The sequence below is a fragment of the Aquarana catesbeiana genome, linkage group LG08 (assembly GCF_042186555.1).
Source record: "Aquarana catesbeiana isolate 2022-GZ linkage group LG08, ASM4218655v1, whole genome shotgun sequence".
In the NCBI taxonomy this organism is placed as follows: domain Eukaryota; kingdom Metazoa; phylum Chordata; class Amphibia; order Anura; family Ranidae; genus Aquarana; species Aquarana catesbeiana.
Genome location: NC_133331.1, coordinates 278,984,860 through 279,129,003, shown reverse-complemented (window position 1 = coordinate 279,129,003; position 144,144 = coordinate 278,984,860). Strand labels below are relative to the sequence as shown.

Sequence of the window (144,144 nt, the reverse complement as noted above, 5' to 3'; positions counted from 1 at the left end):
TTACACTCTGCAGATATATTTTAGCATCTGCCCCTGAGGAGTGTCTCTACACGAAACGCGTCGGGCACAAGTGATGCTTCTTGTGTCTGTAATGGACACATTGAAATTCAGTCTGCAGCAGATTAATAATTCTGACATTTATTTATTTATTCATTTTGGTTATACTTGCTACACCCATACTCCTGCCGCTGGTGCTGTTTTTATGTCATATGTAATAATATAAATTTACCCTATGTTATGTACCTTTGAACTGCTTTGACTATACCATACTCATGCAAAACTTTTTTCCATGCCACACTTGTATGTTATGTGTGGGTGGAGTCTATACTAATTACTGTATTGAATGTATATGTGGTTACTTTATTGCCATATTCTTTACAACGTTTGTCATTAATAAAACAATTTTGCATTTATTTCAATTTAGCCTCCACAAAGTCATCTATCTCAATCAAAGTCCCACTTTCCCTTCTCTTTTTGCACTTAGCATAGGGATGGAGGCACACCGCATATGTGCCTCAATTAAAGTCCCAATTTTTCCCCCCCTTTCTATTCATTTTGAACAGGGATGGAGATTTGATGACTGGGTTGGTAGTGTTCCCCTACTACCCCAGTGTGAGGTTTGTAAATTCCGGGTGGTTATGCCACCATACCCGGTTTTTACACACTCAGGGTACATTAATTTTGTATCCATGTAGTTCTACAGTGCCGTTGCGCCAGTTCATTTGGGGTATGTTGCGGTTGTGGTGATCTCCGGTTCCTTGTTGGTCCTCTACCCGGGAGCTGCGATGCTCTCTATGTGCCTCCCCCTCCCCCCTCTCCGCCCACCGGGGGGCGGGGAGTGTTACGGGGTAGCGGGCGGATGCCTACAGAGCATCGGCGCCACGCACCCTGCCCTGTGTATGTGGCGTCATGATTGGGGCCAACGCACAGGGCACGTGATTTCCATCCCAGCTGTTCTGGCAGTGAATATGGGCTTCTGTGGAGGGCGGTGCTCACCGCCCTCTCCGGAGCCCCTTCCTGCCTATCACACGCCAGCGTGACGCTGGTAAGAGCCGGCGTGCACGTGTGCGGGGTACATATAAGCTGCCTCCCCTGTCACACTCTTGCTGATACACCTCCGAGTCATCACATTGCATTCAACACTTCCCTTTGTTTTCAGCCCTGCTCCAACACGTAAGTCACTTCCTAGGTCATCCACAATTGTCTGTCACCATGTTTTATTTTATTTATTTTTGTTATCACTGTTGTCACCTTTCACCTTTTCACACAACATCAATAATGCTCACATAGTTCATACACTTAGTCAACCTACACCCCCCTCTTTTATATCACATTCCATTTATTTCACTATTTGTATTCATTTTTTCACCTTTATATTTATTTATTCATAATTTTTAATATTTTTTTATTATATATATATATATATATATATATATTTTTTTTTTTTTTTTTTTTTTTTTTTTCATTCTTTCACATTTTTACTCATTCTCACTTTCACATTCTTTTTTTTTTTTGACCTTCTCATATCACTTCAGGTTGCCCTCTCAGGCCACCGCAATATTTCACCCGCACCAGCAATTTGTGCCTTGGGTCATCGGGAGGTTTTGTTGCGTGTGCCCTACCGTGCGCGGCTGCAATTACCTCAGTTCCCGGGGGAGGCTTTATTGGGACGTTGATTACATTGCCGCAACATTTTACCGTTTTGGACCCTATGTGAGTATTTAGGACGAGATAATCTGCCCTATTGCTACATTATTAATTAGAATTAGACTAATGTCACCACTTTTTTCTTTACACTCTGCAGATATATTTTAGCATCTGCCCCTGAGGAGTGTCTCTACACGAAACGCGTCGGGCACAAGTGATGCTTCTTGTGTCTGTAATGGACACATTGAAATTCAGTCTGCAGCAGATTAATAATTCTGACATTTATTTATTTATTCATTTTGGTTATACTTGTTACACCCATACTCCTGCCGCTGGTGCTGTTTTTATGTCATATGTAATAATATAAATTTACCCTATGTTATGTACCTTTGAACTGCTTTGACTATACCATACTCATGCAAAACTTTTTTCCATGCCACACTTGTATGTTATGTGTGGGTGGAGTCTATACTAATTACTGTATTGAATGTATATGTGGTTACTTTATTGCCATATTCTTTACAACGTTTGTCATTAATAAAACAATTTTGCATTTATTTCAATTTAGCCTCCACAAAGTCATCTATCTCAATCAAAGTCCCACTTTCCCTTCTCTTTTTGCACTAATGCACAGAAATATACTGCATTATACAGCACCTAACGCACTGAAATATACAGAGTTAAACTTGCAGTAATGCACTGAAATATACTGCATCAAATGTGCACTAATGCACTGAAATATACTGCGTTAAACGGAAGGTAACACGCTGAAATATACGGCGTTAAACTTGTAGCAACGCACTGAAAAATACTGCGTTAAACTTTCAGTAACACACTGAAATATACTGTGTTAAACGGCATGTAACACACTGAAATATACAGCGTTAAACTTGCAGTAACGCAATTAAATATACTGTGTTAAACTGTCACTACACTCACACTGACTGAACTGTCCCAAGATTCACACTAATATAAAAATTAATGGTGGTCACACTACACTCACACTGATCGAACTATCCCTAGATTCACACTAATGTAAAGATGAATGGTGGTCACTACACTCACACTGACTAAACTATCCCTAGATTCACACTAATATAAAGATGAATGGTGGTCACTACACTCACACTGACTGAACTATCACTAGATTCACAGTAAACGGATACTCTACACTGACAATAGAATCACAATAGCACACTAATGCCCCGTACACACGATCGGAATTCTCATCCAAAGCCTTGGATGGTTTTTCCGAAGGAAATCTACTCAAGCTTGGCTTGCATACACACTGTCACACAAAAGTTCTCTGAACTTTCGACCGTCAAGAATGCGGTGACATACAACACTACGACGAGAAAATGAAATTCAATGCTTCCGAGCATGCATCGAATTGTTTCCGAGCATGCATAGGAATTTTGTGCATTGGAATTGCTACAGATGATCGGATTTTCCAATAGGAATTTTCTCCATCGGAAAAATTGAGAACCAGCTCACAATATTTTGCTGGCAGAAATTCTGACAGCAAAAGTCCGATGGACCATACACACGGTCGGAATTTCCGACGAAAAGCTCACATCGGACTTTTGCTGGAAGAAATTCCGACCATGTGTATGTAGCATAACTGTCTAGTAGCACTAGACTGAACAGAGCCCTTTTCAATCTCTGTCCATGCTTATATCATACTACAAACGTCCGCTATTGAAAGAATACTTTTATAGTGTGGGGCGGGACTTAGTGCAATGAGCCATTATTGGATAGAGTCATCATGACAGTGTCCAATCATGGCTCTGCCAGTGCTCTGCCCTGATTGGGCAAAGCTTTCATTGTTTCAGCCAATCAGGGCTTTCAATGTACTGTGCGGCGGCGTAGTGTATTGTGGTCAATCGGCCGAACAGTCGAACGCCCCGATAATTCTGGTGTTCGGCAAACGTGTGAACAGCCAATGTCCGGCCCAAACTCGCGCTCAGGTCGAACCGTTCGCCCATCCCTACAGGTGAGTATATGGATGTGCAGATCCCCCGGTATATCTATCAATGACAAAACTATCAATCTTTGTTTTTAGTCCAGGACAACCCCTCATACTACCAGCATACCTCATAGGTGTGCTAGTGTCCTAGGAGGATGGATGTTTTTCTTCAGCCTTGCTACAGTATGTAAAAGACTAACCTATTTTTACTAGCACCATTTTTCTTACTCATCAACTTTTTTCCTTAATCAAGGCACTTCTCTACACTGCGACTAGAGAGCTAAACTCTCTAAATTAGCGTTAACTATTTTAATCCTTATGTTGGTAGCCTTAGTAAATAGAGAGAAATGTATAATATACATACACTATATCACCAAAAGTATTGGGACACCTACCTTTAACCGCACATGAACTTTAATGGCATCCCAGTCTTAGTCCGTAGGGTTCAATATTTAGTTGGCCCACCCTTTTCAGCTATAACAGCTTCAACTCTTCTGGGAAGGCTGTTAGGTATAGGAGTGTATCTATGGGAATGTTTGACCATTCTTCCAGAAGCTCATTTGTGAGGTCAGGCACTGATGTGGATGAGAAGGCCTGGCTTGCAGTCACCGCTCTAATTCATCTCAAAGGTGTTTTATCGGGTTGAGGTTAGTACTCTGTACAGGCCAGTCAAGTTCCTCCACCCCAAACTCACTTATCCATGTCTTTATGGACCTTGCTTTGTGCACTGGTGTGCAGTCATGTTGGAACAGGAAGGGGCCTTCCCCAAACTGTTCCTGCAACGCTGGGAGAATGAAACTGTCCAAAATGTCTTTGTATGCTGACACCTTAAGAGTTCCCTTTACTGGAACTAAGGGGTCAAGGCCAACCCCTGAAAAACAAACCCACACCATAATCCCCCCTCCACCAAATGATATGGACCAGTGCACAAAGCAAGGTCCATAAAGACATGGATGGAGTTTGGGGTAGGGGAACTGGCTTTTACTAAGCTAAGCAGGGCAATAACTTCTCCGCAGGATGTGGAAACCTTGCAAAAAGATCTGAACAAATTAATGGGGTGGGCAACTACACGGCAAATGAGGTTCAATGTAGAAAAATGTAAAATTGTGCATTTGGGTGGCAAAAATATGAATGCAATCTATACACTGGAGGGAGAACCTCTGGGGGAATCTAGGATGGAAAAGGACCTGGGGGTCCTAGTAGATGATAGGCTCAGCAATGGCATGCAATGCCAAGCTGCTGCTAACAAAGCAAACAGAATATTGGCATGCATTAAAAAGGGGATCAACTCCAGAGATAAAACGATAATTTTCCCACTCTACAAGACTCTGAGTATGCTGTCCAGTTCTGGGCACCAGTCCTCAGGAGGGACGTACTGGAAATGGAGCGAGTACAAAGAAGGGCAACAAAGTTAATAAAGGGTCTGGAGGATCTTAGTTATGATGAAAGGTTGCGAGCACTGAACGTATTCTCTCTGGAGAAGAGACGCTTGAGAGGGGATATGATTTCAATATACAAATACTGTACTGGTGACCCTACAATAGAAATAAAACTTTTTCGCAGAAGAGAGTTTAACAAGACTCGTGGCCACTCATTAAAATGAGAAGAAAAGAGGTTTAACCTTAAACTACGTAGAGGGTTCTTTACTGTAAGAGCGGCAAGGATGTGGAATTCCCTTCCACAGGCGGTGGTCTCAGCGGGGAGCATTGATAGCTTCAAGGAACTATTAGATAAGCACCTGAATGACCACAACATACAGGGATATACAATGTAATACTGACACATAATCACACATAGGTTGGACTTGTGTCTTTTTTCAACCTCACCTATTATGTAACTATGGCCTGCACACAGTCCTGACCTCAACCCAATAGAATACCTTTGGGATGAATTAAATTAGAGACTGCGAGCCAGGCCTTATCATCCACATGAGTGCCTGACCTCACAAATGTGCTTCTGCAAGAATGGTCAAACATTCCCATAGACACACTCCTAAACCTTGTGGACAGCCTTCCCAGAAGAGTTAAAGCTGTTATAGCTGCAAAGAGTGGGCCAACTCAATATTGAACCCTACGGACTAAGACTGGGATGCCATTAAAGTTCATGTGTGTTTAAAGGCAGGCGTCCCAATACTTTTGATAATATAGTGTATTTACTTATGCTTGTTTTTACATTTCTTCTGTTGTAACCTGGTTTCTGGCTTAGACCAAAATGATGTTATACATCCCATGAGTTTTCATAGGCTTTTTTTTTTTCATCTTGAGGAGGGGGCTTTCTGCACTAAGAATAGCCTCCTGCCTACATGCCTGAGCTAAGGGTAGCTGGATTCCAGGAAGTAGGTGCTACATTAATCACCTGCCCTTACTCAAGATGGCCGCAGCTAGAATGCTAGGGGGTGATTTTCAAAGTGTTTTTTTTCAACAAAAAAAACACAGAGACATGGATGAATGGGTGAGTTTGCTTTGAATACTAAAAATTAAATAGGATTTGTTTGTTGTGCTTACAGTTAAGTTCCGCTTTAGGAGATCTTGCCAATACTGCAGTTAATCCCTAGTTCATAGAACGTCTGGAGCATATGGTTGTTTAGGTAACAGTTGTGATAGGCTACTGAAGGTTTCCTGTCTCTTTTCTCACATTTACTGTCTGTATAACTGTGGAAGACACTTTGGGTAAAATGCATAAACCTCCTTTTAGTTTGCGCCTGATTCGCATGGCCTTCTATAGACGTCTCCTTGGATCTACTCTGGATATCATTATTAAGGATATTATTGAATACCCATCTTCCTCAGTGCAAGAAGCCTAAGGAACAAAAGTATTTTTGCTCTCTATCGGTCTTTTGCTCTATATCGGTTAGGAAATAACCCATTTGTTTCTCCAATTCCACAGCATGCATGTCCGGTCCCCCCAAACCTGGCTCCCAGTCCAACCATAAGGTCTGGGGCTCAAAGTCCGCCAAACAAAAAAGACAAACCTTCCTCATCATAAAGTAGGCATGTCCAAAGTCCGGCCCGCGATTGGCCCGCGTTCTGGTTTTGAATGGCCCGCCTGGTAATTTGGACATGTATATCTTTTGTGGCCCCCAACGAATCCCCGAGCGCTGGGGGCCACAAAAGATATACATACTGGCTGTCTTGGAGGGGACATTCAGGGGGCAGGACGAGTGCCGTACATACAGGAGAATTTCCTGTTTGCACGGTGGCCTCTGTAATAGGAAGTCCTGTCTCCTGCGCTGCCATTGGACGACTGTTCTGTCCATCATAGGAGGCTGGACTTTGTATTAAAGAGGCCACAGAGAAAACAGATTCTCCTGTATATAATCTGTTGGCGCTCATCCCGCCCCCTGCCTGTCCCATCTTAAGGCTGCAGAAGGGCATGGATCAGGCTGCACTGATGGCAATGGTGAGTCTGCATTCATGGCAATGGGGGTGCTGCATTCATGGCAATGGTAAGGCTGCATTCATGGCAATGGTGGGGCTGAATTTATGGCAATGGTGGGTCTGCATTCATGGCAACGGTGGGTCTGCAGTCATGGCAACGGTGGGTCTGCATTCATGGCAACGGTGGGTCTGCATTCATGGCAAAGGTGGGTCTGCATTCATGGCAACGATGGGGCTGCAGATGGGCACTGATTAGGCTGCACTGACCCTTATTTTGCTTCACAGTTCTTTATTTAAAATTAACTTTTTTTTCCTGAAACTTCCCTCTTAAAGTGAAGGTGCGTGTTATATGCTGATAAATACGGTATAGCCAAATAACACGCCTGAGCTCATCTCTTCACCACACACATCGACAAAGGCAAGAGAATTTTTGTTGGGCAGTGTATTAGTGCTCGGACAAACACACTTAGACCAAATTTTAATGGTTCAAAGAATGTCAGGCAAAATGGTCAGCCCTCACGCACGTTCACTTCATCAAATCTGGCCCTCTTTCAAAAAAGTTTGGAAACCCTGTCATAAAGGCATGCCTCCACTTTCTAGAGTTAACCTTTGCGGACACTTAGGCTGCTTGTATCTCAGATCCCTAGGTGTGGGAGGTGGTCTCCAAAGGCTACAAGCTGGCGTTTCACTTGGTCTCTCACCTCCAACTTTCTTGTGACAGAGCACAGAAATATCTCCATCAAGCCTTTTTTGGTCTTCTAAATCGGTGTCATTGCCCCAATTCCAATGTCAGAACAATTTTGAGGTTTTTACTCCAACCTGTTCATGGTTCTTACATTCAAAGGGGGCATCTGCCCCATCTTATAGATATGAGCAGGGAATATTTTCATCTGCATTCAGAAATTCCATATGTAACCCACCAGGTCTGCCATTGCTCTCCTTCATCAAGGAGATTTCCTTGATTTGTTGAACAAAGCGTAAGGAGGCATACCTACATGTCCCCATCTTTCCGGTGCATAAGCACTTCCCGTGCTTCAGTATACTACCAGTTAGTGCACTGCCCTGCTCTCTAGGCTCCTGTCTACACCTCCGGTGTAGTGTTACCATGATGCGGATCCCAGTACTAGCCATGCTTTGATCTCATGGCATTCTCATTGTGGAATACTTAGAAGACCTCTGCTTGCGCAGGCTCTGTCGGACAGCATGGCTTTTACTGTCTAGACAGCAGTTCAGATGGATCCTGAACCTTCAATAATTGGTGCTGGAATGGATTCATTGTTTGGAGTATTTGGGTCTAGCCCTGGACACAGGGCAGACCAGAGTGTTTCTTCCAGAGGAGAAACTTCATACTCTCTGATCTCAGATTTAAATTCTCCAGTCCAGGAATCGTCCACCTTTCTCTTTTTGCATGAGACTCTGGTCTGATGGTAGCCTCCTTTGAGGAAGTTGTGTTTTCCCAGTTTCTGATTCAGTTAGATGATGCCATGGCTGTGAGATACATCATGGTCACCATCATAAGTCCATAAGTCCATAAGTCTTGTTGTGGCAAAAAAGAAAGATTGTACATATCCAGGGCAGGACATCACATTTTAGTATTGTCTGCTGTGTACATCTCAGGTATGTACATTTGGCAGGCTGATATCCTTAGCCCAAAACCCCTGGACCCAGGGGAGCGGCTTTTCACCCAGAAGTGTTCCAGGACCTATGTGAGCCTCCTGGTCTCCAGATCCTACAACAAATTGGACAGGTTTGTATCCAGGTACAGGGATTCTCTATTGGAAGAAATGAATGCTCTGGTGACTCCCTATGATCAGTACACCCTGATCCATGCCTCTCATCCTTCCTTGTCTGCTTTGCAGGATTGAGATAGAGGGCATTCTGGTAATCTGTATTGTTCTGGACTGGCCTAGGTAGATGGGGTATGCTGACTTGGAAAGACTCCAGGAGGCTGTATTGGATTTAACAAATCACCCTAATCTTCGGTCTCAGGGACTAATTTACCACCCTGCTTTAGAATAGCTGTTAAAGTCCAGGTTCTGAAAGGGTGATTCCTGTGATGTTAAAAGTTAGGAGACTTTTTCCTGCAAGGTCTATTATCAGGAGGGCCATTGATGAGGGGTACAGAGTTCTTCCATGCTGGAAGCCTGGCAGGGGCTACCTGGAGAGCTGCTGAATGTACAGCAACATCAGTCACACAAAGATCAAATGCTGCCAGCTGCCTTTCAACATTTTCCTTGCCACTGACTACTTTTGCTCATATGATCTGCCCTAGACCCTGAAAGTACTCACACCACAGCAGTTGCTCACCTTTGAAGAGTCAATAAAGGTTAAACAAGGTCATCTTGTCAGTGTTACAGATCCTATCTCAGCCAGAGGTGCAAGGAATATGGGACCTTTCTGTCTTCTTAAAGAGACTGTTGGCTTCTTACTCCTTGATTAATTACCTTTGTACAGAGACTCCCATGTACAGTACTATGCAAAAGTTTTAGGCAGGTGTGAAGAAATGCTGTAAAGTAAGAATGTATTCATACAGTATATGTATTTTTATTGTTTATTTTTATCAATTTACAAAATGCAAAGTGAGCGAAAAAGAAGAAATCCAATTAAGATTTGGTGTAACTACCCTTTGGCTTCAAACCAGCATCAATTCTTGCACTTGAACAGTTTGTACACTTGAACAAAGTCAGGGATGCTGTAGGATTAGAGTCAGGTGTATGATTAACAAATTATACTAAGCAGGTGCTAACACAGTCATTAACTGAAACAGCTGTGTAGGGGGCTTAAACCTGGGCGAGGAACAGGCAAACTCTGCTACTTAGGTGGCGTTGTGGAAGACAGTTTCATGTTCAGGCCATACACCATGGCAAGATTGGGCACAGCAACAAAACACAAGATAGTTACACTGAATCAGCAAGTTCTCTCCCAGACAAAGATTTCAAAGCAGACTGGGGTTTCAAGTGGTGTTGTTCAAGCTGTTTTGAAGAAGCACAAAGAAATGGGCAATGTTAAAGACCATAGACGCCATGGTCGATGAAGGTAACTTAATGCAGCAGATGAAAGACACATCATGCTTACTTCCCTTTTACAGTGGGAGATATCCATCAGCGCCATCAGCATAGAACTGTCGGAAATCACGACATATAGAAGAAATAGAAACAAAAACAACATTAGTAAATATAGCCCTACTTCCTTCAACCATGATCCGATGGAAAATAAAAAATCCCCAAAGTTTCCCAAACCCTTAAAAGGATTCCAACCTTCACTATCTATAGCTCTGGCTTTGCCTTGCACGGATCTAACCTTATCAATATGGGCCTGAACTTTGTCACTAGTATCCTCGATCCAGTTACAACAACCTTTTCCTATGAATTCACATAAACCCCCCCTGGATCCCAACAGATAATCAAGGGCCATCTTCTCCTGTAATAGAAGGGTCTTGATCTGTCGTTGTTCCTGTGAGATTTCCCTGTGAGATTTCCAACGGTTTCATTGAACATCCCATCCACAATGGATGAGAAGTTGTTTAATCGTTTCATAAGTTCAATCCCCCACCCCGTCCAAGCAGGAAACCATGCCCAGGCCTGGTCAGAGTTGGTGAACAATTCCCTTCTAGCTCTCCCTGCTGTTCTTACCTTCTCTCGCGCCATAGGATCCTCATCTGCGGTGTAAGATGCTGGGATGAATTTCCTCATACCAATATGGACATCCTATATAGCATGTTCTGCTGTCATTGCCGGAGCGTCAAGGCTCGGTGGGGGTTTAGAGCATACCCAGCAGCTGGTCATGTTTGCCGTTTTAGCCAGTTGGAGGTGCATTTTAAACAATAAGTTGGGATGCTTTTCATTGTCACCCTTGCTCAAATACACTAAACTAAAGATTTAAATAAAAAAGATACTCCTCCTTCTTTGATGTAGTTGAGCAGCTTCTTGCAGTGGCTGGCACTGATCCAGTTGTCCCGTTCTTCAAGCTTTAGAGTAGGGATGAGCTTCGTGTTCGAGTCGAACCCATGTTCGACTCGAACATCGGCTGTTCGATCGTTCGCCGAATTGCGAACGTTATGGGCCGTTCGCGCTAAATTCGTGTGGCGCGTCACGGCCCATAATTCACTGCGGCATCGCAGTGCATTGCTGGCTGATGATTGGCCAAGCATGCACTATGACCCGCATGCTTGGCCAATCACAGCGCTGTCAGTAGAGAGAGCTGTAATTGGCCAAAGCCAGGGTGGCTTTGGCCAATTATGGCTCAGGGGATTTAGTACACACCCCACACTATATAAGGCCGCCTGCACGGCGGCCCTGTGTAGTGTGTGTTCCGGTGTGCTGAGAGATAGAGAGAGAGAGAGACAGTGTCATTTGATTTGAGTTAGATAGATTAGGCAGAACAGTCAGTCAGTTAGCTGCACTTACAGTGTATTGTGTATATATATGCATCCCAGGTGTTGCATATATATATATACACTGTATTCAGTTTAGCTAGATCTGTTCCTGTTATCTTCTATCTAGACTATTTACATTTAATGCAGTGCGTCCTGCTCACAGTGTTCAGCTAGATCCGTTCCTGTTAAATTCCTACTGACCGGCAGGCTTGTCTGGTTACAGTATATAAAGCTACCTGAAGAAAATTACAGGTGTTCTATTTGATCCTATTAGTACCACGGTCAGGCAGCTAGACTATTTACATTTAGTACAGTGCGTCCTGCTCACAGTGTTCAGCTAGATCCGTTCCTGTTATCTTCCTACTGACAGGCAGGCTTGTCTGGTTACAGTATATAAAGCTACCTGAAGAAAATTACAGGTGTTCTATTTGATCCTATTAGTACCACGGTCAGGCAGCTAGACTATTTACATTTAGTACAGTGCGTCCTGCTCACAGTGTACAGCTAGATCCGTTCCTGTTATCTTCCTACTGACAGGCAGGCTTGTCTGGTTACAGTATATAAAGCTACCTGAAGAAAATTACAGGTGTTCTATTTGATCCTATTAGTACCACGGTCAGGCAGCTAGACTATTTACATTTAGTACAGTGCGTCCTGCTCACAGTGTACAGCTAGATCCGTTCCTGTTATCTTCCTACTGACAGGCAGGCTTGTCTGGTTACAGTATATAAAGCTACCTGAAGAAAATTACAGGTGTTCTATTTGATCCTATTAGTACCACGGTCAGGCAGCTAGACTATTTACATTTAGTACAGTGCGTCCTGCTCACAGTGTACAGCTAGATCCGTTCCTGTTATCTTCCTACTGACAGGCAGGCTTGTCTGGTTACAGTATATAAAGCTACCTGAAGAAAATTACAGGTGTTCTATTTGATCCTATTAGTACCACGGTCAGGCAGCTAGACTATTTACATTTAGTACAGTGCGTCCTGCTCACAGTGTACAGCTAGATCCGTTCCTGTTATCTTCCTACTGACAGGCAGGCTTGTCTGGTTACAGTATATAAAGCTACCTGAAGAAAATTACAGGTGTTCTATTTGATCCTATTAGTACCACGGTCAGGCAGCTAGACTATTTACATTTAGTACAGTGCGTCCTGCTCACAGTGTACAGCTAGATCCGTTCCTGTTATCTTCCTAATGACAGGCAGGCTTGTCTGGTTACAGTATATAAAGCTACCTGAAGAAAATTACAGGTGTTCTATTTGATCCTATTAGTACCACGGTCAGGCAGCTAGACTATTTACATTTAGTACAGTGCGTCCTGCTCACAGTGTTCAGCTAGATCCGTTCCTCTTATCTTCCTACTGACAGGCAGGCTTGTCTGGTTACAGTATATAAAGCTACTTGAAGAAAATTACAGGTGTTCTATCCCAGCTTAGTGCAGCTACAGGCCATTAGTATGTCTGGAAGGCCAAGAAGGAGAGGCAGACAGTCACAAGCCAATAAGAGAGGGCAAGCAGGCTCTGTGTCTAGTGCTGGTCGTGGAGACGGTGCATCCTCATCAGCACGTGGCCATGGGACACGCTTGGCCTTTTTTTCGGCAGCTGGCCATGTTGAGCCGCAACATGCGGAAGACTTGGTCGAGTGGATGACCAAGCCGTCCTCATCCTCCTCATCCTCTCTCACCCATGCCCAGGGTGCTTTGTCTGGCAAAGCAGCGGCCTCTTCCCTCAGCTCAATGTCATCAGTGACTCCTTCCCTAGCTCCACCATGTCCTCATGAGGATTCCCTCGAACTGTTTGACCACAGTGTTGGGTACATGCTCCAGGAGGATGCCCAGCGTTTGGAAGGCTCTGATGACGATACTGAGCTCGATGAAGGCAGTAACATGAGCGCGGACAGAGGGGGTGCCCAAGAAGGACAGCAATCTGGCAGTCATGCTCCCCCTGCTGCAGCATACTGCCAGGTTTGCTCCAGTGATGAGGAGGGAGGGGATGATGAGGTCACTGACTCAACGTGGGTGCCTGATAGGAGAGAGGAGGAGGAGGAGGAGGAGGAGGAGGAGGAGGAGGAGGAGGCGGCAGCACATCACCAACGAGGCAGGATGCCCTCCAGGGGCCAGCCTAAGGGCAGCACATTGACTGCATCACACCCCAAAGCTCCACATGTGCAGGGCGCTGCAGTCTCTGCGCGTTATTCAAAAAGTTCTTTGGTGTGGGCCTTTTTTGAGACGAGTGCATCAGATCGCACCGCTGCTATTTGCAACATATGTCTCAAGCGTATCTCGCGTGGCCAAAATATCTCCCGCTTGGGTACCACATGCTTGACCAGACATATGTTGACCTGCCATGCAGTTCGTTGGCAAGCGTATCTAAAAGACCCACACCAAAGAACAAAGAGGATCTCTCCTTGCTCCTCATCAGCTGAGATTTCCAACCCCACTAGACCTTCAGTCCTCTCTGAGACCTGCAGTGAGAGGAATGAAGGTGTAGAATTAGGTGTGTCACAGCCAAGTACTTGTGGGCAATCTGCTTTTGGTACACCGACGTCAGATTGTACCAGGCAAATTTCCCTGCCCCAGCTGCTGCACCGCCGAAAGAAGTTTGCTCCCAGCCATCCACATGCCCAGCGGTTGAATGCTAGCTTGGCAAAATTGCTAGCACTTCAACTGCTGCCTTTTCAGTTGGTAGACTCTGCCCCCTTCCGTGAGTTTGTGGAATGTGCGGTTCCTCAGTGGCAGGTACCCAAACGCCACTTTTTCTCACGGAAGGCGATTCCGGCTCTCTACCGGCATGTGGAAGGCAATGTCCATGCCTCGCTGGACAGGGCGGTCAGCGGTAAGGTGCATATTACCGCTGACTCATGGTCCAGCAGGCATGGACAGGGACGTTACCTAAGTTTCACGGCGCATTGGGTGACTCTGCTGGCAGCTGGGAAGGATGCAGGACAAGGTGCAGTAGTGTTGGAGGTTGTTCCGCCACCACGCCTCCAAAATGCTGATTGTGACACACCTCTCTCCTCCACCCCCTCCTCTTCTTCTTCCTCCATGGCCTCTTCCTCGGAACCAGCGGTGCTCCGTAGGCGTTCAAGGGGCTACGCAAGTACGCAGGCCAAAAGATGCCATGCGGTGCTTGAGCTGGTGTGCTTGGGGGACAGGAGCCACACTGGGGCAGAGGTTCTGTCAGCTCTGCAGGGGCAGGTTCAGAGGTGGTTGACGCCACGCCAACTTAAGGCAGGAATGGTGGTTTGCGACAATGGCACCAACCTCCTCTCTGCCCTCCGACAGGGACAAATGACCCATGTGCCCTGTTTGGCTCACGTCCTTAACTTGGTGGTGCAGCGGTTCTTGGGCAGGTACCCGGGCTTACAGGATGTCCTGAGGCAGGCCAGGAAAGTCTGTGTGCATTTCCGCCGGTCATATAATGCCAGTGCTCGGCTGACGGACCTCCAAAAGGAGTTTAACCTGCCCAAGAACCGCCTAATCTGTGACATGCCCACCAGGTGGAACTCAACGTTGGCCATGCTGCAGCGGCTGCACACGCAGCAGAGGGCCATAAATGAGTACCTGTGCGACTATGGCACCAGGACAGGGTCAGGGGAGCTTGGTTTTTTTTCCCCACGCCAGTGGGCCATGATCAGGGATGCATGCACTGTCCTGTCACCATTCGAGGAGGCCACGAGGATGGTGAGCAGTGACAGTGCATGCATCAGTGACACTGTCCCCCTTGCCCACCTGTTGGAGCACACGCTGCGTGGAATAATGGACAGGGCACTTGAGGCAGAACAGAGGCAGGAAGAGGAGGACTTCCTTAGCTCTCAAGGCCCCCTTTATCCAGACAGTGTTCCTGCGTGCCCGCCGATCACACAGGAAGAGGACGAGGAGGAAGAGGAGGAGGAGGAAGATTGTGTCAGTATGGAGGTGGAGCCTGGCACTCAGCATCAGCAGCAGTCTTTAAGGGATCAGTCCCAAGAAACACATGGACTTGTACGTGGCTGGGAGGAGGTGGCTGCGGACCATGTCGTTCTTAGTGACCCAGAGGACTCCGGACCGAATGCCTCAGCAAACCTACGCTGCATGGCCTCCCTGATCCTGCAAAGCCTGCGTAAGGATCCTCGTATTCGTGGTATCAAGGAGAAGGACCAATACTGGCTGGCAACCCTCCTTGATCCACGTTACAAGGGTAAGGTTGCGGACCTTATCTTGCCATCGCAGAGGGAGCAGAGGATGAAACATCTTCGGGAGGCCTTGCAGAAAGGTCTGTGCAACGCGTTCCCAGAGACTGGGAGGTTACAAACTCCTGTTTCTGGACAACGTGTTGCTGAGGCTTCGGTCAGTCAAAGAAGGAGCGGTGGAGAAGGTGGCCGTCTGACCGATGCGTTCAGACAATTTTTTGGTCCGCAGCCCCAAGGTATGATCGGTTCCAGCAACCATCGCCAGCGTCTGTTTTACATGGTGCAGGAATACCTAGGGGCAAGATCAGACTTGGACACCTTTCCCACCGAAAATCCTCTGGGTTACTGGGTCTTGAGGATGGATCACTGGCCAGAGCTTGCACAGTATGCAATTGAGCTACTGGCCTGTCCTGCATCCAGCGTTCTTTCGGAACGCACATTCAGTGCTGCTGGAGGCGTGGTAACCGATCACAGGGTGCGTCTGTCCACCGACTCGGTCGATCGGCTGACCTTCATAAAAATGAATGAGTCTTGGATCACCACCAGCTACCAAGCACCTGATGCTGATGTAACCGAATAATTTTTTTTGAAATCTCAGATCCCTTCAAAGACTGCCTATGCTGATGCTGAGTGACTATCCCTGAGTAATTATCCTCTTCCTCCTCAATCATCACGCTGATAGCTTGTTGCAGTGTTGTGGCACCAGCACCAGTGCCTAAGGCCCAATTTTTCTGCCCCTGTCTAACAGGGGCGTGTAATTACAATTTTTGATGCAATACTTTGCAGCAGGGCTCGTTCCTGCGTTCCAACTAGAGTGTCTGTGAGGGGTTGCAGTGTTGTGGCACCAGCACCAGTGCCTAAGGCCCAATTTTTCTGCCCCTGTCTAACAGGGGCGTGTAATTACAATTTTTGAAGCAATAATTTGCAGCAGGGCTCGTTCCTGCGTTCCAACTAGAGTGTCTGTGAGGGGTTGCAGTGTTGTGGCACCAGCACCAGTGCCTAAGGCCCAATTTTTCTGCCCCTGTCTAACAGGGGCGTGTAATTACAATTTTTGAAGCAATAATTTGCAGCAGGGCTCGTTCCTGCGTTCCAACTAGAGTGTCTGTGAGGGGTTGCAGTGTTGTGGCACCAGCACCAGTGCCTAAGGCCTAATTTTTCAGCTCCTGTTCAACAGGGGCATGTAATTACAATTCTTGATCTAATATTTCACAGCAGGGCCCTGTGAGGGCTTACAGTGTTGTGGCCACAGCAACACCTAAGGCCCAAATTTCTGCTGAGTATATAGGGCAGGACCCTACTTTCAAACATCTAACTTACAAACGACTCCTACTTGCAAACGGAAGGAGACAACAGGAAGTGAGATGAAATCTACCCCTAGGAAGGGAAATTCTCTCCTGTAAGAGTTAATATGGGAAAACAAGTTCTCCTTTCCACTGATGCTTTCCAATCCTTGTTCCACAAAAAAACCCAAATTTTCAAAAAACATTTTTCATTGGGACAAAAAAGTGAGGTGAAATCTTCTGAAGAGGAGGAAAGACAGCAAAACAAATGTCACAGGGGTGATAACCCTTCCCTATGTTTTCCAAAAAGCTTAGAAAAGATTTTTTGGCTGGAGCTAAACACGTTAAAAATGTTCAAAATTACAAACAGATTCTACTTAACAACAAACCTACAGTCCCTGTCTTGTTTGCACCGCCTGTATACTGCTGTTCAGAGTATATAGGGCCTGGTGGCCCCACACCTTTCCTTATTTTAATTTGGGTGCGGGGTTCCCCTTAATATCCATACAAGACCCAAAGGGACTGGTAATGGACTGGGGGGTACCCATGCCGTTTGTCTCACTGATTTTCATCCATATTGCCATGACCCGACATGACATTAAACCCGCAAGCAGTTTTAAATGAGATTTTTTCCTTTAAAAATGACATTTGGTGCAGGGACTGTTCTAAACATGGGAAACACGCGTCACTTTACAGGCATACTATAGACACCCCCCAGGTACGATATTTAAAGGAATATTTCACTTTTTTTTTTTTACTTTAAGCATCATTAAAATCACTGCTCCCGAAAAAACGGCCGTTTTTAAAAGTTTTTTTTGCATTGATACATGTCCCCTGGGGTAGGACCCGGGTCCCCAAACCCTTTTTAGGACAATACCATGCAAATTAGCCTTTAAAATGAGCACTTTTGATTTCGAACGTTCGAGTCCCATAGACGTCAATGGGGTTCTAACGTTCGTGCGAACTTTCGGTCCGTTCGCGGGTTCTGGTGCGAACCGAACCGGGGGGTGTTCGGCTCATCCCTACTTTAGAGAGGTCGGCGTGGTCAGCTGAACCTGGACTGGCCCGAGGTATCTTGACTCTAGTCCCGTCCTCTGGTGTTTCTTTACCACAACCCAGTCACCTGATTGGATAGAGTGTAAACCGATTATCGAGTCAGGGTCTGGAAGGGACTTGTGAACTCTGTTGTGGATTTTTTGGAGCTCACGTTGCAGTGACTGCACATACCCTGTCAGCTGAGAATGTAAAGCTCCTGAGGAAAGTACAACCCTGTTTTTGGTTGACTTCCAAACAAAACCTCATATGGAGATAACCCGTGAGGTCATCTAGGTGCATTTCTGATAGAGTGAAGAGCTATGGGGAGACTTTCGGGCCAAGCTTTCCCAGTATTGGCTATTATTTTTGAGATTTTGTTTTTAAGGATTCCATTTAACCTTTCAACCTTACCATTACTTTGGGGATGATCAGGGGTGTGTAATCCCTGATTGATATGGAGGGCTTTACACACTTTTGCAAATATCTGACCAGTGAAGTGGGAGCCTTGATCCGACTCAATAGTTTCAGGTAGGCCCCAGCGACTCACCATTTCAGACAGGATCTTCTTGGCTGTGGTGGTGGCATTGGCTTTCTGAAACGGCCATGCCTCCGACCGACCTGAAAACATATCTACACAGACCAAGATGTGTTCATACGGCCCACTTCTAGGCAAGGTAATGTAGTCTATCTGGATGCGCTGAAATGGATATTCTGATCGGGAGGAATGTCGTTTGGGTACTGGTATCATCCTACCTGGTTGTGCAATGCGCAAACCAGGTAGGCTGCTGCAAAATTAGCAGCTGCGGTAGTAAATCTAGGGGTGATCCAATGCTCATCCACCTGTGCACACATAACCATCTTTGACTGAAGCCCTGGATATATGAGCCGAAAGAGTCATCATTGAAAAAAGCGATCTTGGCAGACACCATTTATTACCAAGACCCCAGATGTCATCTGGAGTGGACCTCTTGTGGCCCTTAGTGCTGTCCATCTCCTCTTTTCCTGTAATTCCGCTTGTGACTGTAGTCTCCTAAATACTTCTAGAGACACATCAGAGGGGATGGCTAGCATCAGGATTTCCCCAGGAGGGTTCAGAGCACCTTCCTTAGCAGCTCTATCTGCCAAGGCTTTCCCATCAGCCTCCAAAGTCCTATCAGTTGTGTGGGCCTTAACTTTTAGATGGGCTATCTCATGCAGCCGGTTGAAAGCAACGAATGACCTGTTGATTAACTGCGCATGTATTACGGGCTTTCCGAAACTAGTCAGAAACCCTCTTGCTTTCCAGATAGGACTAAAATCATGAGCTATCCCAAAAGCGTACCTGGAATCTGTGTAGATATTGATCCTTTGACCCTCTTGGGTCTCACAAGCTCTTGCCAGTGCCCACAGCACGGCTTTCTGTGCAGACATGTTTTAACTCAGTGAACTCTTTTCCACAATTTTGCTGACTGTATATGGCTTACCATCTGGGGTGTAATACCTAGAACCATCGTCAAAAAAGTTCTTAGCGTCTGGGATGGGGCCTCTTTCACCGGACTGATGGTTGCTGACTCAAGTTCCATCAAAGAAACACAGTCGTGGTGATCATCAACATGTTCTCCTTCCAAATTGAAAAGTTGGTTAGAGGTAGAGAGGTTAGTATTAGTCTGGGAAGTTTGAGTGTTGTCGCTTTTCACACCATTATCTCCCCCCTTCTCTTCCTCCTTAACAGGAAGATGAGATGCTGGGTTCAAAATTGTGCATCATCTTAAAGTCAGGTTAGTAGGGGTTAGGAGAGCCACTTCGTACTTGGTCAATCTGGCAGCAGAGAGGTGTTTTGTCTGAACTTGATTTAGGATCTCCTGCACTGACTGGGGAGTATAGAGGGTCAGTGGGGAATCCAAGACTATGTCACCTACCTTCTGTAACAATACAGTGCAGGCAGCTATGGCTCATACACAACCTGGTGAGCCTCAAATGACTGGATCTAGGGCAGTCGATAAATACATGATGGGTCGGTACCTGGACCCATGTAGTTGGGACAATACTCCAGTGGCGTGGCCTTTGCTTTCATAGCAGAAAAAGTAGAAGGGGAGGTCGTAGTTGTGCAGACCTAAAGCCGGTGCTTTGGAGAGTTCTTGGATCAAGTCCAGTTATCATCTGTCAGCTGAAAGGGTGTTTGGGATGGGATTTCATAAAGGGGTCCTAATGTGGATGAGATGTTAGGGACCCAGTCTCTACAGTAGTTAAGACCAAGAATGGCTCTCGTTTGTCGTGTGTTTTGGGGTTTCGGGAAGTCTTTCAGTGTCTGAATTCTCTGGGTTGTCAGGTGTCGAGTACCCTGAGCTATACAATGTCCTAAAAAGGTGACCTTCTCCTTGCAAAACTGTAATTTCTCCTTGCTAGCACTATTCCCCATGGATGCCAGGTGGTTAAGCAATGAGACAGTATGCTGATAACAAACATCCCTTGCGGGGCAACAAAGAAACAAGTCATCAACATACTGTAAGAGCACCACCTCTGGATTCATTGGGGTCCACTGATCCAACACTATTTTAAGTTTGAAACTGTACTCCGAGGGACTAGTCACAGACCCCTGAACGAGACGTGTCGAAGTCAGTTGTCGACCCTGGAATGAAAAAGCAAAAAGGTAATGGCACTGGGGGTCCAGTGGTACCGAAAAAAAAATGCATTAGTCAGATCAATGACACTGAAGAAAATTGCGTTAGGTGGTATAGAGGCCAACAAAGTGTGTGGGTTGGGTACCAAAGAGGCATCGCTGATAATTCATTTATTGCTAGCCCTTAAATCATGTACTAAACAGAACGTTGCTTCATGACCTCTGACAGACTTCTTAGCTACTGGGAACAAAGGAGTGTTACAGGGGGATTTGGTTGGCGTGACAACTTTTATCAGCAGGTACCGGATTTGGATTTTAAGGCTATCCATCTGAGCCACACGCAAAGCATATTGTGGTAATTGGGGCAAAACGCTCCCTGGTCTGATGTTTACTGTGGTTGGTGGAACCAGCAGAAGACCCACATCATACTTGTCAATCGCCCAAAGTTTGGGATCCACTTCTGCTAGCACATCCAACCCCAGAAAACAACCAGGTTCAATCATGTATGGTAGAGCCACCATTGCACATAGGCGCTCTTCCGACAATGCCATGTTAACCACAACACCTGTTGGAGTGTACTCAATGACCGCTTGTATTTCCGACAAAATATCAGCTCCCAATAGATTGATGGGAACATCATCCGATACCAGTACAGACTTAATGGTCTCTGTGTGTTGCCCCAACCTACAATGGAGTGGTTTGGTGGTCTGTAGAGACTGTCTGACCTGTGAGACCCACAGTGGGTATAGTCTCCCCAGAGAGGGGAACCTTGCCTCTGAGATCTTTGGATCTCAGAACAGTTTGGGCTGCACCGGTGTCAATGAGGCAAGGGAGGGGATATTTTAATTCTTCGATAAACAGGTTGATATGTCCTGACACCGCTTTGCCAACGTCCTATGAAGAACTATAGCCATGGCTGCCCATCCCTACAACTAAAGTTGTTGGATCATCTGGAATGAACTGCCACTTAAGCAGGTTTCGAATTTTCATATGGATGCCTTCTAAGAATTTGGCTCTTAGTAAAAGGTGAATGACGGTTAACTTACCTCCATCGGTTGGCACATCAGGACCAACCTCCATATCTGCATCCAATGCAGCTTGTTTCAGGCGACGCCAGAAACAAGCGCATTCCTCTCCTGGGTTTTGACTGACTTTCATCACATCCATGGTAGAGGATGCACCATACAACTCTGGAAGTTTGGCTAGCAGGACCACACAGAATTCCTTACCTCCAGAAGTGGCCTGTTCGTGGGTGACAATGTCGCAACTGGAGATTATAACTCCTGCCAGTTCTTCTCCTACTTTTGCCCTCAGAACCTGGGCAAATCCGTTCCCCTCATGCCATAACTAAATTGATTTTGACAAAACATTCTCGCGAACCCTCAGGGATTCGTTCTATAGTCAGACAGTTCGGCCATTTCTGAGGAAGCAAAATGGACATGCCATACCACCCTCTCCCCTAAAGTCCTTTCACCGTTGGTATTGGGAACACCCTCGTCTTGTTGCACCCGGACCAGGTAAGTACCAGGTTCAGAGACATAAGTGGGGCCAACTATATACCTTGGAGGCTGTGGCTTCATTGGTGGGCTAATGTGTGCTACCTCGACCACAATGTTCCCTGTCTGGAAGCCAACTAATGAAGGGTAGATGGCAGGCATGGCTGAATCAAAAGCTCTCAGCGCAGCCATGCAATCCCCATGGTTCCTTAATCAGGTCCCAATTCCCTTAGACTCACATAGCATCTGCAGACTACCAGTTGAAAATTATTCGTAATTAACCGCAATCGGCGGAGAAAACTCCCCAGATGTGGCAGAGGTCGACTGATAGAGAGGGTTAGCTTGAGGTTTAGCGTCAAAGGTGAGACAGTTAGGTGGAGATGTGGGAGAGAGAGGAATGGTAGCTGGGGAGAGCAGAGTAGGGTTGTTTACATTGGTGATGGCAGAAGCATCAGAGGAAATTACAACAGATCCAGTGTTGGTGGACCCAGCCTGCCTCAGCAGAGTTAGCCCAGAAAGAGCCTCTTCCGCTTCCAGCATTGGATCACCAATCACCACTATCCCCTCTGGCCAGGTGTACATAATGCAGTTCTTCCGGACTGAAACCGCCTTCTGTATACCCTGCCGGTTTATCATAATAGACTTCTGAAGCCACAGCTGACCTACATCTAAGGTCTTTGCTGCCCAGAGCCTGAGTTCAAACTCAGTTATTAATTTCTCTCACCTCCAGGCATCAAATGTCCCCTCTAGAGGGATACCCCAACTAGTATCCTTGGACCACCTATGCCATTCCTTAAGGGGTTTCATGGCCTTTGCCCCAAAACTAGACTTCATGTAATATGCAACCGTCTGACTGTGGGAAGCCTCGCATTCCTCCCCTTGCATGGACTACCAATTGCCCATGGCGGTTTGAATCAGATTATAGTCTTACCCCTGCTTCCAGGGAAACCCTTGCACCAATTTAGGAGAGCACCGCCCAGTGCCTTCTTCTACGGTGGATTGACGGACTACAACCACTATACCTGGTCCAGTCCCCCAACTAGAAACCCTAATCGAGGCGTTTTTTAACTCTATGGCTTGTTGTCCCAACACTTTTGGCACAGAACTACAGAGTACCACTCTTTTAAACTGCAATACCCATAATAGCAATCAACTATTAACAATGCCAAACGATTAGTCAACAACCACAGATCACCCCCCAAAATATGTCTCTACCCCTCACAGTGTATGCATACACAAGCATATCTTCTGTACGACTGTGCACTGCATCGCCAGACTAAACTACACAGCACACTTACGCCCCATATCTCTACAGAACAATAATCACAAAAAAATGGGGATAGCCTTCTGGGTCAAGGAATAATGTGACAGTAATCAGTGTGATGAGATTTAAAAACAAATAACAATATACACTGATAAGTGAAAAAAAATAAACATCCCAAAAAGTTTTTGGTGCAAAGTATAGTCCAAAAAGTCTGTATAAAACACATGAAGGAGATAGATCAGATGCGACCACTCAAGTGAATATAAAGGTGTTACTGTGTCCAAATAGCTGACCACCACCATCATCTGAATTGAAAACTCACCAAAACCAATAGCTGCCTTGTGATATGCACGCCTTTCAGCATAAATGGAAAGAATCCCTGGGTAGATGACAGCGGAAAGCTTCCTCTAGCGACTCAGAGCGAGGTCTCACTGAGAATAAATAAAGCTTGCCAGGAGCCAAGATGGATATTCCATAGTGCAGTAGGTTTATTGTTCCAAAGGTATAACAGACAATAAAAACACAAAATAAGTGACTTACATAAAAAAGCGGCTGGCGACCCAGAATCGCTTAGCGGTGAGACGTCAGCACCAAATACTCCTGCCAATGCGTTTCATTCTAAGGGATGTTATCAAGGGGTCAGGTACATACAGTGCTATCATTCTCATTCTATGCTATGTCCTAATCCTGGTTTGCCTGAGTTAATGTGAAATGAATATGAAGACAGGTATACAACAACCCTTTTTATTGATTGTAGTTTTAAACAGATTACAGCAAAGGTTCAAGTTATAGAACACATAAACTGAAAGACTTTGCATGCAAGCCATATTAGCATTACACATACACAGTTCAGTACACATGGAACCAAAATTATCAATTTTTCTTTCGTCATTATAACAATTTAACTAGTATGTTGGACAGTCTTTTTTTTAAGTCTTTTATAATGATGTGTCATTTTTTTTATATTATAAAAGAAGAAAAATGTACAGACAAAATATGAAACATGAATAGGGGAAAAGTAGAAAAGTAGGGGAGTACAGTTTTCACTGTCAACCATAATCCAAATAATTTTTATGATTATGAAGGGTCATAAAAAAATTCTAGGGTTCCAAAATCCTCCTATAAACTTCAGTTGTATTAATATATAGAAGCTGCGGGCAATGCTCCGGGGGAGATGTGTTATCCGGAAAGCCTGGGGAGCCAACAAAACAAGGGATCCATCTAGGGTGAGCCGATGCCGGAGAGACCAGGGACCACCGATGTGATGTGTCCAAAGCTAGGATGCACGCCCAGGAAAAGTTCCTCCAGCCAATGTGAATGAGCTGTCAGTCCGACAATCGTAATAGCCAATAGGGATGTGTTTCGGAGGCAAGCCAAGCCTCTTTCATCAGCCTGAAGAGCTCAGCGGCTCATTCACATCGGCTGGAGGAACTTTCCCTGGACGTCCATTCCAGCTTTGGACACATCACATCGGCGGTCCCTGGTCTCTCCGGCATCGGCTCACCCTAGACAGATCCCTTGTTCTGTTGGCTCCTCAGGCTTTACGGATAACACATCTACCCCGGAGCATTGGCCGCAGCTTCCATTGGACCATCCCGGAACACATCCACCACTGGCCTCTGTCTGTCACCCCCACTACTCTGTGAGTGCAATTGTTGTTTATACATATACATTTTTTTTAATAAACTGTGCTACACCATGCCTGCTTGACGCCTCTCTTTCCTTCCCCTTTTCTCTTGCTTGTAATCTGAAACCTGAGTGGAGGGAATAGACACACCCCTCTAAACAGTCTCATAGGGAAACATGCACTGCTGAGACAGTCATTCACAGGCTGTGCTGGAGCTCCCCTCCCCTATCAATGGGACCCTGTGATGTTGGCATAACCTGTTAGAAGTGACTCATGCAGATAGCAGAGGGAAGAGATACAAATCACTCTAGGTGCTTTGGATTGAGACAAGTACACATTAAAGAAAGATATAATTTGTTAATTTTTTCATTTCAGAGGTTTACAACTACTTTAAGTAATGTAGTTGGATATTTCATTCCTGGAAAAAGTATAAAAGTTATAATTTAGATGGAGTCGTTTTCTTCAAAAACAACCCACATTTTAAATGCATCTAGCGTTAAACTTTTTTTTTTTTCACTTTTGGATAGAGTAGGGAACAGTGAGCAACCCTGCAAGGATTTAAAAACCAAGTTCACATTTTAAAAAAAGAATAATAAATGCACATATTTTTGCAGGTAAAAAAAAAAAAAGTGTTTTTATTTTTTTTTTGCTTTCTGGAGCCTGCAGAGCATTGCACCCACTAACAGCAGATCATAGGTGTGATGTCAGGCTCCTGCAAAATCGAAGTAAAGCTGTCTGCACATACCTCGCGTACAGGCAGTTACTGGGGAGCAAGAAGATCAATGAACTACTATGGTGCTCACCAGCACTCTCGCAGTTCATTGAGAAGTACAAGCCATCTGCCATGGTGGCAGTTAGTAGCTGTAGTTCATTAATTCACAAATCACTGTGAATGAATCACCCGGCTGTGCGGGCTCTTTTTAAATTGTGACAGCAGGTGTGGGGGGAAAATTCCCCTGCCCGCTGTCACAGCAGGGGATCCTAGTGACGCAGTCAGGCTCTTTTTAAATTGTGGAAAAGTAGAGGAAAAAGCTGCGCTCAAAGGACAAAATAAATAAACCAAAATAAATGAGAAAGGTATAAAAATATAAAAGCAGCCAGCACCTAAAGATCTAGTATCAAACCTCACAACAATGTATATAATGCAAAGAGATGCAGCGCTAAAAGGGTAAGTGAAAAGAAAGTGAAAAAAAGACTAAAGCATAGTCTCATAAGCATCAATATGTACTAATTGAACAAAAACAAGCTCATGTGCAAATTAATAAATTAATGACTGCGTAAATAAATGGATAAATGCAAGATCTAGTCAAAAAACAATATGTGAAAAATTGCTATATACATAGATCTTAAATAATGGTGAATACATAATAAAGTATTGTGTATAAAAAGAAACCCACAAAAAAAAACAGTCCAGAAAAAGTGACCAAAAGAAAGCAGTCATAAAAAGTGCCAGGGAAAAGAAATGAAGAAAATCTTCTGTGTCTTGCCACACTCAAGATGAGAAATCAAATGCGCTTACCAGACGACGATGACTGCTATTACGGCAGTCTCGCCCAGCACAGGGAAATCGGTCTCCCAACAACCATAACGCCAATCCCCAGACGATGTCCTATCGTGACGAAACGCGTAGGGAGGAGCCTACAACGTCATCACGTTGTTCTAGGACGGGCTATACACGAACCTAGGAAGTGGAGGTTACAGACGGAGACGCCAGAATTTTTTATGCAATTTATTCCGCTGCCCTTTTAACACTGCGATCTTGTAAGTGTACTTTTATTCTCAATAAATTATTCTTTTTGGACATATTACACTATGGAATGTTTTTGTTTCATATCCCTGGGAATCATCTGCCTATAGCTGCTGCTGTACGTCATGGCTGTTGGGAGACCGATTTCCCTGTGCTGGGCGAGACTGCTGTAATAGCAGTCATCGCCGTCTGGTAAGCGCATTTGATTTCTCATCTTGAGTGTGGCAAGACACAGAAGATTTTCTTCGTTTCTTTTCCCTGGCACTTTTTATGACTGCTTTCTTTTGGTCACCTTGTCTGGACTGTTTTTTTGTGGGTTTCTTTTTATACACAATACTTTATTATGTATTCACCATTATTCAAGCTCTATGTATATAGCAATTTTTCACATATTGTTTTTTGACTAGATCTTGCGTTTATCCATTTATTTACGCAGTCATTCATTTATTAATTTGCACGTGAGCTTGTTTTTGTTCAATTAGTACATATTGATGCTTATGAGACTATGCTTTAGTCTTTTTTTTTTTCACTTTCTTTTCACTTACCCTTTTAGCGCTGCATCTCTTTTTAAATTGTGACAGCGGGTGTGGGGGGAAAACCCCCGCCCGCTGTCACAGCAGGGGATCCTAGTGACACATTCAGGCTCTTTGGTAACATGTTAAAAGTTACATGCTACACCAGTATTTAGGGTTTAACATGTTACCAAAGGTGAACTTATCGTTTAAAGTGATTCTAAAGGCAGAAGTTTTTTTTTACCTTAATGCATTGTATGCAGCCTACCCCTCCCCCCCAGTCCCCTCTTATACTTACAGTACTTGAACCTTATCTCGATCCAGCGATCTTGCATGAGAGTAGCGGCTCTCCCAGGTCTTGCTTTCCTTATTGGCTCACACATAAGCGGGAGTCTTTGACTAATGCTGCTGTCAATCACAGCCAGTGAGCCAATGAGGAGAGAGTGGGGGGCGGAGTCAAGCCACGCTCTGTGTGTGAACGGACAATGTTCTTTCACAGGAGCGCAGCTTATGAGCGAGCCTGCTCAAGTGCCCCCATAGCAGAAGCTTGCTATTGGGGGAAATTGGCAGGAGGGAGGAGCCAGGACCGCTGGCAGGGGACCTAAAAAGAAGAGGATCGGGCAGCTCTGCGGAAAACCATTGCACAGAGCAGGTATGACATTTACATTTTTTTTTAAACCACAACCTTTACAATCACTTTAATCTCTGTGTGAATTCCTGTCTGTCCTATTGACCACTGTCGACAGGACTGAAAGCATAAAAAATATTGAGTGTAACTGGAACTGGAAAAGAGGAGGAAACTTCCAATGGGGACACATACTGTATATAAGAAAGCATTGCTTCTCATTTCCTATCCTTTAGATATAATTTAGGATGTAATAATGTAAAAAAAAAACAAAAGTCTGGTTTGAGGAGTTCATGGGATTATCATATCGGAATAAACAAAAAATAGTGTATATATAGACAGAAACAACAAGTCTCCTGAATCTTTAAATTAGTTTGTTCCTTCAGATTTCAGATATTTGTCCTAAAAGTATTTACAGATTCACACGATTTCTTGATGCTAAAATAAAAGATGACTTTTTAGATTTGCAAGGGGTTTAGCTTGATGACTCTTCCTCTGTGTTATTCTTTTGATGTAAGACAAGATGTAGCCTTTTGTGCATTTGGTTATGAGCAGTCAGGTTTGCTTTACTCCGAAAAACTCTCCCGCACTCAGCGCATGAATAGCGGACATCACATGTGTGCGTCCTTAGATGTGAAACAAGGGTTCCTTTTTGGGCAAAACACTTCCCGCATTCGCTACAGGAATACGGCTTCTCACCTGTATGAACCCTTTCGTGTCTCGTAAGAGAGGACTTGTAAGAAAAACTTTCACCACACCTGGAGCAAGAAAATGGCTTCATTCCCGTATGAGTTGCCAGGTGACTCGAAAGATCCGATCTATTAACAAAACATTTCCCGCAATCTGAACAGGAGTAAGGTTTCTCTCCTGTATGAGTTGTCTGGTGAATAGCAAGATTTGACTTTTTCGTAAAACATTTCCCGCATTCGGGACATGAAAATGGCTTTTCCCCTGTGTGATCTCTGTGGTGTTCAATGAGTAAGTGTTCGAAAGGAAAACATTTGCTGCATTCGGAACATGAGTACGGCTTCTCCCCCGTGTGAGTCCTCTGGTGGTAGGTAAGACTTCTGCTCTGGGAAAATGATTTTCCACATTCAAGACATGAATATGGCTTCACTCCAGCATGGGTCCTCTGATGTATGATGAGAGCAGTTTGGCAAGGAAAACATTTGCCACATTCTGAACATAAAAACGGCTTTTCTCCGGTGTGAGTAATCTGATGCAAGATGAGATGATTTCTCTGGGAAAAGCACTTTCCGCATTCTGAACATGTATAGGAGTCCTCCCCTGCGTGGATTTTTTCGTGTCTGGCAAGGTAAGACTTGATGGGGAAATTTTTACCACACTCGGAACAGGAATATGGCTTCTCCTCTGAATGTGTTTTTTGATGTGTTATAAGATTGGATTTCTTAGCAAAACACTTCCCACATTCAGAGCATGAGTAAGGCTTCACCCCCGTGTGAGTTCTCTCGTGCTGAGTAAGACTTGATCTCTCTGGAAAACATTTCCCACATTCTGAACAGGAATACGGCTTCTCCCCGGTGTGACCCCTCTGGTGCACGATAAGACTGGACCTCCTCGTAAAACATTTTCTACATTCTGAACATGAAAACATCTTCTCTCCATTGCCGCCTCTCTGGTGCGAGATGAGCTCTTCACTCCAAGAAAAAGGTTCACTATGAGTACTGAGAGGTGAGCGACTAGCAAAACTCCCTTCTGGCACAGAGGGCTCAGATGAAAACTCAGCACTGTGAGGCACTAGGTGGACATTTGCAGTCATGGAGTTTTCTTCTGAAGAATCAGATGTGACATCATCTTCTCTTTTACCACCTGGAGACATATTGGGATATTCTTCCACATTAAACCTTCTGTATTGTCCATCTGGGGGAAATAAGAAATCAAGACAAAAAAGATTGCTAAAAAATACTTTTTTTTTTTACTTCAGTAATGTAATTGTTAGAAAAAATAATGGAATACTTTTTACCATACTATGGTTGTACTACTACTATTAGGTACTGTAAGTCAACATGGTTCTATTGCACTTGGTTGTCATTCTAAAAGGTTTTAACACACTAGATGCTGAAGGGGTAAGGTTTAGACAGCAGACTGGTCAAACCGACAGCAATCACAGTTTAAGAAACTAATTCGCTCATCGCCAGTTTTCAACAGTGATATTTACTGTAGGGTAAATCCATGATTTTTATGAATAGGGACCCTTCCCAGCCATGTAAAAGAGACTCTGAACTATGATCTAAGATCATAAAGTGTACTTTTCAAGGTGATTTTAAATAAAGTGATATTAAAGACAGATTTTTTTTTTTTTTTTTTTAAATAGCAAACATGTCATACTTACCTGCTCTGTGCAGGGGCCCCTGATAGTGCTCCTGGCCCCACCTCTTGCCACCTGAGCAGGCTCGCTCCCGAAACCACTACTCTGTGTGTCCATTCACACACACACAATGCATGGCTCAGCTCCGCCCCCTCCTCATTGGCTCACTGGCTGTGATTGACAATAGCGGGAGCCATTGTGTCAGGAAACTATTACAGCTAATGCTTTTTGTTGTGCAGCTAATGCTAATTTTCGCACAGCTAATGCTTATTCCCGTGCAGCTAATGCTCGTGCACATGTACCAGCACACAGATGAGCTCGGCCTAGTATCCAACGTGCACTGACATGTAGGCGCATTCGTGTGCGTCAGCAAGCATTAGCTTGCATGTCCATGCTAAGCTGCAGCTCCCTGTGCTCATTCAGACACGAAGCTGCGGTTCGGCCCTGTCCCCTCGTTCTCCTGATTAGCTAACTGACTTTGATTGACAACAGCGGGAGCCAATGGCACCGCTGCTGTGTCTCGTACTGCCAAGACACTTGTGGACATCACTGGACAGAGATGGGGCTCAGCTTGCCTCTGACTATTCTCTGCTTGCTACTGGACCATGCTCTGCCTGCTTCCCTGGTACTGACCTAGGCATGCTACTGGACCTTACTCTGCCTGCTCCCTGTTCATACTGCCGCCTCATGGTGTATAACTCAGGCTCACCATGATTATGTCTCTTTCTGTGGCAATCACCTGTTGCCAAGCTACCAGCACCCATGCTTTTTTGAGCCTTGTACCTCTATCACCACATTCAGGGTTGCTCGGACCGCAAGGGAAGCCCTCTTGTCAACTTGGCCTCCAACCAAAGTACGTGACACAATGGCTCTCGGTGCTGCCTCAGCCAATGAGGAGAAGGAGACCCGGGATAGCCGAAGCTCTCGTGCACATCGCTTGATCGAGATGGGGCGCAGGTAAGTATTGGGGGGGAGGGGGGGGTGCTGCTGCCTTTACAACCACTTTAAGGGTTCATTTGCACCTATGCATTTACTTTAAAGTGGATTGTGTGCCTTTACCCATTGCAGACAGGGGACATCTGTAAATAAAAACAAACTGCAGCTGTCACCGATGTTGAATAATGCCTTTTCTATAGGTGTAGGCCATTTACATACCTCATGAAGCCTGACTGGAAAACGCCTAGGATGTTGCTAAGAGATGCCTAGCTGTTTATCGTGCACCTTCACCATCACAGGAGTGAGCTCTCAAACATTGAGCCCAGAGCTACTGTATCAGGGGAGAGAAAGTGCATGTGAGGGGGTTTGAATCAGAGAAAGAGCTTCTTAGCCCAGGGTCTTCAAAAGACTCTTTTTCATAAACGACCAAGTCATAAACAGTCTGAAGCATAGTTTGATGAATACACACAGAGCCAAACTCTCTACATATTCCATAAATCCTACTGTAATGGAGTTACCTTTATAAAAACACCTATATTACAGTGTCCAGAATGCTTACGAAGACAGGATTTTTTTTCTGAGGGCCGATGACTCTGCTATATCACAATGGACTGAATCAAAGACCAGACGGACACTATTTATTACTTTTAAATGCTTTTATTTTACTGTTGCTTATGTCAGTTCTGTAATATCTGTTCTTCAAAAATTTCCTGCACTGATTTTCTTTTCATCAAAATTATATTTACAAATTGTTAAGCTGAATCTCTGTATACTCTAACTAGAAATGATGAACTTTGCCTCTGTGAAGAGCTACTGTAGTGTAAAACATTTTTTTAACCAATTCCCGCCCACCCACAGTGCATTTACAGCAGGCGGCACAAGCAGGCTGGATCACATACATGTACATCATCCAGCCTGTTCCTGGTTAGGGGCATTTGTGCATGTGCCCCCTGCTAACCCACGCTGTCACTGACTACAGCGGGATTTTATCAGCAGGTTCCCGGCCAATGATTTATGGCTGAGACCTGCTGATCAGCCGTAGCCAATCACAGAACAGAGTCCTGTGTTTACATACACAGGGCTCTGTAAACAGATCGGAAATTACGATCTGGCTGTTTCTTCTGCCTGCAAAGCAGGGACAGAAAGACAGGCCGTCTTCTGGGGTTGGGGAGTGCATGTGCGCTCCCCCTGCCAACCCGTGCTGTGATTGGACACAGCATGAGTTCTGTGTGTTTAAAAGCACACAGAACTCTGTATACTGAACATAGGAACAGCAACATGGCTGCTTATTCTCCCTGAAAAGCAGGGAGAAAAAAACAACCAGATCAGAAAGTAAACACATTACACATTGTTAGGCATACAGTTAACCCCTTGATTGCCCCTAGATGTTAACCCCTTCCCAGCCAGTGTCATTAGCACAGTGTCAGTGTACAGTATTACAACTGGTCACTGTATTAGTGTCACTAGCGATGTCAGTGTCGGTTAGTGATCCTCCCAGCCAGTGTCTGTTAGCGCCAGATTGCCCGCCACCCTATCACAGTCCCACTTTATGTCTTTGATCACCGACATTACATTATAGTGTTTATTGCTGTGTAAATTCCAGTATATATACCATAGTTTGTAGATGTTATAATGTTCACACAAACCATTTAATATATACTATTTTTTGTTAGCAAAGACATGTAGCAATACATTTTGGTCTACATTTGTAATGAGATTTTATTTTTTTATTGGATATGTTCTATAATAGAAAGAAGAAAATATCAGGGGGGGGGGGGGCTTTCAATATTTTTGGTCTTTTTTTGTTTATATAATAAAAAATTAACAAAAAAACCCAGTGATCAAATACCACTAAAAAAAAAAAACACTCTATTTCTTTGAAAAAAAATTATATAAATTTCATTTGGGTACAGCATTGCAGTGCTGAATAGCAAAAAATGCCTCGGTCATGAAGGGGGTAAAACTCACCTGAGGTCAAGTGGTTTCATTTGAAAGAAGTAATATGAGGAGAAGAACCAAAGTCTAATGGAAGCTGATGGCTCCTGTCTCCCCCACTGGATTTAGTGTTTATTCCTCACCTGTGTTGATCTCTGGAGGGATTTCCTCCTCTTTGCATGGCTCATCACCCCTTAAGTCCATCTCTTTGCCATCTGTATCTTCGGTTTTATATTCATACCAACTTTTTTCCTACATGTGCAGCAAAATAACAATATTGTCCAGTTTCTGGTAGCTGAACACCAGAGCTACAGCTTTTTCAAATACATTACATCTACCTGATCTTCCTGAGGGATCTTCTGATGATCCTGCGTGGAGTCCCGGGAATACAGAGGACGGGGACATCTCTCTGGGGGATTTCTGTTACTGGATCCATCTTTAGGAAATACAGAAAAGCTACAATAACTTGAATAAGAATATTGTAAATGATTACCGTATATTTCGCTCCATAAGCACCCCCCCCCCCAAAAAAAAAATGGGGGGAAACGCCTGTGCGTCTTATGGAGCGAATATTGACCAGGCCACCCCTGTCACCGTTGCCGTGTTAGAATAGTTGGGCCGGGGGCACGGCTGCGGTGGCCAGCCACCAACTAGCTGATGGGCTCTGCTGATGCCACCGCGTCACTTTTTACCAATATTGTAAAGCGCTTTTTATCTTCACAAAATGTGAGTGTTCCCTTTTTTTTTTTATATACAAATAAATGTTTCATCCATAACGGAATTACACTATGTAACGGGAGGAAAATTCTTTCATGTATCCTTGGGCTAATATCCCTTTGGTGGGCATCCATTTGAAAAGTACTGAGAAGGACCATAGAAGTCTCTCCCTTCTATTGGATATCGTTTGTGCTGAATGATCCCCCTGGGTGTATTACATCACAAGCCTTACTGACTCATTAGGCGTACGCCTATTTGGGTTCAACTTTTCCGGTAAGCCTTATACATATCGGTGGTGGATTATCTACTGACAAATTGTCTGCACCAAGTTTTTCAAGTCACCATGTCATCACATATGGACTTTGATGATGTTTTTTTATATATACAATTTTTGCTTCACTTATTGTTGCTTATCACATAGCTATCAATTTCTAACCATTTGATAGTTTACTTTGTTTTACAAGGTTTTTTCGATCTCATTATATATATTTAACTTCTCTTGTTATCACTATTTGCAGTTACTGCATTGGCGATTTAATCACCTTATCTTGCAATGCAGTAATATGATATCACTGTGTTTCTTTACATGTGAGGTTTTGCATTACATCTATGGTCACACCATTTGTTTTTTATTTATTTGATATCATATTAGCGCTACACTTTTCTTTACATCGTTTTTACCACTTTTTGCAAACCAATCTTTTGCTGTGTCAGCTGCTAAACACAACTTTTAAAGAGACAGCACGCTTTTGGAAACATATAAATACAGAAAAGCTACAATGACTTGAATAATATTAATAACTTGAAGAATATTGTAAATGATTACCGTATGTTTCGCTCCATAAGACACACCCCCCCCAAAAAATGGGAGGGAAATGTCTGTGCGTCTTATGGAGTGAATATTGACCAGGCCTCCCCGTCGCCGCTGCTGTGTTAGAATAGTTGGGCCAGGGGCACGGCTGCGGTGGCCGGCCACCAAGTAGTTGACGCATGCTGACGCTGTTGCATTCTGGGAGTTGTAGTCCACATGCTCAAGCTCCCGGTGGGCGGAGAAGCAGTGCAGCACAGCCAGGGAACTACAACTCTCAGCATCTTGGAGGCAGGGTGCACCAGGGAGTCAGGAATTGGGACCAACGTGACTGGCTTGGGCTGCAACTTTGCTTGACTCCAGGACAGGAGCATCACCCCCCCCCCCCCCAGTACTGGAGGAGGCTGTGTAAGGGGACCTGCTGAGCTGGCACTAGCAGCTGCTATCACTGAGGTGAGAGACCCTGACACCCCCAGGGCCAGCTGACCCCCACATCTCATCTATCTCCCCCCCATACACCCCATTTAATTTGCTCCAGTGTCCACCCAGTAAGCTCAAAATAGCCCTCAATACTGTAGATCCTGCTGGGAGCTGGACACGGGCCATGGCCGGCTCCCAGCAGGACCTACAGGCCAGCAGCCAGCAGGACCCACAGGTCAATGGCCGGCAGGACCCACAGGTCTGTGGCCAGCTCCCAGCAGGACCCGCAGCCATTTCATTCAGAATATTTTTTTTCTTGTTTTCCTCCTTTAAAATCTAGGTGTGTCTTATGGTCAGGTGCATCTTATGGAGCAAAAAATACGGTATTTATTATTGTTCATTACTCACCCAAGTCAATCTCTATAGGAATGTCCTCCTCTTTAATCCGCACACGTCCTTCTTCCTTCTCCTCAGCTTTGACATCTCTCTTAGTGTCTCTGGTGTCTCCGGGGTCTGTGAATAAAGATGAGAATGAAGCCCCCTGTACTGAGATGTATGAGAGACCCCAGAGAGTGTGTGTGGTAACCCCAGCTTCCCCCACTCAGTAGTAACCCCACCGATCTGCTGATTCCCTGCTCAGTAGTAACACCTAGCTCTGCTAATCCTCTGGTTTTCTTATCCTCCTGGTTACGTCTCTTGGCTGGTAACACACAATGAGATGATGTGAGGAGGAGAGCCGGAGTCTAATAGAGGCTGATGTCTCCTGACTCCCCCACTGGGCACATACTGTCTCCCCATTACTGTCTACTGACTGAGGAGGGGGGAGAAGAAGAGATTGTTGTAGTGACTGAACAAGGAGAATCTGGGACTCTTCTCTGGATTTAGTGTTTATTACTCACCTATGCTGATCTCTGGAGGATTATCATTCTGCTTGCAGGTCTCATCATCCATCAAAAGCATCTCATCATCTTCCACTTTAACAACAATCAGGTCTTCACACTAGATAAGACAATGTCATAGTTTAAGCTGAATACCAGGTATGGCAATTTTGACATATTTAGTGTAAGGATCTGAGATACCTGCTGGTGGCACTGTGCTTCACAGAGCGGAAGGTTGCAGCTCCAGTGTCCACCAGCGGGTGTCTCCCAGCAGTCTCAAGTAATCAGTTTCCACCTGATGTTGGCTGCTGGGAGGGTATTTAGGTCTTCCCCTACTAGTGCCTCATGCTTCAGTGTTTTGCTGCTGCCACAGCCTGTTGCCATTGATCCTATTCCTGCCCAGTTCACTGTACCATGTGTCCTGCTTCCCTGTACCTGTTCTCCCTTGTTTCTGTCTTGATTTTCCCTTCCCATCTGCTCCCTGCATCTATCCCTGTTTTCTGAGTTACACATTTTACATATATACTGTATATTGTATATAGTTAGTTGTAGTTAGGCTTTCAATTTATTAGGTTTATTAGTCAGGTATTTTGTCACTGGGGTTTTGTTCATGTTATTTGTAAATTTGCTGATGGATTTTGTTTCACTGTAAATAAATCTCACTTAAAGTGGCTGTAAAGCCTTACAAATGCCCAGTGCAGTGAATATCCTTAGGTGATACATAGAGATGAAACAAATCCTCCTACATATGTTGTACCTATTTATCTGCAGTCTTCTCTACATCCATTCAAAGTCCAGATTATATAAAGCTTTTCTGAGCGTTCAGAATAAAGGGTGTGGAGAGCCGAAGTTACAGTCTGTGGAGCTCAGTAAGGAAAGCTCTGGGAGCTGATTCGAGGGAAGGGACACACACACCTCTTCACACAGGAACAGAGCTGATGCTGTCAATCACAGGCTGTGTGCTGGAGCTTACTCCCCTGTCACCTTTATTCTCTTGGTCAGAAGTGACTCATACTGATACCAGAGGAAGGAACCAGCAGACAGAAATTACACTTAGTGCTCTGGATAGAGACAAGTACACTATAGAGGGATATGCTTTGTTCATATTTCATGTCTGAGTTTTACAACCACCACTTGCCGACTGCCTAACTGGGAAAATACATAAATACTTTAATGTTAAATGCCAGGGTTATAGCTGCAGCTAGGTGCCATAAACCCTGTATATTTTGTTCCCCAGACGCCGGTCTTTCTGATAAAAGTTGTCCGTGTTTGTCACTGGGTCCCTTTTAGAAGCGGCGGGACGGGTCGTTCACCACCATCCCCGCTTTCCAGTGGTACCTGGGCTTACATGGCTGATCAGTAGCTCCAGAAATGGATCTGGAGCAGGGCATAGAGATGAGCAAAGGAAAGATGGCCTCTGCTCATCACTATGGACTAGGAGGACTGTTGCAACGTCATGTCGTTTCCAGTCCATGTAAACAAGGCCATTTTTTTTCTAAAGCAAAAGATCAAATTTTTTAATTTTTATTGTTTTTAAGGGTACAGGAGAGATTTAGGGTCTTTAAGGCTTCATGTAAACGGGACGTTGTTTAACCTCTCCTGAACGATTTAACTTGACAGCCAGAATCCGACGTTTAAAAATGTCCGTTTAGCCACCTTTAGCAGCGTTTTGCTGCGTTTAGGAGCGTTTAAAAAAAATAAAAGTCTGTAAATGAAACGCTGCTAAATGTTTACAGGCTGTTGCAGGCATTTGGTGTTTTAAATGCTTCTGAACATCGGTCCTGAACACATTTCTTTGCGTTCCAAAAAATGCTTCTACACTCAACTGCCTACAAACTACTATAAACGACCCTGTGTACATGTACTGATAAGATAACATAGAGGAGCGTTCAGGGGCAGCTGAAAAAAACGCCCAACTGCTACTAAACGTCCATTTAGCAGCAGCAGTGTACATGAGGTCTTAGACACCAGATCTCTTCATAAAGAGGACCTGTCATGCTGTATTGTTATCGTAAGGGGTGTTTACATTCATGCAATAGCAATAAAAGTGTAAAAATTTTTTTTTTTTAAAGGGACAGTGTAAAAATTTTAAAAATGTAATATAAGGAAAAAAATATATTTTTAAAGTGCCCCTGCCCCTGCATGCTGGCGCTCGGTGGTGAACGCATACGTAGGTCACGCCCACATATGTAAATGGTGTTCGCACCACACATGTGAGGTATCGCCGCGAACATCAGAATAATTCAGCAATAATTCTAGCAATAGACCTCCTCTGTAACTCTAAATTGGTAAACTGCAGAAATTTTTAAAGCCTCGCCTATGGAGATTTTTAAGTACTGTAGTTTGGCGCCATTCCACGAGCACACGCAATTTTAAAGCAAGACATGTTAGGTATCTATTTTTGCTCTCCCAAGAAAGCATAAAAGACTGGGGCTGCTGCAAAAGAGCAGCTACAACTTACCCGCCCCGGCAGCCTGCCGAATAAGAAGGAACTTCCGTCGTGGAGCTGACAGTGGCTGTGGCCCCTGTAGATTCTCTGCCCCCTCCTTCCTTTTCTCTCGAAAAGAAATGTGCAGGGGGGGGTTCTGTGTGGCCGCTGGGAGAGTAGCGCTGTGACTTGTAAATACAGAAGCAGCGCTACTGTATTTACAAGTGACAGTAGAACTTTCAGGCTGAAAAAAAAAAGTTCTGCTGGTGCTTGCACTAGCGCGCCCCTGCGGTGCAAGTCGCCGGAGCCAAATGCCGGAACTTGTTCAAGGATTCAGCCTTGATTCGTCGGGACTTCCATCAAATCATGGGATGGTCCCAGTGAATCCGGGATGGTTGGGAGGTATGTAAACATACTTACATGTAAGTGTAATTATGTAAAAACTGCCATACCTAGAAATCAGCTTTAACAGTATCTATTGTATTTTGAGTTTTATTAAGACCCCTAGTTACTACCTGATAATCCAGAGGAAACGCATCATCCTCTTGTATAGAATCCCAGGAATACAGAGGACGGGGACATCTCTCTGGAGGATTTCTGTTACTGGATCCACCTGTAGGAAACACACACACTGACTGAATACATTGTTTCTATGTCTTTATATCAGAGGATGTGTGTATCTAGGGGGATCCTCAATACTCTTCTCTTCTTTACAAGAAATGAAAGTCTCCTCTTACCCGGTGATGTGAGAGGCAGTCGGTTCTCCATCATGACGTCCTTGTAGAAATCCTTGTAAATACTCCCACATCAATACATCTCTGACTGTACTCGGAACCTAAGATGGTTTAAAAAGATCACTCTGTATAAAAATGTTTGAAAAAAAAAATAATTCTGCAATAAATTACCATAAAAAGTGTATTTGAATAAACAGTGAAAAAGCAGGGAGTTCTTAACTTTTCATTTACAAACAGCATATAAAACTTATATTTTACATTTGGCATTTCAGGTTTTTTTTTTGTTTTTTTGCTTTTTCCAGTTGGGGAGATTTTCTTCACTTCCTGTCCCAGAGATGCCATAGGAAGTGTGAGGAAATCACCACAAAGTATTGTGTTTTGGTGACAACGCTAGACTTTGGATTATTCCTTTCCTCATCCATCCAAAACCAAAAAAAAAAAGTTAGACTTGAGATACACTTTAAGGCTGGTTTGTGGACCAGTGCCGGTGTTCTGCCAAACCAGCCAACTCGCCAAAATCTCCAACCACGTCACTTCCGGTGACTCTCCAGCAGCAATGATTGCAGATTTCGAAAACTTGGCTGTTTTCACAGAACACCGGCAGCGTATACACTATGGTACACAACGACTTGGATGTTTTGACAGAACAGCGGCTAAGGAGTAAAAAAGTTGTCGCTGCCTTGGAGGCCGGCCATGTTGTTGGTTACTAGTGGGTGGACTAACAATGTCCACTCATTATATTGTGTACCGTAGTGTATACGTTGCCGGTGTTCTGTGAAAGCAGCCAACTCGTTGAAACCTGCAATAACTGCTGCTGGAGAGTCATAGGAAGTGACGTGGTTGGTGACATTGGCGAGTTGGCTGTTTTGGCAGAACAACGGTCTGTGCAATAGGAGGTGGATGCCATCAGAGCGAACCTGTACTACCACCCTCCCGCCACCAGAGGGTGCCTGCTCCCCTTCTCCCAGCACCATTGCTCCTTTACCTCTCTGTGGTCACGTTACTCAGGCAATGAGTTATGGAGAGGAAGGAGGAGAAGAAAGAGAAGGGGAGGGAGGAGAGCTGGGCTGGGGTCATAGAGTACTGGTGATCCCCGTATACCACTACTGCACACCCCCTGGTGGGGACAGGCTGCACACACAAACAGAGTTGACAGACTGCAAATGCACCCCCCCACCCCCATCAGCAAAACCAGTCCATGGTGCCGGTGAGGTTGGGGACCCCTGATTTAAGGTGTCTAAGGAAAAAGTGGTTTGGACAGTCAATGTTGTCCAGAGTAAGGGATTGGGAGGCTCTGACTGGCTGCTTTGGACAGCAGATAGAGTTCTTCCATCATGTACTTTGGTAAATGAGGCTCCTAGTGTTCACCAAGACAGTATGCTAAAGCTGCCCCAAATGTACAGGGCGGAATCTCAGTAGGGCCGGAGGGCGGCAAGGACACTAATTGGCCTTCCCACTTATATAGTACACACTAAACAATCATAACATTATGAGCACTGACAGGTACAGTAAGGAGAATATCATTAATTATCTCCCTAAAATAGCACATGAAGGTGGGTGGGATATTTTAGACAGCAAGTGAACATGCTGTCCCTGAAGTTGATGGGTTAAAAGCAGAAAAAAATGGGCAAGTGTAAGAATTTTATCAACTTTGACAAGGGCCAAATTAAAGCGGAACTAAACCCTCCTATCCTTTTCAGCCAAGGAAGCTGCCATCTTGGCCTCTGTTTTATCTTCAACTTCCATGTGATCTGTTATGACACCAGCCATTTGATGGTTTGACAGTTTGGTTGAGGGCACAACCAATGTGACAGTTAGCAATCTGGGTATGGCGGGAATGTAACTGCTTTTTTAAACCGTTAAATCGATGGGTTTAGTTCCGCTTTAATGGCTAGGTGACTGGGTCAGAGCATCTTTTAAACTGCAGCTCTTGTGGGATGCTCCTGGTTTGCAGTAGTCAGGATCTACCAGACGTGGTCCAAGGAAGGAAAACCTAGCAAACCGGGGGGGGGGGCAGGGCCATGGGCGGCCAAGGTTTATTAATGTACATAGGGAGATAAGGCTGGCTTGTGTAATCCAATCCAATAGAAGATCTACTGTAACTCAAATTGCTATAAAAAAAAGTTAATGATGGTTCCGATGGAAAGGTGTCAAGTGTTGACCCGGGTCCACAGCCAAAAGCACCTACAATGGGCATGTGAGCATCAAAACTGGACCATGGAGCAATGGAGGAAGGTGGCCTGGTCTGATGAATTCAAGAATGGTCTGAGGAACTCAACAACGAGTTCAAGGTGTTGATTTGACCTCCAAATTCTCCAGAACTCAACCCAATTGAGCATCTGTGGGATGTGCTGGAAAAAGAAGTCCGATCCATGGAGGCCCCACCTCACAAGTTACAAGACTTAAAGAAGAACTCCAGGTTTTCACACAATTTACATTGTTTGTTTGGACCAAGCTGCTTTATAAAGGATATAATTTTATTGTACAAAATACAAAAAACACCAAGACTGGGTACCCATCACCAACACCGGGATTATATTAAAATTAAGACAACGTTGTCCGTTTATGAGCAGCTGTGTCACTCTGACAGCACACACACACCGATTATCCAATTATTTGTGAATTAAAGTGCAGTTCCTAATACTGGACTGAAATATGTCCATTCTGTCACTATATTCATTAGGAGGACCCCTTGATGGGGTATGGTTGGATAAAAAGTAATTGGTTGACACTTGGTGGTATTCCCTAAGATGATATGATTATTTTTAAATCCTTGAAAAAAACAGTGTTGTCTGGTGAAACATGTCGGAGTTTACACCATGACAGAGAGGTTTCCTGCGTCATGGATGACGTATTACGCCACGCCCGCGCATGCGCAGTTGAAGCTAGCAGGAACTAACTCGGCTGAGGAAGCTGGATGGTGGCCTGGCCCTGTAGACTAGTCCAGTATTAGGAACTGCACTTTAATTCACAAATAATTGGATAATCGTTGTGTGTGTGTGCTGTCAGAGTGACGTAGCTACTCTCAAATGGACAACGTTGTCTTAATTTTAATATAATCCTGGTGTTGGTGATGGGTACCCAGTCTTGGTGTTTTTTGTATTTTTACAATAAAATTATATCCTTTATAAAGCAGCTTGGTCCACCCCTGACTCCTTTTCAGGGGGTTCCTGTCCCCCCTGTATTATTTTTGTTATAGCTCCTCTTCACTAACCTGTGAGGCCGCTGGCTGTAAAACTGCATGTAGCTGAGGCTACGTACAGCATATTGCACTGTGTACCGGGTGCGAGACGAGACTTCCTGTCTTATAACCGGACACAGGGGAGTCTACAGCAGCAGCCTTCAGCCATTCAGAGGGAGCGATGTATTCTATCAATGAATACAAAGCTTTGTCTGATTGGCAGATTGGCAGTCAGAGAGGCAGGCTGATGATGTCACACCTCTTACTCAGCCAATCAGACAAAACTTTGTATTCATTATATCGTAAATTGTGTGAAAACCTGGAGTTATTCTTTAAAGGATCTGCTACTGGCGGTTTGGTGCCAGATACCACAGCATACCTCCAGAGGTGTAGTGGAGTCCATGCCTCAACGGTTATGGTTGGTGGTCATAAATAATGTTATGGCTGATCGGTATATAACCCTAAAACCTCCACATTGTGCCCCAGCAGAGGTCCCTATCTAATGATCTCCACATCAAAGGACTTCATACCTTCCAACATTTTGAGATGGGAATGAGGGACACCTACTAACAAATGTATGTAAGCATAGGACACGCCCCCTGCCACACCCCCTTAAAGGAGAATTAACCAAAAAAAAGCTTAATTAAATCCACAAGGACTTTTTTTTTACTACTATTCCTTTATATTGGCTTTTAAAATGTACAAATGCAGGAATATAGAATTTGGATGAAAGGTTTAGCACTGGGAAACACTTTTTGAATGATAAAAGGTGCATTTTATATATACAACTATATGGATCAGACCAAAATGAGGGACAAATGGGGGGGGAAAGGGACATTGTTTCAAATCAGGGACAGTCCCTCGAAATCTGGGACAGTTGGGAGCTATGCCATATAATGATGTCCACATCAAAGGACTTGAAGGAAAATGATGTGTGGAGGTGACATGATTCCCCCCATCCAATCCACACAGAGTGCTGGGACCCCCTTCTCTCATAATAATAATAATAATAATAAGACATTATTACCTCCTCACTGGGTACACACTCTCCAGCCTCATAACCCCATCAGGAAATTAAATGACATGTAAAATTAAAAACCCTTCCTCTGAACTACACAAAAATGGCCGTTATTTCTGTACAGCTAGCTGTTTCTATTTAATTCAATAAAAATTGCTTCAAGTCAGTCAACCCGTATTTAAATCACTAACGTTAATAACATGTGTAAACGCTTTTATTAAAAAAATAGAAAACAAACTGCTTTAATCACGTTCAAGCTGCACTACAACAAAATGGCCGCAGGTCCTCTAAAGGGAGGAAGTTAGTTAACTTCCCCCTCTAGCGGTTGCTCAGTGCAGAAGCCCAGTGGGCGGGGTTTTCCTTATAAGGCGGTGTAGGCTCTCTCTCTCCGCTCTGTGCGCATTCCCAGGACTTCCAGCTGTGCCTGGTTGCCATGGGGACGCGCGCGCGAGCGCAGAAGAAAGGAGATCTCAGGGAGGGAGGCGGCCATTTTGTTGTAGCTCAGCATTGATTTAGTTGCAGATTCCTGCTGGTGGGGAGGGGGGGTGTGAGGCTGGAGAGTGTTTGCCCGGTCAGGAGGAGGTAATATTGTCTTCCTATTATGGCATTATTATATGTTTTATCTACTTTTGTTTTAGTAAGATCTGGAGTTTCAGTTGCAATGTTTACTTCAGATGCTTGGTGGTGTGTAGACTGATGACAGAGTTGTCTGCCTTTTTTGTTTTTTTTTCCAGATGTGGTTTTGTTTATTGTTCTGGTATTGATTTATTGCACTGCAGGCCAAAGCGTAGGTTTTCCATACAAGTGGGAAGGCCAGTTCACGTTAAAGCTGCCTTTGGACCGTGATTCCGCCCCAGAAATTTGGGTCGTTGTTTTGGCAAATCAATATAACATGATGAGCCTTATATACTGAAGCACCTGAAGGAAGAACTGCATCTGCTGCCCATAGCAGCCAATCAGAGTCTCCCGACACCTAAGGGCCCTTTTATGAGGGCTTTTCAATTAGATTTGCCTATCCGGTTTTCAGGCAGACCTGATCGGTAGTGCTATGTGGGTCTATGGGGTAGGCTGATGTAAAGGGGCTGGTGCCTGTGTACACCTGCCTACCGCCAAGTCCATTCGGGGTTTAGAGTTACCACCTCATCCCTTTAAACCCGAACACACGTGAATTACACAGGTTCTGAGGCTAATTTAATGCAGATAAGGCACCAAGTGAGTTTAATTACCACCTTAATCAGCCACAGAACCTGTGTAATTAATATGTGTTCGGGTTTAAAGGGATGAGGTGGCAACCCTACCGGGTTTGGGAAAATAAAGTGTGTCCTTTTTCGGATGTAAACCTAAAGGATCGAGGTTAGCCTGATATAAACGGACATCCAGCCGCCCATGGAGCCATCATGGTCTTTCCCTGTCCACTGTGTAAGGACTCATTTACACAGGGTGATTACATCGGGGTCTTGTGCTGGGCCTTATTTTACTGGCATGGAGGTGCACAGGTGTGGTGTCCATCCCCCTGCCAGCAGTTCCATTCATGTCTATTGGGACACAGTCACTGTGTCCCAATATGACATCCATGCGGGTGCAGTGTTCATTTAGTTGCCAAAAATATTTGCGTCATAGTTTTCACCAGATGCATGTTTTCAGTGACAAAAACGAAACAAAAATAAAATTCCGTTTTCAATTCAGATGACTAAAATACCGCTAAAACTAAAAAGGAAATAATTCAGATGACTAAAATATAGCTAAAACTAAAATATGACTAAAACTAAAATAATTCAGATGACTAAATGTCGACTAAAACAATTGAGATGACTAAAACACAACTAAAATTAAAACTGCATTTTTAGGCCCCTTTCACACTGGGACGGTAGGGGGCGTCGGCGGTAAAACAGCGCTATTTTTAGCGCTGTTTTACTGCGGTATTCGGACGCTAGCGGTGCGGTTTTAATCCCCCGCTGGCAGCCGAAAAAGGGTTGGAACCACTCGTATAGCGCGGCATAGCCGCGCTGTCCCATTGATTTCAATGGGCAGGAGCGGTTTAGGAGCGGTGAATACATCGCTCCTTCACCGCTCCAAAGATGCGGCTGACAGGAGATTTTTTCTTCTCCTGCCAGCGCACCGCTTCAGTGTGAAAGCCCTCAGGCTTTCACACTGAACAAACAGCGGAGGCTGTTTTGGGGCGGTTTGCAGGCGGTATTTTTAGCGCAATAACGCCTGCAAACCGCCCCAGTGTGAAAGGGGCCTTCGTCAAAAGACTAAGACTAAAACAATCGCAATTTGACTTAAAATTAACACTGGTCAAAAAGCAATATTGTTTGTTTACAAAACTTGGTTTTATTTATAAGGATGTTACTTGATTTCATTAATAACCACTTCCCGCCCGGCCTATAGCAGAATGACGTCCGGGCGGTGGTTCTGCTATCCTGACTGGACGTCATATGACGTCTTTCAGGATAACGTGAAAGGGCGTGCCCGCGGGGGGCGCGTGCTTCTTACCACATGATCAATCACAGTGTGAACCAGGAAGTAAACGGCTTTCCTCGGTTCGCGCTGACAGGGAGAGACGATCGGCGGCTCTCCCTGTCAAAGGGGGGTTCTGCGCTGATAATCAGCACAATGATTATCAGCGCAACCCCCTAGAGAAGTGCCCATCAGCTGCCTGTCAGTGCCCCAGCAGTAATGCCTGTCAGTGCCCCAGCAGTAATGCCTGTCAGTGCCCCAGCAGTAATGCCTGTCAGTGCCCCAGCAGTAATGCCTGTCAGTGCCCCATCAGTAATGCCTGTCAGTGCCCATCAGTGTCCAAAAATGTGCCAATCAAGTGACCATAAATATGCCAATCGGTGCCCCATCAGTAATGCCTGTCAGTGACCTTCAGATGCCAATCAGTAATGCCTGTGAGTAGCTCCTCATCAGTGCTGCCTATACGTTGCCCCCCCATCGGTGCCCATCAGTGCCACCTATCAATGCCCATCAATTCTACATATCAGTTGAATTGAGGATCCTTAATCTATGTTGATGACTCCATTACCAGATACTCCTTTTGGGAAAAACCTACGAGTAATTGTATACTGTAAGGTTTAATTTCCCGTTTTATTGTAATATTGATTTTGTTCATTTGTATGTTTTTTTATATGTAATAAATGAGAATTTTTACTGAAGTTGATTGTTTGCCTATCAGTAGCGGGATAGCCGGGGAAGCCTTTCCTCTTGGTTTGAGTGTGTGAGAGGACAGACTCAGCAACTGTCCACACCCTCTTTCCTCCCTTTATCTCTATACAATATTTGAATGATGGTACTTTTTATACTTTAATTTTCGAAATTGTTTATCTAAGGCTATACCCAAAATTTTATTATACATATAAGTGCCCATCAGTGAAGGAGAAAACTAAATTTTATAACAGAAACAAAGACATATTTTTTTTTAATTTTGGTCTTTTTTAGTATGTTTAGCAAAAAATAAAAACCCCAGAGGTGAATCAAATACCAAAAGAAAGCTCTATTTGTGGGAAGAAAATGATAAAAATTTAGTTTGGGTACAGTGTCGCATGACCGCGCAATTGTCATTCAAATTGCTACAGCGATGAAAGCTGAAAATTGTCCTGGGCAAGAAGGGGGGAAAGTGAAGTAGTTAAGGCTCCTTTCTCAAGTCGTCTTCCAGGAGGGCACCCTGAGAGATGACTGGTCCCACCTGACAGGAAACACAATCAAGATAGAGGTTAAAAACCCTGCCTCTCCATGTGCTCCTCAGTTTTTGATTGTTTCCCCACAGTGAAACATTTTCTTTTTTTCTAAAGACTAAGGCCGAGGGCTGGAGACCTCAGTCCAAGGTCCTGCCTATCCACCAGTCCCTCAAGGATATTATTTTGAGGGAGTGGAAAGAGCCGGAGAGGAAACTTTTACAATTTAAAATTTGTAAACGCAGGTGCCCCTTCAAAGAGGAGGAGGAGAAGTTCTTTAAGACCCCCAGACTTGATGCGTCTCTAGTACAGGTGTCCAAGCAGTTGGACCTCTCGTTTGAGGATGCAGCCAATATACGGGACCAGATGGACCGCCGGTTCGAGACCCTTTTGCGTAGGCCCTGGGAGGCCAGTGCTGCGGCCATGAACCCAGCACTGGCATCGGTCTGTGTAGCCAGAAATGCGGATTTATGGGTAAACAAGTTAGTGGACCATGTAGCGCATACTTCCAAGTCCAAGCAACTCTTGGATTCCCTAGAAGTGATTGGAAAGGCAGTAGCCTACCTTGCGGATGCGGCATTTGAAACTGTACGTATGTCCGCAAAATCAAATTCGGCTAGAATGGCCGTATGGGTTAAGACCTAGGATGGGGACCACACATCAAGGGCAAGGTTGTGTGGTTTACCATTTGAAGGGTCCCTTCTATTTGGTGCAGGTTTGGATCAGACCCTATCCAGGTCCACTGAAAAGGGAAAGAAGTTTCCTGTAAAGCCTAAAAAGGATAAAGGAAACTTTTTTTCAAGGCCCCCAGGTCAACAACCGTTTTAAGAATCGTAAAAAAGGCAAAAAAATGGGTAATTGGCAGGGGCAAGTAGAAGGGAGGTCTCCTTTTCTCACGCGCAAAGCCTGCAGACAAGGATCCCAAGTGACGCCAGCACCAGGGTAGGGGGGAGGCTCTGACATTTCGTCACACAGTGCGAACAGGTCTCTCAGAGTCTTCTTATCCTTCAGTGGATAAGAGAGGGCTACAGACTGGAATTTGTTTCCAGACCTCCCCAATCTTTTCTTCTAACCCATCTACCCAGGGACAGGCCAAAAGCTTTAGGGCTTTTAGAGAGTGTCAGACAGTTGGCAGACCAGGGGGTCATCCTGCCAGTACCAGCAAGTCAATACGGGGATTTTATTCCCACGTCTTCGTCGGAGTCGGTGCATACGGTCAGAAAGCATCTGTTAAAGGAGATCTTTATGGTCACCTTAGACCTAAAGAATTCATATCTGCTTGTCCCCATTTTCCCGGAGCATCAGGTATTTCTTCGCTTTGCAATATGCACAGATCAGGGTACCCAACACTGGCAGTTCCGGGCCTTACCCTTCGGACTGCCAGCCAGCCCTAGAGTCTTTACAAAGATTCTCGCAGAGGTTATCTCTTTCCTACACCTACATGGGATCACACTGATCCCCTATCTAGACAACCTATTGGTCTACAACCTTTCCAGAGATTCTCTACTCTCAGATCTGGACAAGGTGATAAGCACCTTGGAATCCCTAGGCTGGTTGATCAGTCAGGAGAAATCCTCACTGACTCCATCCCAGACCAAGGTCTGCCTTAGTCTCCTGATAGACTCGGTAGCTTAGAGGCTGGTACTTCCCCAGAAGAAGGTAGAAGCCCTGATACGCACAGTACCATCTATGATAGAATTGAAGGAGGCCTCCCGAAGGTTCATTATGAGGACACTGGGGCTCATGACGTCCTGTATTCCTGCGGTGCCTTGGGCCCAGCTCCACTCCAGGACCCTTCAACATTTCCTACTCTCCTCTTGGGATGGCATAAGAGAGTCATTAGATGAGTGGATTTCCATCTCCGGGGAGGTAAAGAAATCCCTTCGCTGGTGGCTCAACCCTCAGAGGTTGGGGGCAGGTCACCTTTAGATCCAGCTTCAGCTTGTCAGGGTGACAACCGATGCAAGCTCCTGGGGTTGGGGGGCCCATCTAGAGGGACTGCAGTCCCAGGGTGTATGGAACCGGCTCCAGAGAGCCTCCTCCTCCAATTTCAGGGAGCTCTTAGCAGTCAAAGGGGCTCTAAGAGTGTTCGAGGACAGGATCAAGGGGAGAGAAGTCCAGGTCCACTCTGACAACTCGACGACGGTGGCCTTCCTGAATCGTCAGGGAGATACCCAGTCTTGCACACTGATGGCTTTAACGCAGAAACTCTTGGAGTGGGCAGAACAGAGAGTTCCCTCGATTTCAGCGGTACATATAAGGGACATTTTAAACATAGAAACGGATTTCCTCAGTCGACAGACCGTTCACCAAGGGAGAATGGGAGTTAAATCCCGAGGTATTCTCTCTTGTGTGTCAACAGTTTGGCACCCTAGAGATAGATCTCTTCGCCCGCAGGGGAAACCGGAGAGTCAAAAAGTTCTTCTCTCTGTCCAGAGAGGAGGGGTCTGAGGGGGTGGACACGTTAGCACAAGAGTGGTATTTCAGCCTGGCTTATGCTTTTCCCCCCCCTTAGCACTGATCCCAAGAATTATACAGAAGCTGAGTCGGTCCAGGGGCAGTCGGATCCTGATCGCTCCCTGGTGGCCCAAAAGGACCTGGTTTACCACCCTGGGAAATTGGTCGGTGACCTCCCCGCAGCACCTTCCAGAGCGTCAGGACCTTCTGCTTCAGGGTCCACTTTGCCACCCAAACACGGGATTTTTGAAATTGACGGCTTGACTCTTGAGAGGGAGAGCCTGTGCAGGAAGGGGTGCTCTGAGAAAGTAATAGAGACCCTTTTACTGAGCAGAAAGCCAATTACCAGACACATTTATGCCAGGGTCTTGGGGGGTCTTCTCTCGGTGGGAAACGAGGGGGACCTTTCAACAGGACATCCCTACGATCCTAGACTTCCTACAGCCGAGAGTGGTTTGAGGCCTGGCAACCAGGACCCTTAGGGTCCAGGTGGAAGCACTGTCTAGCTTTTTAGACAGGAGACTGGCCCTGGACCCATTGATCAAAAGATTTGTGACGGCTAGGGAGAGGTTGTCCCCCAAATGAGTAAATTTCCACTGTGGGACTTACTGTATCTCCAGTCTTAAGCCCCATACACACTATCAGATTTTCTGCTGATTTTTTTCCTTCAGATTTACCAAAACCATATAATATGAGGTCAAACCTTAGGGGTTTTAATTTGTATGCAATCAGGCAGGCCCTTGCACTACATGGTTTTGGTAAATCTGAAGACAAAAATCAGCAGAAAATCTGATAGTGTGTACGGGACTTTAGAGGCCCTCACCAGGGCACCTTTTGAGCCCTTGGCTCAGAGTTCAGTTAAGTTGCTTTCTCTTAAGACGGCCTTCCTTCTGGCCATTACAACGGCCAGGAGGGTAGGTGATTTACAGGCTATATCTATGAAAGAGTCGTTTTTTCGTTTATTGGAGGACAGAGTCATCCTCAGGCAGGATCCCCTGTACCTTCCCAGAGTGGCCTCATGGTTTCATAGGTCACAGGAAATTATCCTCCCGTCCTTTTGTGTTAACCTACAGAACGAGAAAGAAAGAGCCTTTCATTTACTAGACATTAGAAGGTGTCTGCTGCTTTACTTAGACAGAGTAAAGGAATTCAGAAAATCTCATCATCTGTTAGTCAGTTTTTGTGGCACAAAGAGGGGTGAGCAGGCATCAAAAATAACGATTGCAAGATGGATCAGACAAGCCAGTTCCATAGCTTATGAACAAGCAGGTAGAATAGTCCCAGCTAATCTCAAGGCACATTCTACACGGTCTCTGGCGATGTCTTGGGCAGAAAGGGCTGGAGCATTGGTAGAGCAGATCTGCAGAGCAGCAACGTGGTCAAGTCAGAACACGTTCTTGAGACATTACAGAGTAGAACTTCTGTCACCTCAAGATCTGGCTTTTGGCAGAAAGGTCCTGCAGGCTGTTGTCCCGCCCTAAGGTAAGCCTGAGCTACTTGCTCTTCTCTCAGGGTGCCTTCCTGGAAGACAACTTGAGAAAATGACCATTTACATTTACTGGTAACTATGTTTCTGGGAAGTCTTCCAGGACGGCAGGCCCACTTTCCACCCATTTCGTGTTTGTTAAATAGATGAACATTGGAGGTGTTTTTACTCTCGTGCACTGGTGTGGGTCAATACTTTTTCACAACTGAGGAGCACAGGGAGGAGCGGGGTTTTTAACCTCTATCTTGATTGTGTTTCCTGTCAGGTGGGACCAGTCATCTCTCAGGGTGCCGTCCTGGAAGACTTCCCAGAAACCCAGTTACCGGTAAGTGTAACTGGTCATTTTCACACTTGCGTGACTTGTCCTGCAACTTTGAACTGCAAAGTTGCATGACAAGTTGTACCACACAATTTCCAATGAGTACCGGTCATATCTGTGCAACGACAAGTTGCAGCGACTTCAAAGTAGTCCCTACACTGCTTTGGTCTGACTTTGATGCGATTTGAGATCCATAGACCTCAAGATTACACAGGCATTGCTTCAAGTCACGTCAAAGTCGAGTGACTTTCAGGTCCTATAAGTGTGAAAGGGGCCTAACAGAGAACTGTTAAAGTTTTAAAGGTTTTACAGTGCATCTGGAAAGTATTCACAGCGCTTCACTTTTTCCACATCTTATGTGTTACAGCCTTATTCCAAAATTGAATAAATTCATTATTTTCCTCAAAATTCTACAAACAATACCTCATATTGACAAAGTGAAAGAAGTTTGTTCGAAATCTTTGCAAATTTATTAAAAATAAAAAACGAAAAACATCCCATGTACATAAGTATTCACAGCCTTTGCCATGATGCTCAAAATTGAGCTCAGGTGCATCCGGTTTCCACTGATCATTTTTTAGATGTTTCTACAACTTGATTGGAGTCCACCTGTGGTATATTCAGTTGATTGTACAGGATTTGAAAAGGCACACACATGTCTATATAAGGTCCCACAGTTAAGGCACTTTCACACTGAGGTGGTGGGGGCGGTAGCAGTAAAGCACCGCTAGATTTATCGGCGCGTTTTTAACTCCCCTCAAAGGTGTTAAAAAGGGGTTAAAAGTGCCACTGCCAAAGCACTTTGCAGACGCTTCGGCAGTGCTGCCCATTGATTTCAATGGGCAGGGGTGGTTTTGGAGCGGTGTATACACCGCCCCAAAGATGCTGCTTGCAGGACTTTTTTTCTTGTCCTGCAAGCGCACCGCTCCAGTGTGAAAGCACTCGGGCTTTCACACTGGGGCTGCAGGTGAGGCAGTTTTCAGGTGCTTTTTATAGTGCTAAAGCGCCTGAAAAACGCCTCAGTGTGAAAGTGCCCTTAACAGTGCATGTCAGAGCACAAACCAAGCCACAAAGTCCAAGGAATTGTCTGTAGACCTCAGACAGAATTGTATTGACGCACAGATCTGGGGAAGGGTACAGAAACATTTCTGCATCATTCAAGGTCCTGAAGAACACAGTGGCCTCCTTCATACATAAATGGAAGAAGTTTGGAACCACCAAGGCTTCCTAGAGCAGGCCGCCCAGCCAAACTGAGTGATCAGGGGAGAAGGGCCTTAGTCAGGGAGGTGACCAATAACCTGATGGTCACTCTGACAGAGCTCCAGCATTTTTCTGTGAAGAGAGGAGAACCTTCCAGAAGAACAATCCTCTCTGCAGCACTCCACCAATCAGGCCTGTATGGTAGAGTGGCCAGACGGAAGCCACTCCTCAGTAAAAGACACATGACAGCCCACCTCAAGGACTCTCAGACCATGAGAAACAAAATTCTCTGGTCTGATGAAATAAAGATTGAACTCTTTGGCCTGAATGGCAAGTGTCATGTCTGGAGGAAACCAGGCATCACCTGGCCAATATCATCCCTACAGTGAAGCATGGTGGTGGCAGCATCGTGCTTTAAGGATGTTTTTCAGGGTCAGGAACTCGGAGACTAGTCAGGATCAGGAGAAAGATGAACACAGCAATGTACAGAGGCATCCTTGAGGAAAACCTATTCCAGATCGCTCTTGACCTCAGACTGGGGTGAAGGTTTCTTTCAACAGAACAACAACCCTAAGCACACAGCCAACATAGCAAAGGAGTGGCTACGGGTTAACTCTGTGAATAATGTCCTTGAGTGGCTCAGCAGAGCCCAGACTTGAACATCTCTGGAGAGATCTGAAAATGGCTGTGTGCCGACGCTCCCCATCCAACCTGATGGAGCTTGAGAGGTCCTGCAAAGAAGAATGGGAGAAACTGCCCAAAAATAGGTGTGCCCAGCTTGTAGCATCATACTCAAAAAGACTTGAAGCTGTTTTGGTGCCACAGGTGCTTCAACAAAGCATTGAGCAAAGGCTGTGAATACTTATGTACATGTGATTATTTTTTTACATTTTTTTTTTTTTTACCACTTACGGACTTTACCTTTACCACTTGCCCTCTGTCATTATACGGTGGCTCTTTGAAGTGGAATACAGTTGTTATGGCAGAAGCTAGCTGCCATAATCCCGGTATCCACTTCTTCAGCAGGCGGTCTGCTTTTTAAAAAAAAGTGCGCTTGTAAGACCGCTGCGCAAATACGGTGTGACAGAAAGTATTGCAACGACCGCCATTTTATTCTCTAGGGTGTTAGAACCCCCCAAATATTATATATATTTTTTTTTCTAAGTAATTTTCTAGCAAAAAAACAGATTTTAACTTGTAAACAACAAGTTTGAAAAATAGGCCCGATCCTTAAGTGGTTACATAAATTAGCAAAAATTCCAAACAAACATCTTTCACGTCATTATGGGGTATTGTTTGTAGAATTTTGAGGAAAATAATTAATTGAATCCATTTTGGAATACGGCTGTAACATACCAAAATGTGGAAAAAGTGAAGCGCTGTGAATACTTTACAGATGCACTGTATTGTCTGGTAATATGTGCAATACCATTACAGCCAATACAGTTTACAGTGTGTTTTTTTTATATTATAGTTTAAATTCTGTTTGTCAAAAAGCAATATTATTGTTTGTTTATGATACTGGAGATTTTAGCCAACTAAAATATGACTAAAACAATTCAGATGACTAAAATACGACCAAAACTAACTAAAATTGCATTTTTGTTTGCATTTTTGTTAAAAGACTATGACTAAAACTAAATCAGAATTTGTTGTCAAAATGAACACTGTGTGGGGGCAATGCCCCAACACAAGAACACAACCCCCCTGTCTCAATATGACATCCATATGGGTGCAAAGCCCCCCAACACAAGAACACAGACTCTCTGTCCCAATATGACATCCATGTGGGTGCATGGTCCCGAACACAAGGACACAACCCCCCTGTCCCAATATGACATCCACGTGGGTGTAATGCCCTGAACACAAGGACACACCCCCCTGTCCCAATATGACATCCACGTGGGTGTAATGCCCTGAACACAAGGACACACCCCCCTGTCCCAATATGACATCCATGTGGGTGCATAGTCCCCATCACCAGAACAAACCCCCCCTGTCCCAATATGACATCCATGTGGGTGCATAGTCCCCATCACCAGAACAAATCCCCCTGTCCCAGTATGACATCCATGTGGGTGCATAGTCCCCATCACCAGAACAAACCCCCCTCTCCCAATATGACATCCATGTGGGTGTAATGCCCTGAACACAAGGACACAACCCCCCTGTCCCAATATGACATCCATGTGGGTGCATAGTCCCCATCACCAGAACACAGTCCCTCTGTCCCAATATGACATCCATGTGGGTACATGGTCCCGAACACAAGGACACAACCCCCCCAGTCCCCAATATGACATGCATGTGGGTGCATGGTTCCCAACACAAGAACACAGCCTCTCTGTCCCAATATGACATTCATGTAGGTGCATGGTCCCGAACACAAGGACACAACCCCCCTGTCCCAATATGACATCCATGTGGGTACATGGTCCCGAACACAAGGACACAACCCCCCTGTCCCAATATGACATCCATGTGGGTGCATGGTCCCGAACACAAGAACACAACCCCCCTGTCCCAATATGACATTCATTTAGGTGCATGGTCCCGAACACAAGGACACAACCCCGCTGTCCCAATATGACATCCATTTAGGTGCATGGTCCCGAACACAAGGACACAACCCCTCTGTCCCAATATGACATCCTTGTGGGTGCATGGTCCCCCAACACAAGGACACAGCCCCTCTGTCCCAATATGACATCTATGTGGATGCGATGCCCGAACACAAGGACCCAGCTCCTCCGTCTCAATATGACATCTATGTGGGTACATGGTCCTGAACACAAGAACATAGAAGAACACAAGAAAATTGCATTTTTGTCAAAAGACTATGACTAAAACTAAATCTGAATTTGTTGTCAAAATGAACACTGTGTGGGGGCAATGCCCCCAACACAAGAACACAACCCCCCTGTCCCAATATGACATCCATATGGGTGCAAAGCCCCCCAACACAAGAACACAGCCTCTCTGTCCCAATATGACATCCATATGGGTGCAAAGCCCCCCAACACAAGAACACAGACTCTCTGTCCCAATATGACATCCATGTGGGTGCATGGTCCCGAACACAAGGACACAACCCCCCTGTCCCAATATGACATCCACGTGGGTGTAATGCCCTGAACACAAGGACACAACCCCCCTGTCCCAATATGACATCCATGTGGGTGCATAGTCCCCATCACCAGAACAAACCCCCCTGTCCCAATATGACATCCATGTGGGTGTAATGCCCTGAACACAAGGACACAACCCCCCTGTCCCAATATGACAACCATGTGGGTGCATGGTCCCGAACACAAGAACACAGCCTCTCTGTCCCAATATGACATCCATGTAGGTACATGGTCCCGAACACAAGAACACAGCCCCCCTGTCCCAATATGACATCCATGTGCGTGCATGGTCCTGAACTTAAAGACACAACCCCCCTGTCCCAATATGACATCCATGTGGGTGCATAGTCCCCATCACCAGAACACAGCCCCTCTGTCCCAATATGACATCCATGTGGGTGCATGGTCCCGAACACAAAGACACAACCCCCCCGTCCCCAATATGACATGCATGTGGGTGCATGGTCCCCAACACAAGAACACAGCCCCTCTGTCCCAATATGACATCCTTGTGGGTGCATGGTCCCCCAACACAAGGACACAGCCCCTCTGTCCCAATATGGCATCTATGTGGGTGTGATGCCCGAACACAAGGACCCAGCTCCTCTCTCTCAATATGACATCTATGTGAGTACATGGTCCTGAACACAAGAACATAGAAGAACACAAGAAAATTTCATTTTTGTCAAAAGACTATGACTAAAACTAAATCTGAATTTGTTGTCAAAATGAACACTGTGTGGGGGCAGTGCCCCCAACACAAGAACACAGCCCCTCTGTCCCAATATGACATCCAAATGGGTGCAATGCCCCCAAACACAAGAACACAGACTCTCTGTCCCAATATTACAGCCATGTGGGTGCAATGCCCCAAATACAGGGACACAACCCCCCTGTCCCAATATGACATCCATATGGGTGCAATGCCCCCCAACACAAGAACACAAACTCTCTGTCCCAATATTACATCCATGTGGGTGCATGGTCCCAACACAAGAACACAGCCCCTCTGTCCCAATATGACATCCATGTGGGTGTAATGCCCTGAACACAAGGACACAACCCCCCTGTCCCAATATTACATCCATGTGGGTGCATAGTCCCCATCACCAGAACACAACCCCTCTGTCCCAATATGACATCCTTGTGGGTGCAATGCCCCAACACAAGGACACAGCCTCTCTGTCCCAGTATGACATCCATGTACGTGCATGGTCCTCAACACAAGGACACAACCTCTCTGTCCCAATATTATATCCATGTGGGTGCATGGTCCCCAACACAATAACACAGCCCCTCTGTCCAAATATGACATCCACGTGGGTGCATAGTTCCCAACACAAGGACACAGCCCCCCTGTCCCAATATGACATCCATGTGGGTGCATGGTCCCCAACACAATAACACAGCCCCTCTGTCCCAATATGACATCTATGTGGGTGTAATGCCCTGAACACAAGAACACAACCCCCCTGTCCCAATATGACATCCATGTGGGTGCATGGTCCCCAACACAAGGACACAGCCCCCCTGTCCCCAATATGACATCCATGTGGGTGCATATTCCCCATCACAAGAACACAGCCTCTCTGTCCCAATATGACATCCATGTAGGTGCATGGTCCCCAACACAAGTACACAACCCCCCTGTCCCAATATGGCATCCATGTGGGTGCAGGGCCTGAACACAAGGACACAGCTCCCCTGTCCCATTATGACATCCTTGTGGGTGCATGGTCCCTAACACAAGGACACAGCCCTTCTGTCCCAATATGACATCTATGTGGGTGCGATGCCCGAACACAAGGACCCAGCTCCTCTGTCTCAATATGACATCTATGAGGGTGCATGGTCCTGAACACAAGAACATAGACAAACACAAAAAAAATTGCATTTTTGTCAAAAGACTATGATTAAAACTAAATCGGAATTTGTTGTCAAAATGAACACTGTGTGGGGGCAATGCCCCCAACACAGGGACACAGCCTCTCAGTCCCAATATGACATCCATGTGGGTGCATGGTCCCGAACACAAGGACACAACCCCTCTGTCCCAATATGACATCCATGTGGGTGCAATGCCCCAACACAAGGACACAGCCTCTTTGTTCCATTATGACATCCATTTGCGTGCATGGTCCCCAACACAAGGACACAACCTCTCTGTCCCAATATTACATCCATGTGGGTGCATGGTCCCCAACACAATAACACAGCCCCTCTGTCCCAATATGACATCTATGTGGGTGTAATCCCCCGAACACAAGAACACAACCCCCTGTCCCAATATGACATCCATGTGGGTGCATGGTCCCTAACACAAGGACACAGCCCTTCTGTCCCAATATGACATCTATGTGGGTGCGATGCCCGAACACAAGGACCCAGCTCCTCTGTCTCAATATGACATCTATGAGGGTGCATGGTCCTGAACACAAGAACATAGACAAACACAAAAAAAATTGCATTTTTGTCAAAAGACTATGATTAAAACTAAATCGGAATTTGTTGTCAAAATGAACACTGTGTGGGGGCAATGCCCCAACACAGGGACACAGCCCCTCTGTCCAAATATGACAACCATGTGGGTTCATGGCCCCAACACAAGGACATAGCCTCTCAGTCCCAATATGACATCCATTTGCGTGCATGGTCCTCAACACAAGGACACAACCTCTCTGTCCCAATATTACATCCATGTGGGTGCATGGTCCCCAACACAATAACACAGCCCCTCTGTCCCAATATGACATCCATGTGGGTGCATGGTCCCCAACACAAGGACACAGCCCCCCTGTCCCAATATGACATCCATGTGGGTGCATATTCCCCATCACAAGAACACAGCCTCTCTGTCCCAATATGACATCCATGTAGGTGCATGTCCCCAACACAAGTACACAACCCCCCTGTCCCAATATGACATCCATGTGGGTGCAGGGCCTGAACACAAGGACACAGCTCCCCTGTCCCATTATGACATCCTTGTGGGTGCATGGTCCCCAACACAAGGACACAGCCCCTCTGTCCCAATATGACATCTATGTGGGTGCGATGCCCAAACACAAGGACCCAGCTCCTCTGTCTCAATATGACATCTATATGGGGGCATGGTCCTGAACACAAGAACATAGACAAACACAAAAAAAATTGCATTTTTGTCAAAAGACTATGACTAAAACTAAATCAGAATTTGTTGTCAAAATGAACACTGTGGCAATGCCCCCAACACTGGGACACAGCCCCTCTGTCCCAATATAACATCCATGTGGGTGCATGGCCCCAACACAAAGACACAGCCTCTCTGTCCCAATATGACATCCATGTGGGTGCAATGTCCCAACACAAGAACACAGACTCTGTGTCCCAATATGACATCCATGTGGGTGCATGGTCCTGAACACAAGGACACAGCTCCCCTGTCCCAATATGACAACCATGTGGGTGCATGGTCCCGAACACAAGGACACAACCCTCCTGTCCCAATATGACATGCATGTGGGTGCATGGTCCCCAACACAAGAACACAGCCTCTCTGTCCCAATATGACATCCATGTAGCTGCATGGTCCCGAACACAAGGACACAGCTCCCCTGTCCCATTATGACATCCTTGTGGGTGCATGGTCTCCAACACAAGCACACAACCCCCCTGTCCCAATATGACATCCATGTGGGTGCATGGTCCCGAACACAAGGACACAACCCCTCTGTCCTAATATGACATCCTTGTGGGTGCATGGTCCCGAACAGAAGGACACAACCCCTCTGTCCTAATATGACATCCTTGTAGGTGCATGGTCCCCAACACAAGAAAACAGCTCCTCTGTCTCAATATGACATTCATGTGGGTGCATGGTCCTGAACACAAGAACATAGCCCCTCTGTCCCAATATGACCTCCATGTGGGTGTAATGCCCCGAACACAAGGACACAACCCCTCTGTCCAAAATTACATCCATGTGGGTGCATGGCCCAAAAAAAGGGACACAGCCCCTCTGTCCCAATATGACATTCTTGTGGGTGCGAATGCAGGGACACAGCTGCTGTGTACCACTATGACATCCATGGGGGTACATGGCCCCCAATGCAGGGACACAGCTTCTGTGTCCCAATACGACATCTGTGCAGGTGCATGGCCCCAAACACGCGGACACAGCCGATGTGTCCCAATATGAGATCCATGTGGGTGTTGGTGCCTTCTGGGCTGTGAACCCACATGGAGAGTGTATTGGGACACAGCGGCTGTGTCCATGTGTTTGGGGCCATGCAGTGGAATGGGTGTCATATTGGGACACACCGGCTGTGTCTGTGCGATCGGGGCCTCACACCTGCATGGATGTCATAATGGGACACAGTGGCTGTGTCCCAGTACACATGAATAGGACTGCCAGCTGGTAAAACACGCTTGTACAGGGCACTGATGTAATCACCCCGTGTGAATGAGGCTTAAATGCGAACACAAAATGAATGGGCACAGATCTAAAAAACTGACTTTCTTCCCGTTTTGCTCCGATTCAGTAGGGGATCTGCTCACGGATCCTCTGCTGAATGGAGTGGAGTGGCGCCATGTGAAGGGGCCCTTCCACAGGGATGTTCAGTCCTGGATCTGCCTTTCAGTTTTTGAGACAAATCCAGACTGAGCCGCAAGGCAGTTCAGGTCTGTTTTTTAAACAGAAAAATGCTGCATCCCTTTCCATTTAGACATATCTGCATCCAATCAACTTCGAAATTACTGAGGTGAAGTTAAGGTGGTATAAGGAGGAAGGGAGTTTACCTATTTTGATCCCTAAGTAGGTAATATATGACTTGGCTATAGGGAAAACCAACGTGGTTGTCCATGGAGGTAGCTGAGCATGATAAAGTGATAGGATTTCACTTTTGGAAAAGTTTATCCTTAACCCTGAACAGGGTCGGAAGTGAGAAAAAATTTATTGGATGTGGAGCATATCTGACTTGGGGTCAGAGGTAAAAATGAGGATATCATCAGCGAATAATGCTGTGCGGAGTTCGTGATTACCCACCGTGACCCCATGTAGACTGGAATGAAACAAGAGATATTGGGACAAGGGTTCTAAGGCTAGGTTAAAGAGGAGGGGGGGCAGGGGGCACCCTTGCCTAGTGCCTTTGTGTAACTGGATCTTGTTATAGATGAGACCTGCAGTAATCACAAACGCTGATGGGGCCGAATACATAGTAGAAATTAGATGAAGGAAGGGGCCAGAGAATCCGAAACTTTGAAGGACCAACTGCAACCATTGAAAGCTAACATTGTCAAACGCTTGCTCTACATCAAGCGTGATAATAGCTATATCGCTGGAGGTGTTGGCTCTTGCGTGTTCCAAAACTACAAGAACCTTGCGAATATTACCCGTGACTGAGTGCCCTTTTATGAAGCCCGCCTGTGCTGGGTGAATCAAGTTTGGCAATATTAAGGCTAGCCAATTGGCGATAATTTTGGGTGGTATGATTCCAGTTCTGTGGGGTCTTTCCCTTTTTTCTGGATTAATTTGATGTGAGCCTGATAGCCCGAGGGGAGGGATTGTCCTCAATCTAGGATTGATTGATACACAGAGACTAGCGCCGGAGAGACAGCGCCAGAGGCCAGTTTGAAGGGTTCCGACGTATACTCATCAGGGAACAGATTCTTACCATTGGCCAACGTTGCAATGGCTGAAGAAACCTCAACAAGAGTGACTGGGGCATTCAGTTGGTTTAGGAGTGCCTGATCTACCTTTGGGAGAGTGACTTGAGCCAAAAAGTCTTTTGCAACGGTGTCATCTATGGGGTCATGGCCATATAGATTAGCGTAGAAGCGCTCAAGGATGAGGTTAATGTCCTTGGGGACTGAAGTAATTTTCCCTTGGATGTCTTTCAGAGCTTGAATGTGGGTAGGAGTATGGGGTCCCTTGCACAGACGTGCCAACAGTTTTCCTGCCTTATTGGCAAATTTGTGATATTGGAGATCTGACAAAGATTTATGGATTCTTTCCTGAGCATCAGCCCATAGGTCAAAGTGGGCTTCAGCCTCCCTCCAAACTTTTCTGTGGTCTGGGAGTTCTGTTGGGCTATCTGTATTTGCACCGAAAAAAGAGCTGCTCTTTTTGTAGCCTATGGAGAAGGTGAGGATCCTACCACGTAACACTGCTTTACCCGCCTCCCAGAAGACATTAGGATTATCTGTGTGGTCAGAATTGGTGGCTATGTAGTCTGATCAAGTGTTTTTAACAATTTCCAGAAGATCTTGATTGTTGTCTAAGTACGATGGGAGGCGAAGTTCTGCGGGATGAAGTCTGTTAGATCAACCGAGACGGGGCATGGTCATATATCGCTATGTTGTGGATGCGGGGATCAGTGATGTGTTGTACAAGTATGGAGTTACAGAGTAAATCGTCAATTCTAGACAGAGTGTGATGGGGGGGGGGGGGGAGGAATAGGCTTTACCGTCAGGGTGGGCAGACCTCCAAATATCAACCAGTTGTAGGCCATCCACAAAGTATGACAGCAGTGTTTCTACTGTGGAGGAAAGAGCACCCTGAGGGCTTCCGCCTCGAGACTTATCCTCCAAGGAATGCATTACTGAATTAAAATCTCCTCCGACTAGGAGGGGCTGATGGAGGAAGGGGGCTAAATGGGAGGTTAGCTGCTGAAAAAAATTGTTTAGATGGGGAGTTTGGAGCATTAATATTGGTGAGGGTCAATTCCCATGATGAAAGCTTCAGCCTAGCTGTCACTATACGACGGTTGCTATCCTGATCTAGTGATGTAATTTCGCAGGGCAGGTTCTTGTGAATGATTAATAGTACGCCTGGCTTCCCCTTAATAGCTACCGAGTCATGAACTTGCCCTACCCACAGTTTACGCATGCGGGGGACGTCTGCCTCGGCTAAGTGTGTTTCCTGCAATAGTACTATGTCCGTTTTAAGGCGTTTTAGGTGTCGCAGCATTGCCATGCGTTTGTGGGGGGAACGAAGCCCCTAACATTCCAAGAAATAATTCTCATATTAGTTCAACATTGTAGGGGGATGTTGGATGCAGAGCGGGAAGGGTTCAATTTGGTTTAAATATTGAAAAGAACTGTGTCACTGAAGTGCCACCTAGTGTTCTAGCGTATAGGAAGTGGTGTTTGCCTCTTAAGAGATAGGGTTTGGGAAGACAACTGACCTAACGGGTAAAGGGAGTATAGCACAAAATAACATAATCTTCCACATATGTATCACCAATGAGGGTACAGCGTTACCGGAAAAGAGTGCAGTGTTTGCCTCGGGTTGCAGATGATGTAAACCCGATTCGGGTATGTGGAATGCAAAGGACAAAGTATGTGTCCCCACCGTAATGGTATCCTAGAGTATATGTTTTTTCCCTGATAAGACTGTAAACGACAAATTAGAAAGACAATAATATTTAGCAAATTATTGTGACCAGACAGTTGGGAGCAGGCTAGGCAAGTGGGGGATCCCCCAAAATACTTTATAATGAAACACAATGAGAAGAGGGGGCATAACTTGTGGCATAAGGTGAATGATACCGATCCATTAATAATAGGTAGTCCATCTATAGCTTAGCGGTGCCTGTTCTAACTTGGGTCACCTGCATAGCGGGGTCTCCTCGAGGGGTCCTTCCTCGGGCTGTGTTGATCCCTAAGGCCAAGTGGGCGAGGTGAGATTGTGTGAGAAGGTGACTCTACTGGCAGATGCAGATAGGTCTGTAGGTAGTGGGTGGCTTCATCTGGGTGCAAAAAATACTTTGGTTCACCAGACAGATCTGTAAAGCGAAGTGTTGCAGGATAGGCCAATGTAAACTTCAATACCTTCTGAAAGAGAGCCGCACAAATAAGTTAAAAAGATTTTCTTCACCGTGACACCTCTTGTGAGTACTCTGCGAACATGAGGAGTTTATGCCCATCCACTTGGAGAGCTTTGGAATTGCCAAAGGACTGCAAGAGGGCCACTCTGTCTGAGTAGTTGAGATATCGGACTAAAACAGGCTGAGGGGAGCCTCTATCGTTCGAGGGTGATCCCAGGCAATGAGCTCTTTCTACCAGGCATGGAGATGTGAGCCCTAGGGCAACTGGAATGCACGTAGAACAAACTTTGTGTAGAACGCCAGGAGTGAAAGACTCTGGGAGGCCTATTATCCCCAAATTCTTTTGGTGGGAACAATTTTCAAGATCGTCAAATTTTTCAAGAATATAATTTTACATATTGCTGATCGCTCGCCTGGAAACTCTGTACCTCATCCTCGTCATCTAATGTCAGATAATCGATGTTCAAGTTCTGGCAGCTTTTTGGCATGATCCCCAAGTTCCTTTCTCAGCTGAGAAATGCCTGCTGCTACTACTCTATCCACGGCAGCTGTGATAGTAGGGGAGAGCAGAGCTGCCACAGCCTAAGCTATCCTATTGTATTGTTTCTTGGGTAGTGAGAGACCTGTGGCTGTCCGTGGAGCAGGTCTCACCTCTGCACCACTTGATTCCATGCTGTCACCACCCGTCATATTGGTTGCAAGCATGGCGGGGTCTAAGCGGGAGGCGGAAGGGGTAGATGGAGCTGCCGTGTACTAGATATCGGTCCATCCGCTTGTTCCCAGAGGTGTTAGAGGGAGAGAGGTGAGTCGATCAAGCGTCCAAAGGCTGTAGGGAACAGCTTTGTATGCTGATCGTTCCGGAGCCACTGAGACTCGCTCATAACAAGGAACTGGAAGTTGGGAACCGTCTTTTTAAAGCAGGGAGGGCTCCAAGTCTCAAGAGCTGCCTTGGGCACAACCAAAGTGGATCTAAAGCCAAAACTTTTGGGTGGATGAGGAAAGGAATCATCCAATATTTGGAGTTGTCACCGGAACAAGATACAAGGGGAAACTAGAATGAGGAAACACGTGTTTCAGTGACAACTAAGAGAGAATTTCCTTAACTTTGTGGTCATTTTCTCCAACTTCCTGTGGTACCTCTGGGATTGGAAGTGAAGTAAATGTCCCCAATTGGACAAAAAAAAACCAAACTGCCAATTGTACAATACTTTTTATGCTGTTTTATACTGTAAATTAAAAAAAATCAAGAAACTCAACACCCCCCCTTTCACAGCCCCTCGCTCTTCCTTCTTTTTTTTTTTTTTTTTTTCACACACACTTTTAACATCTATTTTAAAGTTAATTTATTGTATGATGATGTTTTTAAACTGTATTATGTTCCAAGTATAGCCCGAGACGTATTGACGTGGGAGTATTTACAAGGATCTGTAGAAGGACGTCATGATGGCGAGCCAGCCGTCCCTCACATCACCGGGTAAGAGGAGACTTTTATTTCTTGTAAAGGAGAGAAGAGTATTGAGGATCCACCTAGATACACACATCCTCTGATATAAAGACATAGAAACAACGTATTCAGTCAGCGTGTGTGTTTCCTACAGATGGATCCAGTAACAGAAATCCACCAGAGAGATGTCCCCGTCCTCTGTATTCCCGGGACTCCACACAGGAACATCAGGAGATCCCTCAAGCGGTAAGTAGCACTGAGAATCTTGGTAATATTTTATATTGATTAAATATTTCCTTAGGCGGTCTCACTCAATAAATGTATGTTTGTATTGTAGAGTGCAAATATGATTAAAGTAGAAATAAAAGAGGAAGTAGAAGATCCAGAAGAATGGGAAACCCCTCCAGAGATCAGCACAGGTGAGGAGTCAGCACTAAACCTAGAGAGGAGTCCAAGATTCTCCTTGTTCAGTCACTACAACAATCTCTTCTTCTCCCCCCTCCTCTGTCAGTAGACAGTAATGGGGAGACAGTATGTGCCCTGTAGGTAGGTACTGGGCACATCTCTGTGAATATCTCATAAACTTGCACAGTTTAGGAGATATTCAGAGAGCATGCAGCCGGTGATGTCACTGGCGCATGTGCTCTGAAGGTCCAGCACACAGTGCCGGACCTTCAGAGTCCTTGCCGTAAACGTTGGCTCCCGCGCGCATTTGCTGGCGTGACATTTTTGTGCCTCTGGCCACTCCTGTAGCTGGAGGACGCGAACCCGGAAGGAAGACCGGAGGAAGATGGAAGCCCTCTGAGCTGTGACAGCGTGACGCTGGAGGGCTTTGTTGTAAGGTAAGTCTCTCATAATGTGCCAGCATGCGATGCATACTAGCAAATTGTGACATTGCCGTGCAGGGGATTTTTCTTTCCATTAACTGCGGTTTACTACTTTAAAACCACTCTAACGCTATACTAAAGGGTTAACAAACCCTATGTGATTGCTTTGGGCAGGCCACAGGTAATCTTGATGGAGACATTGGGGGTTTATTAGACCTCAATGTCACCCCTGCCCTGCTAAGCAAGCAATGATCTGATCAGTTAGCTGCTTCCCTGGCTGTATCAGCCAAGGAATGACAGTTCTGAAATCTGGGGGGGGGGGGGGTTGTGCTGAACTCTTCACTCTCTGGACCTACTAAGAGCATCCAAATGGCTGAAGTGGTTAAAGAGGAATCAGAAAAGACCTATGTGATGGGTAATTCATGTAAGAAGGATCAGCACAGGTAAGTAATAAACACTAAACCCAGAGAAGAGTCCCAGATTCTCCTTGTTCAGTCACTACAACAATCTCTTCTTCTCCCCCCTCCTCTGTCAGTAGACAGTAATGGGGAGACAGTATGTGCCCAGTGGGGGAGTCAGGAGCCATCAGCCTCTATTAGACTCCGGCTCTCCTCCTCACATCATGTCATTGTGTGTTACCAGCCAAGAGATGTGACCAGTCTCCCCCCACACACACTCTCTGGGGTCTCTCATACATCTCAGTATAGGGGGCTTAACTCTAATCTTTATTCACAGACCGCAGAGCTGCTCGGAGAGTGGTCAGTCTTGAGGAGGAAGAAGGACCTGTGAGGATTAAAGAGGAGGAAATCCCGTTAAACATCAGCACAGGTGAGCAATAAACACAAAATACACAAAGAAACATTTCCTCCACTGAATCATCCTTATCAAGACCACAGGACTGTGAGATTCCCTTACTTACAGTCTAGTTGACAGGTGTTGGCCAGGAAAGGAGGGAAGTCTCCCTTTAAGGATAAGTTCACTTTAAAAAAATAAAAAAATAAATAATAAATGCACATTTTTTTTTTTTACAGGGTAAAAAAAAAAATACAATTTTATTTTGAATTTTTTTTTAGGAGCCTGGAAAGCATTGCACCAGCGATCAGCAGATTGCTGATGCCATGCAGGTCTCCTGCAGACTGTCAGCATGAGCTGTCTGCCCCGTAAATCGTACAGCAGGCAGTTTTACACTGACAGGAAGACTCAGTGAACTACCACAGCACTCAACAACGCCATAGTAATTCATTGAGAACTACAAGCTGACACAGTATATAATTGATACAACGTTTGAATAAAAGCAATTGCTTACATATCTAATATACAGGTGATACTCGAAAAATTAGAATATCGTGCAAAAGTTCATTTATTTCACTAATACAACTTAAAAGGTGAAACTAATATATGAGAGAGACTCATTACATGCAAAGCAAGATAGTTCAAGCCATGATTTGTCATAATTGTGATGATTATGGCTTACAGCTCATGAAAACCTCAAATCCACAATCTCAGAAAATTAGAATATTGTGAAAAGGTGCAATATTCTAGGCTCAAAGTGTCCCACTTTAATCAGCTAATTAAGCCATAACACCTGCAAAGGGTTCCTGAGCCTTTAAATGGTCTCTCAGTCTGGTTCAGTAGGAATCACAATCATGGGAAAGACTGCTGACCTGACAGTTGTGCAGAAAACCATCATTGACACCCTCCATAAGGAGGGAAAGCCTCAAAAGGTAATTGCAAAATAAGTTGGATGTTCCCAAAGTGCTGTATCAAAGCACATTAATAGAAAGTTATGTGGAAGAAAAAGGTGCACAAGCAGGGATGACCGCAGCATGGAGAGGATTGTCAAGAGAAGGCCATTCAAAAGTGCTGGGGACTTTCACAAGGAGTGGACTGGGGCTGGAGTCAGTGCATCAAGAGCCACCACACACAGACGGATCCTGGACATGGGCTTCAAATGTTGTATCCCTCTTGTCAAGCCACCTGAACAACAAACAACGTCAGAAGCGTCTTACCTGGGCTAAAGAAAAACAGACCTGGTCTGTTGCTCAGTGGTCCAAAGTTCTCTTTTTTGATGAGAGCAAATTTTACATCTCATTTGGAAACCAAGGACCCAGAGTGGAGGAAGAATGGAGAGGCACACACTGTAAGATGCTTGAAGTCCAGTGTGAAGTTTCCACAGTCTGTGTTGATTTGTGGAGCCATGTCATCTGCTGGTGTTGGTCCACTGTGCTTCATTAAGTCCAGGGTCAATGCAGCCATCTACCAGGAGATTTTGGAAATTTTGGAGATTTTGGAAAATTAATATTCTAATTTTCTGAGATTGTGGATTTTGGGGTTTTCATGAGCTGTAAGCCATAATCATCACAGTTATGACAAATCAACACTTGAACTATCTTGCTTTGCATGTAATGAGTCTATCTCATGTATTAGTTTCACCTTTTAAGTTGCATTAGTGAAATAATTGAACTTTTGCACGATATTCTAATTTTTTGAGTATCACCTGTATATACGAGATAGATCGATTCATATTGTTGCATATCTTTTGTTATTTGTAAGGATATCATTTTTGTCCTTCCTTTTTTCTAAGTTTTCATCAGATCTGTCTAGCTCCAGAAGAAGCGCTATTTGCGTGAAACTTGTCGAGCACAGACTGAATCCTTATCAAACAGAACTGATATACCCTGTGTTGGCTCCTGTTGACCCCTTGTTACCTTCGTCAAGATACTATCTGTTCAGGTTATCGTTTATGCTTCTATTGTGGAGCAACTACCTAACCCTGGGATGTTCTGAAGTCTAATTACATCATCAAATGCAGTCCTGTTAGGACTATAGACCACCTGTTGGTCATATGTTAGTTTTAATCACTTTCACCAACGTACATGTGATGCAGATGCTGGAACACGTTACAAGTTCCACCCTTAAAACAGGGGGAACATGTAACGTGTTCCAAAAGTGAACTTATCCTTTAAAAGAGAGACAGACAGCATTTTAACCAAAGTGGCTGTAAACATCAGACATTAAAAAAATTAACAAAGCATATCCCTCTATAGTGTGTACTTGTCTCAATTAAGAGCACGAAGTGTCATTTCCGTCTGCTTCCTCCTTCCTCTGCTATCAGCATGAGTCACTTCCCACAAGTTTTTCTGACACCAAGAGAAAAAAGGTGACAGGGGAAGGACCTACAGCAGATTGACAACCTCAGCTCTGTTTCTATGTGGAGGGGGATGTGTCCCTTCCCTCCAATCAGCTCCCAGAGCTCTCATCACTGAGCTTTGCAGAGCGTAACTTCAGCTCCCTGCCCCCCCCTTTTTTTTTTTTGAACTCTCAGACAAGCTTTATAAATTCCTGTACTTTAAATGGATATACTGTAGAGAAGAGGAGACTGCAGATAAACAGGTACAACTTATGTAGGAGGATTTTTTTCACCTCTGTATCACCTGAGACCAGTCACTTCACTTGACATATGTACGCCCTTATAGTCTAAGTTGAGTTGACTTTAAAAAATTAAAATCAGCGCAAGGGATATTACTTAGATTTAATGAGAAATTACTTTTGTTATGAATGAAAAATGCTGTATGATTGGAGGAGACAGACCTTTCATTCATCCTCTATTCCGAGTGTTTTTCATTGATGAAGGCTATAGTATGGATTTTATGAATGGAGGAGAGGGGCAAAAAAAGGCAGGCATCGTTGGTTATCTTGATGAGTGTCTATGATGCGTCCAACGCTCATATCGTCTCCCATGGTACCAGTAGATGACGGTTATGTGGGTATAAGGGGCATAGAGGACTTCGGATTTTAACTAGGACAGTCAGCATTAGCACAAGGGATGCTTTTCATTAAATGTAAGGACTGTCCCTTGTGCTGGTTTAAAAAAGAAATCCAAATTTTTTTTTTAATACATGTCTGCAATTAAAAGAAATATTATAGCTTGAGTTGGGCTTTACGATTTTTTTTTCATATATTGTATATCAGGACTAATCGCGACTAAGGAATGTCATATATTTTATTATATATATATTTTTTTCCTCTCTTTTTTTTATTTTTATTTTTTTCCCTCCTTTTTCTCTCTCTTTTTTTTTTTTTCCCCTTTTTTTCCTCTCTTTTTTACCTCTTCAGATGGACAATACAGAACATCTGCCATGGAAGAATGTTATTTAGATGATGAAGTAATGCCTGACTCAGAAGAAAACTCCACAATGCCAAATCTTCATCTGGCACATCACAGTGCAGGTCTATCATCTACTCCCTCTATTCGCAGGGCTCTCGCACATAAGAGTCACACAGGAGAAAAGCCATATGCATGCTCAAAATGCGGAAACTGTTATTCCCAAAAGGACCACCTCATCGTCCATCAGATGAGTCATACAGGAAAGAAACCTTTTTCCTGCTCAGAATGTGGGAAATGTTTTACTTGGCGAGAAAGTCTTATCGTACATCAGAGGACTCACGCTGGGGAGAAGCCGTATTCATGTTCTGAATGTGGGAAGTGTTTTCCTTTTAAACATCTACTCCTCCTTCACCACCGAACTCACACAGGTGAGAATCTTCTTTTTTTTTTTTTATTTTTTTTTTTTTTTACGAATCTTCTGCAACTGATGTCCCTCTCGCCGTTTAAGGTCCGACCATATTTTTCTTAACTGATGCTTGCTTCAAAGTCCATCATATCTTCTCAACATGCACACAATTTTTCCATTATGCGGTCTTGGCGTGTATTTGGTCTTTTGTAGATAATGACAGCAGAGGGCCCATCTGAGTGTAGTAGAGATCCCTGCTACACTCAGATGCACCCTCTTCTGTCCTCTATTACCATAGAGAATTTTCAGTCTCTTCAGAGGTGCTGCACTACAGTGTTTTGGAATCCTCCCACCACCTCACCTGGACCCCCCAAGCCATCTCTTTCCAGTGTGTTCTGCACCATATCTCTCCACATACATTTGGTCTGTTGTAGACTGCAAGCTTCCCATGGTAGTCTCTCTTGGTGAGGATGGTCACCGTTTCCTTCAAAGACATGTTTGAGGCTTCCCGGGCTTCGGCAGCCACCTGCAGTTCTCTGTGTAGAAGGCACCAGCACACAGAGAAGAGGTGGAGACTACAGCAGAGAAAAGATTGTTTTATTAGACAAAAGTTTTTTATTGCTCCTAGAATGTTCGTTTTTGGGCTGCTGTCCGATACTCCACTAAACCTGATTGCGCCATCATATTCTTTTTGATTCAGTTAAGTGTATCTTTATATGTTTTAATGTGTTAATGTTAATTTGTTATTGATTGTTAATCGTGCATCATTAACCACCGGCCGACTGCTCACAGTAGATACCGTATCTCACAAAACTGAGTACACCCTCACATTTTTTAAATATTTTATTCTATCTTTTCATGTGACAACACTGAAGAAATGACACTTTGCTACAATGTAAAGTAGTGAGTGTACAGCTTGTATAACAGTCTAAATTTGCTGTCCCCTCAAAATAACTCAACACAAAGCTATTAATGTCCAAACCGCTAGCAACAAAAGTGAGTACACCCCTAAGTGAAAATGTTCAAATTGGGCCCAATTAGCCATTTTCCCTCCCCGGTGTCATGTGACTTGTTAGTGTTACAAGGTCTCAGGTGTGAATGGGGAGCAGGTGTGTTAAATTTGGTGTTATCGCTCTGACTCTCTCATACTGGTCACTGGAAGTTTAACATGGCACCTCATGGCAAAGAACTCTCTGAGGATCTGAAAAAATGAATAGTTGCTCTACATAAAGATGGCCTAGGCTATAAGAAGATTGCCAAGACCCTGAACCTGAGCTGCAGCACGGTGGCCAAGACCATACAGTGGTTTAACAGGACAGGTTCCACTCAGAACAGGCCTCACCATGGTCAACCAAAGAAGTTGAGTACAAGTGCTCAGCGTCATATCCAGAGGTTGTCTGTGGGAAATAGACGTATGAGTGCTGCCAGCATTGCTGCAGAGGTTGAAGGGGTTTGGGGTCAGCCTGTCAGTGCTCAGACTATGGGCCGCACACTGCATCAAATTGGTCTGCAGGACTGTCATCCCAGAAGGAAGCCTCTTTTAAAGATGATGAACAAGAAAGACGCAAACAGTTTGCTGAAGACAAGCAGACTAAGAACATGGATTACTGGAACCATGTCCTGTGGTCTGATGAGACCAAGATAAACTTATTTTGGTTCAGATGGTGTCAAGTGTGTGTGGTGGCAACCAGGTGAGGAGTACAAAGACAAGTGTGTCTTGCCTACAGTCAAGCATGGTGGGGGGAGTGTCATGGTCTGGGGCTGCATGAGTGCTGACGACACTGGGGGACTACAGTTTATTGAGGGAACCATAGATGGCAACATTTACTGACATACTGAAGCAGAGCATGATCCCCTCCCTTTGGAGATTGGGCCGCAGGACAGTATACATGATAACGACCCCAAACACACCTCCAAGACGACCACTGCCTTGCTAAAGAAGCTGGGGGTAAAGGTGATGGACTGGCCAAGCATGTCTCCAGACCTAAACCCTATTGAGCATCTGTGGGGCATTCTTAAATGGAAGGTGGAAGAGCGCAATGTCTCTAACATCCACCAGCTCCGTGATGTTGTCATGGAGGAGTGGAAGAGGACTCCAGTGGCAACCTGTGAAGCTCTGGTGAACTCCATGCCCAAGAGGGTTAAGGCAGTGCTGGAAAATAATGGTGGCCTCACAAAATATTGACACATTGGGCCCAATTTGGACATTTTCACTTAGGGGTGTACTCACTTTTGTTGCCAGCAATTTAGACATTAATGGCTGTGTGTTGAATTATTTTGAGGGGACAGCAAATTTACACTTATACAAGCTGTACACTCACTACTTTATATTGTAGCAAAGTGTCATTTCTTCAGTGTTGTCACATGAAAAGATAGAATAAAATATTTACAAAAATGCGAGGGGTGTACTCATTTTTGTAAGATACTGTATCCTGCTGCAGGCGGCAGGTGCAGGCTCAGCAACGTAAATGTACCTGAATGCTGTCTTCCGGTTTTGGGGTGTGCATGCGAGCACCGAACCATGCTGTGATTGGACACAGCACGAGTTTGGCAGCAGATTTCAGCTGAAATCTGCTGATCGGCTGTGTCCAATCACGCGCCGAGTTCTGTGTTTACAAACAGTAAACAGTGATCTGGCTGTTTCTTCTCCCTGAAAAGCAGGTAGAAAGAACAGCCAGAGCTGTTACTAAAAGCAGCGCACATTACAGTTAAAGTATAACTACATTTGTTTTTTCTTTAGTTTTTGGACTGAGTGGAGAGGGATTAGAACACCTGGCAGTTTTTATTGCAGTCTGTGCACCCGTTTAGGGAGAATCACCCTCTCTATTTGTCTTGTTTACCATTATCATTAAAAGTAAAATTAAATCACAAATTTTGGGTTGTCCCCAGGAATGTAATAGAGGGGAAATCTTCCAATGGGGACACTACTTCTGGTGACCTGTGGGTCCCCAAGGGATTTCCTTAATTTGCAGGGATTTCCTCTCACTTACTTTTTGGCCCAGGAAGTGTCATTAGTACAGTGGCAGTGTACAGTATTATATCTGATCACTGTATTAGTGTCACTCGCGACATCAGTATCCATTAATGACCCTCCCTGCCACTGTCTGTTAGCGCCAGATTGCCTGCCACTTGATTAAAGTCACACTATAAGTCGCTGATCACCACCTTTACAGTATAGCGTCTATAGCTGCGTAAATTCCAGTCCAGTATATATACCATAGTTTGTAGATGCTATAACTTTCACACAAACCAATCAATATACACTTATTGTGATTTTTTTTTTGTTTTTTTCTTTTTTTTGTTTTTTATCACGGACATGTAGCAGAATACATTTTGACCTCAATATATGAAGAAATTTTTTTTTTTTTTTTTTAATTATTTTTTTTTTTTTATAATTGGATTTTTTTTAACCACTTAAAGTTGTTGTATACCCCTTTAGCACATTTTTACCTACAGGTAATCCTATATTAAGGCTTACTTGTAGGTAAAATGAATATCTCCTAAACCTGTACAGTTTAGGAGATATTCACCTTGCATGCAGCCGCTGACGTCAGCGGCGCATGCGCTCTAAAGATGCTGCCGGAAAATCAGAGCTCCATGCTGGAAAGAAGACTCCCGCGCGCGTGCGCGGGAGTGACGCCATCGCACCTCCGGCCACTTGCAGTGCCGGAGCCGCGAACCCAGAAGAATTGCCAAGGCAAAATGTCAGTTCCCTTCCCCTTGGTGATGACCGGGAGATAATGCCGGCGCTTCGTTCTAAGGTAAGTATTTTATAATGAGCTAGTATGCGGAGCATACTAGCTCATTATGCCTTTGCCTTTTATAGTTTTTTTTTTTTTTTTTTTCTGGGCATACAACTGATTTAAGGACCACTGCGGGTGGGTGGCCTGTGCAGGCACAGTGACATACTGGTACGTCGCTGCCTGCTTCCGGGTTAAAGCTGCATTCACACTACAGTTTTTTGAATCATGGGCAGATCCGTGGCATATTTGACAGCGCTGATGTGTGAATGACAAAATGTGGAACTCGCATTTGAGATGCCATTCATTTGAATGACACTTCAAATCGTGGTGCGGGTCTGCCATGCGATTTTAAGGAGCTACTTTGGAGCGTCATGCATCCCACGATTGCAGCACGTTTTATCGCGCGCCAATCGTGGCAGACCCGCACTGCGATTTTAGGTGTCATTGAATTGAATGGCATCTCAAATGCGAGTTCCCCGTTTTGTCATTCACACATCAGCGCTGTCAAATCACGGGCAGATCTGCCCGAGAATTTGAAACGCTGTAGTGTGAGCGCAGCCTTATGCCCCATACATACGATGGAAAATGTCCGATCGGAGCGTGTTGTCGGAAATTCCGACCGTGTGTGGGCTCCATCACACATTTTCCATCGGATTTTCCGACACACAAAGTTGGAGAGCAGGATATAAAATTTTCCGACAACAAAATCCGTTGTCGGAAATTCCGATCGTGTGTACACAAATCCGACGGACAAAGTGCCACGCATGCTCAGAATAAATAAAGAGATGAAAGCTATTGGCCACTGCCCCGTTTATAGTCCCGACGTACGTGTTTTACGTCACCGCGTTCAGAACGATTGGATTTTCCGACAATTTTGTGTGACCGTGTGTATGCAAGACAAGTTTGAGCCAACACCGTCGGAAAAAATCCTAGGATTTTGTTGTCGGAATGTTCGAAGAAAGTCCGACCGTGTGTACGGAGCATAAGGGCACGTGTGCGGCACTCGTTGTGATTATACACAGTGGGAATCTGTCAGCAGATACCGGCCAACGATTCGTGGCACACATTTAACCCCTTGATCACCCTAGATGTTAAAGCGTTGCTAAACCTAAAAACATTTCTTACCTTAATACATTGTTTGCATTAAGGTAAAAAACTTTTTCAGTTTCAGGTGAAGAGAGGGAAGAAGAGATCAACGCTGTGCATGGTTATTCTCCCCTCTTTTCCTCTTTACACAGCATTTGCGCAGCAGCAGGAGCCATTGGCTCTTGCTGCTGTCAATCAGATGCAGTGAAGAGGAAGTGGGGGGCAGGCCTAAGTCCCGCTATGTAAGTCACGGCTCCATAGACACACAGTTTGGGAGCGCACAGACTATGCTCTCCCCATAGCCAGTGGCTGGCTATTGTAGTCCTAAAAAGAAGAGGAGGAGCCAAGATCACAGCAGGGGACCCCAGAAGAGGAGGATCAGGGCCACTCTGTGCAATACCACTGCACAGAGCAGGTAAGTATAATATGTTTGTTGTAATTAAAAAATGTTTTTGACTTTAGTAACACTTTAATCCCTTCCCATCCCAGCTAGTGTCATTAGTACAGTGGCAGTGTACAGTATTATCACTGATCACTATATTAGTGGCAGTTAGGCACCCCCCCCAGCATCAGTTAGTGTTAGATTGCCTGACGCACTATCACAGTCCCACTATAAGTCGCTAATCACCGCCATTACTAGTATTAGAAAAAAATAATACAAATTCCAATTCTAGTTGGTAAACGCAATAACTTTCATGCAAACCAATCAATATACACTTATTGGGATTCTTTTTACCAAAGACATGTAGCAGAATACATATTGGCCTAACTGTATGAAGAAATTCGATTTTTACATTTTATTTTTTTATTAGATATATTTTATAGCCGAAAGTAAAAAAATATAGTTTTTCTTCAAAATTTTCGGAAATTTTTTGTTTATATAATAAAAAATAAAAAACCCAGTGGAGATCAAATACCACCAAAAGAAAGCTCTATTTGTGTAAAAAAAAATATATATATAAATTGAATTTGTGTACAGTGTTGCGTGGCTGCGCAATTGCCAGTTAAAGTATTGCAGTGCTGAATATAGTTGATTGATCTTAGTTTGTGAAATCTAATGCTGTCTTTTGAATTTTTTTTTTTACAGCAGCGATGGCTGATAAATTCACTTCTCCTGATTTTCTGCCGTATTTCATTGACATGTACAGAGATATGCCATGCTTGTGGAAAGTTAAATCAAAAGAATATTCGAACCGTAGCAAGCGGGATGAGGCCTATAAACAGCTGGCAGAGTTATGCACTGCTGTTTATGCAAAAGCTGATGAAAAGTACGTGAAAGGCAAGATCGCTAACTTGCGCACTGTTTTCAAGAAGGAGCTCCATAAAATAGAAGCTTCGAAAAAAGCCGGTGCTGGTGCGGATGACGTGTATGTGCCACGGTTGTGGTACTTTGAAAGCCTGCGTTTTCTAGATGACCAGGATGTACCCAGAAACTCGGTGTGCACCTTGCAGCCAACTACCTCTGACTCCTCTTCTATGTCCCCTGAGCTGGATATGGACGTGCAAGAAGTAATAACGGATACGCAGGTAAGAGTCATCCACAATAAAAGCTTATTTACCTTATAGATTTATTAACACATTAATACATAACTGTTTCTTAGAACAACGCATAATTTGGTAACAGGCTGGTTGCAAAACTAAATACTGTCCTGCTAGGCAACAGCACCCCTGACCAGGGCTGCTGACAAGGGGGTAGCACCGCCCCTGCCGATTCCACAGGGGACCCAGAGGCAGAGAGAAGACTCGCAACTTTTGAGCACCCCTGTAGTAATCCCTGCTCAGTAGCAATTAAAAAAAAAAATTCCCCAACCCTTTTATTCAAGGGTGGGGATTTAAAAAGGGGACTATTTAATGACTTTCAGGTGCAGCTGAATGATCTGCAGTTCCGTGTTTACCGACAATTAAATTACATTCCCAGCCTGCGGTATCAATAGCAAGCATCCGGAAAGCCGCTCTCCCACCCGACCTGTGTAAGGTGTATTGCACAACCTCAGCCAGTGCTACTCCACTGAACATGCCCCTGACATGTTTCGCCCCACCCACCAGGGCTTAGCTATAGAGGTCCTCTATGAATAAGGCCCAGTGACAGGGCAAAATGCATCAGAGGGTGTGGTCAGTGAAGTAGTGCTGGCTGAGGCTGTACAATACACCTTACACAGGTCGGGTAGGAGAGCGGCGTTCCAGATGCTTGCTATTGATACCGCTGGATGTGAACGGTTGAACGCCGGCACCCCTATACCCGAGTACCAGGGGGGAAAGAGGATCTACTCCTTGCTTGGAGCAGCACTGTAAAGTCTTTCAGGTTACAGTCTCAGCCTGCCTTGGTGGACTGATATAAAGTAAGCTGGGACTTTGATTTAATTGTCAGGAAAAGCAGCGCTGCAGATCATTTTGCTGTATCCGAAAGTCATTAAATAGTCCCTTTTCTGGCCACGGCCCACGGCTGAACAAATAGGGCCTGTGGGTAGAAATGGGACTGCTTATTTAGTCATCAAGGGTGTATAAAACAACATCTTAGAACAGCTGTACAATGATCAACATATAACAAGTGTATTCAAGATCAAAAACATCTTAGTTATTTATTTTTTTTGCAAGCACCTAATATTGGGTGTCTTGCCTTGAAAGAGGAAACATAAATAAAATGAAGGTATATCCAAGTATAACAAAAAATAAAAAGGATTTGGATGAGATAATGAATTAACACAAGGGAAGGGTTATATCATTTCTCAAGGAATAGACTAATCGACAGGTGAACGTCACATGGTATAAGAGCTAACCAGTGGTAGTATGTCATAAGCGGTTCAACCAGTCGATAAATGTGTAAATTGGTCTGAGTAGTGGAACATGATCCACAAAGTCCGCTGTTTATGAAACTTTTCAGTCGATTCCTTAGCTGTTGGTACCATTTCTTCCATATTATGGATGTCCTCTATTACATGTAACCATTCCGCAATTGTTGGTGTGCAAGTTGATTTCTGGTGGCTAGTAGAGCTGCACGATTCTGGCCAAAATGAGAATCACAATTTTTTTGCTTAGAATAAAAAGATCACGATTTTCTCCCGATTCTCTTGGCGTAAAATCTTTCACATTATACAAAAAAATTGGGCTAACTTTACTGGTTCGTTTTTTTTAAATTCATTAAAGTGTAATTTTTTCCCAAAAAATTGCATTTGAATGACTGTTGCGCAAATACAGCGTGACATAAAATATTGCAAGAACCACCATTTTATTCTCTAGGGTCTCTACTAAAAAATATTTATATAATGTTTGGGGGTTCTAAGTAATTTTCTAGCAAAAAAAAAAATATTTTAACTTGAAACCAACAAATGTCAGAAAAAGGTTTAGTGGTTAAACTTCCCTCATTTACACACCAAAGTGTATTCCTTTGATCCAAAGGACAAATTGTTACAATGTTTATACTTAGTTCCACTGCTAAAGAATGTTGTGATTCTTGTCAGACTGCCTGTTTTTTTTTTTTTTCTTTCTTTTGAAGGCTGTCGGCTTTAGCAGAGAATTCTCTGCATAGAAAGAATCGGGAAATACTTTGTCAGGATCGCAACTAGGAAAAAATTGTGATTCTTAACGATTAATCATGCAGCTCTAGTGTCTAGGGATCAACAGCTTTGCTGCATTTAGAAAATGTCTGGTTAGAGACTTTATATTGCCTCATGGTGCAGTTGGCAATAGGCAACAGGCAGGGCTAAGTGTTATTTTCGTCTCTGTGATATGTCCGATTAATTCACACACTTTATGCCAGAAAGGAGTGATTTTAGAGCATTCCCACCAAATATGTAACATGGTCCCCATGTCTTGTTGGCACCTCCAGCAAAGATCTGAAGATAAGGGGGTACCATATTTTCAACCTGGTGGGAGTAGCGTACCAGTGTTTGAGCAATTTGTAAGAGATTTCCTGGATTCTAGTGCTAATTGAACATTTGTGTGCAAAAATGTTAGCTCGCTTCAACTGTTTGTCAAAAAAGCTTGTTTGAAGAGCCCTTTCCTACTGTGTTTGGGATCTCTGAGGCTCTTCCTTGTCTGCCAATTGCAACCATGAGTAAGTAAGGGAGATGGTTTTCTCGACAGGAATACCTGAGAGGCATGTAGATTCGAAAGGAGAGGTCTAAAAACTTTACTTTTGTCCTGAGAAACAGACACATAGTTGTACAATTGGCGATAGGTCCAAAAAGAAAAGTGTTGTAGGGAGTCTAATTCTGATTTAATGGCTTTCTTTTGACTTCAATTTGTTATGAGTGGTACAATGCATTATTCATTATTAAAAGTGGGATGTTTTCAACTTTAAGTGGTATAAGGTGTGTGTCCAGACCTGGAGGAAAATCAGGGTTTAGTGCGCTTGGAGTAAATGGGCCAGGGGAGGAGGAGATTGTATGTTCCTTTATGAGTTTCCTAAACACTTCCAACGTTACACCTACTAGGGGGTTAAGCCTGATCGAAATTGGAAGTTTCCCTCAAGGAATCCAAGGTAGAAATCTCAAAGGGTAAATGAACATAGCTTCCTCTACGTTCACCCAGTCTTTATTGTCACTGTGGCAGTTCCAGTATATTATTCTCGCCATATGTGTGGTGTAATAGTAGAACTGTTGGGGAGACTTACTCCACCACTGTCTTTTGGTTTGGTGAGAATTTTGAGGTTGATGCGCAGTTTCCAGCCCATCCAAATGAAGTTACGAAGAATAGAGTTTAACTGTTTAAAACATTTTTTAGGAAGTGTAATTAGCAAAGTGTGAAAATAATAGCGTATTCTTGGAAGAACAGTAATTTTAAGGACTGCGGCTCTGCTGAACCATGAGAATGGTTTTGGTGACCAGCGTTTCAAATCTTTTTTTATGTTATCTTATAGTGGTTTAAAATTAGCTTGATAAATGTCAGCGACTGTGGGGATGAGTCGAATTCCCAAATATTTGAGGGCTGTGGTTTCCCATTTAAAGGAACAATTGGATTGAGCCAAAGTTAAAGAATTTGGAGACAGGGTGATATTAAGGGCTTCCGACTTTTTGAAGTTAATTTTCATATTAGAAACATACCCGTAGTACTGGAATTCCTTAAAGAGATTTGGTATAGAAATATGTGGGCTTGTAAGGAAAAAAAAGTAGATTGTCTGCATATGCAGCCATTTTATAGGCTTTTAAGTTTATATTGAATCCCCTTATGTCAGGGTTACAATTGACCTTTCGAATAAAGAGCTCTAGTGAAAGGATAAATAGAAGGGGCAAAAGGGGGCAACCTTGTCTCCTACCATTGCGTATAAATACTGTGTCAGAGAGGGTGCCGTTGACTTCTGGGCTGAGTCTGGCTTTTGATTTTTGATATAGGGCTTATATCCAAGCTATCATCTGTTTACTTAAACCAATGTGGTTACAGGTTTCAAACAGTCCCACGCAACGCGGTCAAGGGCCTTCTCGGCATCTGTGGACTGAAAGAGGCCCTCGATTTCATCTTTTCGAGCCCAATGGATCAGATTAAGGGCCTTTGTGACGTTGTCACAGGCTTCACGCCCTGGCATAAATCCCACTTGCTCTGGGCCTATGAGCTTCTGTAATAAATCACGTAGTCTAGTTGCTAATATTTTGGCTAAAACTCTTGAGTCAACATTTAATGAAGATATCAGCCTAAAGTTAGAGCAATCAGTGTGATCAGCGCTATGTGAGCTAAAGTAAACGAGTTTGGGACAATTTGAGGTTGTTTCAAGTTGTAAAAGGGGAGTCTGTAAAATATCTATAAATGGGTTATAATAATGTGCGGTAAAACCATCTGGTCCTGGGCTTTTGCCTGTCTTAAGGCTTTTGATTACTAAGGAGAGCTCGTCTGCAGTAATGGGAGTCTCCAAGGAGTCCACTTCAGCAGCGGACAATGTGGGCATGCCGCTTTCCTTGAGATTAGTAACTGCTCCCTATTCCCTATGGTATCCGACAGTTTATGAGAAAGTGATAAATTATGAAGCTTAGTGTAATAGGCATGAAATATCGCTGCAATTTGGGCTGTCTTTCGGACAGGTTTTTCTTCACTATTTTTATTAGAATTGTTGTGGCTTGCTAATGTTTTTAAAGCCCTAGCTAGAAATTTGCCACTCTTGTCTCTATGTTCATAGTAAAAGCCTTTTTTTTAAAATAGAATGTGTTTTGCCTTAAGATTAAGCAGTGATTGTAGTTGTTCTATTGTATCGGACAATTCCTTAGCTAAGCATTCAGCTTTGGACTGCTTGTTCTGGACTTCAAGTGTTGCTATCTTTTGTGTTAGGGTCGTAATGGTTTTAGTAGTCTCTTTTTTTTCTTTTGTGCTCCCATACTAATTAATTCACCGCGCATAGACACATTTATGTGCTTCCAACATGGTCAGTGGTGACATTTCGTCTGAGGTACTGAGTTGGAAGTAGGTCTGCAGTGCTACAGTGGCTTGCTGAAGTGTGGTCGGATCTGTTAGTAAGGTTGAATTCAATCGCCAGTTGAACACTTTATGTGGAGAGTCTGCCATTTTTAAAGATATAGATATTGGGAAATAGTCAAAGAATGTTTGTATCCATTGGCGGCTCGTATATTTTTTTGGGGGGAGGGGGTGGGGGCAGCGGCACAGACTCGCACAGCCATCCCAAACGTCCCCCCCCACCCGGTCAGTGGAGCAGACTGATCCAGGAGGACCCCCGCTCACATCTTAGTGACTGGTCAGGCAGCGGGTGAATGGCAGCAAGATGTGTACCGGGAACTGCTCTGTTTCTTCTCATAGAGATGCCGTGTGTGTCTTCTCTCCTCCTTGTAAGGCGTCCAATAGGATCGCCTGTACTCTCAGCCAATCAGGGGACGGGTACCAGACCCGCTTCCCAATTGGCCGGGAGGAGGATCAGTGTTAAAACATTCATTCGCTGTTGCAACATTCCTGGGTGGGCTCAGGACACATGGTCTGCAACCCAAGCCCACTCTATTTTGAAGCCTATTAGAGCCTATGGCTCTAATCAGGTGCTTCAAAAAGAATCATAACCTGTAATTCATGTGCCCGGTTGCCCTGAAAGGGGCCGGACACATGAATAGGGGGCGGGCGTGGACAGATTCATGCTATGCATGAATCTATCCACTGCATGGGGCGGGGGGGTGGAGAGGAGAGAGGGGGTGGCGCCCGGGCACCCCTAATGAACGGGCCGCCACTGTTTGTATCCCTATGTCCTCTGACTGTAGTAAAGGGAGGTCTCGCTGTGTGATAAAAGCAGTCAATCCGATCTGTTTTTTTATGAGGTACAGAATAAAAGGTATAGACTTTTCCCAGTGGGTGCATCAATCGCCACAAGTCCACCAGAGCAAGAGAATTCAATAATACAACCCTTAGCAAAGCTTTTTAATTCTACAACAATATGTCGGCAGAAGGTCAGGTGTCCTGTATTTGGAAAGCATACATTGGCCAGGATTATGGGTTTGTTTCGCCACGTTCCCTTTAAGAAGAGAAATCTTCCCAAGGGGTCAATGTATTGGCGGGCTAATTCAAAATCTGCCTGTTTGTGTATTAAAATTAACACATCTTTTGGATTTATGCAGTGGACTCGGGGCGTGGTACACAATCTGGTAATGTTTTTCATATAGTTTTGGTGTTGATCCTTCCTGTAGGAACACAAAAGAAGCCTTGACTTTGTTTAATTTCCTCAAAAATGTTTTTCTCTTTTCGGGGGTGTTTAAGCACTTTACATTATGCAAATTTAAGGTAGGGCCTTTCTCTAGACAAGAATATGGCATTTTAGATTTGGTAGGGTTGTAGTCGTACTGTCAGCTCAATTAAACACCAAGAGGATTCAAAGAAATAATAATATATATTACAACAGATTAGAGGGTTCTGGGAAGAGATAGGATGAAAAAAAAAAGGGGGGGGGGGGGGATAAAGAAAACAAGCTTAAAACAGGTTACCCTATAACAAGGAAAAGACTTACAGCAATCTCTAATGGGGCGTACACACGGTCTGACTTTTCGGCTACAAAAATCCGACAGCCCATCCGACAAACTTTCAACTGACTTTTGGCGGACTTGCGGCAGACTTTCTAACGAACGGACTTGCCTACATACGATCACACAAGTCCGGTGGATTCGTACACCGGACTAAAATAAGGAAGTTGATAGCCAGTAGCCAATAGCTGCCCTAGCGTGGGTTTTTGTCCGTCGGACTAGCATACAGATAAGCTGATTTCTGGGTCCGGCGGAGTTACGACGTAAAGATTTGAAGCAAGTTCCAAATCTAAAGTCCATCAGATTTGCGACTGGAAAAGTCCGCTGAAAGTCCGGGGAAGCCCACACACGATCGGATTGTCCGCCGGATTTGGTCTGTTGGCGTCCGTCGGACTTTTGTAGCCGAAAAGTCCGACCATGTGTACGCCCCATAAATGTTATAGTTCTACAAAATGCAGAAGAAACTATGCAATTGTGTGGAAAGAGACAGAAGAACTCAATTTTAGGTTTCTTAATGAATTATCACACTGTTGGGGGTTAGTGGGAGGAACTAGTTGGGTGTGCGAAATAACAAAAAACTTTCAATATGAAGGAGAGATATCTCAATGCACCTGCAGCTTCATAAGAAGCAACAGCATAAAAGAGGTGACATTTGCATATAATAAACCTTAAACATGCTTAAAGGAACACCGGATCAGCTAGTCTCCTAGATCAGTTACTGAAAACCCATTAGTAAATTGAAGAGAGATTAAACGCACATAATACAACGTTGTTCGTAATGACCACCGCTAAGTAAAGGTATCTAGCAGGGATATCCGATATAACATGGGGGTAGACATCTACACTAGGATGCCTAGTATTTTAAAAAAGCTTCAGGGTACATGTGTTAATAGAAAGCATTCCCATATAATGACACTGAGTGGGGTTCTTCTCCATTCCAACCAGTGTATGAAGAATTTGCTATAACTAGCAGAAAGGTATACCGATATTAGAAATGAGATTAGGAAAAACCCCTCCAGCAATATGGGATGCAATCCATATGTCATGAACCTGAAGCAGTTAACCCACGTATATAGGGTTCAAGTATAACACTTAGGGGGAATCTTCCCTGAAAGTGGGCCCTCCTTGTCACACATTCAGATGTGTGAGGATGTCATCTCTCAATTCTTCTCAAAAAGAGTGGTAAAATGTAAATCCGCTGAGTAAATCCGATTACTTGTGATTGTCTGTGAGGTATCCAATGTCAAACTGTGAGAGTCATTGGGGCTGTGTGATGGGAGATCCCTAAGAGTTTTAAGGTAAAGCTGTTTACCATTGTATGTTACTGAGAGGGCAAATGGAAATTTCCACCTGTATGGGAAACTTTTTTCTTTTAGTTTTCCAAGTAACAGGCGCAAAGCCCTGCGATTGCTCAGTGTAATTGGGGATAGATCTTGAAATAATGTGATGTTGTGGTCATTAAAATGGTAAGTTTGTTTTGGCGTGCTTGATTCAATATCTCTTCTTTTAGTTTGTAATCCAGGAGATATCAAATTATATCTCTTGGAGAGGCAGCTTCAATCGAACAAGGCCTAAGTGTTCTGTGAGCATGTTCAAATTCGATCAGGGTGTCCTCTCTAGTAAGTTATTGAAAATGGAGGTTAATGCTGGGGTGATCTGATCCGTGCTTACAGTTTCTGGCACCCCTCTCACCCTGAGCTTGTGTCTCCTACCCCTATTATCCAGATCCTCTAAGTGGCGAATTACTGCAATCAACTGGGAAGTGTGTATTTCTGAGATAGATTCCAGTCTGGAGATAGCCCTGTCTCTGCCTTTAGCTCTGTTATGGCTGATGAGAAGGTATTTTTGATGTCTGCCACGAACAGTGACATATTGGAGTAGGAGAGGGGGTGATTGGGGATATCATTGTCTCTCACAATGTCCTCTGAGGTTGATTGTGACTCCTCACTGTAGTCCTCCTCGTGGCTGATCGACGCCATCTTGGCTGCGGCCACCCCACAGCTCAATCTCTTCTAAGCTCTGAAGAGATCCGGTATATTACGGGCAGTCGGCACCGATGAGAAGCATCTTGATCCTTTCTCAGAGGAGCAGTGAGTTAGCATGCTAATTTCCAAGCTTTGGAACGTCGGTGTTCAGGTTAGGAAGCTGCGGGTGTGACAGAGCTCTCTTACAGTGCTGCCATCCGCGCTGCTTGCCTTGCCATGCCCTTTGGACTGTTTAATGACTTTCAGCTGCAAGGGGAGTAAATTCTTGCACCATAGTTCCAGATTAATTAGATTAGACCTGACCTCTTCTATATTAATCCACTCAGGCAGGCCTGGACTTTAATGAAATTGTAAAGAAACATGCTACAGATTACTACACTGCACCCAAAAATAAAAAAAATAGTCCTTTTTTTGTCCCTGGCCCTCCACTAAACAAATGGGGCCTGGGGGAAGCTTTTTTTTTAAATTGCTGAAGACTTTGTGGTGCCATGTCTTGACCCCTGCACTTTAACCACTTGCCTACTGGGAACTCTTACCCCCTTCCTGCCCAGGCCAATTTTCAGCATTCAGCGCTGTCACACTTCGAATGACAATTGCGCGCTCATGAAACACTGTACCCAAACAAAATTTTTACCTTTTCATATAGTTTGTTATAAGATTTTGTAAACGGGTAATTTTTCTCCTTCACTGATGGGCACTGGTAGGTGGCACTAATTCGCAGCACCGGTGGACACTGTTTGGACTGCACTGATAATCGGTGCCCTGATTTATCAGTTCCCTTATTATGAATGTAGATGTCCCTTTTTAGAGAAGCTGGTTGTTGGCTCTCTTCTCCTCTCCTCATGCTGTCAGCATGAGGCAAGGAGTGCAGATAACTGGCTTCTATTTACATCCTTGATCGGCTGTAATTGGGCAGAGCTGATCGTGTGGTAAAGAGCCGCTGATTGTCTCTTTACCTCAATCTGTGATCAGCAGTGTTCTCCGGACACTGTGATCACAGAGCGCACCGCCCGCAGTAGGCACGATCAAGGAAGGGGTCATATGACAGCCTCACGGAACTAGCCGGCCGTGCTGTAGCCGTCATTCTGCTATAGCGTGGTCGGCAAGTGGTTACTATGCATAGTTCAGGGGTCAGAGGTGAGTAATGTACAAAGGTCAGAGGTTGGGCGTGTGTACGCCTACCCACCCCTGACCCCTGCATTCTGTAGATTGCACACCTGACCCCAGCACTGTAAGCATTACCTACTCCTGACACTTGTACTATGTACATTACCCAGTTATGACCCCTGCACTCTGTTACCCACTCCTGATCTATGGACTATGTACATTACATACTTCTGACACTTTTATTTTGTACATCATATAAACCTGATACTTCTGTATGTTACTTTTTGATCCCTGTGCTCTAAACAAGTTTTGAACTCCTCCCACTGTTTGCACAATTTTTGCCACACCTACATTTCTCTGACACACAATGCCTGTTGGCTAGGATGAGGGCTGGTTGGGCTCAGGGCCTGTAAACTGTGTGTAGCTGAGGTTACATAACGGTATACAGCACTGCGTTCTGGGTGCGAGATGAGACCTTCCGGCCTTATACCAGGGACAAAGCAGCGTAGATCAGAGCAGAGCTCTGCTATTCATAGAAAGCTTTGTATTCTATCAATGAATACAAAGCTTCCTCTGATTGGCTGAGTCAGATAGACAGGCTGATTATGTCACAATCTCTTACTCAACCAATCAGAGGAAGCTATGTATTCAATAATAATACAAAGCTTTCTATGAATGGCTGAGCGGCGCTCTGACCGAAGCTATTTTATTCCGGGTGTGAGACGGGAAGGTCCCGTCTCGTACCTGGAAGTGCTGTATACTAGCTACATACCGTTTATACAGCATATCCAACGACCACACATGTTGGTGAGACGAATAATTTGTTTGGGCCAGCTTGGCCCGAACAATTTATTTCAACTGAAACTAAAGCTAGGGATCCCCTTTAAATTCTGCATTTGGAATGGTTTCAATATACAGAACATTCATGAAGAGCAAAGGCATCATCACCCACAAACACAAAGTTTAGTCCGTCTAAGGTTTTTCCACCAGTCAGGAAATGTAAGTTGCCACTTTTTGGTCTTTGGAAGTCACTTCTCTCTATGACGCCCCCACCTGATTCATGCCCGTTTTGGCAATATCCAAATTGACACTCATATTTGCCATTTACAATTGTCATGGTGAAAAATCCTATGTAGTTGTAATTGTATGATACTGAATGCGTAGGTGGGCAGATTAGGAATATGTTTTCCATCGATTGCTCCTCCACAATTTGGGAAATTCCACAAATCCATTTTTTTTTCCTAATAGCATAGCTTTCCACTCCTGCGAGCTAATCTGGAACTAAAATAGAAAGATGAAACCGGTATTCTTTCGGACCCAACACCTTCTATCCACTAATCACAGTATTGTTGCTCTTTTTCCCTAGGAAACTTACAACCAAGACCCACCACTGCCAGTGTTACCGGTTGTGACAACACACACAGCAAAAAAAAGAAAATCAAATGAAGATGGCACAGCAAGTTTTCTGAAGGAAGCATCGGCTGCCCTTAAAAGACAAAGTGATGAATGTGAAATCTTCGGCAGCCTTGTTGCTAGCAAACTGCGCAGCATGCCTCCTCAACAAAGACAAATTGTGGAGCCCTTAATCTATCAACTGCTTATCAAAGGCCAAAGGGGAGAAGCTACATCTAACACCCGTATTGCAGAGCAGTATACTACCGATGGACCACCATCAGGCCAGACATCACAGCGTTCTCAAAATTGGCCGATGAATATGTCCACTCAGGAGCACCCACAGACTTCATGGTCACAAGATTCACATTACACTAACCTATAGTTAATTTGTTTTCTATTTCTTTAAATACTGTTGACCTGTTATGATGTTCAACAAATAGTTTTAATAAAGACATTTCTTTTCTATATTGAAATTTACTATTTCTGTGATTGACACTTTATTATATTAATACCACTACTCAAATTAGATATTCGCTTACCTTTAAATACTCTGCTTACAGCACCTTCACAATGGCAGCACATGTCAGGAATTATCCTGCCAAGCGATTGCACTAATTGAAAGCTTCAAACCCTGTAAACTCTGGCTAGTCTTTGCATTGCTGCATCAATGAATCTTTCTCCTTTAACACTTCATACCCCCCCCCCCCCCGGTGTCACATTTGGCACCTTTCAGGGGGGAGCAAATACCTGTCAAATACAGGTATTTTGCTCCCACCTCCGGCATAGATACCCGAGCCACCCACGGGTATCTACGCCACTTCCGCCCCCCCCCCTCCCCCCCCCCCGCTGTCTTCTGGGAGACCAGTGGGATAGCACAGCACGAGTCTTGCATAAGCAGTAGGGAACAAGGAATTAAAGCCGCAAGGCTTCACTTCCTGACTCCCTTACCGAAGATGGCGGCGGCAGCACCCAACAGCTGAGGGATATATCGGCTTCAGGTGCCGACATTGCGGGTGCCGTGGACAGGTCTGTGTCCATATTTTAAAAGTCAGCAGCTGCAGTATTTGTAGCTGCTGACTTTTAAAAAAGCTCAAAAGATTTCTCTGACTTGCGTAAATAGTTACAAAAGTCATCTGGATTTTTCTCCTTTAAATTGTTGATCAGGGACATGTGCAAAACTTTTCAGGTCCCCTGAAGATTTCCCATTGGACGAAACACATAGGATGTCACGTAGCACTGATGTCACACTGCTGTACTCGAATCCCGAGCAACAGCTTTCTATGTGAGTTGATCAGCTTTCACTTCTAATGTTTTATATGTGCCTACGTAATTTTAAAAATACTGCACTATGACTATTCTACTTGCTCGCGTGATGAGCTTTTTTTTGTCACAGTACTAGTCTGGCTTGTCCCCTGGAGGTTATATAAGAGGTGACATCTGTGATCTGGGCCTGTGAATTCAGAGGAGGAAGGAGTGAGCTGTGATTACTATACAGTAATACCTTGGCTTACAAGCATAATTTATTCCAGAAGCATGCTTGTAATCCAAAGCACTCGTATACAAAAGTAAATTTCCCCATAGGAAATAAAGGGAACTCAGATAATCCGTTCTACAGCCACTGCTGGTCTTTGCAGTACTGTATGTGGCCAGAAGTGCGGTGTATGCAGTACTGCATGTGGCCAGAGGTGCAGGGGCGCCGGTGACGTTTGGAGACACTCAGAAACACTCGGGAACAGAGTCTTTCCGAGCGTCTCTGAGTTCACCACGAAGCGCTGGGAGCCACCAGCGCCCCCCGGATCTCTGGCCAAATAGGGAAATGCACACACCAGCGGCTTGAATCCTGCTCTTCTTGTAAGACAACTCTCAGAAATCGGGTCAGGATTTAAAAAAAAATTAATAAATAGCTTGTATTGTGAAACAATCGTAAACCGCGTTACTCGCAATCCAAGGTTCCACTGTATTGAGTTGGTTGGGCTATATTATTTCCAGCCATAATTTCTGGTAAATTTTCTTTTTTTTTAACCAAATCATCTTTTTATTCATTTTATATACGCACACACACAAACAGGAAGAAAAAAAAAAAAAACACAGCAAAAAAAAAAAAAAAAAGAGAGAGAAACCTACAACCCCAGCCCGTATTAAGAGGGAAAAGGGAAAAAAAAAAAAAAAGCACCCCTGGCACCCGTGCTCCCACTCCCCCTCCCCCCATTACTCATACAGTACATTGATCCTCTCCTCTCTCGTCATACCTCCAAGGCATTAAACCACCTTTTCCATATTTTTTCAAATTTTTCTACCCTGCCTCTATGTAGGAAAATATATTTTTCCTTGATTAAAGTTTCCCTTACTTGTATTTTCCATTCTGCTACAGTAGGTGGATATGATGATAACCATTTTAGTGCTATGAGTTTACGAGCCTGGAATAGACTTCTATTTATTGAAACAATATATTCCGCTGGAATTCTTGATTCATCAAGTATACCTAGAAGGCATCCCCCAGGCTCCATAGGCATCCCACTCTCAAATACCTTATTGACCACCCCCGACCAATAGCGATAGAGTTTAGGGCATCTCCATAGCAAGTGTATTAGATTGGCTGCTCTCCCTTTACATCTAGGACATTGGTCTGTTTCTCTGCTTTTCCATTTGAATAATTTCTGTGGTGTGTAATGTGCCCTGTGTAAGATGAATATTTGTGTTAAATTTTGTGTGGGAGATAAAGAGGCCCGAGGTATTGCCGATAGTGCCCGTGCCCACTGTTCATCCGAAATTGGCCCTATGCCGCCCGTCCAGGCTAATCTAGCTGGTATAGCCACAGTGCATTTAAATTTATCAAACAATATATTATATAGTTGTGATATCAATCCTTTTTCCCCATCTTATCAACAAGGCTATTACCCCTGACTCATTAAACTTCAGTTCATGCGATCTACCCTTTATTTTTAATGCATACCTGAGCTGTAGAAATTGAAAAAATCTTTGATTTGGAATATTATATTCTTTATTTATTTCACTAAAGGTTTTCAACACATCATCCTGAAATAGCTGTGCTATGTACCTTAGTCCCTTCTGCCTCTAATGCCGCGTACACACGGTCGGACTTTTCGTCTACAAAAGTCCGACAGCCTGTCCGACAGACTTCCTGCGGACTTTCGGCGGACTTGCAGCAGACTTTCTAACGAACGGACTTGCCTACACTTGACAACACAAAAGTCCGACGGATTCGTACGTGATGACGTACACCGGACTAAAATAAGGAAGTTCATAGCCAGTAGCCAATAGCTGCCCTAGCATGGGTTTTTGTCCGTCGGACTAGCACACAGACGAGCGGATTTCGGGGTCCGTCGTGGTTACGACGTAAAGATTTGAAGCATGTTTCAAATCTAAAGTCCGTCGGATTTGAGGCTGAAAAAGTCTGCTGAAAGTCCGGAGAAGCCCACACACGATCGGATTACCAGCCAGCTTTAGTCCGTCGGCGTCCGTTGGACTTTTGTAGACGAAAAGTCCGACCGTGTGTACGCGGCATAAGTCTCAAACCCTTCCAGTTTCATCAATTCCTCATAGCTGCTATTGTTCCAGATTGGAGTATATGACGTATATCCATTTATCTCAGTAATTTTCCTCATTTCCTGCCATACCTTGTCAAACAATTTACCAGTAAGAAATCATTTATCACGCAGTTGATTTCTCGACTCTAATAAAGAAACCAATGGATATACTTCATAAACTGATAGCAGCAGACTCTGTATAGGGTCAGAGTCCGCTACTATTGTCCATCCGCTAAAGTGTTGTAATTGTGAGGCTAAAAAATAATTTTTGGGATGGGGGATCGCCAAACCTCCCTCTTCTTTGGTTAGCATCAATGTTGTTAACTTTATACGTGGTTGTTTTTTCCTCCAGATCAAGTCTCTGAAAAACGACTCTATTTTTCTAAACCAAAATGCTGTGATCCATATTGGTGAGTTATTAAACACGTAAAGTAATTGCGGGGCCCAAATCATTTTAATAAGATTTGCTCTTCCTATCACCGTCAGAGGTAACTTACACCAACTTTCGCTTTTATCCTAAAATTTTGCTAATAAAGGTTTCAAATTTAAATTAATATAGTCTTTTAAATCCCAAGAGATCTCTATACCCAAATATTTCGCTGTATCCTTAATTTGAATTTTAGAGGCTTGATTTAATAAGGGGGTTTTTAACTCATCCAGTGGTAATAATATGGATTTATCCCAGTTGATCTGGAAGCCAGAAAAAAGCCCAAATATGGAGATAAGGCTCATAAGTTCCGTTAATGAATTTCAAGTATCCCCCAGGAAAATAAGAGCGTCATATGCATACAGGGCCACTTTATCCTCTCTACCTGCCTGTCGGAACCCGACTATTTTTGTTGATTGTCTAATAGCAAGGGCAAGAGGCTCCACTGCTATAGAAAACAGTAGTGGCGACAGGGGACAACCCTGCCTTGTCCCTCTAGATAAAGTAAATGGGCTGGATAGTGTATTATTAATTCTTATTACATTTTCAATTCACTTGAGGGTGGTGTGTGGATACACATTGGAAGATTTATTTTTTATCAATTGGCACGTGGTGCTAGTCATATTCTTTTATCACAAACTTTTTACATTCTAAATCAGGGGTCTCAAACTAACAGCCCTCCAGCTGTTGCAAAACTACAAGTCCCATGAGGCATTGCAAGGCTGACAGTTACAAGCATGACTCCCACAGGCAGAGGCATGATGGGACTTTGGGACTTGTAATTTTGCAACAGCTGGAGAGCCACCAGTTTTAGACCCCTGTTCTAAATATTTGGTGGACTTGTAGCGCCCCCCCCCCCCCCCCCCCCCTTCCCATGAAATCCCATAGCTTTAATAGCTATTCTAAATCCAATAGCTTTAATAGCTATTTTGAGGTTTGTACCCTCTTCTTTAGAACCAGAACTTCTGAAGAAGCTCTGGCTCTAAAGAAGAGGCCAAAGGCAGGGTGCCTTTAGCCAATCATGGCCCCACACTACATAAGGCTGCTTACACATCGGCCATATGTAGTGTGTTGGAGTGGACGGAGCTAGAGCTAACTTGAGCTAGATTAGGCAGTTGGTTAGTGGCTTGCATATATATATATACACTCTGCATTTGGTGTAGACTATATATACAGTGCATTCGGCAGGATACAGTATATAATACATGTCAGGCGGTGTATCTATATATATATATATATATATATATATATATATATATATATATATATATATATATACATACACAGTCTAGTATATACGGTATCTCACAAAAGTGAGTACACCCCTCACATTTTTGTAAATATTTTATTATATAATTTTGTATGACAACACTAAAGAAATGACACTTTGCTACAATGTAAAGTAGTGAGTGTACAACTTGATTAACAGTGTAAATTTCTTTAAATCGTACATCATGGGACACAGAGCCATAGTAATTACTATGTGGGTTATAGTCCACCTTCAAGTGCTGGACACTGGTACACCCTAAACAGGAAGTTGACTCCCTATATAACCCCTCCCATACCGGAAGCATCTAAGTTTTTTCACCAGTGTCTAAGGTGTTGGTCACGAGAGAAGATGCTGTGCTGAGCTCCACTGGAGCAATCCTTGCTGGGGCTAGCTATGCAGCCGGATCCATTCAAAGTGTCTTTTAGGCCAAATTGAATGGTGCCTGGGCCTCATATCTGAAGAAACAAGGTTTTTGCTTGTAAACGCTTCGCTTTTTAGAGAGCTGGACCCCAGGATCCAGTACTTTTGGTATTAAGGCCATAAAGTTTTACTGGCAGGGTGCTATTACAGGTCCAGGATTGTGGGTTCCCCGGTTCCTGAAGGTTTGTTAATGGAACCCATCGTGAAGGGTGAAGATTGGGTCTGTTGGTTTTAACACAGAAAACCCTGCGACGGGAAAGGTAAGTGGAGTTTTCTAAGGAACTTTTAAATTTTCTTATGAAATGTCCCCTTTAAAGTAAATGTTGTCATGCCTAAGTGTCACCACTGGGGGCTGTATGGAGCACGTACCTTCTCATGCTTTGCTCAGATATCACACTGTGTCACAGAAGCAGCAGACTTTTTTCCTTCGGCTAGCAGGCAGACCTCCGGTAAGTTTGGGGGGTTTTGCTTCTTCCAGACACCCCCACCTGGGCTGAACTCTTCCCCTCTTCATGAGGCTGAGTATAAGGGAGAACTAAAAATGATCGGCAATGCCATTTCCTTTCACCGCCCCTACTCGGCGGCGGCTTCCAGGTCTCCTCCACGCCATCCCTCCCTCACTCACAAGCCGATCCCGTCGGATCAGAGGCCCGTGCTTGCGCAGGAAAACTCTTTTCTTGAAAGAGAAAGGGGGGCACGATGCAAGGTGGGGGCGGGGCTTAGTGCGGTGTTGGCATCCTCCAACGCGGGAGTGTGTTAAAAAAAAAAAAAAAGCTCCATTTGTGCTGGCTGCAAAATTGTCGGAGAGACATAAGAGCAGAGAGGAGAATGAAAGAGGTTTTGGTGACACAGGTATTTCCTATTTGAAACATTTACTATTTGCATCAGGCTGAGCATTAATAGAAGCGGCAATGGCTGGACTATTGCTCAAGCAGTGGATGCGATTTCTTCTGGTAGTACCTCTGCTTTGTGCATCGGGCTAAGGTCAGAAGGAGGGTTGAAACACCCCCAAAAAAGAGCTAAAAGGGTCTCCCTCAAGCTCTGGAAAGCCTACTCATCTCTATAAATGGCATCCTCCCCTGAGAGGGGGTGGCTGTTCAGAGTGAGCATCAATACCTTGAAATGTTGCAACTGTTTTCAACACTGCAGCCCCTGTTTATTTTACTAAAAAGATCTTTTTTTCTCAGTCATGATAGGTTTTTTAAAAGAAAGGTTAGCAACTTTATTCACATCCCAGTGTGGGTCAAAATGCGACAGGTTCTCTTCCATTGCCTAGGACCCTCAAACTGAGGAACTGGGGGCGGGAGAAGATGGATTCCCTCAGGGGAGCCTGGTGAGGCTGATGACTCCTCTTCTGAGGTGTCAAATGTGGGAGAATCAGCTGTTTCAATCTTAAGATTGATAGTGCAATTTCTTGCTGAATGGTCCGCTCCATATTTATGTACCATTAACTGAGTGTTTGGGTTCGCTAAAGCCTTCTCAAGCTGTGCATGCCGTTTCCTGTCCATTCATTGTTGAAAAGCTTTTTTTGTATCTGAGAGGATCACCCAGATAAGCATTATTTTCCCTCCTAAAAAGTTTTCACACTTTATCCTATTGTGGAGGAAATTCACTAAGTAGGGTATACCAGCATTTAACGCTGCTATATCCTCTGTGAATAAGAGTTTGACTTGTCCGGCAGACAATGCTCAAATGCTTAGGAATCCAATGGATAAAAAGTTGGAATTCCTATTAAAAAAAAACAAAACAAAACACTTTTTTTCTCTGGCAGATTGAGTGTCTCAGCCTGCGCTGACAGTAATTGCTTAAACGTTGAGAGACCAGTTTAAACAGGTGTTTAAAGTTATCCTGCTCAGCAGGCCCAGGATCTGGCAGCTTTATGTTTGCAATAGTTGCTATGAGAGATTCTATCCTTCAAGTCTTCGCTAAGCACCATGCAGAAGCTCCTGGCTAGTCTTCCTTTTTGCAGTGAAACAGCTATTCGGGGATGTTTTGGATAATACATCCAAAAGAAATTCTAGTGGAAAAAGTACCCCTTTTTGCCATTTAATAAAAAGAGTAAATGTATTTTAAAGCTCCTTCTGTGCCAGGGGCATCAGCCTCCAGGCAGTTATGATGGATTCCGCTGTTAGGTTCAAAAGGTAATCCTCAGGGTTAACCCCAGGGACAAAAGAGGTCTTGGGGGAGGAAACCTACAAAATACTGAAGCCTCCTTATGAGGAGGTGCCCCCGCACGTTCAATAGGGGGAATTCTTCTGCAGTTCTCAAGGATCTGGCAGGAAGAGTGTCAAGACGAATGGGGGACTTCCTCAATAGCTCCAAGGTACAAACTGCAGTACCAAGAGTTCTCGTCTCCTCGTTTTCTCAGATCAAACGTTTCTAAGGATCCAGAGAAAAAGAAGTCTTTCTCTCAAACATTGGACCATCTTTTGGCAAAAAGTGATCATGGTGGCCCCCATGTAAGAGCAGAGGTTGGGGTTTGGTTAAATCCAAATGGACATTCTGGATTTAAAAAATCTAAATTCAGTTCCTGAATATAACCACTCTTTTTTCACATGGAGTCAATCCAATCAGTTATCTCCTTCCTACAAGAAGGAGAACTTCTGGCATCAATTGACGTAAAAGATGCATACCTCCATATGCCTATTTCCTCGCTCACTAGTAATATCTACTTTTCAAGGTGGAAAATCTTCATTTTCAGTGTGTAGCTCTGCTTTCTGGTCTAGCTACTGCACCTTGAGTGTTTACAAAGGTTCTGGCCCTTCTTCTAGCCAGATTAAGGGCCCAAGGTATATAGATTTTGGTTTGCCTTGACGATCTGTTTTTGATAGTCCAGTCAGTAGCCCGCTTAGACCAAAGTATGGTCACCATGTTCAACTACCTGGAATATCTAGGTCGGATTCTCAGCCTAGGAGAAATCTTCTTTAAAACCACTTGGCTCTGATCATAGGTACACCCAGAAAAGGGTATTCTTGCCCCAGGCAAAGATCAGTGCCATAAAGAAACTGATTTAGGTGGTTGAAGGAAGATGAATTCTTCTATTCAACTTTGCATGAGGTTGTTGGGAAAGATGGTGGCTTCATTCCACTCTGTTCCTTATGCTCAGTTTCATTCGAGACTGCTGCAAAATATTATCCTATCGGCTTGGAACAAAGGGTTCAAGCTCTAGATTCCCAATGTGTCTGACTCCAAAGCCTACGGCCACATCATCCTGAAATCGCCCAATCTCGTCTGATCTTGGAGGCTAAGCAGGGTCGGGCCTGGTTAGTACCTGGATGGACCACCTGGAAATACCAGGTACTGTAGGCTGGGTACGCCGGAGCCTCAATTTATGGTTAATATCCAAAAACCTGCAAAGGGGAAAATCCTTCCTTCAGTTACCACGGAAGTGGCCCAGATCAGAAATGACCTTGCCCATTATCATTCTAGAAATTCAGGCAGAGCACATGGTTCTGAGGGCCTGAACGTTCAGTTTACGGCATTGTCCTGCGAGGATTCAATCCGACTGTGCCACAGCAATGGCCTATATTAATCACCAAGGTTACATAGTTACATAGTTACATAGTAGGTGAGGTTGAAAAAAGACACACGTCCATCAAGTCCAACCTATGTGTGTGATTATGTGTCAGTATTACCTTACATATCCCTGTATGTTGCGGTCATTCAGGTGATTATCTAATAGTTTCTTGAAGCTATCAATGCTCCCCGCTGAGACCACCGCCTGTGGAAGGGAATTCCACATCCTTACCGCTCTTACAGTAAAGAACCCTCTACGTAGTTTAAGGTTAAACCTCTTTTCTTCTAATTGTAATGAGTGGCCCCGAGTCTTATTAAACGCTCTTCTGCGAAAAAGTTTTATCCCTATTGTGGGGTCACCAGTACAGTATTTGTAAATTGAAATCATATCCCCTCTCAAGCGTCTCTTCTCCAGAGAGAATAAGTTCAACGCTCGCAACCTTTCCTCATAACTAAGATCCTCCAGACCCTTTATTAGCTTTGTTGCCCTTCTTTGTACTCGCTCCATTTCCAGTACATCCTTCCTGAGGACTGGTGCCCAGAACTGGACAGCATACTCCAGGTGCGGCCGGACCAGAGTCTTGTAGAGCGGGAGAATTATTGTTTTATCTCTGGAGTTGATCCCCCTTTTAATACATGCCAATATTCTGTTTGCCTTATTAGCAGCAGCTAAGGTGGCACAAGAAATTGTGTGGCCCAGAGAAAGGTGAATCATATCCTATCTTGTGTAGAAAACTATGTACTTTGCCTATCGATGGTCTTTATTCCAGGAATAGAAAATTGGCAGGCGGACTACTTGAGTTGCCAGCAGCTGTTACCGGGAGAATGGTTCCTTCACCCCGATATCTTCCTGTCAATATGTCAAAGATGGGGGATCCCAGACATAGATCTGTTTATGTCCAGGTTCAAGAAAGAAATCTACAACTTTGTGTCAAAAACAAAGGATCCGCTAGCATGTGGAACAGATGCCTTGCTATTCCCGTGGGATCGGTTCTCACTGATTTATGCACTCCCTCCTATTCTGCCTGCGTCCACGACTTCTTCGCAGCAAGGGAAGTCGGTGATTCTTGTGGCCTCCAGCGGGGCCCAGGAAATCTCGGTATGCAGGGATTGTAAAGATGACAGTAGGGGACCCATGGACCCTACCGCCACGGCCAGACCTTATTTCGCAAGGTCCGGTATTCCATCCTACTTTACAAACGCTAAATTTAATGGTTTGGCTATTGAGACCCACACTCTGAAGAAACGTGGGCTATCAGGTTCAGTGGTTTCTATCTTGGTTAATGCAAGGAAGCCGGCCTCCATAATTATATACTATGGAGTCTGGGAAGCACTTCTCAAAGGACCGCATTTGAGAACGTCCAGTGACGAAACACGTAAGGCGGAGCCACGCTCTTACGTCACACCCGGAAACACAGAGCCTGGAACGCAGATGGTACACACACCATGGATCGGCTCTTCCTGCTCATTTCCATTGCGTTTTTTTTGCTCTTGCTTACCTGTGATGGGAAGCTATTGATTTTATTTATATTTTTAATAAATTACCATTTTAAATACTGCACTATGGGAGCCCCTTGTTTTTCCTATGAGGACCTCACCGCCTGCCGTTGTGGAACGACCTGGGAGGTCCTGGTTGGAGCACACCCCTGAGCTTGTACGAACAGGTGGTAAAGCCTGATGGAGGAACAGATGGCATTTCACAGTTATCAAGGAGAAGGCTCGCTCACAGTCACCCACTCTTTGCCTACTACCCCTGCAGGGGTTACCACGTCTGGTGAGTGGGGACCCAACGGGGAGAGCACTAAAGTCACACTGTGTGCTGTCCACTGAAGTCACCTGTCATATGCAATAGTGGACACTCTGGGATCACATTTTTGGTTTTCTTTTTGTCACTTTCAGAAGAGGAAAAGACAATTCCATAGCTCAACTCACCAACCAGTCTGCTGACCAACCAAATTTACCTGTCTAACCGTATGTTAAAGGCAGGGGTTTAGTTAGCACACATTTGCAAACGCATGTGAAAGCTGCAAGGCCTCGTCAAGGCACCCTGTATTACTTGCAGTCCTAACACTAAATTTATAAGTGTCTCCACAGTGGAAGCACATGCATTGAATGGATAGGTGTGAGACAGGTGAGCCAGGAGGCCGCCCTAGCCCCCTTAAAGGGACAGGACACACACTGGACACCCAGCAAAAGCAGCAGAGGCGTCCAGTGTGTCCCCGACCCAAATATACAAACTGTAACAAGACACTGGTCACCGCCCACACCCATAACTGGCCTTCACAGTAAGGAGCACATGGAGGGCATATACATACAAGAAAAAGACAATTCCATAGCTCAACTCACCAACCAGTCTGCTGACCAACCAAATTTACCTGTCTAACCGTATGTTAAAGGCAGGGGTTTAGTTAGCACACATTTGCAAACGCATGTGAAAGCTGCAAGGCCTCGTCAAGGCACCCTGTATTACTTGCAGTCCTAACACTAAATTTATAAGTGTCTCCACAGTGGAAGCACATGCATTGAATGGATAGGTGTGAGACAGGTGAGCCAGGAGGCCGCCCTAGCCCCCTTAAAGGGACAGGACACACACTGGACACCCAGCAAAAGCAGCAGAGGCGTCCAGTGTGTCCCCGACCCAAATATACAAACTGTAACAAGACACTGGTCACCGCCCACACCCATAACTGGCCTTCACAGTAAGGAGCACATGGAGGGCATATACATACAAGAAAAAGACAATTCCATAGCTCAACTCACCAACCAGTCTGCTGACCAACCAAATTTACCTGTCTAACCGTATGTTAAAGGCAGGGGTTTAGTTAGCACACATTTGCAAACGCATGTGAAAGCTGCAAGGCCTCGTCAAGGCACCCTGTATTACTTGCAGTCCTAACACTATTAAGGGGGCTAGGGCGGCCTCCTGGCTCACCTGTCTCACACCTATCTATTCAATGCATGTGCTTCCACTGTGGAGACACTTATACATTTAGTGTTAGGACTGCAAGTAATACAGGGTGCCTTGACGAGGCCTTGCAGCTTTCACATGCGTTTGCAAATGTGTGCTAACTAAACCCCTGCCTTTAACATACGGTTAGACAGGTAAATTTGGTTGGTCAGCAGACTGGTTGGTGAGTTGAGCTATGGAATTGTCTTTTTCTTGTATGTATATGCCCTCCATGTGCTCCTTACTGTGAAGGCCAGTTATGGGTGTGGGCGGTGACCAGTGTCTTGTTACAGTTTGTATATTTGGGTCGGGGACACACTGGACGCCTCTGCTGCTTTTGCTGGGTGTCCAGTGTGTGTCCTGTCCCTTTAAGGGGGCTAGGGCGGCCTCCTGGCTCACCTGTCTCACACCTATCCATTCAATGCATGTGCTTCCACTGTGGAGACACTTATAAATTTAGTGTTAGGACTGCAAGTAATACAGGGTGCCTTGACGAGGCCTTGCAGCTTTCACATGCGTTTGCAAATGTGTGCTAACTAAACCCCTGCCTTTAACATACGGTTAGACAGGTAAATTTGGTTGGTCAGCAGACTGGTTGGTGAGTTGAGCTATGGAATTGTCTTTTTCTTGTATGTATATGCCCTCCATGTGCTCCTTACTGTGAAGGCCAGTTATGGGTGTGGGCGGTGACCAGTGTCTTGTTACACTTTCAGAAGAGGGACTTGGGTCTTTTTACATATTTTAAACATTTTTTTATATTTATTTTAATGTTAGGTGTGGACTTTATTTGCACCTCATTCTTAGTGGTGCGGTTACTACTTATTTGTCACATAGTTTGTGGTATTAGGAATTGAGATATCATATGGATGATGGCTGGGTATATGGTCGGTTGATTAAGGGAGTACATGTGCCTTATTATTAACAACCTGAGTGGCTTTCCCAGCCTACCTGGTTACACATTTAGACAAACTCACCTTATATACCCTACTTTTATTTACCTCTATTGTTATTCACTACTTGATGATTTCAGTTATGATCTGATACACTTGTCACACGTCCACTTTGTTTACCACACCCACCAGTGGGGTACATACATATATAGTTTGGCTCATAAGCTTAGCACCTGCACATTTTCCATAACTCTTCGGTTATTTACTCAGTGGTTACAGGGTAGCGCCAATCACCCCATTTCTTATACTTATTCCTGTAAGTTCCCTTGGGAACCTAATAGGGGAGGCTGCAACCCACATTTATCCTAAGCGCAGAAATTACTATATATTTATTTCTGGGAAGCATATGTCTCCTGGTGTGAAACCAGGGGTTGCACCCCAGGAAATATGTCAAAGGTAGAATCCTTGACTTTCTGCAGATGGGGTGAGAAAAAAAGCTGGCCTTGAGTGCTTTCTAAGGACAGGTCTCGGCCTTATCAGTATTATTTCAATGACCACTTGCTTCGCTTCCTTTGGTTCGTAACTTTATTCAGGGGGTAACACGGCTTAATCCCCGGTTAAGTCACCCCTGAACCCTTGGGACTTGAATTTAGTTTATGGCGGAATTACAAAACAGCCTTTTTTTGAACCGATACGACATATTCCCTTGGTCCTTTTTTGACAAGGAAACTATTTTTTATGGTAACCATATCTGCTGCAAGAAGGGTATCAGAATTGGCTGCTTTTTCTTGTATAGAGCCATATTATTATTGTTCACAAGGATAAGGTAGTATTGCGTCCTCATCCTAACTTTTTACCGAAAGTAGTATAAGGTTTTTATCTAAACCAGGAAATTGGTCTATGTTCATTTTTTCCAGAACCTTATTCTATGGAAGAAAAATCACTACATTCTCTTGATGTGGTGAGAGCAGTCTACTTAAAGACGACTGCTCAGATTTGGAAAACGGATGTTTTGTTCGTATTGCCTGAACATCCTAAAAGAGGACAGGCATCATGGAAATCTACTATTCTAAATGGATTCGACAAGTAATCGTTCTAGCTTATGGTTTAAAGAGGTAGTTTTTACCCTCTCAAATCAAAACGCACTCCTATAGAGCTGTTAGTGCTTCGTGGGCAGTGCATCACCAAGCCTCCATACCTCAAATCTGCATGGCCATAACTTGGTCTTCAATCCATACATTTACCAGATTCTATCAGGTGGATGTAAAAAGACACGAGGATGTCGCCTTTGGGCGCAGTGTACTGCAGGCAGCAGTATAAGTCCTCTGATCTCATGGTGCCCTACCTTTGTTGTGTCTCCCTCCCCTCAGTTGGCATTGCTCTGGGACATCCCACATAGTAACTACTATGGCTCTGTGTCCTGTGATGTACGATTAAAGAAAATAGGATTTTTATAACAGCTTACCTGTAAAATCCTTTTCTTTTGAAGTACATCATGGGACAGAGGTCCCGCCCCTCTTTCTAGTATACACGTGTATTGCTGTGCTACAAAACTGAGATGCTCCCGGTATGGGAGGGGTTATATAGGGAGGCAACTTCCTGTTTGGGGTGTGCCAGTGTCCAGCACCTGAAGGTGGACTATAACCCACATAGTAATTACTATGGCTCTGTGTCCCCTGATGTACTTTAAAAGAAAAGGATTTTACAGGTAAGCTGTTATAAAAATCCTATTTTGCTGTCCCCTCAAAATAACTCAGCACACAGCTATTAATGTCTAAACCGCTGGCAAAAAAAGGTGTGAATGGGGAGCAGGTGTGCTAAATTTGGTGTTATCACTCTCACTCTCTCCTACTGGTCACTGGAAGTTCAACATGGCACCTCATGGCAAAGAACTCTCTGAGGATTTGAAAAAAAAAATTTTTGCTCTACATAAAGATGGCCTAGGCTATAAGAAGATTGCCAAGACCCTGAGACTGAGCTGCAGCACGGTGGCCAGGACCATACAGTGGTTTAACAGGACAGGTTCCACTCAGAACAGGCCTCACCCTGGTCGACCAAAAAAGTTGATGCACGTGTTCAGCGTCATATCCAGAGGTTGTCTTTGAGAAATAGACGTATGAGTGCTGCCAGCATTTATGAAGAGGTTGAAGGGGTGGGGTGTCAGCCTGTCAGTGCTCAGACCATAAGCCGCACACTGCATCACGTTCGTCTGCAAGGCTGTCGTCCCAGAAGGAAGCCTCTTCGAAAGATGATGCACAAGAAAGCCTGCAGTTTGCTGAAGACAAGCAGACTAAGGACATGGATTACTGGAATCGTGTCCTGTGGTCTCATGAGACCAAGATCTTGATAAAAAATGTGAGGGCTGTACTCACTTTTGTGAGTACACCCCTCACAATTTTTAAAATATTTTATTATATCTTTTAAGGTGACAACACTGAAGAAATGACACTTTGCTACAATGTAAAGTAGTGAGTGTACAGCTTGTATAGCAGTGTAAATTTGCTGTCCCCTCAAAATAACTCAACACACAGCCAATAATGTCTAAACCACTGGTAACAAACGTGAGTACACCCCTAAGTGAAAATGTCCAAATTGGACCCAAAGTGTCAATATTTTGTGTGGCCACCATTATTTTCCAGCACTGCCTTAACCCTCTTAGGCTTGGAGTTCACCAGAGCTTCACAGGTAGCCACTGGTGTCCTCTTCCACTCCTCCATGATGACATCACAGAGCCGGTGGATGTTAGAGACCTTACACTACTCCAACTTCCTTTTGAGGATGCCCCACAGATGCTCAATAGGGTTAAGGTCTGGAGACATGCTTAGCCAGTCCATCACCTTTGCTCTCAGCTTCTTTAGCAAGGCAGTGGTGGTCTTGGAGATGTGTTTGGGGTCGTTATCGTGTTGAAATACTGCCCTGCGGCCCAGTCTCCGAGGAGAGGGGTTTATGCTCTGCTTCAGTATGTCACAGTACATGTTGGCTTCCATGGTTCCCTCAATTAACTGTAGCTCCCTAGTGCCGGCAGCACTCATGCAGACCCAGACCATGACACTCACACCACCATGCCTGGCTGTAGGCAAGACACACTTGTCTTTGAACTTCTAACCTGGTTGCCACCACACACGCTTGATACCATCTGAACCAAATAAGTTTATCTTGGTCTCATGAGACCACAGAACATGGTTCCAGTAATCTATGTACTTAGGCTACTTGTCTACAGCAAACTGTTTGCTGCCTTTTTTATGCATCATCATCATCCCAACAATCCTGCCCTGGTGGTTGTGGGGGTCTGCGGACGAGGGGCTTATTGGAATCTGGAAGCCCTCTTTAACAAGGGGGCCCCCAGTCCCCCCCCATGTGAATGGGTATGGGTTCCATTGTACCCCTACTCATTCACCAAAAATAGTGTCATCCATCAAAAATAGTGCAAGCCATCTTCAATCATGTCGCCCGTGGGACCCGAAAAACATAAAAAAAAAAACCTCTGCCTCGATGGGAGGCATCCCGCCGACTGCTGTCTCTTGACTGTGACAGCTGTTATATAGGCAAGGGCGGGGCCACCCGGTGACATAATCGAGTGACCCTGCCCCTTCTGACGTCATGTGCCGTCATGGGGGGGGGGCGGGGTCATCTGGTTACGTCAGCGGGTGGCCCCGCCCTTGCCTATATACAGTAAGAGCTGTCACAGCGAAAAGACAGCAGTTGGTGGGATGGCTCCCACAGAGGCGGAGGTTTTTTCTTTTTTTTTCTATTTTTTGGGTCCGATGGGCGGCGTGTCTGACGATGGATGTACATCGCGGGGCACTTTAAAAAAAAAAAGAATTGTTACAAACTGTCTTTAGTGGTTTTTACTTTTTGACACTTTATTTGGTGAATGGGTAGGGGTACAATGATACCCATTCACATGGGGGGGGTCAGGAACCGGGGGCCTCCTTGTTAATTCCAATAAGCCCCCCGCCCGCAGACCCCCACAACCAATGGCCAGGGTTGTGGGGACAAGGCCCTTGTCCCCATTAACATGGGGACAAGGTGCTTTGGGGTGGACCCCAAAGCACCCTCCCCATGTTGAGGGCAAGTGGCCTGGTATGGTTCGGGGGGGGCGCTCGCTCGTCCCCCCCCTTTCCTGGCATGCCAGGTTGCTTGCACAGGAAAGGGTCTGATATGGATTTGGGGGGGACCCCACGCCATTTAATAAAAAAAAAATTGGCTTGGAGTTCCCCTTAATATCCATACCAGAATAGACTGGAGGGGGGGAACCCACGCCATTTTTTTCCTCGATTTTTATCTATATTGCCGGTAGCTGGCAATACATTACAGCCGCAAGCAATTTTAAAAGACATTTTTTCCTTTAGAAATGTCATTTTGCTGCGGCACAGTAAAATACATCAAACAGATGTGCCACTTTACAGGCAGACTAAGGCCCCCCCCCCCCCGGCATGATATCTAAAGGAATATTTCATTTTTATTGTTTCACTTTAAGCATTTGTAAAATCACTGCTCCAAAAAAAATAGTTGTTTTTAAAACTTTTTTTCTGCATTGATACATGTCCCCTGGGGCAGTACCCGGGTCCCCAAATACTTTTTATGGCACTAATTTGCATGTAAGCCTTTTAAATTAACACTTTTGATTTTTCATGTTCGTGTCCCAAAGACTTTAATAGGGTTGTCATTAATTTTTTGTCTGTTCGCATGTTCTGGTGCGAACCGAAAGCGGGGGGGTGTTCAGCCCATCCCTATTATCATGATGCGCTTTGTCTGTTGAACTTTGTGTAAGTAGATACTGCATATGTTTTTCTTTTTTTCAATAAATGTACCCTGGATCCAAACGGCTTACGTGTTTTGAGGGTTGTGCCCTCTGAAGAAGCTCCGGCTCCGGCGCAACCCTCAAAACATGTAAGCTGTTTGGATCCAGGGTACATTTATTGATAAAAAGGAAAACTCATATCTACTTACACAAAGTGCAACAGACAATGCTACCTCTTATGTTTTTCACAGTGTGGTGTTGGACTTCCCCAGTCCTGAGAAGGCAGCCTTCATATCTGGAGCCAGGATACGGATGTGTAGGAAGATCTTGTGGTAGACCACCATAATCATGCACAGAAAGTTTACTGTTCAAATATGATGTCTCCTCTGGGAAATGTCAATATTCTGTTAATGAAAACAGCTTTTCTCCTTCATGAGCTGTATGGTGCTTAATAAGTAAATGTCTGAATGGAAAACACTTCCCGCACGCTGAACATGAATATGGTTTCTCCCCCGTATGAGTCATTTTATGACAGGCAAGGCTTTTGGTCTGGGAAAAAGATTTACCACATTCCGAACATAAATACGGCTTTAGTCCTGTGTGAGTTCTCTGATGTACGATAAGGGCATTACCCCAGGTGAAACATTTCCTGCACTCTGAACAGGAATAAGGCTTTTCCCCCGTGTGAGTCAACTGATGGGAGGTAAGGTGGACTTTCTGGTTAAAACATTTTCCGCACTCCGAGCAAGCGAACGGCCTCTCTCCCGTGTGAGTCCTCTGATGGTATCTAAGATGGTCTCGTTGGGAAAAACACTTCCAGCACTCTGAACATGTGTGTTCTCCTGTATGAAGTTTTTCATGTTTGACAAGGTATGACTTGATAGGGAACTTTTTATCACACTGAGAACAGGAATATGGATTCTCACCTTTGTGACTTATCTGGTGGACAGTTAAATTGTATCTCCGAGTGAAAGACTTCCCACATTCAGAACATACAAACGGCTTTTGGCCTTTGTGTCCTAACCTGTGGGAGGGGAATTCGGCTCTCTGGTGAAATGATTTGCCATCCTCGCAGGTGTCACCAGATAATTTATCAACAAAACTCGCTCCATCTGTTGGGGGTCCACATGATAGATCAGCACTGTGAGGTTCTAGGAGAAGATTTCGGGTAATGGGGTCTACTTCAGAAGACTTGGCTGTGATCTCATCATCTTCTGTTTTATTGTCTGGAGACATATCAGGATGTTCTTCTATACTGTACCTTCTGTAGCGTCCACCTGGAAGAAGTAAGATTTAAAAATAAATTAAAATAATCAACTACTTGAAAACCAGCCCTATTCTGACACTTCTCTCCGATATGTAACAATCATTATTTTTTGTGCTAGAAAATTACTTAGAACCCCTAAACATTTTTTTTTTCAAAGCAGAGGGCCTAGAGCAGTGATGGCGAACCTTGGCACCCCTGATGTTTTGGAACTACATTTCCCATGATGCTCATGCACTCTGCAGTGTGGATGAGTATCATGGGAAATGTAATTCCAAAAGTGGAGTGGCAAGGTTCACCATCACTGGCCTAGAGAATAAAATGGTGGGTGTTGCAATTTTTCAGTGCCCCCGTTTTACTTACCTGAACCCGGTTTTCTTCTCCCCGGGGACGAGCACACCAGCTCTAGCTGGTGTCTCGTGTCCTGATTAGATAGATTGATAGCCATCGGCTTCCACTGCTGTCAATCAAATTCAATGACGCAGGCGCCGGGGGATGAGTGGTGGCGAGGCCGAGTCCTGCTTTTTGTGTCAATGCACGCAAAAGCAGGACTCGGGAGCAAGCCTACAGGGGTGTCCGCCGAAGGAGAGCGCTTGGACCATGTGGGCACTCGATGCGGGGGATGCAGGGAAGAGCTAGCAGTGCCGATGAGGGTACCCAGAAGAGGAGGATCGGGGGCCACTCTGTGCAACACTAACTGCACATCGGTGGTAAGTATGACATGTTTGTTATTTAAAAAAAAAAAAAAAAACACGAGGGTTTAGTAACCCTTTAATGAATTTTAATGCACAAAAACCCAAAATAATACCCATTTGTTTGGTAAAATATAAAATATGATGTTGTGCCGAGTAAAAACATAAACAATAAATATGTCACTCTTAAAAATTGCGCACGCCTATGGAATGGCAACAAACTACGAAATTATATTATCCATAGGCAACCCTTTAAAAGCCTTTATAGGTTACAACTTTAGATTTACACAGGAGGTCTGGTGCTAGAATTATTGATCTCACTATGACGCTCGTGATATGTGTGGAGCGATCACTGTTTACATACCGATACAGGGTCTATGCATACGTTTGCTTTTGCGCGCGAGCACGGAGGGATGGGGACGCTTTAAAAAAAAAAAAAATATATATATATATATATATATATATTTATTTTTTTATTTTTACACTGCACCTTTATTTTATTTTTTAATTTTTTGTTTATCACCTCTATTGTTATCATAAGGTATGGAAACTTTGTTATAATAGCAATAGGCAGTGACAGGTCCTCTTTACTATTAGATCTGATGCTTTTTATAAACCACTAACGGTTTGTTTACAACCGGCAAAACCATAAGTGATGAAATACTCGTGGCTTCAGGTTTCTTAGACCAGGGGTCCCAACCCCTGGGCCGCAGACCAGTGCCGGTCCGTGGCCTGTTGATGACTGGGCCACACAGCAGGAGATGAGCGGCTTCCGTGATCAGCACGGGGCTATTACAGGCGGCCGTCAATGCTCACCTCCTGCTGTGTGGCCATGCCTGTTTGTCCTCACCTGGCTCCTCCGCCCACCTGGCCGACAATGTCATCCAATAAGCAGGGCAGGGGTGTGAGGAGCTGCAGATGGGAATGGAGAGCTCCTCCCGCCCCCTGCCCTGCTGATAGAATGACATCGTCGGGCGGGCAGAGGAGCCGGGGGAGGACACACGGACGGATCACAGCCTCTGTCCTGCCAAAGCTATGAGTCCTGTGCAGGGGATGCAGAGATTAGGATGGGGAAGTGTCATCATAGAGAGGAAAAGGGGGGGGGGGGGGCACACTGAAGGAGCACTGTGGTGGAGGAGGCTGTGATTGCTAGCGGCACTGTAATATAAAGGGGACTGCACTGTAAAGGGCACTGTAATCATTACAGTGCCCCTTTACAGTGAAGTCCCCTTAATATCACAGTGCCCCCTTAAAGTGCAGTCCCCTTTACATCACAGCCCCCCTTTACATTACAGTGCCTCCTTTACAGAGCAGTCCCCTTTACATTACAGTGCCCCATTTACACAGCAGTCCCAATGACATTAATGTAAAGGGGCACTGTGATGTAAAGGGGACTTCACTGTAAAGGGGGACTGTGCCATAAAGAGGCAGAGGACAGACTCTGTCCCTGGGAAAATTGGCTGCCGTGAAACCGGTCTCTAGTGCCAAAAAGGTTGGGGACTGCTGTCTTAGACCATAGAGATGATTGGGGCCCTTCCGGTATCTCATCAGCTCTATGGTCAGCCGGCTGCAATCCTGGGTTCCCTGGGGGGACCGACGAGCTCAGGAAAGCGGCGGAAGGTGGCTATTTAGCCACTAGGATTACTTTTACAAGAAAGAGCTCAGTTGCTTCTAAAAAAAACAATACTGAGATGATGTCTGCAGCTGTAGGCATCAACCTGGTATGTATCAAAAAAAAAAACGAAAACTCAAACCAACGCGCCCTTCCTGAGTTCTCACCACTGCGCTCAATGCCAAATAAAGGGGTGTTCACCCCCCTATGAGAGATGTGAGAAAATTAAAGCACAAAGTGTATGAAAACAAATGTGTAAAACTTAAATGTATGAGAAGTTAATGGAGTGAATCCAAAGCTGCCACTTATTAAATAAACAGTGCAATACGTCCTATTATTTCCAAGAGCCCAAATGCGATCCTTGTGAAATAATATAAGTGGCGCTAAATACCAGTGATAAACCATTCAACACTCGAAGGTGATCTAGTGCATCTATCTACAAAAGGAAATTGGAATAGATGAAGTGAATAAATCTATATCAGAGAAAAACTGTTCAATATAAAATTAACAGTGAAAGTGTGCCATACACAAAGCAATATCAATGACACATAAAACAAAAGTGAGATCAAGTGGTAAAGTCCATAAAGTCCATAGACAGACCACCGTGCAGGAAATGTGATGAATCTGGAAACGGTTCACCAATTCACTTAGTGTCAGTGACTCCACTCCCCTTGAATTCAGCACTCACCGACTCAAAATGCCTCACACTCTCGTGTTTTGGCAACAAAGCATAGATGTAAAGCGGATCAGCTGAGGGTGTAGGCTCCGAATTCCTTGTTAGTCCCAGTGTCACCGACTCAAAATGCCTCACACTCTCGTGTTTTGGCAACAAAGCATAGATGTAAAGCGGATCAGCTGAGGGTGTAGGCTCCGAATTCCTTGTTAGTCCCAGTGTCACTTCCTATAGGTGAGCACAGCCAAACCACACATGTGAAAGGAATCAGGGTAGAGAAAGCACTGCAGCAAGGAGATCCCAGATGAAGGTTACAAGCTGCTGTGCCAATGCACATTGCACAGGCAAGGTCCACCATGTTCAGGAAGGCAGCCCAATGCTGACAAAGAAGTGACACTGGGACTAACAAGGAATTCGGAGCCTACACCCTCAGCTGATCCGCTTTACATCTATGCTTTGTTGCCAAAACACGAGAGTGTGAGGCATTTTGAGTCGGTGACACTGGGACTAACAAGGAATTCGGAGCCTACACCCTCAGCTGATCCGCTTTACATCTATGCTTTGTTGCCAAAACACGAGAGTGTGAGGCATTTTGAGTCGGTGAGTGCTGAATTCAAGGGGAGTGGAGTCACTGACACTAAGTGAATTGGTGAACCGTTTCCAGATTCATCACATTTCCTGCACGGTGGTCTGTCTATGGACTTTATGGACTTTACCACTTGATCTCACTTTTGTTTTATGTGTCATTGATATTGCTTTGTGTATGGCACACTTTCACTGTTAATTTTATATTGAACAGTTTTTCTCTGATATAGATTTATTCACTTCATCTATTCCAATTTCCTTTTGTAGATAGATGCACTAGATCACCTTCGAGTGTTGAATGGTTTATCACTGGTATTTAGCGCCACTTATATTATTTCACAAGGATCGCATTTGGGCTCTTGGAAATAATAGGACGTATATCAACCTGGTATGACCACTCAAAGTCAGGCGACGTACCGGTACGTCGCCTGGCATTAAGTGGTTAGGCAGGGTATAAAAATGGATATTAGTCCAGTTATGTGCATTTTGGTAACCACAGCACCCTGCACTCCTAGTGTAATGATGCAGAATGGCACTAACGTCATCCCCGCTCCCTGTATTATCAAGGATCGCCCACTGCCGGGGAAGAGGCTAAGCGATGCAGACATGCTGCAGATTTCTGCACCGCAGATCATACAAAGGCTGCATTCAAGTGTGTCTCACAATTGTTTAATGTGTGCCCTTGTGGAAACCTGTATTTTTCTAGTGCTGAATAATGTAAGTATTCACACAAGTGTGAACAAGTTCTAAGACAGTCTGTAAAGATAGCCAGAAGCTTCTCAATGATCATCAATGAAACCATCCAATATATAAAAGGTATTCATTTTTTAAAGCTGAACTTCATGAATTCAGCAACTTTGCAAAAAGTTCAGGCACACTATGAGTTAAGTCTAATTAGGTGCATGTCACCTCTGGGACTTATCTTTTTTTCTTATATGTGACAGGTTTATTGGAGGAAACACTCTGGCTGTGAGAGGAGAGAAGCACACACAGCAGCAATGCCCATCCCTCCCCTCTGCTGCCCATTCACAGAAGCCTTTGTGTTGTGTGAATGAGTTCACACAACACAAAGGCTTCTGTGAATGGGCAGAAGGAGGGGAGGGGCAGGCATAGCAGTTCCAGCTACTCTGCTCTTGAATGAGCTAACATCACAGCCAGCAGCTGCGGACCTCCTGGGGCACAATAAACCTGTCAGATGTAAATAATAAGGATAAGTCTATGAGGTGGCAGACACTTCATTGGACATAACTCATGGTAAGCCTGCAGTGTTTACAAAGTAGCCGAGTTCCTGGACTACAGCTTTAAAGGAGTTGTAAACGCAGAAGATTTTTTTATCTTAATGTATTCTATGCATTAAGATTAAAAGCCTTCTGTGTGTAGCAGCCTCTCCAGCACCCCCTAATACTTACCTGAGCCCCCTCTTCGTCCAGCGATTTCTACAAGTTCCTCGGCCGTCCTGGACTCTCCCTCCTGATTGGCTGAGGCACAGCAGTGGCGCCACTGGCTCCTGTGGCTGTCAATCAGGAGAGAGAGGGGACGGGGCCAAATTGACAGCTCCGTGTCTGAAAAGACGCTCGGCTCGGGTGCCCCCATAGCAAGCTGATTGCTGTGGGGGCACTCGACAGGAGGGGGGGCCCAGGAGAGCCGAAGAGGGACCAGAGAAGAGGAGGATCCAGGCTGCTCTGTACAAATCCACTGCACATAAGAGGTAAGTATAACATGTTTGTTATTAAAAAAAAGAGACTTTACAATCATTTATGTCTTTAATACGAAGGAGGTCCTCCTCTCACCTTCCCCAGGCTGCAGGTGAAGAACTTACCAGGAAACAAAAGAAACTTGACACCTTGGCGCTAAGAAAACAGAGAAACTGGCCATATATTCCTCAAACTATTAATGGCTACTATGCAACCCGGACTAGATGTTGGCAGTGTTGCAGCCCTCTTCAGATAGGGGAATCTTCACTGTGTAGACAACAAAGGAACAAAGGGCGCAAACGCCTAGTGCATTATCCAAGGCACTTTACTGAAGGTGAAAGATGAAAACATACTCAAAAACCACATAAATAGATAGTGTGTCACAAGCTCAGACCCAGAAATCAGACCTTAAACCCAAAAGGTTCAGACAGAGGACATCCACAGCTGACAGGTTTTGGTGGTCAAGCCCCCTTCCTCAGAGCTAAAGCTTTTACATTTATTAAACTGCCTTGAATAATGCACTAGGTGTTTGCGCCCTTTGATGTAAATGTAGATAAAGAACCTAAAGAGGGAAAGGGCAAGGTTCCCCCCCAGGAAGAAAGAATACGAGGATGGAGAAAGAGAGAGGAGCCCTCCTACAGCAAGAAACTTCTGGAGGAACTTAATATAGAGAAAGATTCCCTCTTTGCTCAGCAGTGTTAGGGAAAGCAAAGACTTCCTAAAGAGAGTATCCCCACCATGGGCGAAAAAAAGTAAATTTTTATTTTGGTAATGGGATAGATCAATTATTATTATACACGATTTATATAGCGGCAACAGTTTACGCAGCGTTTTACAATGTAGAGTGGGGACAGCACAATTACAGTACAGTTCAATACAGAAGGGACAGGAGGACCCTGCTCATAGAGCTTACATTCTAAAGGGAGGGGGTGGTGGTACAAAAGGTAATAGATGCGGGGAATGATTGATGGGGGTGGCTCGGGGACAGTTGTTATGTGGGATAGGCTTCCCTGAATAAGTGAGTTTTCAGGGATCTCCTAAAGGTGGACAGGTTAGGGGCTGATCGGACATACCAGGGCAGGGAGTTCCAGAGGATGGGAGAGGCTCTGGAGAAGTCCTGAACGCGAGCATGGGAGGAGGTAACAAGGGAGCTAGAGAGCCAGAGGTCCTGGGAGGAGTGGAGGGGACGATTTGGCCGATATCTGCAGATGAGGTTGGTGATGTAGCTGGGGGCGAGGTTGTGGGTGGCCTTGTATGTTGTGGTTAGCATTTTGAATTTTATACGGTGGTGTAGGGGAAGCCAGTGAAGAGATTGGCAGAGAGGAGCAGCAGTCACGGATTGGTTAGTGAGGTGTATTAGTCTAGCAGCAGCATTCATAATAGACTGAAGGAGGGATAGCCTGCGTAAGGGTAGGCCATTTAGGAGAGAGTTGCAGTAGTCAAGGCGGGAAATAATCAAGGAGTGAATAAATTGCTTTGTGGTATCATTAGTCAGGAAGGATCGAATTCTGGAGATGTTGCGGAGGTTAAGGCAGCAGGATTTAGGCAGTGATTGGATGTGCGGACTGAAGGAGAGTTCAGAGTCAAGGATTACACCCAGCACCCTGACATGTGTGGAGGGACCAATGGTTGTGCTGTTGATCTTAATGGTAAAGTCATGGGGGGGGACCGGGAAGGAGTAAATATAACAAGCTTAGTTTTAGAAAAATTGAGTTTGAGAAAGTTGTGTGACATCCATACCAATATGTCAGTCAGCAAGTTTGAGATCCGTGAGGAGATCGAGGGGGTAAGTTGAGGAGTGTAGAGATAGATCTGGGTGTCGTCGGTGTAGAGGTGGTTTTGGAAGCCATGGGAGGTTATCAACTGGCCCAGGGAAGAGGTATAGAGCGAGAATAGGAGGGGTCCAAGGATGGAGCCTTGGGGTACCCCAACAGAAAGAGGAAGAGGAGCGGAGGAGATGGAGTTGTAAGTGACACTGAAAGTGCGCTGACATAGTTAGAGGAGAACCAGGATAAAGAAGAATCATAGAGGCCAAGGGAGTGTAGTTTGCTGAGGAGGAGCAGGTGGTCAACTGTGTCTAAGGCAGCAGAGAGGTCTAAGAGTAGGTGTATGGAGTAATGGCCATTGGTTTTAGCAGTTAGTAGGTCATTGGTGAGTTTTAGTAGGGCAGTTTCAGTGGAATGTTGTGGACGGAAACCGGACTGTAGGTGATCGAGAAGCTTGTTTTCCGTGAGGTAGAGACTCATTCGGTCATGGACAAGGCGTTCGATGAGCTTGGAGGCAAATGGGAGCAGGGAGATGGGTCTTAAGTTAATCAAACAGGTGGGATCTAGTGAGGGTTTTTTAAAGTATGGGGGTAACCAGTGCATGTTTGAGCGAGGAAGGAAAGGTGCCAGAGGAGAGGTTGAAGATGTGGGTTAGGGAGTTTAGGATAGAGCGGGAAGGTGGTCGCAGAAATTGTGAGGGGACAGGGTCCAGGGGACAGGTGGTGAGGTGGGCCATGGAGAGGAGTTTATCAACTTTGTTGGTGGTAACAGGGCAGAAGGAGGAGAGTATTGAGTGTGGTGTTGGACCTGATGTGTTGGGTAGGGGAGGAAGTTGAATGCTGAATATTGTGTCGCGAATTGTGTCGATTTTACTTTTGAAATGGTTGGCAATCTGTTGAGCTGTAAGCAAGTTGGTGGGTGAGGGCAGTGGGGGGGGTGAAGTAAGAAATTAAGGGTAGAAAAGAGTTGACAAGGTTTGGATGAGAGTGTTGTAGTAGGTTTGTTTAGCAGTCCGGAGGCAGGAGTTGTATTTGAGATTTGTAGATTTGTAGGTAAAGTCTTGCAGGGATTTAGATTTAAGCCATGCTTGCTCAAGAGCACGGCTACGTCTCTTGAGACTTCTGGTGTCGTCTGTTTGCCAGGGTTGTGGCAGATGGGGCCTCGATCTGAATGTAGAAAGAGGAGCAAGTACATCTAGGGAGGATGACAGGGTGTTGTTGTAGATGGAAGCAGTTAGGTCTGGGCAGGACAGGGGTGCGATTTTGTCGTAAAGGCCATCAGTAGCAGAATGAAGACGGGAAGGGTTGAGGTTGCAAAGTTTTCTGCGGGTAGTGGTTTGTGGGTTGGCAGCATGGGAGGTAGGAGACAAGGAGAGTGTGAAATGGATAAGGTCGTGATTAATGACAATGACAAAAATCAATGACACAAAGCCATCTCAAGAGGCAGAGATGACTAGCTCATGAGTAGGTTTTTTCGCATATAAGAACCCAATCTATCAACTTCTTCAGTAACCACCCACTATGGGAGTTAACATACAATTTTGATTTTGTTTGATGGAGGAAGTGAACAAAAAGATAGATGTAGTGAAAATGAAGATCTGTGACTTTTTGTATATACAGTAGTATTAATGACCCACCAGTGCCAATCTCTACAGAAATTTCCTCTTCTTTTATCCCCACATGTCCTTCATCCTCCACAGCTTTGACATCTATCTGAGTGCCTCTGGTGTCTGTGAATAAAGATGAGAGTGAAGCCCCCTGTACTGAGATGTATGAGAGACCCCAGAGAGTGTGTGTGGGGGGAGACTGGTCACATCTCTTGGCTGGTAACACACAATGACATGATGTGAGGAGGAGAGCCGGAGTCTAATAGAGGCTGATGTCTCCTGACTCCCCCACTGGGCACATACTGTCTCCCCATTACTGTCTACTGACAGAGGAGGGGGGAGAAGAAGAGATTGTTGTAGTGACTGAACAAGGAGAATCTGGGACTCTTCTCTGGATTTAGTGTTTATTACTCACCTGTGCTGATCTCTGGAGGGATTTCTTCCTCCTCACACAGCTCATCACCAGTCATGGACATCTCTTCTTCCTTCTTAACAACAATGAGACCTTCACCCTAGATGAGATACAACACCTTTTAGTTTGTAACTGTGAATAATGATAATGATGCTGATGTCATGATGCATACTTTGCTATGATCCTACACATATTATCCTGTAATAATACCCAGGGCTCTTTTGGTACTGCATTTATGTATACAAGTCACATTGTATACAGTATATGTAATTTATGTTTGTTATTTCGTTTTTGAATGCAACCTCTGACCTGGTCTGTTGCTGTTATACCATCATCTTGTTGTCTTGGTGATGGACCATTAGTGTGCCTAATATGAGGACATGAGTTTGGCTTAGCTCTCTGGAAGGGGGCGTGTCACCCAAAAAGTGTCAGCTTGCCGACATTGTGGTGTATTGGATCAGGTGACACTAAACTAACACTTGATCTGATATCGATGTTACACAATGATTACATTTTTCCCTTTTGTGATTATGTATTTGGCTTTTACTGGATACGCAATAATAAATCTTCTGGTAATGCACTAAGCACTTGTGCCTTCCTTTTTTTTTTTTTTTCTACATCTCTTTGCTAGATTCCCCTGTCTGTCTATATTGACATTGATGGTCCGCACGCTATTGAGATTGTGTACAAGTTCTCTAAGCGCTGGGGGTGTTTGCTTTTGAGCAAAAATATCAATTTAAATTAGGACCTTTAGTTCCTCCTACCTGATCATGCTGAGGGATCTCCTGATCTTCCTGTGTGGAGTCCCGGGAATACAGAGGACGGGGACATCTCTCTGGGGGATTTCTGTTACTGGATCCATCTGTAGGAAACACACACACTGACTGAACACATTGTTTCAATGTCTTTATATCACAGGATGTGTGTATCTAGGTGGATCCTCAAGACTCTTCTCTTTACAAGAAATTAAGGTCTTCTGTTACCCAGGGATCTGAAGGGTGGCCGATTCTCCATCATGATGTCCTACAGATCCCTGTGTCCTTCTAATTACTCCTGACTACCTTATATGCCTGAGCATATACACAAACATATGTTGGTTTAGAATGATAAGATCCAGAGAAGCTGTCAGAGCCGTTCTTCCAGGAAGAACTGTCAAATGTTGCTGTCAATAGTCTGGGTGCTAGTAGCCAATCAGGGAATGTTTCAGAGGCAAAACCACGCCTCCTTCAACAGCCTCTTCCTTCATCAGCTGATGGTTTTGCCTCTAAACTGGTTGCTGATTGGCTACTAGCACCCAGGCTTTTGACAGCTCCATCTGACAGTTCTTCCGAGTTTCCTGCGACAGCTCTCTGACAGCTTCTGCCTCTCCATGATCCCAGTGGCTCCAGTTGGGACTATTGCCACTACTGATGGCTTCATATTAAGCCTATTCCATGCCTGTTTCACACGGAAGCTTGTGAGAGCATTACCATTGTTTTAATACAAAAAAATAAAATATCGCTGTACTATTGGCCGCCTGGTGTCTCTCTCTCCCATTCCCTTACTATAAAAAAAGTCCCTCTCTCAAAAAATTGGCATTGATTTTCGTCATAGTTTTTGTCACTGAAAACATGCCTCTGATTAATATGATGAAAATATGATGAAAAATATGATGAAAATATGATGAAAAATATGATGAAAATATTTTGGTGAACAAAATTAACACTGCTCTTACCTGGTGATGTGAAGGGCGACCGGTTCTCTATCATGGCATCCTTGTAGAGATCCTTGTGTCCTTCTTTATACTCCCACTCCTCCATGGAGAAATAGACAGTGACATCCTCACACCTTATGGAACCTGACATACTGGGGCCGATTTACTAAAACTGAAGAATGCAAAATCTTGTGCAACTCTGCATAGAAATCAGCTTCCAGGTTTTATTGTCAAGGCTTAATTGAACAAGCTGAAGCTAGAAGCTGATTGGCTACCATGCAGAGCTGCACCAGATTTTGCACTCTCCAGTTTTAGTAGATCAGCCCCACTATGTCCTTATATCAGAAGATGTGTGTATCTAGATTAGAGGTCTCCAAACTTTTTAGTTTGAGAGCCACATTGTATATTTTACACGTTTTCAAGGGCCAGAAAAATAATTTATAAATAAATCCACAGTAGAATAGAATTTCACAGACTGCTGACAGCGGGGATGGATGGTACTCCTGTATCCTTTGCTGGCACCTAAACGCTGGAGCATCATGCAGCGGGACTAAACTTCTAGTGTTTATGAGGCTTTACATCCGTGTCCTTATCAGAGTCTCCCCATACATCTGTGTCCCCATTAGACCCCCATACATTTGTGTCCCCATCACTCATCAGAGTATCCCCACAAATTGGTGTCCCTATTAGAGCCCCCACATTTTTGTGTTCCCATCACCCATCAGAGTCTTCCTGCACATTTGTGTCTCCCACAGAACACCTGCACATTACAGCTTACCAGGGGCGGACTGACCATTGAGCCACTCGGGCACTGCCCAAGGGCCCTGGGCCACTAGGGGGCCCCATCAGGGTTGCCAGCCTCAGTAAAACCAGGGATAGTATGTATAAATCTGTGTTTTTTTTACATCTGTCTGTGTATACTGTGTGTACATGTATGTGTATACTGTGTGATTGTATACTGTGTGTGTGTATACCGTGTGGCCCCATAATCTCTGATTGCCTGGGGGCCCCATAATCTCCTATTGCCCGGGGGCCCCATGAGTTATCAGTCTGCCCCTGCAGCCCACCCCCCCCTGCATTTTTGTAATCCCGTCACAACCCACCCCCACCTGCTTATTTTTGTCCCCGTCAGAGCCATCACCTTCCCCTCGCATATTTGTGTCCCCATCAGCCCCTCCCCCGTGTTTGTGTTCCAATCAGAGCCATCAGCCCCCCCCATGTTTGTGTCCCCATCCGAGTCATCAGCCCCCCCCCCATGTTTGTGTCCCCATCAGAGTCATCAGCCCTCCTACATGTTTGTGTCCCCATCAGAGTCATCAGCCCCCCTACATGTTTGTGTCCCCATCAGCCCCCCAATGTTTGTGTCCTCGTTAGCGCACCCCCCCACATGTTCGTGTCCCCATCAGAGCCATCACACCCCCTCTGCATTTTTGTATCCCCATCACACCCCCCCCTGCATTTTTGTAATCCCGTCACAACCCACTCCCACCTGCATATTTTTGTCCCCATCAGAGCCATCACCTTCCTCTTGCATATTTGTGTCCCCATCAGCCCGCCCCCCCCCCATGTTTGTGTTCCAATCACAATCAGAGCCATCAGCCCCCCCCCCATGTTTGTGTCCCTATCAGAGTCATTAGCTCCCCTACATGTTTGTGTCCCCATCAGAGCCATCAGCCCCCCCCCCCCCAATGTTTGTGTCCTTGTTAGCGCACCCCGCACACGTTTGTGTCCCCATCAGAGCCATTAAGCCCACCCCCAGCACATTTGTAACCATCTCACAGTTCCCCCTTGCACGTGTACTTTACCAGCAGCCAACAGAGTGAGATGGCAGGAGGGGTTGTGGGACCTGCAAGGTATACTGCTGTGGGTGAATATGCAGCACAGGTTCCACAGCCGACAGAGACAATCCCTGCAGTGAGTCTGAAGACTCCATCTGCGGGCCAGAAAAGTTGGCCTGGCATGACGGATGTGGCCCACGATCTGTACTTTGTAGATTTCTGCTCTAGATGGATCCACAATACAAGAAATGAAAGGCTCCTCTTACCCGGTGATGTGAGGGGCGGCCGGTTCTTTGTCATCTTCTTGTATAGATCTATGGGTCAGTCTAAATACTTTTACTCCTCTGTATGTCTTCATCAATGCTTGGAGAATAATCTGGTTCATAAACCGTACACTGCAATATATTTTTTAACAATAAAAGATGAATATAGCTTTCCAGACACACAAACACATACAGTGCCTTAAAAAAGTATTCATACCCCTTGAAATGTTCTACATTTTGTCATGTTAAAGCGGGGTTCCACCCAAATTTTGAACAATATCTGTATGTATTCTCTTCCTTGCCTAGATGCTGACATGCCATTTAAAAAAATTTAAATCGCCGTAATTACCTTTTATTTTTCTATTCTTCTTTGCACTTCCTGGTTCTCCTCCTGTGGGAGTAGGTGTGTTTCTAGCCTCTCCCAGACTCCGCACAGTCTCCTGGGAGCTAGTCTCAGGCTTCCCAGGATGCCACTGAGCATGTGCGGGAACGAGCGGTGAATGCTGGGAGCACAGCATTCACCGCATCCAGGAAATAAATGCTTGTGGGCTTCAAATGCCCACCATGAAGATGGAAACCGCCTGCAGTGAATAATACAAGTTATTCTTTCCGAGGAAATCTGACACAGGCGGACATATTACACACAATATGTGAGTATGTAATGCTGAGAAGAAAGTTTGTGAATGAACTCAAAAAAAAAAAAAAACGATAGATAGGTGGACCCCCGCTTTAAAACCAAAAACGTAAATGTATTTTATTGGGATTTTATGTGATAGACCAACACAAAGTGGCATATCATGGTTAAGTGGAAGGAAAATAATTAATGGTTTTCAAAATGTGGAAAATTTCAAGGGGTAAGAATACTTTTTCAAGGCACTGTACATATTGACTTTAGCTGTCAAGCACAGTTCTATCATCAAGCCATGCTCAGACAGAGGAGCTTAAACTGAATTTGACTCTACTCAGTCTTTAGTGGTGTTTTCTACATTTAAAGTGGGAGTAAACCCCCCCTATCCTTTTCAGCCAAGGAAGCTCCAATTCTTGGCTTCTGTTTAACCACTTAAAAACCAGCCTCGTTTTGGAATTTAGGTGTTTACATGTTTAAAACAGTTTTTTTTTTGCTAGAAAATTACTTAGAACCCCCAAACATTATATATTGTTTTTTTTTCTAACACCCTAGAGAATAAAATGGCGGTCATTGCAATACTTTTTTTCGCACCGTATTTGCGCAGCGATCTTACAAGCGCTCTTTTTTTGGAAAAAAATTCACTTTTTTGAATAAAAAAATAAGACAACAGTAAAGTTAGTCCATTTTTTTTATATTGTGAAAGATAATGTTACGCCCAGTAAATTGATACCCAACATGCCACGCTTCAAAATTGCGCCCGCTCGTGGAATGGCATCAAACTTTTACCCTCAAAAATCTCCATAGGCAAAGTTTAAAAATTGTACAGGTTGCATGTTTTGTGTTACAGAGGAGGTCTAGGACTAGAATTATTGCTCTCGCTCTACCGATCGCGGCGATACCTCACATGTGTGGTTTGACCACCGTTTTCATATGCATTCGCTTTTGCGCGCGAGCTCGTCGGGACGGGGCGCTTTCAAAAAAAAAATTTTTTTTCTTATTTATTTTACTTGATTTTATTTATTTTTTTCACTGTTTTAAAAAAAAAAAAAAATTGGGTCACTTTTATTCCTATTACAAGGAATGTAAACATCCCTTGTAATAGAAAAAAAGCATGACAGGTCCTCTTAAATATGAGATCTGGGGTCAAAAAGTCCTCAGATCTCATATTTGGACTAAAATGCAAAAAAAAAAAAATTGTCAACAGAAAAATGTGCCTTTAAGACGTATGGGCAGAATTGACGTTTTGACGTTGCTTCCGCCCTCCTATGGTATGGAGACGGGTGGGGGCCATCTTCCCCTCACTCATCTCCATACCACAGACGTGAGAGGACCTGATCGCCTACGCTGCTATTGACGGCTCCGGTAAGCAGCGGAGGGTGCAGGAGAGCGGCGGGAGGGGGGTGGCCCCTCTCCCGCCGCCGATAACGGTGATCTCGCGGTGAATCCGCTGCAGGGGCCACCATTATCGTAAACAGAACCGCCGGTTCTAAAGATGGATACCTCGATTGTGGCAGCAGCTAACGCCGTTCCTGAGATATCCATCTTCAAACTGCCGACGTATATGTACAGGAGCCGGTCGGTAAGTGGTTTTAATCTTCAACTGCCATGAAGCTACACATGTGATCAATTATGATACCAGACATTGGATGGTTTGACCGTTTGGTTGAGAGCACAACCCAGGGTGGATAAAAATCTATGCTTTTTTTGTTTAATCAGATCTCTTTTAGTAAAATCAGATTTTTTCGATTTTTATGAAATTTATTTTAATAAAATGCTTTTGGAGTAAAAATCTATCTAAAGGTAGTCTTCTATTTAAGATACATTAATAATTTAGTTTATTCAGCATGACATACAGTATACACATATTTACTACTTTCCCAGATGTCTCCGTTGATGAATCATACACTATCCCCGTTTGATATATGGGGATTACATTCTCAGTGTCACCCATCTTTCAACACTGTTCGATGTTGTGTCATAGTTATATTGCCGCCACAGCTCCCGTGGCAGACAATGCCCCCAGCTCACCCTGTGCCTACCACCACATGCCACATTCACTATTGTTTGTAAGTATGGCTGGACAATTATATACCTTTTTTGTCCCCCTTTCCTTATACCCCCCTTTTTTCTAGTCAGACTGTGATTTATTACATTTATATATATTCTATACATACTTCTGTCGCATCGGCTCCTGATGAGTGGACATACCCACGAAACGCGTAGAGCCCTGTTGATGCCACAGCTATATTATATCTTTTTGTCCCCCTTTCCTTATACCCCCTTTTTTTTCTAGTCAGACTGTGATTTATTACATTTATATATATTCTATAGATACTTCTGTCGCATCGGCTCCTGATGAGTGGACATACCCAGGAAACGCGTCGAGCCCTGTTGATGTCACAGCTATATTATATCTTTTTGTCCCTCTTTCCTTATACCCCCTTTTTTCTAGTCAGACTGTGATTTATTACATTTATATATATTCTATAGATACTTCTGTCGCATCGGCTCCTGATGAGTGGACATACCCACGAAACGCGTCAAGCCCTGTTGATGCCACAGCTATATTATATCTTGGAACATTATTTACCTAGCTATGAATCATTTCTGACGATGTCACCGATCTTTATTAATCATTTTTTGGTTTCTATATCATGTGAACTCTGATGTCAATACTGGGCATTCGCCATCTGTACCTCCATGCCATGACACCATGTGTACATAAATGAACTTACAGTATTTATTTATGTATAATTTTATACTTGTATTGTGTATTTACTCTATCTGTATTGTCATATAGAATAAACACTTTACAGACACACGTAATTTGCGTATTTGCTTCCTTTTTGCATGCTTCATTTAACCACTTCCCGCCCAGCCTATAGCAAAATGACGGCCGGGTGGTGGTTCAGTTATCCTGATTGGGTGTCATATGACTTCCAGCAGGATAACAGCCGCCGCGCGCCTGTGGGGGCGCGCATCGAGGCGATGTGTGTCAGCCTGACACACTGTTACACCGTTCTCGGTAAAGAGCCTCCGACGGAGGCTCTTTACCACGTGATCAGCCGTGTCCAATCACGACTGATCACGATGTAAACAGGAAGACCTGTTCATCGGCTTTTCCTCACTCGCGTCTGACACATGCGAGTAGAGGAGAGCCGATCGTCTGCTCTCCTGACAGGGGGGGTCTGTGCTGATTGTTTATCAGTGCAGCCCCCCCTCAAATCCTGCCCAGGACCACCATCATGCCGCCCAGGACCACCAGTATGGCCATCCACACTGGACCACCAGGTCTGCCCCCCCTAGACCACCAGGAAAATGCAAATCTGTGCCAAGGCAGCTGCCAATCAATGCCCCAGCAGCTGCCAATCAGTGCCCACTCACAATGCCTACCACTGCCAGTGCCACCAGGGATGCCTATCAGTGCCCATCAGTGCCACGTATCAATGCCCATCAGTGCTGCCTATCAGTGCCACCCATAAGTACCCATCTTTGCAGCCTTTCAGTGCCCATCAGTGTTGCCTAAAGTAGTGCCTGGGGTCTTATAGACCCCAGGTCCTTCCATAAAGAGTACCTGTCACTGCATATTCCTGTCACAAGGGATGTTTACATTCCATGTGACAGCAATAAAAGTGATAACATTTTTTTTAAAAGGACAGAGTAAAAATAAAAAGTTTAAATCTACATAATAATGGCCTCAAAGGCAGCCGAAAAATCGGTATCGGCCTTGAAAAAACAATATTGGCCGACCTCTCCCCCACTACATAACTAAGCTCCATGACATGCTGAATGAACAAAGGGTTTTTTTGGGTCTTTAACCACTTCAATACAGCGCACTTACCCCCCTTCCTGCCCAGGCCAATTTTCAGCTTTCTGCGCTGTCGCTGTTTAAATGACAATTGCGCGGTCATGTTACACTGTACCCAAACAGAGTTTTTATCATTTTGTTCCCACAAATAGAGCTTTATTTTGGTGGTATTTGATCACCTCTGCGGTTTTTATTTTTTGTGAAACAAATAAAAAAAGTCCGAAAATTTAGAAAAAAATAAAAGTATTGCTTTTGTTTCTGTTATGAAATTTTGTAAATAAGTACGTTTTCTCCTTCACTGATGGGCACTGATAAGCCGGCACTGATGAGGTGGCACCAATGAGCGGGCACTGAGCGGCACCGACAATGGGCACTGATATGCGGCACTGGTAGGCGGCACTGGTGGGTGGCACTGATATGCAGCACTGATGGGCATTGATAGGCGGCACTGATGGGCACTCGTGGGTGGCACTGGTGGGCACTGATAGGCGACACTGATGGGCACTCATGGGTACTTATGGGTGGCACTGATAGGCGGCACTGCTGGGCACTGATACGTGGCACTGATAAATGGCATTGTTAGGCATCACTGATGACCCTGGCAGGCATTGGGGATGGGCACTGATTGGCATTTCCCTGGTGCTCCAGTGTGGTGGCCATCCCTGGTGATCTAGTGGCATCCTGGTGGTCCTGGGCGGGCATCCGAGGGAGGCTGCGCTGATAAACAATCAGCACAGACCCCCCGTCGTGAGAGCCGCCGATCGGCTCTCCTCTACTCGCGTCTGTCAGATATGAGTAAGGAAAAGCCGATCAACGGCTCTTCCTGTTTACGTTGTGATCAACCGTGATTGGACAGGGCTGATCACGTGGTAAAAAGCCTCCTTCAGAGACTCTGTACTGAGATCGGTGTATCGGTGTATCAGACTGACACACACGCACCATCGATCCCCACGGGCGTGTGAGAGCGGTCGTTCTGGAGAGCCGTCATATGACGTCCACCCAGAACAAGAAGCGCACCTCCCAGCCATCATTTGACAGCCGGCGGGCAGGAAGTGGTTAAACTGGTGGACTGCAAATTGCTAAATTTCATTTTTGCCTGGAGTTAGTCTTTAACCACTTCACCTCCAGAAGATTTACCCTCTCCCTCCTTCCTGACCAGGCCATTCTTTGCTATACGGCACTGCGTTACTTTAACTGACAATTGCGGAGTCGTGCGACGCTGTACACAAATAAAATAGAGCTTTCTTCTGGTGGTCTTTGATCACCTCTGTGGTTTTCATTTTTTGCGCTATAAACAAAAAGATTTTGAAAACAAAAACAACAATATTTTTTACTTTCTGCTATAAAACATCTCCAATAAAAAAAAAATCTAATTTCTTCAAAAATATAGGCAGATATGTATTCTGCTACATATTTTTGGTAAAAAAAAAATCCCAATAAGCGTATATTGATTGGTTTGTGCAAAAGTTATAGTGTCTGCAAACTACGGGATATTTTTATATATTTATTTTACTAGTAATGGCGGTGATCAGCGACTTATAGTGGGGAGCGGACATTCTGACACAGTTTTTGGGGACCAGTGACATGAATACAGTGATCGGTGCTTAAAAAATATGCACTGTCTCTGTACTAATGACACTGGCTGGAAAGGGGTTAATATGAGGGGCGATCAAAGGGTTAATTGTGTGCCTAGCCAGTGTTTTGCCAAACTGTGGGAGGTGCTTTTACTGGAGGAAGACATGGATTCTAGTTCCTGCTTTGCAGAGTCACAGGATCCATTCCTTTCTTCCTGTCAGAATGGCGATCTGCCTTGTTTATATACAGCGAGATCGGCAGGTGCCCCCTACCCGGATCATGTATAAATATGTGATCTGGCACAGAGGTGCCGCCCTGTAGCAGTAAAACTGCTATAGGGTGGGCCTTAAGCAGTTAATCTCCACTGCATAACTGATTCTACTTCTCTACCTGACTGTACCCCCTCTACATCACTTCCAAATTTTTATTCTGTTGTACGAGAATTTTCATAACTTTAGTAACCTATTTATTTGCGATATGAGATTAGCATGCAACAAAAAATGGACGATCATTTGTCCGATAATCGCATTGTGAATACCAGGCATGAGAAAGCGTTCGGTGGAGTTTTGGCCTCTAGCGCTTGCTTTGAGTACACGGTGTTCCGTCAGATTAGGCGACCCGTCAGATTTGGTAACGGAAGTGACATTCTGTCACTGCCATCTTGCTACACCCTGTACTCTTCCACACTAAGATACACTGAGAAGGGGGCAAGCGGACATCTTGTTACACCCACCGGAGTTTTGCATTTCACACTTATTTTTAACAGTAAACGCAGCATATAAAGTCAAATACAGTATTTAGAAATCCGATGGACTGAATTTTAAAAGCAGTGGCAAACCTGCTCATCTCACAGCTTTGCTAATCTGACAGAACAGCGCTGCTTTTATAATTAAACATGTAAACAGTCTGAGGGATTTCCAAATACTGTATTTCAGCATATACAGTAAGCTCGGTTTACTGTTAAAAATAAGTGTGAAATGCAGCACTCCGGTGGATGTAACAAGATGTCGGCTTGCCCCTGTTTCATCAGATTAGGCGACCCGTCAGAATGTGTAACGGAAGTGACGTTTCATTGCCACCATCTTGCTACACCCCGCACTCCTCTACAGCATACCTCCCAACTTTTTGAGATGGAAATGAAGGACACCTGTCAGCAAAAGTATCCAGACATTGGACACACCCCCTTAATGGAGAATTGTACAAAAAAATAAGATTGGTTAAACCCACAAGTGCTTTTTTTACCACTACTATTCCTTTATATTGGCTTTTGGAAGTTACAAATGCAGCAATTTAGAAGTCAGATGAAAGATTTAGTGCTGGAAAACACTTTTGATAGATAAAAAGAGCATTTTATTTACAACTATATAGATCAGACCAAAATGAGGGACAATTGAGGAGGAATGAGGGACAGAGGGACATTGCTCCAAATCAGAGACAGTCCCTTCGAAATCAGGGGCAGTTGGGAGCTATGCCCCATAGTAAGGATACACTGAGACGGGGGAAGCGGACATCTTGTTACACCCACCAGAGTTTTGCATTTTACACTAATTTTCAGTAAAGTGAGTCTATATAGTGAAATACAGTACTTAGAACTCTGTCTGAATGTTTAGATGTTTAATTCTAAAAGCAGTGGTCTGTCAGATTAGTAAACCTGTGAGATAAGCAGGCTTGCCGCTGCTTTTAAAATTCAACATCTAACCAGTCAGACGGAGTTCTAAGTACTGAATTTCACTATATAAACTCACTGTACTGTTAAAAATAAGTATTAAAATGCAAAACTCCGGTGGGTGTAACAAGATGTCCGCTTTCCCCCTTCTCAGTGTATCCTTACTGTGGAGGAGTGCGGGGTGTAGCAAGATGGCGGCAATGGAACGTGTCACTTCTGACGGGTCGCCATATCTGACGGAACAACGGCACAGCCCAGTGGGTAGAGTTTTCCCTTAAAAGGCGAGGTATGATCCAGCTGTTTTCTCTGCTTTGGAGCTGCTGTGGGTTGCCACGGTGACGGGCGCGCGGAAGGAAAAAACAAGTCAGTCAGGGAGGGAGGGAGTTTGACGGTCATTTTGATGCATACTAGTTGAGGAAAACCAGTGACAAACTTTTTACCCTTTTCAAAGCAGTGCTATATTGAGTCAAGAGAATGTATGTCCAGTGAGGAGGAGGTAATAATGTCTTCTTATTATGAGAAAAGGGGGTGCCAGCACTCTGTGGACACTGGGTTGCCAACCGTCAGTAAATTTATGAACAGCTTGTAAAAATTAGTGATTTTTTACCACTGTCAGTAAATATCAGAGACTGATAATTTGTCATGCTGTGTTTTTTTTTTGTGTGTAAACTAGGAAATTTACTTATTATGTGTATTGATAGTGTTATCATATTGTGTTTATACTATTTAATCGCTTCAGCTCCGGAAGATTTACCCCCCCCTTCACGACCAGGCCAATTTTTGCGATACAGCACTGCGTTATTTTAACTGACAGTTGCACGGTTGCGCGACACTGTTCCCTAATAAAATTGATATCCCTTTTTTTTCCACAAATATAGCTTTAATTTGGTGATATTTGATCACCTCTGTGGTTTTTATTTTTTGTGCTATAGATAAAAAAAGACTAACGATTTTGAAAAAAAAAACATTTTTTACTTTCTGCTATAAACTATATCCAATAACAAATGTAGAAAAATCGAATTTCCTCAATTTAGGCCAATATAATAATAATATTTATTCTGCTACAGATTTTTGGTAAAAAATCCCAATAAGCGTATATATGCGTTCACTTCTGCGCGCAAGCTCAGAGGGATAGGGCGCTTTAATTTTTTTTTTTCTTATTTATTTTACTTTTTATTTTTACACTGTCCCTTTATTTATCTATCTATTTTATTTATTTATTTATTTTTTGGTCACTTTTATTCCTATTACAAGAAATGGGAATGTAAACATCCCTTGTAATGGAAATAAGGATGACAGGTCCTCTTTATTGAGAGATCTGGGGCTTACTTTTAATAAAGATACATAAATTATGGCAGCTGGCTGCTGCAGGGCATATCCCTGGTATTTAACGTCAAAGTAATGTCGCATATTTACAGTTTGGTGGTCGGAAAGTGGAAAATTGAATCAAATACGTACTGTAATTTTCCTTTCCAGATGCCAATACATGGCAGCATACATATGCTATAGCTCCGCCCCTATATCCACCCACAGGACCTGTTTAGTAGGGAGGAGCCGAACACCCCCCGGTTCAGTTCGCACCAGAACATGCGAACAGGCAAAAAATTTGTGCGAACATGCGAGACCTATTAAAGTCTATGGGACACGAACATGAAAAAGCTAAAGTGCTCACTTTAAAGGCTTATATGCAAGTTATTGCCATAAAATGTGTATGGGAACTCGGGTACTGCCCCAGGGGGAATTTATGTATCAATGCAAAAATTTTTTTTTAATGACCGTTTTTTCAGGAGCAGTGATTTTAATAATGATTAAAGTGCAACAATAAAAATGAAACATTCCTTTAAATATCGTGCCTGGGGGGGTCCCCTTAGTCTGCCTGTAAAGTGGCACATCTGTGTGATGTGTTTTACAATGCCGCATTTCTAAAGGAAAAAATATCATTTAAAATTGCTTGCAGCTGTAATGTATTGCCAGCTCCCAGCAACATAGATAAAAATCAATCAAAAAATCGGCGTGGGTTCCTCCCCCTGTCCATACCAGGCCCTTTGGGTCTGGTATAGATTTTAAGGGGAACTCCATGCCAAAATAAAAAAAAATTGGTGTGGGGGGTCCCCCCGAAATCCATACCAGACCCTTATCAGAGCATGCAGCCTGGAGGATAGGATAAGGGGGGGGGGGGGCGAGCCATACCAGGCCAGGTACCCTCAACATGGGGAGGGTGCGTTGGGGTTCCCCTCAAAGCACCTTGTACCCATGTCGATGAAGACAAGTGCCTCGTCCCCACAACTCAGGCCATTGGTTGTAGCGGGTCTGCAGGCGGGGGGCTTATCGGAATCTGGAAGCCCCCTTTAACAAAATCCCAGCCCCCCGCCCATGTGAATGGGTATCGGGTACAATGTACCCCTATCCATTCACCAAAAAAAAGTGTCAAAAAGTAAAAACCACAATAGACAGTTTTTGACAATTCCTTTATTAACCACTTACAAACTGCCCGCCGTCATTATACGTCGGCAGTTTGAAGAGGAATGTCGTTGTTATGGCAGCAGCTAGCTACCATAACCCCGGTATCCTCTTCTTCGGTGGGCGGTCCGCTACAAGATAAAAGTTGTATCTGTGGCGGATTTGCCGTGAGATCACTTTTATTGGCAGCGGGAGAGGGCCGCCGGTGTTCTGCTGAGAAAGTTCCCCTCGGCGGATAAGGACCCCCCTCTACTGCGCAGGCGCAGTGCTTGCGCAGTAGGAGCCGGCGGAAATAGCCGAAGCCGAAAATAATAGAAATCAGCTGTACACGGCGCCTGTAAGAGGGCCTCTCGCGGGCTCGCTTCGCTCGCCATGCTTCGGGCACGGCCTCGCTTCGCTCGCTACTTTTTTATTCTCCCTCTAGGTCCACTTGGATGGTGGGGCTTGAACCTGGACCCAGGGCGCAGGCGTCGTGTACAGCTGATTGAAGTTTTTCAGCTTTGGCTATTTTCGGCGGCTCCTAGTCATTTGTACTGCGCAAGCGCTGCGCCTGCGCAGTACAGGGGGTCCTTATCCGCCGGCGGAACTTTCTCTGCAAGACACTGGCAGAAGTGGAGGCGATTGCGCCTGCTCCTGTTTGTGGTATGAAGCTGAGTGAGGGGAAGATGGCCCCCACCCGTCTCCATACCATTGCAGGGCAGAAGCGACGTCAAAATGGTCAAAATGTCACTTCCGCCCATAGCTCTTAAAGAGACATTTTTTTTTTTCTTCAAACAACATTTTTTTTTTTTTCATTGAATTTTAGTCTAAATATGAGATCTGAGCTTCTTATGACCCAAGATCTCATATTTAAGAGGTCCTGTCATGCTTTTTTTCTATTACAAGGGATGTTTGTTTACATTCCTTGTAATAGGAATAAAAGTGACACAAATTTTTTTTTTTAAATGAACAGTGTAAAAATTAAAAATAAAGGGTAAAATAAATAAGAAAAAAAAAAATGAAACGCGCCCCCCCCCCCCCCCCCCCCCCGTCCCGCTGAGCTCGCGTGCAGAAGCGAACGCATACGTGAGTAGCGGCCGCATATGAAAACGGTGTTCAAACCACACATGTGAGGCATCGCTGCGATCAGTAGAGCGAGTGCAAGAATTCTATCCCTAGACCTCCTCTGTAACTCGAAACATGCAACCTGTAGAATTTTTTAAACGTGACATATGGAGATTTTTAAGGGTAAATGCTGCATATGGAGGTTAGGGATAATGCTTAGGTTCTAATTAGGTGCCTTTCTGTTCCTAATTATAGAAGACACAGGAAAAAACAAAGCATACCCCTTCCTCTTCTAAGAAAAGGTGCCCTTCCTGCAAAGCATCCTTTAAGCAGAGCTGGACCACGGCCCTGTGCAAGGACTGTATAGCGGACCTAGTGAATCACAAGCAGGGAAAAGTAAAGCAGCCACAAAGCTCAGATCTTTTGGTCTCCTTACAAAAGGAACTTAGGGATACTTTCCAATCGTTCCACTCCTTTTTGGACAAGCACCCGGCACTCCAATCAAGGAGTCAAGCCAGACCATCCAGTCCTCTGACATCCACTTCCAGGGATGATAGTGATTCAGAGGAGGAGGCCGCAAGCAAGGCCAGTTCATGATAATATAGATCAGGGATATGCAATTAGCGGCCCTCCAGCTGTTGCAAAACTACAAGTCCCATCATGCCTCTACCTCTGGGTGTCATGCTTGTTGCTGTCAGAGTCTTGCTATGCCTCATGAGACTTGTAGTTCTGCAACAGCTGGAGGTCCGCTAATTGCATACCCCTGGTCTAGATATTAATTATCCTTGGACGAAGTGGATGAGTTAATTAAGACCATTCATACCACTCTTAGCATTCAAGAAGATAAAGTTGATCTTTCCCTGTATGATAAGATGTTCGAGGGCCTGGGAGAAACTAAACAGAGAGTTTTTCCAGTGCACAAGGTACTCTCAGAGGCTGTCAGGTGAGAATGGAAGGTAAGCGTAGGTTTCCTTTTGAGGAAGACGAATCACATGTATGGAACAAAAGGCCGAAATTAGATGTGGCATTTTCACAGGTTTCTTGCAATACTGACTTGGCATTCGAGGACATGGGCATCTTGAATGATGCCATGGATAAACATGCCGATTCCCTTATAAAATAAGCATGGGACTCGTCTATGGCAAATCTTAAACTGGCCATAGCTTCAACAGTGGTAGCCAGAAACTTGGAGCATTGGCTAGATCAGTTGAAGCAGCACATCGAGGGAGGTACCTCCCGAGAGGATCTGTTGGATACCATCCCAGTACTGTTGAAGGGAATGGGATATTTAGCGGATGCCTCGATGGAGTCAATCAGAGTGTCTGCTAGGACTTCAGCCCTGGTAAATTCAGCGAGAAGGGCGCTCTTGGGTAAAGACTGGGTCTGGAGACTCTGCTTCTAAAGTAAAGCTCTGTGGTCTCCCTTTTAATGGGGATCTACTTTTTGGCCCTGACTTAGAGGCCATTTTGGATAGGACCGCAGATAAGAAAAAGGCTTTTCCAGCAAAGAATAAGACGCCTTTAATCAAAAATGATTTTCGTCTTCTTCAGCAAACCCAGGCCCCCAAGGAAACAGGTTATAAGAAACCCTGGGGTACACAGAGGGGAAGAGGTAAGGTGGCTGTTTTCTTCAGATGTCTCGAACAGCCAGGTAAAAGCTAGTGATGGTGGTCCCGCTGTGGGAGGGAGACTTCTATCCTTCCTCCCTCTGTGGCGGGCAGTAACCTCCAGTCCATTTGTCCTGAATGTCATCTCCCAGGGATATAAGCTGGAGTTTTCGAAGAGACCTCCAAACCGTTTCTCTGTGACTCAGATCCCCAGAGCGCAGGGCAAGGCCTTAGCACTGATATTCCTTTTAGAGGATCTGAGGCTATGCCGCCCTTAGTCATAATGAGTAGGCTAAGGTTCTTGTATCACTGATGTTTATTGTACATATCAAGTTCTTACACCGACACTTACATCAACACCGTAGAACTAAACAAAGAGAACTTTGTGACAGCTCTGTTCCAACCAGTGGTGACCCTGCATTGTGGGCGCATGGGCGCCGCCCCCCCTGACACGTCCGCCGCCCTCCCTATTCATGTGCCCGGTCCCTTTCAGGACGCCGGACACATGAAATACTATGGCGGGGATAGGCGGGGGGGGGGTGTATTTTGAAGCACGTGATTAGAGCCAGAGGCTCTAATAGGCTTCAAAATAGGGTGGGCTCGGGGCACAGAGGACTGCGTCCCGATCCCACCCTGTTGTGTGGCATAGCAAATGAATTTTCGCTATTTTCACACCAACGTTCCTCCCTGCCAATCAGCAGGCAGATCAGTGAGACCTGTCTCCTGATTGGCCAAAGCATTAGGCGATCCTATTGGATGCCTAACACTTTGGCAGAAGAGGACATGCGGCGGAGGAAGAGAGCCACTGAGGAGAAGAGCCGCCGAGCAAGAGAGGCACCGAGCCGCCAAGGAGGAGAACCCCATCTCTCCAGGAGAGGAGCAGTAAGTGCTGCGCGGGGGGGGGGGGGGGTTAGTGAAGTGATGGCTGCATTTCCTGGGCACAAGTGGCTCCATTTGATGGGCACAAGTGGCTGCATTTACTGGGCACAAGTGGCTGCATTTCCTGGGCACAAGTGGCTGCATATACTGGGCACAAGTGGCTGCTTTTACTGGGCACAAGTGGCTGCATTTACTGGGCACAAGTGGCTGCATTTACTGGGAACAAGTGGCTGCATTTGATGGGCACAAGTGGCTGCATTTACTGGGCACAAGTGGCTGCATTTACTGGGCACAAGTGGCTGCATTTCCTGGGCACAAGTGGCTGTATTTCCTGGGCACAAGTGGCTGCATTTGAAGGACACAAGTGGCTGCATATGACGGGCACAGTGGCTGCATTTGACGGGCACAGTGGCTGCATTTGATGGGCACAGTGGCTGCATTTGATGGGTACAGTGGCTGCAGTTGATGGGCACAGTGAGGATGCAATTGATGGGGGGAGGGGTTTGGTATTTTTCAGTTTGTTTGCGCCCCCTCAAAAATTTTGAGCACCAGCCGCCACTGGTTTCAACGTGAACTCAACCACTCTGGTAGCTTGGCTGCTATCCTTTGATTTTCAACACAGTCATTTAGAGCTTGTAAACCTTGAACATAAGGCATGGCTGACTCAACGCTGCTTAGGAAATCCACAAATTCACGGAGATCTTTACTGTCTTTGGTGGCAATCTTATGCTATGCTTGTATTTTGTCACAATAGGACTTTACAACTACAAACGGATTACCAAATCTGTCATCAAGTATGTCCCAGGCAGCTTGATAAGCGGTTTCTGTTCCAACAAAGAAATGTTCTCTTTTTGCTGAGCCACTTACATAGTTGCGTAAAAAGAAAAGCTTTTCTTGGGTTGGCAAGTTCTTGTGGTCAATTAACATCTGGAAAGACATCTTCCAGTCATTATACTTCAGAGTGTCTCCAAAGAAAACAACAGGTTCTGGAATTGGAATCCTATTGGCCGTAATTGCTTCAGCGAGTGCTTTCACAAGGTCATTGGAAGCTTCATGGGAGGTAGTAAATATAGCTGACTGAGGGACAAGGCCTTGGATGAATGGAACCTTTTGAGGGGTAACAAGGGGTTGGTTTAAAGGAGCTGTGACTTTAGTGAGCAGGACTGGCTGAGAAAGGGTAGAAGGAGCACTTGGTTGAGAAACATGACCTTCCTGTGTTCGTTGAGGAAAAGTAGTAGAACGTTGTTCTTCATCCTTGTTTGTGATGCTTCCAGCATACACTTGTAGCCTTGCTTGTGCTGCATTGTGCCTTTTTAGTTCCTCCAAATGTTCCAACTCTTTCTTCTTCTCTTCCAACTTAATTTTTCTATCGGTGCTCTCTGATATAAATTGTGCTGTTTTTCTTTCATTCTCTGCTTCTTTTTCCCTTTCTTGGGCGTCTTTCTCTGCTGTTAACCTCACATCCTCTGCCTCAAGTTTTCTAATTTCTTTTTCATATTGATGTTGTGTCTTCATTATTGTAATCACCTCTTGTGCGGCTGCTACTTCAGCTGCTGCTTCTTGTTTTTTGTGCAATGACTCGTGAGAAAACTGACTGGACATCTTGGAAACAGACCTTAACTTACTGGAGGCTGCTGAAATGTTGCTGGACACAGTAGTTTCAAACACTGACTCTGAATCAGGCCAGGTTATGTCTTCTGAAACCTTTGTTGAGAAAGTGTTGAACCCTTTCATTTGCAGTATTGGTGATTGCAAGACAAGTGTAATTTTTTTCTCCGACTTTCAGGTTCAGGGCTTGTGATGCTTCTTATGTCACCATAAATATGGTCAACCTCTGACTGAGTGCCATTGATTGTGCTCACAACTTCAATAATCAATTCTGCATTATAACTTTTCTTAAGTGCTCTTTTCATACCATTGATATGATATTTCCATCTTCTATATGTCTGTTTGAAATCCTTTATTAGAGAATTTAATCTAACATCTTGCAGTGCTTTAACTTTTTCAGTGAGTGTGCATGTATGCTGACTTCTTCTAATGTCGGGGAGCTGTGCATTATCTCAACTCACCTCGGGCTGTTGCATTTGTGCTGCTATTTCTGCTTTCTGTGGTGGGTTGGCTTGCTCTGTATTGACAACATTTTGCGCAATAGGGTCTGTAGGACTGACTTCTCTATTGGACAGCACTATATTTTCAATTGTGTCTGACATGTTAAACTGTTCCGTATTAAAGGTGCTTGCTTGTTCAGCCTTTACTTGCTACTAGCTGCCTCAGTCAATTAATTGCGATTGTTTCCTATGTTGTACTTCCCTTATCAAATGTATGGCTTTCCTTGCTAGCCATTTTCTGCGTGCAGCTTCACTGTTTCATGGCCTTCACAGACGCAGCGAAGTGTTCTTCTTTGGCCTTCGCACATGCAGTGAAGTGTTCTACTTTGGCCTTCAGACGCAGAAAAGTGTTCTACTTTGCTAGAAGATTTTGCATGCAGCTTCACGGTTTCATGGCTTTCACAGACGCAGATAAGTGTTCTACTATGCCGCCCTTCGTCACAATGAGAAGGCTGAGGTTCTTGTATCACTGATGTCTAACCAGTTGCCGACCGCCTCACGACGATATACGTCGGCAGAATGGCACGGGCAGGCAAAATCACGTACCTGTACGTGATCTGCCTTCCGCGGGCGGGGGGTCCAATATACCTGTGTTTTGGTCGGATTCACATGAAGTTCAATTTGGGATAACCATCTGAACACCACCAAACTTTGGAGTCCATTTACTTCCCAGTGACTTTATGCTTAGCACAGGCCATCAGGCTGATTTCTCTTTAACCATTTTTACTTTTCTTTTTGAAGCACTTATTTGAAATAATTCACTTATTTTTATCACTCACACATATATTATGCGCTGAATTTTTAAGGTATATTCTCAGGATCCGAGGGGGGGCTGTGCTGATAAACAGCACAGACCCCCCCTGTCAGGAGAGCAGCCGATCGGCTCTCCTCTACTCGCGTCTGTCAGACACGAGTGAGGAAAAGCAGATCACCGGCTCTTCCTATTTACATTGTGATCAGCCGTGATTGGACACGGCTGATCACGTGGTAAAGAGTCCCCGTCAGAGACTCTTTACCTAGATCAGTGTTGCGGGGTGTCAGACTGACACCACGCAACAACGATCGCCGCGATGCACGCCCCCGGGGGCGCGCAGGGGCTCAATATCCTGAGGACGTCATATGACGCCCAGTCAGGATATTGAAACCACTTTGCCGCCGTCATTCTGCTATATGGCGGGCGGCAAGTGGTTAATCTGTAGGGCATTTGCTTTAAAAAAATATATAATGTTTGGGGGTTCAAAGTAATTTTCTTGCAAAAAAAAATTATTTTTTCATGTAAACAAAAAGTGTCAGAAAGGGCTTTGCCTTCAAGTGGTTAGAAGAGTGGGTGATGTGTGACATAAGCTTCTAAATGTTGTGCACAAAATGCGAGGACAGTTCAAAACCCCCCCAAATGACCCCATTTTGGAAAGTAGACACCTCAAGCTATTTGCTGAGAGGCATGTTGAATCCATGGAATATTTTATATTGTGACACAAGTTGCGGGAAAAGTTGTCACTAAATGATATATTGCTCAAACATGCCATGGGAATATGTGAAATGACACCCCAAAATACATTCTGTTGCTTCTCCTGAGTACGGGAATACCACATGTGTGAGACTTTTTGGGAGCCTAGCCGCATACAGGACCCCGAAAATTTTGGAAAGTAGATACCCCAAGCTATTTGCTGAGAGGTATAGTCAGTATTTTGCAGAGCTCACTTTTTGTCACAAAGTTTTGAAAATTGAAAAAAGAAAAAAACAATTTTTTTCTTGTCTTTCATCATTTTCAAAAACAAATGAGAGCTGCAAAATACTCACCATGCCTCTCAGCAAATAGCTTGGTGTGTCTACTTTCCAAAATGCGGTCATTTGGGGGGGGGGGGGGTTGTACCATGGCCTCCGAAACTGTGATAGGCAGTGAAGAGTGAAATCAAAAATTTACACCCTTAGAAATCCTGAAGGCGGTGATTGGTTTTTGGGGCCCCGTACGCGGCTAGGCTCCCAAAAAGTCCCACGCATGTGGTATCCCCGTACTCAGGAGAAGCAGCTAAATGTATTTTGGGGTGCAATTCCACATATGGCCATGGCCTGTGTGAGCAATATATCATTTAGAGTCAACTTTGTGCAAAAAAAAAAAAAAATTGGTCACTTTCCCGCAACTTGTGTCAAAATATAAAATATTCCATGGACTCAACATGCCCCTCAGCAAATATCTTGGGGTGTCTACTTTCCAAAATGGGGTCATTTGGCAGGGTTTTGTGCCATCTGGGCAATTTATAGCCTTCAAAACTGTGATAGGTAGTGAGGAGTGAAATCAAAAATTTACGCCCTTAGAAATCCTGAAGGCGGTGATTGGTTTTCGGGGTCCCGTACGCGGCTAGGCAACCAGAAAGTCCCACACATGTGGTATCCCCATACTCAGGAGAAGCAGCTGAATGTATTTTGGGGTGCAATTCCACATATGTCCATGGCCTGTGTGAGCAATATATCATTTAGTGACAACTGTTTGTAATTTTTTTTTTTTGTCATTATTCAATCACTTGGGACAAAAAAAAATAATATTCAATGGGCTCAACATACCTCTCAGCAATTTCCTTGGGGTGTCTTATTAATTATTTATTTTTTATTTATTTTTTACACTGTCCCATTATTTTTTTTATCATTTTTATTCCTATCACAAGAAATGTAAACATCCCTTGTGATAGAAATAAGGCATGACAGGTCCTCTTTATGAAGAGATCTGGGGTCTATAGGACCCCAAATCTCTCCTCTACTCAGGAAAGCATGAGATAAAAAAAAAACCCTTGATCTCTGCTTTCCAGAAAAAATGGCAGTGTTCACATCTGCCAAAACCAGAAGTGATGTCTCTTCTAGCCTCCCAGGAGCATAGAGATGGCCCACACTCAGCTCTGTGATAACCCGACAGAAGCAGGAGAGCCCGGAGAGGCAGTGGTTCCCTCGTGCTGCCTGTAAAAGCAATCCAGTGGCTAATCAGCTGCTAGGATGGCTTTTACAAAATAGGGAGTCGCTGGCAGGAAAGAAACATACCAGTATCATACCTGTAGCTGCAGGCATCATAACCACCTAAACCTAAGGACGTCAATGGATGTCCTTCGGTTGTGAAGTGGTTAATACATCTGGGATTACATTCAAGTAGCTGGTTTGGAAGAAATTTGAAGGGTTTTTTAACAAGATTAGCAGACACAATGATGGGAAGATTGAATGCTCTTATGAATGATTTTTCAGAATTTCTATATGAATCAAATTCTACTGGTGTATGGACAGCTTTAGCTGTGTTCACTTACTGATGGGAAAGCTCTGTGCCGTAGCATGAAAAACATCAGAATGTTTCAGCTGGCTATTTAATAAGAGATTCTAGTTCATGGCATCCCGCTGTGTGGTGTTTCTTTAAAGCTAAAGCCTTGTACACATGATCAGGGAATTGTGTGATGACAAACTGTTTGCCTAAAATCCGACCGTTAGTATGCTCCATCAGACAATTGTTGTCCAACTTTCTGCCAACAAATGTTGGATGGCAGGCTAGTATATTTTTGGCGGACAATGGTCTGTTGTCAGATTTTTGTATCATGTGTACACAAGTCCGTCACACAAAAGTCCAAAGTACAAACACGCATGCCGGGAATCAATGCTCACCAAACATGACATTAGCAGTATGCAAGACAAGTTCCTGGCACACGCCTTTCGGACAAAAGTCTGACGCTCTGTTGGCCAACAATCCGATCGTGTGTACGAGGCTTAAGTTCACTTTCTTTTTTCCAGCTCCCCTTTGTACCAATATACCATTAACCACTTGCTTACTGGGCACTTATACCCTCTTCATGCCCAGGCCAATTTTCAGCGCTGTCACACTTTGAATGACAATTGCACGGTCATGCAATGCTGAACCCATAAGACATTTTTATCATTTCTTTCACATAAATAGAGCTTTTTTTTGGTGGTATTTTATTACTACTGTTTTTCTTTTTCTCCCTTTTTGTACTAGGAGTTTATCTGTCTCTGTACTGTCACAGCACCTGCGACCAGATTCTCTCCACAAAAAGCCATGATGCTCACTATTGCCTCCTTAAATGCCAAGGGCCTCAACAGTCCTTTTAAATGGTCACTCCTATGGTGAAAAGCCATCTCACTAAAGACAGACATACTGTGCATTAAGGAGACGCATTTTCAGAAACACAACCCAGCCCAATGCTCCCACAAACTATTCCCCCACTGTTTTCACGCACGGGCTAACAAAAAAGCAAGGGGAGTCATGATTGCAGTAAGCTCCTCAATCCCCTTTAATCTAACTCACCTTGATCATTATTCCTTAGGCAGATACCTGATCTTATCAGCCACATTCAACAACCATCCCCTCATCATCGTAAATATGTATGCCCCCAAGGTCCACCAGAAATCATTTTATAAATCTATGATGCAAAAAATCCAACATTACCCTAAAGACCAAATCATAATCTGTGGTGACTTTAATGAAGTTATAGACCCCCAGATGGATTCCTCTAATGCAAAACGCCAAAAATCTACCCAAAGGTCATATTCTAGGATCGATCTGTTGTTGACCTCTAAGACCCTGCTTAAAAAAAATCACTAAGTCCACAATCAGGCTTATTACGTGGTCGGACCATGCCCCAGTATCCATTACCATATCTCTGTCCCACACTACTTCTAGACACACCCTATGGCGTTTGAAAGCCTCACTCCTCAGCAGGACAGAGATCCGAGAACAGGTTCAATCCGAGATATCTGCTTTCTTTACCTCCAACATTGGCTCTGTGTCTAATCCAGCTACACTTTGGAATGCCCAAATCTGTTATACGGGGAACCTGTCTGCAGCTGGGTGCCCAGGAAAAGAAAAAGAGAACCCACACAATAAATTCCTTTCTCCATCGTATCCAAATGCTTGAATCCCTGAATAAACAAAACCCCACTCTAGCTAACTCTGAGGAACTAGGTAAGCTGAGAAATGACCTCAGCTCCTACCTGGAAGCGGTTATAACCATCATACACAAGTCTGGCAAACCCTCCCATAATCCAGCCACTTATCGCCCCATATCTCTGCTAAACACTGATCTCAAACTTTATACAAAATTATAAGGGACATGCCTCGCGGCATACATGCCTAATCTGGTCCACCCAGATCAAGTGGGCTTTATTCCCTCCCGACAAGCCTCTGATGGCACCCGCAGGTTTAACTTATTCACTGGGCAGAGCATCACCAAATGCCTTCTCTGCTGATTTTTCTTGATGCAGAGAAGGCGTTCAAAAGAGTTAATTGGTTATACTTAGATTCAGTCCTTCAGAAGTTTGGCATCCATGGCCCCTTCCTCCAAGCCATCCTAGGTCTCTACTCAACACCAAGTGTAAAAGTTCTCACATCAGGCATGTTATCCAATATCCACCCTTTTCCCCATTACTAATGGGACCCGACAGGGATGCCCCCTCTCCCCCCTAATCTTTGCACTCGTGATTGAACCACTGGCACAAGCAATCTGAGAGCACCCAGATATCGCTGGCCTATCAGTTGACCCAACCCCCCACAAGATTGACCTCTACGTCAATGACATAATCATCTGCCTCAACGATCCTTTGAAATTCAATTTCCTACAACAATTTAGTCAGATATCCATGTATAAATTGAACCACTCTAAATCGTCTATGCTAGGGGTTTCTCTATCCCCACAACTTAAAGCAGCTATTACTACCTTTTCCCCTTTTTCCTGGGCCCCCAGCTCACCCATGACCTCTTTAGGTATTCAGTTGACTTCCCCCTCTACCCTACTCCTCAGTACTAACATTTCACTGCTGGGTCAAAAATTACAAGATATTGCCAAATCACCTCTTGTTAACAACGCTTCTTGGGCAGGCCGAATAGCCATGTCCAAGATGTTCCTCCTACCACATTTACTATATTTCTTCAGGACTCTGCCATTACCGATCCTACAATTGGATATAGCCACACTTCAGCGAAACATCAATCACTTCATCTGGGCAGCACTTAAACCACGCATCAAAGCCTCTTTGCTCAACACACCCAGGATGTATGCGGACTTCCGAGTTCCTGACCTTTGGCTGTACTACAAAGCAATAGTTTTGAATCAAACCAAAAAGCTATGGGATATGTCCTCATTACAACCTTGGACCTTGATCGAAGCAACAGAACGCACCCAAAACCCCTCATGTCTAGTGGCTGCCATATGGATGGGACACCATCCCCTGCGTTCTGTCCTGCCGACACTTAATGCTACAATATCCACCTGTTAATCGGTCCTACAAACCTCAGGGGGACTGCACTTACAGGCTCTTCACCAATTCCAATTGGCAGCCTTGTCATTCCTATCCCTGGATCTTCCCCTTCAGATATGGTCCTCACAGGGCCTTCAAAAGATTGGTGACCTGTTCCAGCATAACCAAATCCCATCCTTCCACCAAATTAAGCACTGCTATGCCATCTCCAACAAGGATTTCTATGTGTACTCAAGGCTCCGTCACATCCTTACCTCCATCTCAACCTCGCACAACACTGAGACTAAGGACATTCTACAATTCTTTACCTCAACCAACAACAAAATACGTGGCATATCCCACATCTATGGCATACTAGCTAAACAAATTCTGGAAGAACGTACCTCAACTATAGCCTACTGGGAATTCAAGTTACAATTTCAGATCCCACCACCTATCTGGTACCAAGCACTTCAATCATCCACCATGTTCTCTAAAAACATTTCCCACTGGGAAACCTCAATGAAAATACTGTATAGATGGTATTACACTCCTGTGAGACTGAATCGAATGTTCCCATCTCATTCCAGCAAATGCTGGAGAAACTGTGACATGGATGGACATATTTTTCATATATGGTGGGAGTACCCATCTATGAGTACCTTCTGGATGGACATCTACACCCTTATTCAGGATGTTACTAACCTACCTGTTGAGTTAACCCCACACATGGCTCTCTTCAGACTAGGTATATCAAATTGGCCCTCAAAGTTTCACCCCAACATTACACACATACTCATTGCTGCCTGCTTATCTATTGCCCGGCTCAGGAAACGGGCACCTATTATCAGTAATGACCACCTCATAATGAAATTCCTGTTTGCAAAGGCACAGCTGACCTTTGATATATTCTACTGCCACTGGCAACTTTGGCTAACAGATCATAGAGCTCTGCCTTGTCCTTGACTAAACTCTCAAACACTAACTTTCGTAACAGAATTCTCCCCCCCGAGTAACTCTCTATGCTTGTTCATCTCCTGGAAGAACTGAGCCGAACTGAGCCATGGATTTGACTGCTGATAAGCTTACTATACTATCTCACTTTATACTAATGAGCACTAGCCTGTTCACCCCCTCTCTCTTTCCCACCCCACCCACCCCTCCATCTTTTCTTGGGGGCACACATGAAGTTAGCACTATGTATGTTCATATACCCCTGGTACACCCCCCCCACTGATATTGATGTCAAATGCCAATTATCTTTGTCTTCTGAGTTATTGTACATCACTTTATTACTTTCATCAATAAAAAACTTAAAAAAAAAACAAACAAACAAAGACTTTGCACACCTTTTGTTTTGATGCACCTTGAATGTATTCAGCAATTGTACAGTGAAGTGTCAATTGGGCTTTAATAAAAACTGATTAACTAGGGGATTGATGAGGCTATTTGAAGCGGTCAGGGAACAGTGAAACATCACTGTGTCAAGACACAGGTGCCAGAGACCTACAGAGTCTGTTATTTTTTTTTTTAGAAGGTATGCTTTTCAAAACAACTAAATGGCTTATCTTTCTGCTCTCACCATCTTCAGGTTCATTGTCTCTTTCTTCATTATCTTTCCATGCGAGAAAGAAAATTGCCAGAAAATACAGTTACAATTTATTTTTTGAGCCTTGATCCCTGGCCACTTGCTTATCCTTGCTCTGCGCAGTTTTCTGCAGTGCTCACCTGCCCTAATCAGAAAAGCTTAAGTGTACTGCTGGACATTTAGCTTCTTGCTTATCAAGAGGTCAGTCTGTCTGCTTATGTACAGGACAGAGGTTTGTCTTCTGACTTCTGATGTGAAAACAAAAGAAATAGGAGCACTCTCCTCCATCACCAAAAGCAGTGCCTGTGCCCAAAGTAATGTATACCAAGACTATCTTTAAGTAGATGGAATGTTTATTGAAAGTTCCAGAAGAGCCATAGCAATTCAAAGATCCACAGCCCCTTTATCAGGGCTAATAAACATATGATATTAATTATTATACGATTAAATGCTATAAAAGTTGTATGTAAATATATTGTATGTGAATTAAATAATCATAAATATATTTTACCAAATGTATACACCAACATACTGTATATTTACTTGCTGATCAGCCACAGAACTACCATCCATCTGCTGCAGAGGATGATAGGACTTGTAGTTTATTCAGTCACAGATTCCTGGGAATGAATGATGCGGCTGTGCAGGCAGATCCCTGCACAGCCACACTGTTTTTGAAATATGATAGCGGGTGTGGGGAGAGGATCCCCTGCCTGCTGTTACTAGGGGGATCAGGGAAATGTAGGGACAGGTGCTGGAGCATGTTACACCTTACCCCCTAATTATGGGTGTAACGTGTGTAGCGCTGGTAGATTTTCAATCTACCGCAGATTAGGTAAATTTAGTAAATTGTGTGTTAGGAAGGTAAAAGTTCGCCTCTGTTCCAGCTTGGCTGACGTTGTGTGTGCTTCCATGCTGACCAGTGCCGGTGAAACAGAGGGAAGCAAAGTGAAGGTAACACACCCATGTAAACCAGCAGCTCCACCGAGAGTTAGTGCTCCATGTGGGGGCTCATCCGGGATTTGTTGACCGACAATTATTGCAACTCAGTGGAGTGTTTTACCAGGAGTTTACGGAGAGAGCTGGACTTTTTCAGGAAGAGGAAAGGTTAAACTGCGGGACTTTGCTTTTGGGTGCGTAGACGCTGGGCACCAGAAGATGCCCGGGAGCTACGTGACTGAAAGAACAAGTGGAAGGAGTTACCCTACTTGCTACCGCGTGGGAAGCGTGTAGTGTGCTTGGCGCCAGAGGAGAAGAGAAGCCTCGTGATCGTGCTGAAAAGATCAGAGTGTGGCCATGTCTTTTCCGGCGTTGCAATCGGTTGTGGGACCCAGAGTGTTTCCTGCAAGCACCGTGATGAATACTGTGCAATCTGGAACTCTGCTCACGGATACTAGAGTTCGAATGAAACAGTAGGGGAAGTTTGTCCTGTATACCTCGGGAGATGTTGAGGGACTGGGCATGACCTGCCATCGATGTGGAGGATTGGCCGTGCATCTTCGTCCATTCGGCCGATGTCCACAGTGTGGAGAGTATTTGTTT

General features: G+C 44.5%; 3 protein-coding genes and 1 pseudogene across 6 annotated transcripts; 2 read left to right on the top strand and 2 right to left on the bottom strand.

Moving 5' to 3' along the window:
- Positions 1-26,879: 26,879 nt before the first annotated feature.
- Positions 26,880-43,205, bottom strand: LOC141104508 (uncharacterized). Its single transcript, XM_073594075.1, has 8 exons — positions 43,118-43,205; positions 38,913-39,010; positions 38,691-38,788; positions 35,769-35,868; positions 35,278-35,382; positions 33,263-33,360; positions 33,068-33,176; positions 26,880-29,605 (listed from the first exon to the last, which is right to left on the bottom strand). The coding sequence occupies exons 2-8, from the start codon at positions 38,944-38,946 to the stop codon at positions 28,200-28,202; spliced, it is 1,950 nt and encodes a 649-aa protein (XP_073450176.1). The 5' UTR covers positions 38,947-39,010; positions 43,118-43,205; the 3' UTR covers positions 26,880-28,199.
- A 350-nt stretch (positions 43,206-43,555) lies between these two features.
- Positions 43,556-87,695, top strand: LOC141104517 (uncharacterized). Of its 4 annotated transcripts, XM_073594104.1 has the most exons (9): positions 43,607-43,690; positions 50,994-51,053; positions 64,570-64,654; positions 64,779-64,870; positions 64,962-65,043; positions 66,187-66,279; positions 69,568-69,987; positions 75,882-76,321; positions 87,190-87,695. In XM_073594104.1, exons 3-9 carry the CDS (start codon positions 64,621-64,623, stop codon positions 87,598-87,600), a joined length of 1,572 nt encoding a protein of 523 aa, XP_073450205.1. In that variant the 5' UTR covers positions 43,607-43,690; positions 50,994-51,053; positions 64,570-64,620; the 3' UTR covers positions 87,601-87,695. The 4 variants fall into 4 exon arrangements, with proteins under 4 accessions (XP_073450206.1, XP_073450203.1, XP_073450204.1 ...); XM_073594105.1 differs by lacking the exon at positions 50,994-51,053 and having other exon boundaries at positions 43,556-43,690; positions 75,885-76,321; XM_073594102.1 differs by lacking the exon at positions 50,994-51,053 and having other exon boundaries at positions 43,556-43,690.
- Positions 87,696-96,076: 8,381 nt separating this feature from the next.
- On the top strand, positions 96,077-96,192 carry LOC141106994 (5S ribosomal RNA; annotated as a pseudogene).
- An 8,955-nt stretch (positions 96,193-105,147) lies between these two features.
- On the bottom strand, positions 105,148-119,467 carry LOC141104534 (uncharacterized). Its single transcript, XM_073594135.1, has 4 exons — positions 119,022-119,467; positions 116,049-116,146; positions 115,288-115,384; positions 105,148-106,257 (listed from the first exon to the last, which is right to left on the bottom strand). The coding sequence occupies exons 1-4, from the start codon at positions 119,053-119,055 to the stop codon at positions 105,377-105,379; spliced, it is 1,110 nt and encodes a 369-aa protein (XP_073450236.1). The 5' UTR covers positions 119,056-119,467; the 3' UTR covers positions 105,148-105,376.
- Positions 119,468-144,144: the final 24,677 nt, after the last annotated feature.

What these genes read in the sequence shown, in the direction of transcription:
- LOC141104517 (XM_073594102.1), top strand. Translation starts at nt 64,621, where the DNA reads ATGATGGCGAGCCAGCCGTCCCTCACATCACCGG. An exon ending in ATCAGGAGATCCCTCAAGCG is followed by an intron (nt 64,871 to 64,961) that starts GTAAGTAGCACT and finishes TTTGTATTGTAG; the next exon opens with AGTGCAAATATGATTAAAGT. An exon ending in CCCTCCAGAGATCAGCACAG is followed by an intron (nt 65,044 to 66,186) that starts GTGAGGAGTCAG and finishes CTTTATTCACAG; the next exon opens with ACCGCAGAGCTGCTCGGAGA.
- LOC141104508 (XM_073594075.1), bottom strand. Translation starts at nt 38,946, where the DNA reads ATGATGGAGAACCGACTGCCTCTCACATCACCGG. An exon ending in CGTTTCCTCTGGATTATCAG is followed by an intron (nt 35,869 to 38,690) that starts GTAGTAACTAGG and finishes TGTCTTATCTAG; the next exon opens with TGTGAAGACCTGATTGTTGT. An exon ending in CCCTCCAGAGATCAACACAG is followed by an intron (nt 29,606 to 33,067) that starts GTGAGGAATAAA and finishes TATTTCCCCCAG; the next exon opens with ATGGACAATACAGAAGGTTT.
- LOC141104534 (XM_073594135.1), bottom strand. Translation starts at nt 119,055, where the DNA reads ATGACAAAGAACCGGCCGCCCCTCACATCACCGG. An exon ending in AGATCCCTCAGCATGATCAG is followed by an intron (nt 115,385 to 116,048) that starts GTAGGAGGAACT and finishes TATCTCATCTAG; the next exon opens with GGTGAAGGTCTCATTGTTGT. An exon ending in CCCTCCAGAGATCAGCACAG is followed by an intron (nt 106,258 to 115,287) that starts GTGAGTAATAAA and finishes TACTTCTTCCAG; the next exon opens with GTGGACGCTACAGAAGGTAC.